Here is a 121,896-nt window from a genome sequence, read left to right on the forward strand (position 1 = left end):
AAAATGCTGATTACCTACTAATTGTACGCATCTGATGAATGTAAAACTAATATACACATGGATTCTGTATTTTACTGATTTATTGGCGACACTGCTGTCATAGTTGAGGAAGATAAAACTAGGGATTAACTTTTTAATACTGAAGTAAAGGTGGGGTGGGGCTTTGATATTTAAATTTTAGCCCCCCTACCAATAACATACTTTAAGTTCATATTTATTACAATATGTGGGATGTGCCAAAATATGGGTAAATACTGAATGTCTTTTTCTCATTGAAATGTGTCAATTTGATTTTATGAATTGTCATCAGCTATATAAATTCAATATGGGTATTAGCTTAATATCTTATCATGAGCCAGGTGGTATTTATTATATAATAATGTTCCTTGTATTACTGAAAGTAGCAAGACAATCAAATATTAATAAAGATAAGAAGAAATCTCTAACTGAATAAACAAAAATGACAGTAAACTCAGCATGAAACAAAACACACATTTGTAGCAGATCCCACTGACTACAAATTCCTAGATGTCCATTCCAGAAGTCCTGATTTGCAGTGTTGTATAATTATGGGTCAGGTTATGAAATTCAATTAAGTGTATAACACACCAGTTTAACTGTTTCAATGTATTTTTTTTAAATTTCCATTAAAAATATCACTTCTCAATTGAAAATATATCATTCCATAATTATCAAGGGTATTCTGGGTAAAATAAATTTATATTTTCAGCCTATTATCAAAATTGTAAGGGATTATAGATCATTTTAGACATACCATGTGTTATATATTTTTTTCCATTTTAAATTTGATGTAATTCTATATTTGGCAGCATACACCTAATATATGTGAAATAGTGTTTTAGGGTAAGAAAAGCTGAAAGTATGGTTTTGTATGATTATGCCCCTTCAAGGCAATGTATGTGTGGATTAAGGGAAAACATAGTGGAAATACTTATTGTTTTAGTACTTGTATGTTTTGCTCCTTCCTTTAAATTTGTATCTTTTTATTAAATGATAAGAATTCAACAAACAGATAAAAGTTTAAAATATTAAGTTTATAATTAAATCATTCCAATGAATAAAAATTAATTGGTTGTTTATCTACCTAATTAAAATGGTGGTAATTTATCAGAAAATTTCGTGGTGGATGATGAACAGAAGCTGGTTGTAAAAATTACTTGTTACCAATGATCCAGCTGTGGTGTTAAAATAATCCTTTTTGATATTAATATAAAATCAGTGCTGTCACAGCTGGGTTAAGACAATGAATATAAATTATCTTGGATTTAATTAACAAGGCTACCCAGCTCAAATACGTCAATTGACTTCTGTGCTGCTGCTAATAGCTCTAGCAAATTGTTTTTATACACTTTATGTAATACTTTATTGTCTTGAGTTATCTAAATTGTATAATAGATAATTAATAGACCTTTATCAAAATGTTTGATCTCTTATATTTGTTGTGCTCCAATGGAAGTTCTAACACTATTACTAAATTAGTGATTTTGACATGTGCAGTGAAGATCTTCAAGTACTCCTGTATATGTATATTCAGTTCAATTCTATATTACCTTAAACTTAAATACTGTTTATCGGTATAAACAGTACACATTACTGCTTACTCAAATGAAAATAAAGTGCAAAGTTAACTCTTTGAGCCCATTTAAACAATGTGTGAACAAGGACAAAACTGAAGAACTAAAATAAATGGGGACTAGCTTGTACAGGCAAATTTTAACATTAAAAAGCTTGGTCACACATTAGATCACGTAATGCAAATAGTTTGGACACCTGACGATATCTAATATTCCCATAGAATCCTTATGTATTTCAAAACCAATGAATGAACTGTTGAAAATTTGTTCAGGATATTTCAGTACTAGAAACATAGCACTAAGTAAAAAAGGAACACAGTTATTTAAAAATAAGTGCATTTTGTACAACCACAAATATTCTGGTTGCACATTGGTATAGCGCTGTTATTGTTTTTGTGAACACTTTGTTTGAGTATTATTTCCTTTGTCTTTATAAATTTTATAACAATGTTACAAACCACAAAAGGAAGGTTGGTATCAGCTTTGGGGTTACGCCTCAACTGTTTGAAATTAGTGGCCAAAAAGGGACCTAAAACAAGCAATCCATAGAATTCAATATAAATCCAGTAAAACCTTAAGATATCTATATGTATTGTCCCACACTATTCTATACCTGAATGGTTTAGGGGATTAAATATTTGAACTTTTCAGAAATTAGAGGTCAAAAATAGGAGGGGCAGAAACATGCATTTTTTTCATGTCCAGACAATAGTTTGGCTTTTATTATCTATTTTTTGTCCATATTTCAAAAGTATATTTCATTTGGATAGTTTCCTGTGTTTTTTAATCAGATTTTTGGTACCTTCTATGTTTTTTAGTTATAAGGGGTCAAAAGGCCACACTTTAAAAAATCAACTTATTTATTTTAGGTCCTATTTTTAAAATTTGTTCTATAGCATTCTTTAATAAATTTCATGTCTGCTTTTTCAATGAGATTTCAGATATCTTTCATGGTTTTGGAGTAATGGAGTGTCAATCACAGCCACACCCCAAAAATTGCTTTTATTTTTGCAACATTTTCCTTTTTTTCATTTGATTACCTATGAAAATTCATGACAGTGTGTTTGAAACTTCAATTAGTCAATTGCCATTATTGAATATTGACATGTGATTGTTAAATTTCATTGGTCAGTTTATTTGGTGCTAATTAAGGGCAGGACTTACTGAAAGTGGGTCCTCTTAAAACTCCTTGTCATCAGGTTTGCAGTATATCGTGACCGATAATCAATAGTTTAAATTTGTGTTCAAAATTCTTGAGTATTTTATAGTTTAGCATGGCTTCTCCAGCAAAAAAAACATAGGAGTGGATTGTTGAATTCTTACAGTAAATTTGTATTCACTAGTGCTGCAAACCGTAGAATATGCGTGTCCGAGTTCTTTCAAAGAGTGTTGCTGATTTCATGAACTTGTATTCAAAGAAGAGCAACACCTCACCAGAACTCCTGATGGCAGCAGTTTTGCCCACTTGTATGGGACCAAATGGATCATTAAGAATGAAGCCTTATGGAGAGTATATCCTTCCTGGAAATTTATACATGACAGGTAAGTATTTGCTTATAACTTGAAGTTTGAAGTTTATGTGATTCAGACGGACTGGCAGTTAAACATTTTAACTTGTTTTTCTCATTTTCCGAAAAAGTAAACTTTAAATGCAAAGTTTACAAGAATTACTGCATGATTGAAGGTAAAGAGAAGAAAGCAAATAAAAAATTCTCCCAAAAGAACATCAGAATTTTAATTTGTTTGCATGTATAAATGCTCTTTACAGCCAAATATAATTTGCAATAGGTTTCTCAGGCCATACCGAAGTTAAATTAGTGTTTTTCAGTTTCAGTTGAAAATACTAAGGCGGCAGACAAATTAAAACAAAATTAGATTAATGTAATGTATGAGGCAATTTTTTTCAAGTTTCAAGAAAATGAGAAAGTAAAGGCCTTGGCTATGTTGTCTATCAGCTGTCTAGGGATTTCATAGTATTATATAAGTAAATCTGAATGTATATTGTGAAGAATGATATTGAGTATTCATTGGAATGCTCTTTTACATCCAATTGTGACATTATATATCCCTTAATAAATATTTTAATAAAAGCATTCAAACAAAAGTGTTGCTTCTCAAATGGCTACATTTCTAAACAGTTCTTACTTTTTTATTATAACATTACTTTTTATGTTAAAGATAAATCCTGATGACCTTCTGATTTTAAATAAATTGTTTCCTGATTTCCCAATTCTTTGGACAATAAACTGGACTATTTGTACATGAATATGAAATAATTGAGTTATTTTGGTGACATGAAGGAAAAAAATCCAAAGACAACATCTACAATAAACCTTTTGGCAGGCGTAAATTTTTTTGGTTTGTCAAGTTTTTCAAGTATTTGTAAATTGAAAGAGCAATTAAACCTTAATTGAAACCTTGACATAGAGTAAAGACATCTCATTGACCTCCAGCAAACTGCTATTTTCTACGTCATCAAATAAAAATTTGACTTTTTCAAATATAAACGGGTACCACCCATAAAATTCACTGTTCCAAGTTTTGTAACAAGTTTCGATTTATTTCACATTTCCAAAATTAAAGTTTAAACATTTAAATATTCATTATACTGAAGGTAAAGAGATAATTATTTTTAACTATATTTTTATATAAAAAAAATATTTGTGGTCAATATTCCATGAATAATGTAAAGTTTTGTATTGATAGTGCTCCAAAAATTTTATTTGTGAATTTTCACAGATTTGTTCTCCATTATAGTTAATTTATATTTCCAACTTAGTTTGGTCTGTAGGGATAACAGCTTATTTTTTATTTAAAATTTTGATATTTCTGACGATATAATAAATATATATGAAGATATGGGATCTTTTTGTCTGCAACTACAAAACATTCGAAATGAAAAATGATAAGTTCCTGCTTTGTGTTATAGCTGACACTGGCCCAGTGTAAAATATTGTAACCCATTTTCTTATACCTTTTTTAGAAATTTATAGGGATAAACTCTTTTGAAAAGGAGTAGTAAAACACTATGAATTTTGTCTGGACACCTTTTGGCTCTGAATGTTTTTATTACCTAAATTCATTATATCAACATTATTTCCAGTATAGGTATATTCTGCTTCATTATACAGTTCTGCATACTATGTTCAACAAGAACTGTACATAAGAACAGTAAATGAACTCTTAGCCTCCAAAAATAATATTCTAAGATTACGGTTAACTACAGCAATCACTGAATGGCTATTTATTAAGTTCTTGCCTTTTAATTGATAATATATTAAGAAATATCATCACATTTAAAATGTTAATAAAGGCATTATTACTGTTTACTATGAACATACTACTGTTGATATGTTCTTGAAAGTAAAAGAGAATAATTTTTTTTATTTTGGCATATCTTCTGAAAAAGGCTGATCCACGAGCATGTAAATTAGTTCTTTGGAAATATATGTACTCTTGTTTCAAAATGACCACCCTGATCTCATACAACTTGAAAGCACTTGTCCAAAGTGCAACATTCAATTAGATAAAAATCTATGTTCATTAAAAAAATGTCATTCTTCAGCAATATCTTCATGTACATGTAGTTTGCCTCTTTTCATTCAATATATGTGAATGGAGACCTGGTTTTATTTTGCATGTTTTTGGTCACATTATCTGAACAGATATTTTAAGAACTTTGATAATTCATAATAATTTGGTGAGATATGTTGAAAATCTAATAGCAGAAGATATTTTTATGAAAAAAAATATTACAGTACTGGATTAAATATTGTTGCCAGTATTGTGCATATTCTTAAAAGTTAATTTGATATACAGGTGTTGCTGAGCCAGGTAGTGGTAAAACCAAAGCGTGGGAACTGGGTAGTGATGTTCCATCGGAGAAGAAACATATCAGTAGCAGACTGCAGTAAGGTAGCTCTTCTGAAGACACAAAAAGAAAACAATGGAAGAGGGCTGATTGGTGCTGATGAATTGTACCAGTTTAGGTTACAGACTACCAATTCAACCAATGAGCATTTGGAACGTACGCAAAAATAGTCCTACGCAGAAATTACCCGTTCCTCAAAGTGCTGTGAAAAAAGTTCTCATCTCATTTAAAAAATTTAAACAGTTTCTGAAAGGAAAAACATTTCTGTACATTTTATAGGTGCATTTTGCTTCTTGTGATGTGAAGCCTAATCTCCATAATGATTTCTAAATATACCCCTATCTTGTGAAAACACTGGGATTTCCCATGCTATTTATAGACACTTCACTTGACCAGTACTGCACTGCTAGTCTGCTAACCCCACATGCCATTCTGAGGATTGTGAGCTGACATATGTAGAATCATGCTGATATATAGTCCTCTGCAGGTTAAAGTTAAGGTAAAGTCCAGAGAAGGCATTGAATATTGTGAAATTAGCATAGAAGCCTATGGGAAGTGGAATTTGTGGTTTCTAGCCTTTATGATGGGAATGCTGAAAATGAGTGCATCAGGTACTTCAGGTATGGTCAACTTTTGTTAACTTTTAATAAATTGCAGCAATAATATCCAAACACTTATAAATAAACTCAGGTCTTACCATAATTTCTTTGATCTTACCATAATGACTGAACATTTTGTATAGGCATTTAAACTATTCAAGACATTGAAATATCAAATTATTTTAGTTCTTATTTTATGCAGATACCTGTGCACAAGAAACTTGATGGTGGTAATGGACATTTTTAGGTGATAAAAAAACATGGGACTGGAATTTTGATATCAATATATCTGTAACGGGATATTGCTTTTACTTTAAAACTCACTTGAAATGGTTGATAAATCACATGCCCATGTGGGATCTTTCGAATTTGCTCAGCCCCGTGCAGGTCCGGGTGTTAAAAGAATAGGCCTGTAGCAGTGCTAAGCTTGTCGTAAAAGGCGACTAAATAGTGCTCAGAAACCTAGCCGGGGGCTAGGCGCTCTGCCCACAGAGCAACTGGAATGTGTGCCCCAGGTGATGGAATGGGGTATCCCTGGCGTGTTACATCCTGGGTTTGTCAGGCAATAATACAGAAAACCTGACCACAAAGCATAGTGGTGCACCGTGTTGGGAAAGATGTCACGTTCCTCGCACGTTAAAGAACCCTGCTGTGGTATTCGATAGGAGTAGGAACCTTTGCGCTCCGCCACAAGAGGCTAAATTGCCCGACCTTACCGATCTGTCCCTTTTTCTAGTGCCAATCACAATTTTGACCCTATTATCCTTATTTCCCATCCTTTTTTTTCATTTTATCATCATTTCATGTTCATTTTATCATCATCCATTTCATGTTCATCGTCTGAATAAAGCTGAAATATTGCTACTCGGACGTTAAACCCCAACAATCGATCAATCAATCAATCAATCAATCAATCGAATCTGTTCAAAATTATGATTTTTCAACTTTATCGCTACAATTCCACAATGTAAGAAAAAAAAATTTCGGATATTTTATCAAATGGTCATTAAGTAAATTGGAATGTAAAGTGATTTGTTATAATTTGCTCGAATTCTTTCTGATCATTTTTTAGTAATGAAAAACATAAAAACTATGTTTTATTGTTTTACAAAAAAAAATGGCTGGTTGTTTTACCATAACAATAAACGCAAAATTGGCAATATATTTCTTTTTTCTTTAAAAAAAAAAAGGTGAAAGGCAACTCCTCCTAACACTCAGGGTGGGAGAGGGCACAATGTTGTCTATGCCAGCAAAGCTGATATTGAAATTAAGAGATCTGGACTTTGTATTGGAGACTTCACTCAACCAGACCATATGATTGAAGTTGTGGATGAGATGAAGGCGATGGTCTGTTCGACCGTTTCTTGATATGGATGCAACCAGGGATCATCTATACCAGAAGGTGAGGATGGCCCTTAAATGCCCCATTACTTTTTCTTTGACATATTAAATTGTTGCCCATGGTTTCAAGATATCCTGTGTTGAAATATCTTTTGTTAGTGGAGTAGGTTACACAAGTTATTACGCCTAATTAAGTTCCTTTAGTATCCAATATAAAAGATTTATTATATTAAGCCATCAAATGGTGGTTGTTTATTTATATGTATACATAAATTTTACAACTGATATTTGCAGTAAACAATCTTGATGCCTTTTGTAAATCCTTAAAGCAATAGTTTTTTCCTCACACATTTAATATGCATTTACGGAGGATTTTGTATTCATCTCACTCAGACCATTATTTCTTCTAAATGGTAGCCTTGAAAAGTTCATATTGAATTATATGGATAAAGAATAGATTGACTGGAAAATGTTTTAAAAGTACTCAAGTTTTCATGGTTCACAGGCATATTTTTTTTTAATTCAAGGAATTTTATCAGTTGTAAAATTTATGTTTCCATGATATTAATTATGCCTCTTACCATTTAGGTTGGGAAAAATTTTTTCCCCGCACACTCGTTAAATCTAGGCGTACTTTGGTACTCATGATAATATCGTGGTTATTCACTCTATCATTTACTCTATTATTCTATTGGTATTTAAATTTATGAATCTTGGTCTGTAATGTAAACATACCAATAACTGAATTGTCAGAATATTGTTGCAAAAATAAGAGCAGGTTAAATGAATTTAGGGTAATATGTTTATAGATTGTAATGGTTATTTCAAAAGCAATTACTAAGTATGTATAACAAAGTTTGGAGGCGTATATAAGAATCACTCTGTCTGTCTGCTTGTCCGACTGTTTTTACATTCTCTTAATGCAATTCCTCCTAATAAAACTGCGCAAGCGATTTCGATAAACTTTATTGGAAGGTTGGGCATCATATGTTGAAGTACATAAAGGAATATAGTTACTATTTGAGACTCCAACAAAACTAAAACCTTGAAGCTAACTTCTCCTTGAATGTACAAGGGATTTTAATGAAATATAATAGAAGGTTGGGCATGATATATAGATGTGCGTCAAGGAATGTAGCAAATGTAGGATGAAATAAAATTTTTGAAGATAAATTTAACTTCATTTGAAGCATGGATGGGGTATTGTCTTTGTGAGCTTGCCTCTGCTTTTAGCAAGACTTGCAGGTCCTAGTTACAACAAATACAGTGTATAGCCCTTTGTGTGTTGAACCATTTAATATTTCCTAATCTGTTAACCAGTCCTTAAAAAATGTTCTTTGATATACGCAAAACAATAAATAGGTCTTTAATTTCTAAATTATTATTTTATTTATTTTTACAGCAAAATAACAAAGGCAGACAAAGAATTTGAAAAGAACTACCTGCTGAAGTCACTGACTCCAGTCTTCCGGGAGATATTTAAAGCCCATGCAGAAACTGTTGTGCAGTACAGGTTTTCTGCAAAGGCTCAAGAATATGTTAATTCTGTTGAAGATCGAGTTAAATTTGGTATAGTGGAGACAAATTCTGCCATGATGTTTGATGAATCAAGAAGATGAAAATGTCTATTTAGAGCCCATCAAAAGCCATGTTGGCTCCGAATACATAAACCATCTTGAGAGGTTGAGTTAAGCCATTCATCTGTTCCAAAGTGTTTTGGAACAGATGCTAGGTCACAATCAAACATGATCAAATGCATGACAAGAGACAAGGTCTGAAAAGAGCTACAATAACATGAAAACATGTACAATTTCCATACTATAAAGAATAAGTAGTATGTGAAAATTCAAGGCCCCAGATGGAATGTAAACTTTGTTTAGCAGGGCATAAACATTTTGAAAGGGGAAGATCTTTTATATTCTTAGAGGGGAGGGGGCTGCATGGATGTTTTTTTTTTCAGGTCAGAGAATTTATTTCCAGCTTGATGCAATTTAGATTATTTATTTTCACTATAACCTTGGCTATAAACGGTTTAAATAAAGTACATGTATATTTCAAATTTAGAAAAACAATCTTCAATTTATACTTTTCACCACTTCCAGTTAAGATATTTTGGGGTAAAATGGCAGGTTATTCAATGTAGAGTATTGGAGAAATTCATGAGAGAAATTGTTGATTGATTTAAAGTAGAAAATAGATTTCTAAAGCTAATTGATACATTTATTTCAAGCAACTATCAAAGTCAGAGTTCGGGATCTATTTTTTATGGTATGATAAGGCCAGATTTTTTATTTCCTGTATGATAAGAATCGGGATGTATGCTTTCAAATCATTAATTAAAAAACATAGCCACTGTTACTATATTGGAAACATATTGATGAATTGACATAGTTTGCCTTATATCTCCAAAACCATTCTAGATATGAAAAAATAATTAGATGTTATTTTCCTTATTGGCTAGAAGATAATTAATACAGGCTCCTGGTGAAATTTGTAGGTGTTTAAGGAGAAGGATATTTTTATGGATATGTTCAAAAATTTATGCAAATATGTAGTAAAATTTAAGTACTAAGCCTTTTTTCAAATAATTCACATGTGAAATTACTAAATTTTATCAATCTTCATATAGTTATACTAATGGTATTACAAAGCTTTCATTGTTATAAAGATTTCTAAGATGTCTGTATTTTCAACAGGACATGTATCCATGTATCCTGAAGCAGCTTAAATTTATTCAGTATGAACATGACAATGAGCCACTTCAGGAAATAAAAGATAAAGACTTTAAGCTGAAAGTGGCAAGGAAAGTTTTAGAGGAACCTGGGAGTTTGTTTCCCATAGCCCAGTTGAATAGCAGGTATGGGAAGGATTACATAAGCTCCTCAATTGTTAATTCAGCACTTGAAGAAATGGAATCTAAGGGTCCGGGCATAATTAAAAAGGTCAAAGTCAACAAGACCAAACCAGTGGGAGTTTTTTATAAGAAGATTCCAGAATGGACAAGGACAGAAAGTTTACGCTTTTATGGAGTTCTTGAAACTTTTTATGCTCAACAGTTCTTCCTGCCACTTTCAAGGTCTTTGAAAGTAGACATTAAATTAGTAAGTGAACACCATCGAAGTGCAGAGATAAATGAAAAAAGGAAACAAAATCTTGAAACAAATAGTCCTAGACAGCAGAACAATCAATCATCATAGGCTAATTATCTATATTCTTATGTTAACTACAAGATGTCCTGGAATTTTTTGTGCATTAAGTATTTTATTGACTCGCTAGTTGTATATTATTGAGTCCTTCCAACTACAAGTCAAGAAGAGGTTACTTTAAACTGAGAAATATTTGCTAAGTTTTATTAACAAAAATAGCAGCAAACTTTAGTGGCCATAATGAGAAATTAAAATCTTACCAGAGTTGCAATTAATTTGCTTTAGATTCTGGTCTGATGAATGCCAATAGAGAATATGAAGTCAGAGGGACAATAGTCAAGGTCACATAGTTATGAAATAGGTGATAAGAATGTAAAACGGTTACTCTAGATTAGAATACATTAACTTAAGAGAATCAGCATTTCACATCAATTTTCACTGCAAAAAGCTGATTTGCTAATCCAGTTGGCATTACTGAATATGTCCCTGTATTTTATAATTCACATAAGGGGAAGCAGGTCTAGCACTAGACTTATATAACTCTATCCAACTGAACATAAACTAAGGGCAGTACAAACATTTTATTCTGGTTTCAAAATTTTACTTGGATGTTTACCCTTTGTATCACAGAGAAAAAAGTGCATGCAAACATTTCAGCCATGTATCTCTCCTGTTTTGAACTGAATGGTGTACAAAATTTTGTCAGTCATGTTACTTGTCTAATCACCTTCATCTAGAATACAATGTTGTTGGAATAATAGAAAAGTTAAGGTCCCTTTTGGTGCATCAGATTTATGTATGAAAATTGTTGCAATACATGTTTGGCAAAATATGATTGATTGATTGTTGGGGTTTAACGTCCGAGCAGCAATATTTCAGCTATATTCAGATGATGAAAATGAAATGGATGATAAAATGAACATGAAATAATGACGAAATAAAAAAGGGACGGGACACAAGGGCACGCCAGGGGTACCCCATTCCACCACCTGGGGCACACATCCCAGTTGCTCTGTGGGCAGAGCGCCTAGCCCCGGCTAGATTTCTGAGCACTATTTAGTCGCCTTTTACGACAAGCTTAGCGCTGCTGCAGGCCTATTCTTTTGACACCCGGACCTGCAAGGGACTGTTTGGCAAAATAAATTGACCCATATATGCTGGTGCATGTATTTTGAAAATTTTAAATGACAATAGTGTAAGTAATTTTTTATGATGAAATCATTGATTTGAAAATTGCCTCAGAATTATTGTGGAAACAAAAACTTTGTTTAAAAAAATGCATACAATTTCATGATTGTGGAATTAGTACAATTTTGTTTTATAACAATGCCCTGCCATTGGCATAATTACTCTATATTGTTCATAGTGAATCGCTGGATATTGGTAGTACATTTGAAGGCATTGTGAGTTTTTAACTATATTGTTTGTGTTGTATGTGATATTTTTATGAACTGTAATTCTCAGTTTGTGAATTGAATGGAGTCAAAGGGTTGCGTGAGTTTGTTATGAAATAATGAATTTGAAACGAGAAAAATGAAAACATGAAACATTATTTTATTTTGTTTTAACTTTATACAAACAATATGAATAGTCATTTTTATATATACGGAATGCAAGCCATTTTAGTAAAGTTTTCAAAGGGAAGTAACCCACAACACCCTACAATCTGGTTGGGGTCTCATTGGGGAAAGGGAAAACAGTAAATATTTTTCTTGGAAACTTAAACTATTTTCACTTCAGTAAGTACTTAGTGGTTCAAATTAAGTTGTGAGGAAGTATCCAAGTACTTATGGTTTTAGCGGCTCTAATAAATTGAATATTTAAATTTAAAGTCTACTGCTGTACATTGCTCCAAATTGACAGTAGAACGAAGTCGGAAACATGAAACATACTATTGCTTACCATTTTGTTGGACTGGTCCTGCAGAGCGATAAGAAATATTATTATTTCTTTTACTAAACAATAAAAATGGTTGACAAGGGCACTATCACTGATAGAGGGTTTAGCTGATTTTTAACTTCATTTATCAAATATAATTATTATTTGGATTAATAGTACTTTCACAGTAATACAATATTATTTTTTTGTTTCCAAGCTTTAACTTCTTAAAGTTGCATATAACACTAACAGATGAGCAGTAAAATATTTGCAGGTAGTTACAAGGTACAATTTTTGCTTGTGTGTTGAACATGCAGCCAATACTTTGTTTGGTATAACATTTATTTGGACAATCAATATATAATGCTGTAAAGGGTTTGGTTAATTATGAGGTTAAGAGTTTGGGTTATTATCAGGTAGAGGGTTTGAGTTTTTTTTGTAATGTATCGGGATTGGGTTATTATAAGTTAAAGGGTTTGGGTTATTATAGGGTAAAGAGTTTGGTTTATTATAAGGTAAAGGGCTAGGGTTATTATAAGGTAAAGGGTTTGGGTTATAATAAGGTTGATTGATTGATTGATTGATTGATTGATTGTTGTGGTTTAACGCTCGAGCAGCAATATTTCAGCTATATTCAGGCGATGAACATGAAGTGGATGATAAAATGAACATGAAATGATGATGAAATGAAAAATGGGATGGGACACAAGGATAATGGGGTCGACAAATTTTGATTGCCACTGGAAATCGGGAGGGGTAGGTAGGGTCGGGCAATTTAGCCTCCTGTGGCGGAGCCCCATGGTTCCTACTTCGGGAGAATACCACAGTAGGGTTCTTTAATGTGCGAATGTTCTCCTGTAACAAGAAAAATGTGTTCCCAAATGATCCGTATACATCAAATATGGACATTTTTCATATGAATATTACTTCCTTTTCATATTCAGAGCTATTAGAAGGTATCAAATAAGTCAAAAGTACTCAATTTTTTAAAAATTGAATATATTTTACCCCAATTTTATGAAATTTTAATGTTTTCCTATTCACAGACAAGTCAAAATGCTTTCGCAATGTACCATGTATAATATAATGGACACTTTTCATATCAACAATGCAATATTTTCTTTTTAAGGTAAATAAGATGGTATTGTATTAGCTAAAATAGCTAAATTATTTTAAAAAGAGTAATTTTTACCAATACTTCATGAAATTATGGTATTTTTGTTCTCCTGGGACAAGGAAAATGTGTCCACAATGGTCCATATACACCAAATATGGACATTTTTGCTATGAAAATTACTTTCTTTTCATATTCAGAGCAGTTAGATGGTATTGCATCGGTCAAAAACACTCGATTATCTAAAACTTGAATATATCTTACCCTAATTTTATGAAATGTTCACATTTTCGTATTCTAAGACCAGTCAAAATGTTTTCACAATGTATCATGTATAATAAAAATGGACACTTTTCATATCAACAATGCAACATTGTTTTTTAGACAAATAAGATGGTATCACATTAGCTAAAATAGTTAAATTATTTTAAAAAAGAGTACTATTTACCGATACTTTATGAAATTTTGGTATTTTTGTACTCCTGGAACAAGGAAAATGTGTTCCCAATGATCTGTATACAATAAATATGGACAACTGTAACATAAAAATAACTTTCTTTTCATATTCAGAGCAATTAGATGGTATCACATCAGTCAAAGAGTAATCAAGGGAACCAAGGTTATAACGGTAATTAAAAGAAAGTAATCCAGGGAACAAAACACTCCATTATCTAAAAATTGAGTATATCTTACCCTAATTTTATGAAATTTCAATATTTTCATACTCAGACTAATGAACATGTTTTGGCAGTGTACCATGTATAATAAAATGGACACTTTTCATATCAACAATGCAATATTTTCTTTTTTTAGACAAATAGGTTGGTATTGTATTAGCTAAAATAACTAAATTATTTTAAAGAGTAATTTTTACCAATACTTCATAAAATTTTGGTACTTTTGTTCTCCTGGAACAAGGAAAATGTGTTCCTAATGATCCATATACATCAAATATGGACATTTTTCACATGAAAATTACTTTTGTTTGATGTTCAGAGCAATTAAATGGTATTGCAGAAGTCAAAAGTACTCATTTTCTAAAAATTGAGTATATTTTACCCCAATTTTATGAAATTTCAATATTTTCATACTCAGACTAATGAAAATGTTTTAGCAATGTACCATGTATAATAAAATGGACACTTTTCATATCAACAATACAACATTTTCTTTTTTTTTCACATAAAAATTACTTTCTTTTCATATTCAGAGCAATTAGATGGTATCGCATCAAAAACACTCTATTATCTAAAAATTGAGTATATCTTACCCTAATTTTATGAAATTTCAATATGTTCATACTCAGACTAATGAAAATGTTTTGGCAATGTACCATGTATAATAAAATGGACACTTTTCATATCAACAATGCAACATTTTCTTTTTTAGACAAATAAGATGGTATCTCATTAGCTAAATAGCTAAATTATTTAAAAATAAGAGTAATTTTGTCCAATACTTTATAAAATTTTGGTATTTTTGTTCTCCTGGAACAAGTAAAATGTTTGATCCATATACACCAAATATGGACATTTTTCATATGAAAAGTACAGTCTTTTCATATTCAGAGCAATTAGATGGTATCGCAAAAGTCAAAATTACTCTATTTTCTAAAGATTTAGTATATTTTACCCAATTGTATGAGAATTTAATATTTTTTTTATTCCAAGACCTGTCAAAATGTTTTGGCAATGTACCATGTATAATAAAAATGGACACTTTTCATCTCAACAATGCAATATTTTCTTTTTTAGATGAATGAAATGGTATTGCATTAATAAAATAGCACTTTTAACAAATACTTCATGAAATTTTGGTATTTTTGTACTCATGGAACAAGGAAGATGTGTTCCCAATGATCCATATACCACAACTATGGACATTTCTTACACATAAGAATAGTTCTATTTATTTTATGTTCAAAGCAACATAAGTGTATGGTAAAAACACTTATCAACTAAATTTTTTTTAATAATTTTTCGTCAATTTAAAAAAAACTTTCAACATTTTCATACTTCCAGACCAATGACAATGTTTTCCCAATGTACGATGTATAACGAAAATTAACGTGATTTCATTTCAAAATATTTACACACATTTAGAAATTTTGTATATGGAATGTGTTTATTGAAGCATAATACACAATAATTGAAAATTACATATAAGATGTTAGCAATCAACAAAATACGACGAACACGTAAACTGTATGTCATGAATTACTATTAGTTTTATTTTGCAAGTTAAATTTCGAAATAAACCAATTACTGAGAAGAATACTTCCAGTGGACACGATCATTTGTTTATCGTGCTTCGTACAACGTGTTTCGTGTGGCTTTCGTGTATCGTGTGCTTCGTGTGCGTGTTTCGTGGGATCGTGTTTCGTGGGATAATGTTTCGTGTGCTTCGTGTGCGTGGGATAGGGAATGTTACACTTTTTAGGGGGTGTATTATAAGGTAAGGGTTAGGGTTATTATAAGGTAAAGGGTTAGGGTTATTATAAGGTAAACAGTTACGGTTATTATGAGGGAAAGGGTTAAAGTTATTATGAGGTAAAGGGTTAAAATTATTATAAAGTAAAGGGTCAGGGTTATTATAATGTAGAGGGTTTGGGTTATTATAAGGTAAAGGGTTAGAGTAATTAAAAGGTAAAGGGTTAGGGCTATTATAAGGTAAAGGGTAAGGTTATTATAAGGTAGAGCGTTAGGGTTATTATAAGGTAAAGGGTTAGGATTATTATAAGGTAAAGGGTTAGGGTTATTATAAGGTAGAGGATAAGAGTTATTATATGGTAACGGGATAGGATTATTATAAGGTAGAGGTAAGATCCAGGACTAATGTGATGCACAAAAATAGCTTTTTTTGCTTATAAAAAGTAAACCATTTAAAAACATAAGTTTTAGAATGCAATATTTTGACAAATACTAGAATAAGTTGGAAATGGAATTTTTGGCATTTAGCTATAACAATAGAAATACTTTTTAGGATAATAGGTTCTCACACAACACATTTTAGAATTAAGCTTTAATTATAAGTTGCGATATGGTTGCATCACAAATAATTAGCTCTTTGGTCCTTAAATAAACAAGTATGGTCATAGGACATTAAAGAATAAAAGGGTTTATTTTCATATATATACACTTATGATAAGCTTTAACATCTTCAGATAATTAAGATAAAGGTGTTGAATTAAGGTAACAAGAATGTGGAAAATGTTAGATTGACCAATGGTCAAAAAGGGGCGTTAGCCAAATTAATTAATAAACAAATGTGATTGGTCAAATTGCAGCTCTGGAGGTTGCACGTGATTGTCCGAAACGCAATGTTTCTAGACTCAGGACTAATTTGTTATAGAGATTTTGCGCAATAGCTCGCAATGTTTCTACGCTCAGGACTAATCTGCCATTTTAAACTCAGTGCTCATCTGACGCCAAGTTAAGAATTTACTAATAGGGCCCTATTTTCATGCTTTCTTACATGAAGGATAAGCCTTTTTGACCCAGTGGGGTACAAATATAGGCTTACACTGAAAAAGAATCTGAGAATATTCTTTGGCGACAAATTGATTCGGTAATGGGAGGTATAAAGGGGGTGCACGTTGGACACTTCCAGCCCATGGACTACTACACATTACTCCAGTAATTTATGTACATGTATTTTGATATTGCTACTGGAGACTGTTGTATAAAACTTGGGGAGTATTTAAACATGTATATTTTTTTCTGATTTGTGACGAACGTAGCAAGCCAAATTTTTATTAAAGGTTTTGCAGAGGTCAGAATATTTATTTTCAATTTACTAGCCAAGATCAGAATATTTATTTTCAATTCACTAGCTAAGGTCAGAATATTTATTTTCTAGCAATTTGCAAAGTCAGTCTATTTATTTCTGGTATGATGAGGCCAGATTATTATTTATTTCCAAAATAATCAGATTATTCATTTTCAAAATCTGCCAGGCCCCTAAATCTGAATCTATGTCAACTCATACCTTCGGCAACTCGTACCCAACAAACTCGTACCTTTCTATATATTTATAACAAAATAGATAATGCGTGTAAAATATACATTTTAGGAAATAAAATATACATTTTGGGAAATAAAATAAACATTTTGAGAATTAATACATAGTCTATATTTTTATAATATATATGGCACGTGTTTGTGTGCAAAAATTAGACGCACATTTTGAGAATTAAGATATACATTTTGATTGGGATAAAAATAAAATTTTGAAAAAGAAATAAGACGTTTGTTTGATTGATAGTAAATTAATTAATACGGTGATCATTAAAAAATAAAGGGCCATTCTAATTAATTTATTTTGAAAAAGAAATAAGACGTTTGATTGATAGTAAAATAATTAATACGGTGATCATTAAAAATTAAAGGGCCATTCTAATTAATTTATTTGGAAAATGAAAATAAAAATTATAGGTAATTAATGATTAGCAGGACAATTAAGTTTATATTATGCTACATCAAAGCTTAATGAGTAATATTTGTATAAGCAAATTAGTTTTTACGATGGTTAAATAGCAATAATTGTAAAAACAATAAGTATGGTTTCGGATGCCGGTTTGATACTTCAAAGATGTATGAGAAATGCTTGTACTAACAATCTGTTGGCTTCAAAGGAAATGCAAGATTTGTATTTTGTAAAAACCAAGCTAAAAATGATGATATAAAAGACATATCCATGGAAGTTCGCATAATATTTCGATTGCCACCATGGTGCGACCAAGGTGTGTAGATTGTAAGAAGACAGTAACATTACGCCAAGATGCTCTACAGTGTGATACCTGCAATGACTGGCAGCACAGATTATGTAATACTGGTAAATTTATTTTTGTTCTTTGTTGTTGTTTTTTTTTTTGTTATTATTTTTTCACAAATAAATAAAATTATGCTCTTATAACAAGATTATAATTATATTTTAAAAGTGTTCAACGAATTTATGTATTGTGAAAATTTCCTTATATAAATATAAGAATGTAATACAATTTAATGATTACTGTCCCTGTATACCGTAGATGTTTTGCAAATGTTTTCATTGTCCGTAGAATGCGGAAGGGTGTATATTGGGCCCACGTTTACTTCAATTTTACTACACGCGCATTTTAATCTTATTACACAGGGGTGTTTAATAAACTCGCTGGCACGTGTGTTGGTGTAATTGAATAAGCGTGACAACAATCATGAAGTTAATTAAATTTAGATTCGCGTATTTTTTCATCATTCAGAATTTTTATTTAACATGAATAATTGCATTTATTTATTATAATTTTAGATAGACACAGACTTCATTCCTGCCAGGTTTCTGCAAGACGTCGGAAGATAGACTACATTCCTGTAAGTAATTTAAGCATATATACTAATGAATTTCAGGTCTTACACTTACACTTCAAATTCTGATGTGATCAATAGTGATGAGGTATTAATTTACCAAAATGGCCGTCTACACAACTAAAATATACTAGTATACGATTAACATTATAATAAATACTATGTACAGAGTAAATGTAAATGAGACAATATTCAGAGTAAATGTAAATGAGACAATATACATAATAATTAAGCAATAGCATATCATAGCATGAAGCAATACTCATTATTTCTATATTGTTCTTATCATTTCTTATTATATTTCAGGTATTACAGGCTTTGACAGAACTTCTTGCTCAGCCAGCAGTATGTGGTTTCGTTGCTGACTTTGAGTCTGGTTTATGGCAAGCACTTCGTGTGGTGTTTCCAGGCAAGACCATCAACGGCTGTCTTTTCCATTTTACACAGGCTGTGTTTCGACATGTGCAGGAACTTGGACTTCAGGTAAATAACTTAAAATTCATACTTTCATAAAAAGGATAACATAAAACATCGACAATGTACGACGCAATCAACAACATTTGAATTTTGTACAACACTGCGTGGACATTTGTATGTTGCACACAAATCCGAAAACATGACTAAGAGCACGAAACCCAAAGTTCCAAACCAGTAATGCCAAATGAATGATATAAACATCAGAGCTTTGCATGCATGATTAAATTTTGACGATCTGTTGTGTTTGTACATGTTAACTAAATATTCTTTTTCTTTTTCAGCCAGCTTATCGCCAACAAGATAGTATCTTCAAATACATCAGGAAGTTGATGGCCTTACCATTTCTGCCAGCAGAATATATTGCACCCGCCTTCAACAAACTGAAAGACATGGAGACGGAACCAGTGACAGCTTTAGTAGAATACATCAACAACACATGGATACGTAGTACCGTTTGTCCGATTGAGACATGGACCGTCTATATGCATCCAACGAGAACGAACAACGACGTGGAAGGGTGGCATCGACGTATCAACAAGAGATCCAACGACGAGACAAAACCGTTCTACCTCCTGGTTCCCAAGTTGTATGAAGAGGCCGCTCTATTACCAACCCAGATGAAGATGGTGACAGAAGCCAAGCTGACGAGACAACAGAGAGCATCAACCAAGCTGTTACAACGGACGTTTTTCGAACTGTGGGACCAGTACAGCTCCAGTGATCTTACTGCTAGCCAGTTACTTCGCAGTTGTGGCTTACTGAATGGGCCTGCAGCAGTTTAGACTGACAAATGTGAACCATTAAATTGTATTAATTTTATAATGTATGTGACTCTTGAAAATGAAAATAACAACACATCAATCTTTTTTAAATAGTAAATTATCCTTCAGATTAACGAACACGAAGGTAAATACAAATTTATATAGAAAGGTACGAGTTGGCAAAGGTACGCGTTTGTTCGGTACGAGTTGACCTGTACCCCTAAATCTAATGGTCGTCCCTAATGATGTTGACGCTAAAAAGATCGTTATTCAGGAATGAAGCCGAGCATCGATGAAACGCTCGTTGTTGGCCCCTTTTTGGTCCCCAATTTTAAACCAGTTGGGACCATTACCCCCAAAATCAATCCCAGTCCGACTATTGACAACACGGATGACAACAACGATGACGACAACAGCACAATACCAATACACGATCCCAATTTTTTTGCAGTCGTATAAAAATGCAAAACGCACAGTCAAATGAATGTTTAGGCCTTAAAATTTGTTTTAATTCGGTTACAGTTGCATCAATTTTCAGTTTTATAGATCCGCCAACAACAAACTTGGGTAAAGGGGCCAAAGCCAAGGTGATCCAGGGATTTCTAAACTGATTTGAACTCTTATCAAAGTGGCATTTTAACATTTAGAAGTCATAAACAATTGGGATAGAAATAATTTTTGGTGAGTTTCAGTAAAACAACTTACTATGTATTTACAGTAATGATGTTAGTCCTTTGTTTTCATTTGGTCTATTTTGTAATATTTTTTGTATCTAAAAATTTTTGTTTATCTGTTGGGTTTGAAGTGAAAGTAGCACTTAATAAAATTTATTTTATTTTATAAAGAAACAAGATTTTGTTTATAGCACCGAGTCAAATTTCCGTGAAGACACATGTAATTTCTAGACCATGGCCAAATGACAGTCTTAATAGTTACAATAGGGAAATTACATACCAATTCCTAATTGTACCACAAATAATCTTATATTACCTTTTCTACCTGTAATTTCAAATCTGAGACAATCTGGAAGAAACAAAACTGTCCATCATTAACGTGTCTTTCCAATTGTCCCACATGAGGAATTGGTATGTATAGAAATTAATTAACCTTGTTTAATATCAAAATTGTGCATGGTGTTCACAGAAATTTAATGATTTTATCTAAAATCCTAGAATCAGGAACATGTATAACTATAAATACTACAAGTAAGCTCACAAAGAGAAAATGCCCACATCATATTGAGTTAAATGATAAAATGTAAGTTGTACATTCCTTCAGGTTTGTGTACATATGTTACCCAATCTTCCTACAAAATTTCATCAAATCTCATGTGCACTTTTACATTTAAACCCCTTTAAGTTAGATTATCTCCCTTAAGGGTCTTCTGACAATAATTACCTTCTACTACCTTCTGTTATGAACATCTACAAACGTCCACCCATTCTACAAAATGTCATCAAAATCTCTAGAGTAGTTAAGAAGGAGTTGTGCTTACAATGTTATAATCTGCAAAATCCTTGAGTTAGATAATCTCTATCCTCTCATAACACATAGAATTATGATGTCCAACCTTCCTGTAATATTTCATCAAAATCCTTTGACAGTTTAGGAGGAGTTGTGTGTACAAGAAATGTTGATTCTTATTTACCCCCAAATATTTGCAGGAGGTTTATAATTACAAGGAACAATGTCAAAGTCAATTGGGACATACCGGTAAATTATATTCACTTTTATATTATTCCCTCCACAATCTGGAAGATATCATCTTGTTTTGGGTCACTCGTTATACTCCTTTTGGCATTTTCATTCCATTTTTCTGGAATTGTAATCCCCAATTCAGATTGCACAAATGCTTTTATGTTATTAACCTTCTGGGCTCCCCCCCAGGTACTCAGATAAGGTTGTAGGCGTGTCTGGCGGGCTCCCCCAGACACTAAGATATAGGTTGTAGGAGTGCCTGCCGGGCTCCCCCCAGGTACTAAGATTAGACAAAATTTATACAGTATCTGCTGGGCTCCCCCCCCCCAGATACAATGTACTTTTGTTTTCTTTCATTTTTGAGTTCACATGTATTTTCATTTTTTAACATCTTTCATGTATCTGCTGGGCTCCCCCTGATACTAATTTCTTAAATAAGTTTGTTTTCTACGAGTAGCCCCCAGATTGTCAAATTATGTTTTATGTTTTTTTTATTATTGAATATTGTGTTTATGTAAATATTTTGTACTGATGTGTTACTTAGTTTAAATGTAGTTATTTTAATAGTTTATTAACTTCATGTGTCTGCATTTACCAAGATGCTATAGGTTTTGACTATATACACTCACCAACTTGTAAGATATGAAAGAACATTAAGTCATGATGTATGTATACATGTATTTGCTACATGTAGTTTTTTTTAAATCCCATGAAATCTACACAGAGATGTTGTTGCACACAAGCTAAAATGATGGAAAAGATATGACAGAAGTTTGATATGTGTTGAACTTGCATAAATGTGCACCTTGGGAAGCGTTCCTCTGCTAAGTATGTTTGATTTCTCAGTATGATAAAATGCATACAGATGTACAGAATAACTGAATGCATTTTCATGGTTAAGAGTGCATTTGGGAAGGTGTGTATCATGTTCTTGAGAGTACATGTATATATAAATTATCTATTTGTCTGTCTAGGTATCTAATAAGTTCATGGATTCAATAGCTATAGAAGAAATTTGATATTTGACCACATTCATCATGTTCAAACTCATCATAATCCAAAGTCATAGCTGTATTAAGCTTGAAGGTTGTTTTCATACTGAGCTGTTCAGGTTTTGACCTCTGCACTTGTATCAAACTGCACACATTAAAGAACTTTATGTGAAGGTGCATAATAAAAACTACCATAATGTGATTTTATCATTGCTTTAGTCATAGATAGATCATTTATACTAGCTGACTGATTCACAAGGAGAAAAACATAAATGTTTTTTAAACTTGTTTGTACATCAACATCTATTCAGACATGAAACCTACCTGTAACATTGAATTAGGCTTATTGTTAGGTATGGTAAAATTAACCTTAAGGTTACATAACTTGTAATAATTAAAGCTCAAATTCTGGAATATTTAACAGTACAGTACTAAATTAGAAATTTTTGAAACATTTAATTAGAAATATTTAACACTTTTAAGTCTCAAATGACAAAATGGGAATATTGCAAGCATTTAACATCCTGATTTTTAAAAGTTACAAAATGAAGTAAATAAATGTTACATGTAAGTAATATTTTTCACAGTACAACTTAACATCATAATCTAGTTACATCTACAGCAATCATAATTTAGTTACATGTACAGCAATCATAATTTAGTAACATCTACAGCAATCATAATTTAGTTACATGTACATTTATTGTTACATCACAGATGGCTTTTTAATGTCTACATAAGTAATTCATCAAAATTGTTTTCCAAATGATACATCAAAAGGATCATCTTGTAATGCACTCAGAAAATCTCTGAAAAAAAAATAACATTAATGACATACAAATGTCATTCATGGTTACAATTAATTAATTACATATAATTCACAATCTGAAAATAGGCTAAAACTCAGTTTTTCCTAATTAAAGTAACTGTTCTGAAATATATATAATAAAAAATTCAACAAATAATGGATTGCACACTGATGTTAGAGTGGCATAAACAAATTTATACTTCCTACTTTGTGAGTGCTTGCAAGTTGCAAAGTACTTCTGTTCTCTCATTAGGTACTCCTCTTACACCATGCATTGAATGACTTTCAGAGATATCTACAAATTCCTATTGTGCTCCTACTATGTTATATTTTGATCCAAATCAATTTGGAGGTCAAAAAGGGCTTGACATCAAATGGGAATCAAGTGGGTGTCAATTAAGTGAGCACTGCTCGCAATTGTTCAATTCATAAAGCACTGTTTACTTCTTTTAAGATTAGGTGGCAAAATTTATCTTTTCTATTTTACATGTTCAACATATTTTGCCTGTAAGGCCTGTGTCTTTGGGACAGTCTACATTTTTTTGCCTGTAAGGCTGATGTCATTGGAACTGATTGTATTATCTAAAATTTTTTTTCTGTTTGGCTGGTGTCCTCAGGACAGAATAGTTATTATAGAAAGTTATAGCACCTGCTTTGAGAGTGGTCATTGGTCCTATTATCTAATATAATATATGCTTCCTTTGTCTTCAGAGAAATGTTAATATCATTTTGAGACTTGATGATTCCTGTTATTGTCAAGTTACATTAACAATATAGGTAGCAGTGATTCATGGAATGTTAATTATGTAAAATATATTCTGTAATTTCATTCTTGGTCTTTCTCTCACCTAAACGTCACAACAAGACTATCGGTCCGCCAATCACAAAATTTAAAATTTATGTTAAAATAGAAACAAGAGGGTCCCAGGAGCCTGATTTGCTAACCTGTTTAAATTTTTGCCTTTCAAAGGCGAAAACTCTAACAAAAAGTTGCCTGACAATTTTGACTCCATAAAAACTTTGGTAGGACTTATGAGGATCATTTCATCAATCAAAAGTTTCATTCTATCTATTATAGTTTTCAAGATATTGACTAAAAACTGCAAAAAACGTATTTTCTTGCCTTTCAAGGGCAATAACTCTTATATGGAGTCGTCTGACAACTTTGATCCCTGGAGACTTTGGTAGGACTTATCATGAGGATCATTTCATCAATCAAAAGTTTCATTCTATCTATCATAGTTTTCAAGATATTGACTGAAAATTGCAAAAAAACGTAATGTTTTGCCTTTCAAGGGCAATAACTCTTATATGGAGTCATCTGACAACTTTAATCCCTCAAAAACTTTTGTAGGTCTTATAATAAGGATATTTCAGCAATTGAAAGATATTGGCCAAACCTTATGGTTTTGGAGATACATGCAAAAAACTACTGTACTACCTCTATTTTCTATTTTTAGTAAAGGCGGCCATGTTTTTTAACCAGTCAAAAATCCAACAGTCATTTTGTTAAGAATACCTTACAATTTTCATTGAATGCCATAGGGTTATTTCTGAGGAGAAGATTTTTTAAAGTAATAACATCAAAAACAGCAAAATATGTCCAAAAAGGGCAATAACTCCAGCAAGGGCCAACAGATTATCACCAAAATTTGACCACAGATAGATCTCATCATGCTGGATACTTTTACCCAGTCAGAATTTGGCTAAATCTAACAGTTTTTGAGATATATGCAAAAGTCTGTTTTATTTTTAGTAACGGCGGCCATGTTTTTTAATCGATCAAAAATCCAAATGGTCATTTTGTTAAATATACCCTAAAAAATAAAAATACCAAGTTTCATTAAATTCTGTGCAGTAGTTTTTGAGAAGAAGATTTTTTAAAGCAATAACATCAAAAACAGCAAAAAACGACCAAAAAGGGCAACAACTCCAACATGGGTCCACAGATTTTCACCAAAATTTGACCACAGATACATCTCATCATGCTGAATACTTTTACCCAGTCAGAATTTGGCTAAACCTAACAGATCTGGAGATATATGCAAAAGTCTGCTGTCTGACCCCTATGTTCTATTTTTTAGTAACGGCGGCGATGTTTTTTAACCGATCAAAAATCCAAACGGTAATTTTTTGCAGGATACTCTAAGGAACAGTCATTATAAGTTTCATGCAAATCTATTCATTAGTTTCAGAGGAGAAAATGTTTGAAGAAATTGTTAACGACGACGACAGACGTGAAGTAATGGCATAGGTAGCATGGCCTACAGCCAGGTGAGATAAAAAGTTATGGTTAAATCTATATGAATAAGATAACCAATTGGTTGTCATGAAAAAACAAAATACAATCATTTGTGCCAAGAATGTATAAAGACTAAAGTTGTCGGGGAAAATTCCTCACACCCCCTGTTAAATCTAGGTGTTCTTTGCACTCATGATCATATTTTGGTTATTCACTCTATCCAATTATCCTACTATTATTGAGACACTAAAACTTACCCTAATTGTTCTTGCTTCCTTCTAGGATCCTGAGAAGGCACAATATCAGGTACAGTTTTCTGGTATTGATGGTAACTCTCTGTAAATAAGAAAACAAACACCCCTTAAAAAGTGATTCACTTAAAGCAGATTTCATTAAAACAACTTCTTGTTAATCAAGGACTTTATTTTTTACTTTATATTTTGAAAGTTGACATTTTAAAATGATTTTTGTTGTGATTGTCTCTGCAACTACTCATAACAGTGCCTTGAAATTGTAAAACATTTTTCCATTGAACCATCGCTCACAGATTGTCTATAAACCAAGCAGCCATAACACCTAAACAAAACAAAACAAATGGGAGAAAAATTACCCACAACTTTCTAAACTTTTCAGACACATAGATTTGATGATACAAATTTCAAAATATACATGTTAAATCAATCTTCCATGTTTTCGTTTCTGTTCCACCAATTTCACTAAAAAGCATTTGCTTCTGCTTATCATAGGATTGAACCAAATATTTTACATGTATGTCTAAAAGGCTTTAAAATTAGGGTTATCCCAAAGTCGTATACGTGCATTGTAGGCTTTTGTAGCTAAACAACTGCTGAATCCAGTCAAAGCACATAAATTTGCCTTTTTGCTGTGTAATTACCATCAGTATTAATTAAATGACCATATAATCAGGGAAGAGCATCATCTCCTCGATGGCTAAATCAAAGAATTAGCAAGTTCCATTCTAATAAACAGCATTGGTGTGAAATATTCCAAATGAACATAAACTGAAGACTTATGGTGAATAAAATCTTATCAACTAACACAAGAACTAATATGTTACACATTTTTCAACTGGTGTTGTTAAGAGCTAGTGTCTTATCTATTTATAATAAGGTAACTAAGTGCAAAGAAGACTACTATTATAATTTTAAAAAATAATCCATAATTACAATATTTTATAAATTAAATCAGATTATAAATATTGATTGACTGAAATATTACTTGTACTTTAAGTATGGCATAATAGGGTCGCTTATGATATTGACCTGCAGGGAACCAGTGATATTACTTTTCTCCTAAGGTCACGTGAGAAATTAATACCCATGGGATGGTTGATAAATGAAAAGAAAGACGCGAAATTACTCTTGCATGCTGGTTTTGATAAACTAAGTATTTAATGGTTATTTTAACCCTTTCCATTGACTATGGTCTGTGCCTAGAAATTTGATTGCGGATGCTTGTGAGTGCTACTGTAAAATATGATATCATTTAAAGAGGCAAGATTTCGCGTGATACCTAGGTCAATTTCAGCCAATGCTGTGGCTTCATTGACAAAAAAAAAACAAAACCAAAAACAAAAAAAACAAGCATTCTGACAGTATTGCTGTTGCAATACAGTGTCCCCTTTCGGCTTTTGAACTCATTGCCTTTATGAGATTTTTTTATATATGTGAACTAACAATGGATGGTGTTATTTTTTAACAATCAAGAGAAAATAACTCTTGAACAGCAAAAGCAAATTCCATCAAAATCAAACCTGAGCTTCATTTTACAGTAGATAATAACATTTTTGCATTACAGAAAGCTGCATAAAGACATTCTCTTTCTATCACCTGGAAAATTGAAAAAAAAAACTTTGTTATTATGAGTTTAAGGGCAAATAACTCTAGAATGAGAGCAGCAATTTGCATCAAAATGATGAAACATAAAATTTTATGTAATTTTCTATGTCAAAGGGCCATAAGTTCCATATAAACCATTTTGCCGCAATAATATTTAAATTTAATTTGTTACTTGTCATGATAAGACTAGCTAACAAATATGAAATCAATTGGATAAGGCATTACAAAGAAAAGTCTGGAAAACATAAAATTTCATGAAATTTTCTATGTCCAAGGGCAATAACTTCCGTAAAAATCATTCAACTGTAAGGTCGTTCAAACTTAACTTGTAACTTGTTATGATAAGACTATTTCCCAAATATGAAATCAATTGGATGAAGCATTACAAAATAAAGTCCAGAAAACATAAAATTTCATGAAGTTTTCTATGTCCAAGGGCCATAACATCTGTAAAAATCGTTCAACCGTAACACCATTCGAACTTAACTTGCAACTTGTCATGATAAGACTATAGACCAAATATGAAATCTATTGGATGAGGCATTACAAAAAAAAGTCCGGAAAACCAAGTGTGACTGGCGGACGGACTGCAAACCTAAGTCCCCTTCAGCATTTGCCGAAAGGGGACAAAAAAAAATTGACATCTAATGGGACATTAAATGCTACCCCACCACACTGTGAGACAATGAACTATGCACATAAAATTTTATGATTGCTTGATAGAGTAAGTGAGTATTGTTCAATTAGGCCACCCCACTATAAAACATGCACCAACAATATAAGCAGGACACATTATTAGAAAGAAACAATTTACCAAAGTTCCATAAAAATTGTTGGCAGATTTTTTTAATTATAGTGACATGTGAATAACAGATGGACTGACGGACACAAAAGTGCATAATTTATCATAATATGCCCAGGAAGAGTGGCATTAAAAAATTTAAAATCATGAAAATAAGTCAAACTAGAGAAACAGTCAGCAATGCTCACTAAATCTATACCCCCAAAAAAGACCATATATAGAGAAATTTTAAATGTAGGCTTAGGTACAGAACCGAAAAAAAAGGGGGGGGACTAAAAGAATGATATTCTGATATTTTTACCCTAGTTGAGTCATTGTCTCTGACATGTTATCAAAATCCATTTTTGATATATTTAAAAGTGCTATGTATAAGTAATCTTTGAAGAGTTTAAGGTTGAGTGGCTTCATGGTTTTTGCTAATAACAGAAATTTTAAATTAATTAAATAATACCTTATATAAAGCTGTCATCTGTATATAGAAATATCTGAAAAGCTGATTTCATCACTGTATCACCAAACATCTAATCATTCTTTCCAATGTGAGCTGAGAAATTTGTTACAGAAGATTTCTCAATAGCGCACATGGTAAAAATTCTATGTTGCTTGGAAAACAGGAAGTAGATGACCTAGAAAGCTGGAAAAGGGAGACAGGGTACACTTTATTAGGCTTAAGTCATATACTAAAAATCTAATCATTCCTTCTTATGGGTGCTGAGAAATCTGCAACCGAAAATTTACAAATACTGCACATGTTAAAGTTCTAACATGTTACGAAAACAAGAAATAGAGACCTAGAAAGCTGGAAAGGGGAGACATGGTATAAGTCATCATGCTTAAGTCATATACCAATCAAAGTGCTGTTAGCACTGGAGGTTTTTGATTCTAGTGAAAATTGTAGCATGAACAAACTTTCAAAGATTACATGGTGTAAAAATAAAACTGTAATCATACATTCGTGTTTCCCATATCATTTAGAACTAATAAGTAAAAAGTACAAACTTAATGTCAATCTTTACTTCTGACTTCTGATGTACAAACTGTAATCAATAGTTAAACAGTATCCAACTCCACACACACACACACGTTAACAAATTTTGTTCTATTTAACCTTTTTGTCAAGGAAGTCTATTTATAGACAGAACTTGACTTAGAGATCGTCGGCAACCAAATTACATAACCAAGGGAGACATTTCAACATATAACTACCAAAATAACACTCCGCGGGTTATTCTCCTTGCAAAGTTTGCATTAAGATATCGCTCTGCCGCCGATCATACTCCACGTCAAATATGTGATGTTTACTTTACGTACGCCATGGGCGTGTAACGATATTTAGGCTATTTAATATGAGTAGAACTGCAATGATTATATGATATTAACTATTTAAATTCACACCCAGAAAGCTGGACTATTTTGTCAAATTGACCCAAACATTCGCAGGGAGGAAAGCTCAATCGAGATTTGCCAATTTATTTCTCTCGATCTGACCTTTTTAATGAAGATGTTGAGAGCTTCTAATGACGAATTTTTGGAGCTACAATGTAACCTTCTTGTGCAGTATGTATAGATTACAGTGGTGGATCCTGGGGTGGGTGCATGGGGTTGACACCCTTCCTTTTTGATAAGGAAGGCTATTTATAGCCTGAACTTGACTTAGAGATCATCGGCAAGTGGGATTCAACCGGAAGTGGGATATTGCTACATGTAACGATTAAATATTCCGCGGTCTGTTCTCTTTACCCTCCCCCTTTTCCAACTTGCAAATTTATGTTAGTATATCGCACCGCTGATCAATATGTGATGCTTTATTTTTCGTAAGAGATGGAAGTATTATGACATCAGAGCTTTTGTAATTTTAAACTATTTGAATTTTTTTGTCTTAGCGAGCAGGACTATTTTTTTTCTAATTGACCTGTCACAGGTCAAACACGGTACCTCCAATAACCGAAAACAATATGGCGTCGGAAGGACAAGTGACTAATTTCAAAATACTGACGCCATATTGATTATTACAGACTATCGTGAGGTATCTAGAAAGTGTTGGAATACTAATTAAAAAAACTTATTTGCAAGTGTGTTTAAATAACACAGTGAGCAATTATACCACCCAAAAACGTGTTTCATTGAGGTTTTCGGATTTTTAATCTGGTTTTCGGTTAACACCGAGGTTTTTGGTTATTTGAGTAACCCGGTCAAACATTCACAAGAAGTCGGAAGTTTTTACAATCTGATTAAAATCAGCTGTTAGGATACGCTACATTGCATTACCCTCCAAAAGCAATGTAGCATATCCTAACTGCTGATTTTAATCAGATTGAAGTTTTCAATGATGGAATTTTGGACCTGCAATGTACATTCTTTGAGTTGTTAGTATACTGTTAATGTCTACCATTACAAGATGGGCCCTGTAGGTTTGAAAGTGTTAATTTTTTGTCAATCTTACCAAGGAGTTAAGTATAGACTACTATCATGACTGAGAATGTCGGGAGATTCTAAGAACGGATTTTCGCTATTAGTGAGGTATGGTCTGAAATGTGTAACCCATACCCGTACGAACTTTTCCCCGTACCCAAATAATGATTTGCTAAAATATTCATTCTTACAGTATGTTAAGAACTGAAAATCGCATGATATGTGGAAAAGTCTGTTTCAATTCATTTCTAATCAAGAAAATGAGGTATATTTTTTTAATATATCTTGTTTGATCGGTTTTCTGATGTCAAAAGGTCTAAAATGTGTAACCGGAAGTTACCGTATGAAAGACAGATTTGATATGGTATTAAAAAGAAGTGATTGAGTTTCAATTCCGTAGGGTACCAAGCGTCAATCCCCGTACCAGCAAAGAATGGATACGATCTTATCCAGACTGAAAAAAAACGTCTGATAAACAGAGTCTGATACGATTTTAATTTATCGTCAATGAAAATTTTGATAATATCATTATGTTCTAAAGTCAAAAATTGTTAAAATTGTACAGATAACAAAAAATACTGGACTTTGATTTTTGGGTACGAGAACTCCTGGTTACACATTTTAGACCTCTTGAAAAGTGAAAATAGAATACAATCAATTTTAAATATAATTAAATTTAGCCTAACCATCATATCATTTGGTCAATATGTGCCAACTTTCAGCTGGAAATATCATGTAATAATGAAGAAATTGACAAAATAATCTTTGGGTACGGTAAAAGTTGGTACGGGGACGGGTTACACATTTTAGACCATACCTATTTGTGATGTACAAAAAAACGTAAGTATAGTTTTAATGTTTATGCTTACAGTGAGGGTGCTGGAGGAGGGGGGGGGGAGTTGGCGTCCCTCCTTTTTATGGAAAAATTATAATTTTCATGTGTAAAACTGACAAAAATGGCAAATAATGTCCTGAGGAACCTAAGCTGCCACCCCTCATTTTCAAAGTGTGTGGATCCGACTGTGCCAGACGACAGGAGACCACAATTAATTTTCAAGTGCATTTCAATATACACATTTGAGCAGATTAAAAAAATTCCACCCATGCAAACTGAATAAAACTTCTCTGGCCTAAACATATGTACAATCAGGATTTTATATATAAATTGTAGAAAATTTTACCATCATTTTCTGAAATTAATACATATAACCCAGAGATGGGGTAAACATGACAAATGAACTGAGTTAAAAGTCCTAAATTTTAACCTTCTTCCACTGAACAAAATCACAACTTTTAGTTAGAATTGATTAGTGAAAAACAATCCCGTGTAATTTTAACCTATTTTCTACCAATTACAGGCAAAACATCAGCAAATTAGTTTCCAGTAAAAATATGAAAAAATGTGGAAGGTACCTACTACCAAAGTTGAAACTATATTGGTATACAACGAAAACCAAGGAGAACTAATTGTGTTCTTGTACCTATTAGATCAGTAATGTGCTCACTTTGCATAAAAACTGCACTCATGTCAAGATGAACCTTTTTTGACTTCAACTACAAAGTTTCATCATGATTAGTTGAAAAATATATAAGTTATAGCAAATTTAATATCAGTGGTACATTGCATGACTTGCATGTCCAATGGTCAAAGGAAATAAGGCTCTTCTAAAATGTCCATTTTTTTTTTAAATGCAATATTTTTGTGATTTTTTACATTGGTTGCATCATATCATGTGAATTTGATGCAATGAAGTTCAGTTTACTCAAGTTTCAGCTGCTTTAAGGCCAAAAATTGGGTTTTTATACATGCGGCCATGGTCAGTGCACTTTTAGACCATGTATAGGGGTACACATATGAAAACTCATTTTATGATGCTGACAATGACTTAAATTGATCAACTTCAAACATAAAGTGGTCTACACATATCAAATGTACATTGAAAACAATAAGAAATGGTTTCAAAGCTAAAACTGTCACTCCATGTCAATTTAAACCAGACCTGTACAGAGTTGTTCACGTGCGATTGTGTAAGGTTCTAAGCTTATCGGGTACATAAGCAGACAGTCAGCTGTATTTTTCCTGTTTTTCTACAAAAAATTTCTTTTTTAAACCTTACAGTGTATGCAGTACTCTAAAATTAGGAGTTTTTGAGACATCACAAGGTATATACATGTATTGACTTACACTAGATGCATGGATATCCAAGGAATGAATATATGAAGTTTTTTTTTTTACATTATTTATATTATTTACTAGCAAATACAAAAGATTCAGACCAATAAAACGTATATCTGTGATTTTATAGATCCTAAGACAAGGCTGTGAAAACCCCTAATTTTGCCATATTTCATCGACTGGGTTCATAAAAATTACACTAAATTGTCAGATTTCTGCCTAAACCTTGTTCATAAAGTATTTTTTTTTGTTGATTTGATTTTCCTAGTGTATAGTTAGAGGAGAAAAACTCAAAGCTGTACAATATTTCCCACATTGGTCTATATTTCATACCTAGCACCCTAGCAGAAGTGCAATTTCAATGGAAAATCCCACAGAAACTATATTTTTTATTTAAATCTCAGAAAATAGAGAATAAAGGGCAAAAATCTTCATATTTCATGTAGATTTACTGAATTCTTGAAAATAAACATCAAATTACCCCCAGCAAACACTAGCAAATAAAATTTCTGATACCCAGACAACCCCCTTATTATGCACGAGACCACAATTAATTTTCAAATGCATTTCAATATACACATTTGAGCAGATTAAAAAAATTCCACCCGTGCAAACTGAATAAAACTTCTCTGGCCTAAAGATATGTACAAGCACGGTTTTATATATAAACTGTAGAAAATTTTACTATCATTTTCCGAAATTAATACATATAACCCAGAGACATGACAAATGAACTGAGTTAAAAGTCCTAAATTTTAACCTTCTTCTACTGAACCAAATCACAACTTTTAGTCAGAATTCCCATGTAATTTTAACCTATTTTCTACCAATTAGAGGCAAAACTTCAGCAAATAAGTTTCCAGTAAAAATATGAAAAAATGTGGAAGGTACCTACTACCAAAGTTGGAACTATATTCGTAAACAACGAAAATCAATGAGAATTAATTGTGTTCTCGTACCTGATCCTGAAGGTTTGAAAGTGTTCTATGTATAGTGTTTGTAAATTTTTCAAGTATTTTTGTGAACAATTCTGATAAAAAATATTTTTACATATGCTAAGAGTTTTCAAGTTGTTCTATATTTTATACAGATTGTACTATTCAATACATGTAAATCCTATATATATCATGTGTGTTTGATTTGATCCCAGGAATTTAAAATGCAAGCAATATGTACATGTACATGTAGCAAACAATATGAAGTATTTAAACTATAAATAAACATTCCGATCATGGAATTGTTAAATTAATATGATTTTAAAGCAGAAACATAAACAATGTCTGTTTCAGAGGTAAGAATGAAAGGCAATATAATTAAAGTGGGAGCAATTAAAATCTAAACTGAATTAGATTGGGATGAAATATGGCCATGTGGCATATTTATCACATTCAGTAGTTGATCTATCAAAAAGAGGGATATTTAGTAAAAATTAGGTATATATATGTAGCCAAACAAACTTTTAGAGCATAAAGAGTCCCCACTTATGACATTTCTGTTGAAAATGTTCCTAAATATGTTAAAAATGATTTGATTACATTTTGATTGTATTAGAAATAGCCCCATTCTCAAATTTTCAATCATTATCAATGTGGCTGACCTGTGATTTAAACACCCTATATCACACCCTTAGGCCAAGACCTATATCACACCCCTAGACCTATATGGCATACTGTATATCACACCCTTAGACCTACATGTATATCACTATATCACACCCTTAGACCTACATGTATATCACTATATCACACTGCTGCACAACATTGCAGCCTTAGTAATACATAATGATATGCACATCATATACTGCATATCACACCCCTAGACCTATATGGCATACTATATATCACACCCTTAGACCTACTGGGTATATGGCATACCATATATCACACTCCTAGACCTATATTGCATACCCTATATCACATCTCTAGACATACATTGCATACCCTATATCACACCCCTAGACCTATATTTCATACTTTATATCACACGCTACACAGAACACACTTGAAGTATAATTAAAATATATGTTTTAATGTATATGACATGCCAAAATCTGTATCTGATGCGGTATCAATCCTTGACCTATATCACCCCGCGACCAATAGCCCTAAGTGGGTTGACATAGGAGTCTTGTGTTGATACCGCATGTGATACAGATTTTGCCATGTAATATTCAGTATGGAATGTACATGTGTATTATATCTAAATACATGTAAGTCATAATTGATTATTAATATGGTTCTCTTTTAGTTCATTGTCAAGATATACATTTAGAATGCAGATAATAAAAGTTAGATACAGGATTTTCATGACAGATGAAAGACACAGTCAGTTAGGTTAGAAATTCTATGTCCATGAAAGTGGTTTGAAAATATGATGGATATCAAGGCACCCAAAAGTAGACCTTGCCTAAGAGCTGATTTTCAGGGACATTCATACATGTACAATGTATTAGGTAAGAGAAGGTATACATAAGTTTGTTCATATACTTCCGATGTACACAATGATTTAAAATTTTCAGAACTGGTGATAGGTCTACTGTAAACATTGCTAGTGTAGAACAGTTGTATATGTCTTAGCAAAATTTGTAGTTACATTTGTATGTCTGTAAACAGGAAATTTATACTGAAAACTACAAAAAAATATGTGCATGCACTCTAACTATGGTTACTGACATATGCATGACAGTATTAATTAAAGATTTCATACATCAAATTATGATATTTGTAATATAATAATAAATGTATCAAATCTGTTATATACTTTACAGTGTGACATTAATTGCTCATAAATAAATCAACATTCAGGGATGGATCCATATATTTTTAAATGGGGGGTCCAGACATCATTATAAATCATCAGGTAACTAGAAACCATACATGGGAGAAGCCCTAAAGTAATATCATTAGTTAACTTTCAAGTTTCTGTATTTAAAAGTTTTGTCTAGTACATGAAATGACTTTAATTTATTGTTTTAAACTCACCACTTCAAACCACTTTAATGATCTTCCTGGTTATGAGGGGATGTTGTTTTAACAATGACCATCTGTCAGACAGGTGAAAAGTAACCTATTCTACTCTTACTTATGTTACCTGAACAGTTATTGAAACAACAATATTCTCATGAAGTACACTGTACTAAAGTTTGTAATGTTTTATTGAAGATAAATTTGAATTATTTTAGAGAAAGAAGTGTTTATCTTTTCTTAATTAAGACAGCTGATACAGATATTTTAAAAATAACATTTCAGAACACTAAAATACATGTAGTATGTTTTAGAAAGTAGATGGTTTAGTTAAATCTTTTTAGTGACCATCTGTTGCCTAAAAAAAAAAGATTAAAATTTTCTTCATAGTTCCATTTTATGTACAATTAACCTGTATTAATGGTAAGACAAAAAAATTGTCAGCATGGAGAGCAGTAACTGACCATCACCTTCAACACATTAAGAACGCAGGCAATCATTCCTGACTTAGCATAACACTGTGTCATTCTGTTTTACATTTCAAGAAAGATATAAATTTGATGATCACAATATGACAAATGTTCACTTTTACTTTTATCCAAATAATATTTTTTAAAAAATGTAAAAATAAACAACTGTCGATAGCAGAAATTAGATTTATAATGTAACTCTTTAGTGACAGTGACTTTAACTGTGTTCCCTGATTTGAACAGGAAGAAGACAATGGATTAACCTTTTATAACAAGTTAACATTGTTACCTAGTCTAGTTATTGTATAAATATCAATTATTGTGCTTTTCAAAAAGGACACTGTTCTCACAGTCATGCTATTCATTGCGATTTTAGTTTATTGACTATCATTCTACATTTATAAAGGTTACAGACCACCAATTCAACCAATGAGCATTTGGAACGTACGCAAAAATAGTCCTACGCAGAAATTACCCCTGTTCCTCATAGTGCTGTGAAAAAAGTTCTCATCTTATTTAAAAAATTTAAACAGTTTCTGAAAGGAAAAACATTTCTGTACATTTTATAGGTGCATTTTGCTTCTTGTGATGTGAAGCCTAATCTCCATAATGATTTTTAAATATACCCCTATCTTGTGAAAACACTGGGATTTCCCATGCTATTTATAGACCCTTCACTTCCGGTGACCAGTACTGCACTGCAAGTCTGCTAACCCCACATGCCATTCTGAGGATTGTGAGCTGACATATGTAGAATCATGCTGATATGTAGTCCTCTGCAGGTTAAAGTTAAGGTAAAGTCCAGAGAAGCCATTGAATATTGTAAAATTAGCATAGAAGCCTATGGGAAGTGGAATTAGTGGTTTTTAGCCTTAAAGTATACCCATGTTTAATGATCATTTCATTACCCTTAAGTTATAATTCTATAAATCAGCATATTCTTACCTCCAAATATACTACTAACATGACTGGTGCTGTTCACCCATTCATCAGAGCTTTCTTCCAGTATTTTTGATATGTTCTGTAGTTTTGTGTCAATGTTACTGCTGGAGTTTTTCCTGTACCGAGCCTTAGGAGATTCTGGTGCTGAAACATTTATCTTTGACTCCTTTGTTCTCTTCATCAATTCATCTATACTTATCTAAAAATTACATCATCATTAGATATCAAATGACAAAGAAGATAGGATGAAAATATATTGTTTGTAGTAATCTTAAAAAATATATGAATACATGATTCATAAAAGACATATTCCATGAAAGACTAGATCAATTCAACCAGCAGATCTAGCAGTGTTAATTGCCTTGGTGGTCTTGTGGCAGCATGCTTGCCTTGGAGGTCTTGCGGCAGCATGCTTGCCTGGGAGGTCTTGTGGCAGCATGCTTGCCTTGGAGGTCTTGTGGCAGCACGCTTGCCTTGGATGTCTTGCGGCAGCATGCTTGCCTGGGAGGTCTTGTGGCAGCATGCTTGCCTGGGAGGTCTTTTGGAAGCATGCTTGCGTCAGAGGTCTTGTGGCGGCATGCTTGCCTCTATTATGAAGGTTATCAGTTTGATCTCAGACTGAGTCACAATAAAGACTTCAAAATTGGTATTCACAGCTCCTCTGAAAAGAACTCTACATATAGGAGATAGGGTGAGGTCTGGTTGGCTTGACTTGATGTGCTTGAGTACGGCGACATGCCTATCTGGGGGCTATTGCTTCCTTGAGCTAGCACAATGAAAATCTGGCTTAGTGTGTTGGACTAGAACAAAGCAGGGTCTGTTCGATTTGATCAAACATTCATGTCCTAAAATGATGAAATATTTATTTAAAAAAAAAGCTGTAATCAATCAATCTGGTAGTGTTTATATCAAGCCTATTTCAAAGAAAATGTTTCAAAGAATTACATTAAAAAAATCATAAATTACCAAACAAGCGTTTGACATTTTAGACAGTAGACTAAAATGAAAATGTTGATATTGAATGCTATTGCCATTAGCAAAATGTATAACTGAAAAGTAATTAATATTTAGGTATAATCATTCAGTAAAACTAATGGAGCAGTACATTAAGAACATGAGTTTTAACTCATGTGTACCAACTGAACAGCCTTTTGATATATTTAACTTGTTTTAAAAGTTTTTGTCTATGAATAATGAACAAGAAGTACCCTCTGAAGATGTTAACTTTAAAGACATGTGACCATGGAAAATTACCACCACCTGCTTAAAAATAATAAATTCAAAATATTTGTTTTTGGAATGAGTATAAAAGAGCTGTGTTTCACATCACTACATGAAGCTTTTTTTTTTTTAAAATGTTCAGTTTCCTTTGATGTAAAGTTTGGCTTGTTATAATGGTATGTGATATTGATTATGTTGTTTATTTCTGCGGTTTCATCATTATTTGTTGCCTTCTATTTTCATTATTTTCGTAGATAGTGTTGAACCATGAAATTAAAGTCCCAAGAAAACAATAATTTTTGAGGATGAATAATCACTCAGATTAATTTCTGTCTCAGTCAAGTGACATGGGGAAGAAGCCATATCAAGCGGTCAACATCCATGTTTAGCTAAACAGAATATCAATTGTTTTCAAGCCCCATATAGCCTTGAAGCTACCTAAGTTAAGTAATGTCAGTGTTTAGATTAAATCATAAGAATGACTTCTGTATTATCAGCTTTTCTGGTCTTTCCACTGACAGATGTATCATATATATTTCATTTGAATGTATGAAGGCACCAATGCCTTTTCAATGCAAGTGTGTTTTAACAGGTGTCCACAAAAACACTTTAAAAATACTTTCAAATTTTTAAATGCTTGCAAAATTGTTGATTAAAATCTTTAGCAAAAATAGATTTGTTTCAGTGTAAATTTACTGGAAATGTATAGGAAATCGATAATTTTCAAAGATTTTATTGTTCCATGAACTATGAATTCCAGTATTGAATGAAATGTCTTCTTTCCTATAACCACAAAATAAACAAAACCACTTTACCAATTTGAGTATAACCAACAATATAAGAAATAAGTCATACCTCCTTTTGTACTTTTGAGCGAGAATTCATCAAATGATCGAAGTTTGTACTTTTCATGTACTCTACTGCAGCTTTTACTGTCACCATGCAATAGCTTAAAATATACACATTAATTAAAGATATCAACCTTATTCAAAACTTATATTATTGGGTATACATTACAATGTTTTCTGTTACATGTATCTAAATACTGTAGAAAAGAATGAAACTGCAATTTGACCTCCTATATAAAAACTGTAAATTCAGAAATTATTGTAATGACTGCATCATTTTAAAAAAATGCAACAGACTCAAAATAACATTACTTCAAACCTGCACTAATGAATTCTTAACAGAACTAAAATTGAATTTTCCTCAAATGTTCAAAAGCTTTCATCTGAAATCACATTTTCCTCTATAATTAAATAAAAACATAATAATATCTGATTTTAGAGTAACCGATACACAATAAGTTGGTTACTTGCATGGACTTTTTATCAGGTTTGTTTAACTAAGTTTTTGGGTATTTCCTGTGTTAAACAATGTGTATATAATGGACACTAATAGATGGAGTATATGTAAAACCATGTTATAGAATATTATCCTACACCATATCTTATACATCTTACAGAGCTGCTGCTTACCCTTTTGTGGCAAGGTACCTTGCCGTACAATTTCAAAAAGATCCATTCAGTTATAGTCAAGTAGTTCAGACATAGTGAAAAGCCTTGTTTTTGGCCCCTTTTATACTCCAAATTCCTAAATGGTTCTGGTCTCACTAACCACTTCCAATGTTTATATTATTTTACATGTTGAAAGTAATTTTCAAAGTTTCACTGAATTTAGTGGACATAATGAAACCTAAAAGTTGCATACCATTGAAAGCTTTGAAATTAAGGCTTTCAAAATCATTGTACTAATATTACGATGATAGTAGGTTTACACAAAATTTACTTGAATAAAAGAACAGCGTTCCAATATCCCCTGCATAAAAAAAAAAGTGCTGAAAACTTTAAATTCACTGAAATTTTCTAAGTCCAAGGGCATAACTCACATAAAAATCATTCAACTGTAACCAAAGTCGATCTTAATCTGTAACTCTTCATAATAAGGCTACCTACCAAATACAAACTTATTTGGTAAGAGCATTACAAAATAAAAAGAGCTGAAATTGTAGATGGACAGATGGACAGACACATCGTGGGGGACAATAAATAATACTAAATTCACATTTTTTGCTTACTGACAGAATCGAGGCAAATTACTTACACATCTAAACAATATTTATACACTTATTTGTTAATCACAAATACAATTTTATAAAAAAAAAATTGACTACTTATACACATATTATGACATTACAATGCATATATTTAGGTTCAGTGTGTTTTTAGGTACCATAGTGGCGTGGCCAATTGATCAAGAAGTGGTAAGTGAGACCTCAAGTCACAATATCTTGATCAATCCCTGCCTTTCTTTTGAAGGATGGCACCTTGTGGTACAAGCTCTAAGAGAAACAGTCACTTGCAGAATTTTTATTGGAAACAATCAAATAAAGTATCATATTAAATGTACTGAGAGCATAAAATAAGAAATCATCCATTTGTTTTTCATTGAACTTAAAGAAAAGAAAATAGATTCAATTTAAATTAAATTAACGCTCCTAGCATGCGTTTAAACGCACGATAGACGAACACTCATATCGTGCGTTTAAATGCAAAATAGACAAACACTGAAAAATAATAATATTAACAAATATTGAAGAATGAGAAAAAAAGAAAAGAAAATACATAAATTGATAATAGCAAAAAATATAAAAATAAACGAACGCTTCTATCGTGCGTTTAAATGAACGCTTGTATCATGCATTTAAAAAACGCAAAACGATGTGTAAATGCACGATAAATGATGCACAAAATGAGAAAGGTGAACGTTTCAAGGAGTGTACCATTATACAATTCCAAATTTTTTTGCAGTCTTATAAACATCATGTGACATCATCACTGTATTTATCTTTTTGTGCCTTACTCATAGGAAGTTGTAACAAAATATTCAGTTATCAATATATGCTGAAGAAAACATTACCAAATGTGGGTTTACTGGTAGTATAGTTGATTATTATAAGTGGGTTTGATTCAGTAGATTCATTTATGGGTGTTGTGACTGGTCCAGTAGATTTACCGAAGTATATACCTAATATTAATGGATGCAGTACACTAGACTTACCTTAAATCATTCCTATCATTGATGGATGTCCGGTAGATTGGCCTTAGAATATTCCTAATATTAAATGTTGTGGTCCTGTATATTTACCTTCAATTATTCCTATCATTAGTGGATATGGTCCAGTAAATTTTCTAAGAATATACCTATCATTTATGGATGTAGTACAGGAAATTTACATTAAATTATCCTTATCATTAATGGATATGGTCCATCATGTTTACCTTAAATTATCCCTATCATTTGTAGTTGTGGTCCAATGGTAGTATTCCATATAAAACATATTACTTGCCAAATCCATACACTTTGCCTGAGCAATCACAGACACCTAAAAACAAATATTCAACCATAATAATTGCAGAATGTGGGTTAACAGATAGAGATTGTTAAAATCACAAACAAATGTTATATGGGATGCAACTTAATAAGATAGGTCACATCCTCCTCTTACTACCCAGATGTCCCTCTTCATAATAAAAAAGTGCTCAGATGAAATTTTGATTCAGTGTTACCCAAGCCATAATATGCAATAACAATTGTTAATGACTTCTATTTGCCTTCAAGCACCATATATACTCGGTGTACTAAAATAAATCTTAGTCAATTCAAAGTCTGTGGTGTCAAGCACTAAGCACTCTTCCCATGCCATACCATTTTTTTATCCTATCTAGAACAATGAGTATGGTTTTCATTATTAATACTAATTTTTCTGTTTATTATTTGTTGTCCATGTTCTCTGTGTTCTGTCTGAATTGATAAATGATGCATTAATTACTATTACTTTCTGTTTAAACACTAACTACTTTGTATTATTAATACGTACAAGTAAGGGAATGAGATCATCTGAAGTTATCACAGGTAAATCTAAAAAAGAGAAGAATTAAGACATGAATAGAAATGTATCACTTGATATAATATGAGTTTCGTTGTGTTACAATTCATAGCATAAAAATATGTGTTGTGGACGGCAGTGTCATACCATTCAATGAATAAAAATCCAGTATTTTACAAACCATTAAATCTCGGTTTAAGAACAGATTAATTTTACCCTAGAGTAAATCATTCTGATATTATCTAAATGCATGCGACGTGTTTAAAGCATATCAAAAGTTAACAGATTTTTTCACTGAGTGAAAGTAAGTAAAAGTTCCCGCTTACCACATTTTAAACACTTACTCTTAATTATCTCCATTTACAAGTACCTAGCATTCATGTACTATTTACATATAATGTCTTAACTTCCTATTATGTTTAACAAAAAGCCATTGAATTGTTTGGGAGAAAACAATGTGCTTACAAGATACATGGACAGACAGATATTTTATTACCTTATTTTTAGTGGAGTCTGAGTTGCTCATTTGCTTTTGTATGTATGATTTTAGTTACTTTATGTTCTTTGTTGTGTGTTGTCTGTTTTCCATGTATGGTCTTTGTCCCTGGATTACATTCTTTTGATTACTGCTATAACCTTGGTTCCCTTGATTACTCTTAAAACTGCTTGTGTGATAAAACTAGAGTCTTTAAAGAGCATGAACCGCTCACCATGCTTGATAAGCTACATTTTATTTTTTGTAAAAGCAACCATATTTTATCGAGTCTATGGATAAAAGTCTGTCCAGTATTTTCTGAAAAGAATGTTAACTGTAATAAAATCAACTAGAGGCTCTAAAGAACATGAAATGCTCACCTCGCTTCATAAGCTACATTTAATCCTTCGTAAAAACAACTATATTTTTCAGACAATGGATAAAAATTTTGTCCAGTAGTTTCTGATAAGATTGTTTAATGTAACATTATCAAGTAGAGGCTCTAAAGAGTCTCAATCGCTCACCTGGCTTAATTAGTCACATTCTATTTTTTGCAAAAGCAGCCATGGTTCTTTTTGGATAAAAATTATAAAAAAAGAAAAAAAACAATCACACCATCCTTCATTGAATTCTATTCCGTAGTTTCACAGGAGAAGATTTCCTAAAGTAATATTATCAACAAAAAAAAAGAAAAGAAAAAAAACTTCAACAAAAGGCTTTTTCTTCTAACATGGGTAAATGATTTCAAAAAAATTTGACCACTACTAGATACTTTATCCCAAGTCAGGATTTAGTTGCTCCTTAGTTTTGGAGATATACATGTATATGGAAAAAACTGCTGTCTGACCCAACATGAGTCATAAGATTTTCATGTAAATTTTGCTTCAAACAGATCTCTTTCATTCTGAACATTTTTACCCCCATGTGAGAATTTGGCTAAACCTAAGTTTTTGAGATTTATTCCAAATACTACTGTCTGACCTGTCACTCTGACGCTTATGTTCTATTTTAAGTAACCACAGCCATGTTTTTTGATAGACCAAAAATCAAAGCATAAACTTTTTGCAGGATACCCAAAGGAAGAATCACAACAACTTTCATTGAATTCTGTCCAGCAGTTTCAGAGGAGAAGATGTTTGAAGAAAATGTAAACAACTATGAAGATGAGGATGATTAGACACCAAGTGATGGCAATAGCTCACATGGCCAATGGCCAAGTGAGCATATAAAAAGGATTCAAAATGTTTTGGGTGTGATCCTTTTGGCTAAAAAACTATACAAGACATTTGAAAAATGGCTGAAAAATGCATGCAGGTATTAGATGAGGAATTTAATAAAAAAAAATATTTTTGAAATCAGATCAAAAATAAAAAAGTCATTTGTTTTTAGGTGTGGACAATTTCCCCTTTCTTATAATTGCAAAAAACAGTAAGAGATATCTGAAAAGGTAGTGAAAAAAGTAGGCCAGAATTTTCATTAAGAATAAAATTAAAACAAAAGGCTCTCAAGAACCTTAATTGCTCACTTGGTTTAAGAGCTTTTAAAAATTGTATACATGCAAAAACTAAAAATGGGCAAATTTGCACAGATACTTGTCATGATACTGAATATTTACAGCCATAACATAGCCGTATTCATAGTGGGATGTATCCAGCTTATTCTTATCAGAATTCTTACATTTTAATGTGAGCTATAACATAATGAAATATATAATTATTCATGTCTGCTCTTAGGAGATATTTGTGTGTCATTTACAGAGATATCTCCCTAAATTTTGAATACTACGTACAGTACATTCTATATAATTTTCATCTACCAAGAACAAGGGTTATATGTAAAACCACATATTACTTTCTGTTTACTAAAACATTTTAAACAAAATATTAAAAATAAAAATCTGTAGGCTTTCCAGCCATGAATTACATTTAGCATGATTCTTATCTGAAGTGCTACTTAAAGAATAATCAAGGGAACCAAGGTTATAGCAGAAATCAAAAGAAAGCAATTCAGGGACAAAGACCAAACATTTAAAACAGACATGCACAACAAAGAACATAAAGTAACTAAAATAATACATACAAAGTAACAAAAGCAAATAAGCAACTTGGACTCCACTAAAAACTGGGAGCACGAAACCAGGTGCACCGGTAGGGTAAGTGTCCCCTGTTTTTCTAGAAACACCAGTGGATTTGCTCATAAAAAGTCAAGTTCAGGGTAGACGAAAAGAAGAAAGGAAAACTATGACATGATGAACAAATCAGTTTTCATTGTGCAGATGGATACATCATAATGATCTATAAGTTTATGATGGCGACCATAAAGCTTCTGTAATGATGACTTCAATCTTGTAGCAAAATAGCCCTGTTCCAGAAGCCTAACTGTAAGAAGTCTAGCGTGATACAAAAAGTCTGTGTTGTTATGGCAAGTTCTGGCATACCGTATGAGTTGTCATATATTAACACTCTAAGGGATGTTGCCACAGATGAAAGGAAAGTTGACAATATTGAATGAGAAGTCATCACGTTTTTTGTAGAATTTGGTCAATAGTTTTCCTTTACCATCGATCTCTAAGTGTAGGTCAAGATATGAGGCTGACTTCACAGCGTCTGTCTTTATCTCAAGTTCTTTGGGGTAGATATGATGTATCAAGCCCCCGAAACTAGGATTGTTTAACGATAGTATGTCATCTATATAGTGGAAACTGAGATTAAAGGATGTTCTTTCTTTCTGATAAGATCAGCTTTAAAGTCAGCATCGTAAGAGTGTATGAGTAGGTCTGCAAGTAAAGGAGCACAATTTGTTCCCATTGGAATGCTGACCATTGGTTGAAAAACATGTTGTCGATTAAAAATTCCAGCATTTTGAAAACATCTTCTTGTGTATATTTGGAAGATGACTTGGAATTATTTTTTACAAAGTATGAGGAATCTCTACCAAGGACTATATAATCATATCTAGATGTACCATCTTTTGTGGAGAAACAATGATGTAAAATGTTTTTCAATCAGGATTTTAACTGAGTATGAGGAATAGAAGTATACAGTGTTGAAAAATCATAGATTTTAATGCTATTATATTCCAATAATAATCTGAATTGAGAGTCTCCAAAAGATCTTTCGAATTTTTCAGGATCCACATTGAATTAATACCATTATGGGTGTAACGAGTGTTGTGGTAAGACTGGAGACCCTCTTTGACAGCTTTGAGTATAGAAGTTAAAAGTTTTGAAAGAGGTTCGGAGGTACATTTTGCAGATCCAGCTATGCAACATTGTTTGTATGGATTCTTGTGGAGTTTAGGAATCCAGTACATAGACGGTAAATCACAATCATCATCTTTGATAGATAGACCAAAACAGGATAGCACAGACTTGTGGTTATCCACTATCTCTTCTTTTGAGAGTGTAGTGGCAGTATAAGTCTTATCACTGCTATTATTTTCTATGTCTACCTCTGATAATAAACACTGGATGTAATACGTTTTGCAGACAAAAACAATGTAGTTTTGGGCTTTGTCTGCTGGAACGACAACATGTCTGTCATGTATAATAGACAATTTTTAGCTACATTGGCGTCTTTGAAAACTGATGTAGCATTGGCACTCATTGACCTACTTAAAACTTTCATTTGTTTCAAAACTAATGACCTAACAGCCATTATCTACTCTGACAGAGAATCAATGTCTTCTTGTTCTCGTTTCTCCATTTCCTTGCTAAATCCTCCACTGCATACATAAGAACTTTAAAGTTATAATTCCAATATATGGAGCAAGGTTCACTGTACTTGGGACCCTTGGAAAGGATATTATGCAGAGATTCATTTTCAATGATGGTTAAATCTCCCGTAACGATGTGTCCGGAAGGGCCATATTTGAATGGAGAGTTTTTGCAAGAACAGTCAGGTGGTTTAGCCTTGAAGTCCTTGATCTTGAAGTTCTGCAAAATTTTGGATGCAATGGTTGGAGTATAGGAATATGAAATAATCGGTATTGATTTGTCCTTGAAATATTGGGGAATTTTGATGGTTACGTTTCTGTGATGGAGGATGTTAGCCAAATTAATTGCATCTACATCTTTGTTGACAAATGGTAGTGGAAGAAATGATCTTTTTTCTTCATCTTGACATTTTACACAAACTGGTTTAAGGAGTCTGTAGACACCAATATTCAAAATAATGGCAACAGGTCTGTATAGAGATGAGGTAGGTTCAGAAACAGGTGTGACAAAATTTGTTTTGTAAAGGAAGTGTAGCAGAGTGAGCGGTATAGAATAGAGTTTTGTTCGAATGTGATGAAGTCCAAGAGGTTTTTGTATAAAAGGAAGAAGACCATCTATGGAGACATCATGTATCTTAGGTGACATATAGTGGCGATGGCCATGACTCCTTTCTCGTGTTGGATTTTTGTCAAATAAATTCATCACATTTATGCTATTGTTATATCGGCTTGAAAGTTTTCCTATACTTTTGATGTTGTCATTGCATCTGTAAGGCATTGCAGTACCTAGTCTGCATATCCAGTGTTCTTCTCTTTCCCTCATTAGTTTTTACTTAGAACAGGACTGTTCGTTGGAAGATAAATTTTTTCATGGAGAGGATTGAATGATCTTGTTGATTAAAATGTTGTTAAACTGTCGGGAATTTGGTGGTCTTAATTCCCGAATGACGACTGCATATTCATTTGTTTAATCATCCTTGTGTTTCATCGACATATACTAGACTGCATAAGCTGCATTCTTATCTATATATTAAGTTTGTTGATTTGCAAATTAAGTCATTGTGACTTCTTGTCTGAAAGGTTTTGTTTGTAAGGGCACTAGTGAAGAAAGAGTCGTTTATTAGAATGTTGCATGCTTTAAAATTTTTTATATCACATTTGAATATAGTACAATGTGGTTCATCATCTTTGTAGTCAAATATATCATTTTTCCACCAGCAGCTGTATCGAACCAGGGCTGTAAAAGAGTAATCAAGGGAACCAAGGTTCTAGCATAAATCAAAAGAAAGCATTCCAGGTACAAAGACCAATGAGCAACACAGACTCCACTAAAAACTGGTAGCATGGACCAGGTGCACTGATAGGGTAATTGTCCTCTGCTTTTCTAGAAACACCCACCAAGTTGTAATTGAAATAAGACTTTTTTAAAGATAACATGAACAGACAAACATGATGAAACAGAAGGGCAAATTTGTTTCTGTAGGGTATGTTAGACTTAAAAACTGTGAGCAAGCTCATAAAGAGAACATCCCCTGCTTCAACTGGACAAGAAAAACACTTGTTGGATTATCTCCTTTAGGCATCATCCAACAGTAATTGTGTTCTTTCATTATATATACCCAACCTTCCTATAAAATTGTATCAAATCCCTTGACCGATATAGAAGGAGTTGCGCTTACCAAGTAAAACCCTAAATTTGGATTATCCTTTGGAGACCTTCGACAGAAATTATGTTCAATCATGCACATCTATATATGATACACAAACTTCCTATAAAATTTTGATTATCTCCCCCCTTGGAGTCCTCCGTAGGTATTTATATTACTTTATGTGCATCTTCATATGATACTCAACTTCCTATACAATTTCATCAAAATCCCTTTAGCAGTTAAGGGAGAGTTATAAGAAATATTGACTGATGGACAGATGGACAGACAGACAGACTGGGTGATTCCTATATACAAATATGGGATCTTTTGATCTTCAAGATATAATAAACTCTCAAGTCGAGATCAAAAGAAATAAACAATGCACAATGTCATGGCATTTTTGGAAGCATTATTAACTTAATGAATGCTTATAAATCAAAAACCTTAAGATATCTTAAATCTAAATGAAAAATGCATTTAGGATTTTCATAAGGAATCCAATAAAAAATAATTCAAAATTGGACCAAAAATAAAAAGGTTTTTCTGGGATGGTCCAATTTAGTACCCCTTTAATTCCAAAACTTTGAAGAAAGGTATACCCTGTGAAAAACTTTCAAAACAGAATCATAAAAATTTATAAAAATTGGATCAATAATAAACTAGTCCATACAATTCTAATGATAGCACCTATTTTCCCACTTAAAGCCCTTTACTTTTAAAAGGGGTGGGGCAAAAACCTTAAAAAAACTGCCATACTCCTAGGAACGATGTTTTAAAATCTAAAATGAAGTCTGATTTCCTCAAGTTATCGTAAATAAACAAAAGTAAACGGATGCTTCACTGAAGACTGTGACAGGGAGAGACCATCATAGGACGAAAAATTTTTTAATGGTCGTATAAAAACTTAAAATTAGAAATTTATTAAAATCAAAAGGGAGCTCACATAAATAAATAGTAACTTATCCAAGATTCATGAAAACAGGTGGCAGTATTTTTGAGTTCTGGTGCAAACAGTCAATGATGGACAGATGGACACTGATATACCATAATATATCCTGTACAAACAATTCAGCATATAAAAAGTTGATTTTTTTTTACATGGTCCAATTTTGTTCCGCTCTAACTACAACACAGTTAAAGATATAAAGTCTATCCTGTAAATAAACTTTTGAAACAAAATTTCAAAAGGAACATATTGACACCTGATTCATCAAAATCCAATTAACATTAAACTTTAATTATCCTTTTTTTTTGGCTTTTATATTGTGGGAATTTCCCATTACCAGTGAAATGGATAATGATAACTATCTTAATGCAAGATGTATACTTTTGATATAAACAGGTCTTACTATGTTTCGAATTTGGAAATGTCAAAGACTGATCCTTTCAGACAGGGTGTAAATATTCATATTTTTGAATCTGAAAGTATCAAACCTGTACAATGTATGAAACAGTTCACTGAACTTAGAAAGAAACAAAGTGCAGTTAGTTCATCAGCTCTTTTTACAGACTGTAAAGGAGCACCATTGAGTAGAAACAAGTTTATTGACTTTTTAAACATGCATTATCTTCATTAGGTATAGATGATTCCAAATACAGTGGTCATTTCTTTCATATAGGGGCAGCTACTACTGCAGCAGCTGCAGGAATCGAAGATCATTTGATTCAAACTTTAGGTCGATGGTCATCAAACTGTTATACTAGGTACATTAGGACTTCAGTAGATACAATTAAACATGCACAAAATCAAGTGAATATTTCAATCCGATGTTTATTGTTGACTATAGTGTGTTACAGTACCTACATTTAAAAGTACAATTTATTAACAGTGGAGCAATCTTCTTGGGGGCACTGTTTCACTCCATTTGGTGTTTTCAACTCCATTTTTCTGGAATTATAATCCCCAATTCAGATTGCACAAATGCTTTTATGTTATTAACCTGCTGGGCTCCCCCCAGGTTATCTTTTACTTCCTTAAAGTTTTTTAAATGGTTAGAAATCAGTTGTGGCATCTGCCGGGCTCCCCCAGATATCTAGTCCACAGCGTCCAAACATCAGTAGGTGTGCCTGCTGGGCTCCCCCCAGGTACTAAGATAAGGTTGTTGATTGTCTGCCAAGCTCCCCCCAGACACTAAGATTTAGGATGTAGGCACGCCTGCTGGGCTCCCCCAGGTACTAAAATTTGACAAAATTTATACAGTATCTGCTGGGCTCCCCCAGATACAATGTAATTTTTTCTTTCATTTTTGAGTTCAAAATTTGTTTCATTTTCATTTTTTACATCTTTCATGTAGCTGCTGGGCTCCCCCCAGATACTAATTTCTACAATAAGTTTGTTTTTTATGAGTAGCCCCCAGATTGCCATATTATGTTTTATGTTTTTTATTATTGAATATTGTGTTTATGTAAATATTTTGTACTGATGTTTTACTTAGTTTAAATGGAGTTGTTTTAATAGATTTATTAATGTCATGTGTGTGCATTTACTAAGATGCTATAGGTTTTGACTACATACACTCACCAACTTGTTGACTTGTAAGATATGAATGTACATTAAAACAAGATGTATGTATACATGTATTTACTACATGTAGTTTTTTTCAATTCCATGAAACCTACACAGAGGTGTTGTTGCACACGAGCTAAAATGATGGAAAAGATATGACAGAAGTTTGATATGTGTTGAACTTGCATAAATGTGCACCTCAGGAAGTGTTCCTCTGCTAAGTATGTTTGATTTCTCAGTATGATAAAATGCATACAGATGTACAGAATAACTGAATGCATTTTCATGGTTAAGAGTGCATTTGGGAAGGTGTGTATCATGTTATTGGGAGTATATAAAACTTTAATTATCAATTCTAATGAAAACACCTATTACCCCTTTTAGCTCTATATTTTTAAAGGGGGTGGGGCAGAAACCTAAAAAAAGCCACAGAGCTCTGCCAAAGGAAACAAATCATGGAACAAATTACAAATACCTTTCAGTCCTGGAGGTTGGTTGTCAGTTATAAACTTCTGTATAGCATCTGTTATATGGTCCTGAAACAGTAGAATTCCTCAACAACCAGATCTAATACAGGCTTAATCAACTTCGAGTCTAAGCTATAAAATCCCAAGCATTATTTTGAGGTAGAACCTATTCATTTTGAAAAAAAGCTTAATTGTATGTATAAAGCAACAAGTGTACTTGAAAATTCTGTGTAACATATAAATTTTCATAATGTCTAACCAATCGAAACAAATCATTCAGAGTACCGTCTTCATACAATGACATAACAAGTGATAAGTTATTGATTGATCATTAGGTTTGTTAACTGAACATTCATCGATCAAACTCTAGTAACTAGATGCTCAAGAGAGCCTGAATCGCTCACCTGTTTAACCATTTGCATATTTGAAAAACTTGAAGAATGAGACAGGCTAAGTTAAAATTAACTGAATTGTCAAATGCAGGAAATGCTTTTACAACCTGAACCAGAATTTTTTTCACAGATTAAAAATCCCAATGATCACTTTGTGTGGGATGCCATAAGGAACAATTATACCAACTTTCATTGAATTCCGTACAATGGTTTTTGAGAAGAAGATTTTCAAATTTGTACATGTGAAAAATGCCAAAAAAGTTGTTTCAGGGTCCATAATGCCTATATCAGTTGAAAAATTGTTTTGAAAAATTTTGGCATAGGTCTGGCTCTTGATGCTGAACAATATTACCTACTATCAAAATTTTGCTAAAGGCAACAGTTTTTGAGTTATTTGCAAAAAAAATGCCTACAGACCCCTATGTTCTATTTTAAGTAATTGCAGCCATGTTTTTTCATGGATCATAAATCACAACGGTAATTTTGTGCACAATACTCAAAGGAAAAATCATTTGAAATTTACATCCCAACGATATAGAAGTTTCTGAGGAGAAGATTTTCAAAAATTTGTTTATGACAATACATGTAACAGACACCAAGTGATGGCATCAACTAACTAAGTCTTTGGCCAGCTGAGCTAAAGAGTGATCAATTTTTTTATAGATAAGTGATTGGTTACTATATTTTATTGTTGTTTATTAGTCAGGAATAGTTCAAAATGTTTTAAAAATATACTTCATGTTCGTTTTAATGCAATTTAATCAACAAAATTTATTTACTTATTTTTTACAAAGTAATCAGTAATTGGCAAGATTTCAAAAAGAAATTTCTAATCAAAAGTGTTCAATTAACAGATCTAATCAAATGACTACCATTTAATTTGCGACCAATTAGTGATTAATGATCTGTTTGATCCACTATTATGTCAGGAATGAGTTTTGTACTATGTAATCTATTGGCATTGTTAACATTTCCAAATGGCTCATACACTTTCACACTCTGGCTACTGTAATGATACTGAAATAAGTGATCTCAGTGATGCAGCATGATATGACTGCAGAGGTCGAACCCGAACAGTATGTAAATATAGTAACAACAGTCAAGCTTGATACAGTTCTGTGTTAGTCAATGATTAAATGTTGGATAAAGAATAGGTTTCTGAAACTGAATGAAGTTGGTAAAAGAACTTGAAAATTTGAGATAGGACATAAATTTACCTATTATGATCACACACAATATTCCCATTTCAGTAGAGATTCAGACACAGTTCTATTAGGTGGGAAAAGAATGTGCACATGCAATTTCACATAATTTGATGTCGGCACACAATCAAACAATTGCTGAAAAATTTCATGGAAAAAGCAAGTGCCCATCCAATTTCCACCTTAAAATGACAGCCCACAGTTCTTGAAAAATTGTCTATTCGAGCTTCTATTGAAATGATATACTTTATATATTGAAATGATCACATACCACTGTTATTCTAAGACAATCCAACTTTTCATGTGGTGTTTTAAGTCCTCCTAAATTGGCCATTTCAACAACCTAAAGAAAAAGTACACACATTATTTTCAGAATGAGCAATTGTCTACTAGCTATTCACTAAAACATCAAAGGATGGAGAGAGAATTAGGTTTGACATTTTCGACAACATAGATAAGAAGTTGAAGAAACTGCACATAAAAGTCACTGCAGAGCTATAGTCCAAGAAGTGGACAAGATAATTCCAGTGGCACTCCAAGTTGCTTGACTTTTACAATTTGCAGCTGTTTACATTTCTCAAACAGCATCATGTCTTCAGCAACGAATTTCTTATGAAGAACTTTAAATATGGTATGTGGTACATAAATAAACTTACAAATCTAAAAGGTTATATTTTGAAATGGTGTTCAGAGATGTTAATTGCTCAACTTACACAAAAAAAGAAGAGCAATGCATATGCAAAAGGTAATGCAAATTATTTTTGTAGGCATTCAGTTTATAAATTCTGTTATAATACATATGTTTTCCATTAAATATAAGATGTCACGGAAACATCATTATATTTATATTTGGGTCATAAAAAATAATAAAAAAAACAAAATTATTCCAACAAAATCAATTCACCTAGCCATTAAGTATTATCTTGAGTTCTTGTGAATATCATTATCAGGTACCAGATTACTAAATTTCATATATATTGTCACGTGAACAAGCATTCTGAGAGTATTGCATGGTAATACAAAGTCTCCTATCGGAAGACATTTTTGTTGAAGAGAACAGAATGCAAACTTCGTTAACAAAAAATTGCAGAAAAATTCAAGTCTGCATTAATTTTCTAAGTCCAAGGGCCAGACCTCAACCAAAAACCAATGGATCGGAACAATATTCGAACTTGATCTGTAACTTCCCATGGTTACGCAATGTAAAAAAATCAAATAAATATCTTCAAGCATAATGTTTTTTTGGACAAAGGTTGAACCACATCTTTATTTTTTTTTTTTATTTATAAAGCATGATCAGAAGATTTGATGAAACAACTGAAAACTGAAAAGAAAAAAAACTTCCTTATTTTGTCAAACCCTCCCTGGTAAATGTCTTTGCAGCTGGAAATGAGTACTGTGTAACTAACTGTAATTATTTCGAACAGTTTTCATTTTATAACATATGTTTCAATATGAAAAATTGCGAAATTTAAATAGCAACCAAAACCAGAATTGTCCTATTTTCCTGACTTTTGACCTTGTTTTATAAGCCATTTTTGTCAATGAAGCCATGACAGTGGCTGAAATTGACCTAGGCATTACATGATATCTTGCTTCTTTGTTAAGCAGATATCATATTTAACAGTAGCATTCACAAGCATCTGTAATCAAGTTCCTAGGCACAGACCATAGTCAATGGAAAGAAGTGGAATGTGAAAAAGAAACGATTAAAAATAAACATAAAATTCATAATTTATAAAACATGCAAGAGAAATTTGGCATCTTTCATTTCATTTAGAAGTCTATTTAATATATCATGATTCGATAATAAGTTCGCACTATTTGATGACATATTTGATCACATGATGACAGTCGCCAGCCAACCCATGTGTATTAATTTTTCATGCCACATTAGGAGAAAAGTTGCTGAAGCTGAAAGGGGCACCATATGAGAAAAAGATAATTTTACGAATTTTAAATGGTGGTTAATTTCACAAAAGCATCCCATAATGCAGACATCATTCTTTCTTCATAGATCCTGAGTTGCAAAAAAGTTTAGATTATCTTAAATTTTTCTGCATCTATGGCCTTCATTAATTAATACCTTTGTGTCACCCTTCACCATAAGAGCATGTCAATTTTGATATATTCTTGGTTTTGCCTGATTATTTCAAGATGTAGATGGTAAACAGCCTTAGGCCACAGTTTTTTAATTTGTTGGTTTACAGATTTTTGACTTGATGAAATTGGGTCAGTCGGTCGGAAAAAAAAATTGGAACAAGAAACATTTATCTACTATTTATATTTTAAATAAAAGCATTTTTTTATTTTCAAAGATTCCATTATCTACTGCATGAACATACACATCATTCATAAACACCAATTCTCATTCCAATTTTTTCAGTGTCCAATAAATTCAATGTGCAATACACAATGTTAATTTCCTCTTAATTTTTTGTATTTATAGCTTTCCTTACAGCATGCTTTAGTCAGGTTAAATTAAACTAGAGGCTCAAGAGAGCCTGAATTGCTCACCTGGTTAACCATTTGCTTATTCCAAAAACTTGAGGAATGAGGCAGGCCCAGTTAAAATTAACTGAATTGTCAAATGTAGTAAATGCTTTTAATGGCATTTTTATGACCTGGACCAGAATTTTGCTAAAGGAAATGATTGTAAGTGGTATAAGAGAAGATTTTCAAAGGTGTACATACTTGGTTAAAAAAATTCAGAGGCTAAAACTCCTACTTCGGTAGACCAATTCTTTTGAGCATTTCAGCACAAGTCCATTATGTTAAATACATGTACTATAATTACCCAGGTAGAATTTTGTTGAAGATAACAGTTCGTCAGTTAATTGCGAAAAAATTGCCTTGTAATGCCCTTGTTGTATTTTTAATAACAAAGACTATGTTTTTTCATGGATAAAAAATTCTTAGTCATTTTGTGTGAGATATCCTAAGGAACAAATATGCAAACTTTCATGAATTCTGTGCAATGGATTTTGAGAAGACTTTCAAAGTGGCACAGGGAAAAAATGCCAAAAAAAAAAAAAACTATTTCAGGGGCGGTAACTCCTACATCAGTTGACGAATTGTTTTGAAAGTTAGGGCATAAGTCCGTCTCATGATGCTGAACAATATTACCCTTCGCCAGAAATTTGCTAAAGGCAACTGTTTTTGAGTTATTTGCAAAAAAAACTGCCATCTGACCCATATGTTCTGTTTTTAGTAATGGCGGCCATGTTTTTTCATGGATCAAAAATCCCAACGGCCATTTTGCGTGGGATACCCTAAAGACATATATGCCGACTTTAAATGAATTCTGTGCTATGGATTTTGAGAAGATATTCAAAGTTGCACATGCGAAATATGCAAAAAAAAAACTGTTTCAGGGGCCACAACTCCCACATCAGTTGAATAATCGTTTTGAAAATTTCTGCATAGGTCTGTCTCATGATGCTGAACAATATAACCCTGCCAGAAATTTCCTAGTGGCAACGATTTTTGAGTTATTCGCAAAAAACTGCCATCTGACCCCTATGTTTTATTTTTAGTAACAGTGGCCATGTTTTTTTATGGATAAAAAATCCCATAAGTCATTTTGTGCAGAACACCAAGGGAACAATCCTGCCAAGTTTAAAACCTGTCAGACTAGTAGTTTCAGAGGAGAAGATTTTTGAAAATTTGTCCACGACCACAACCACAACAGACGATGGAGGACCGACAACAGACGCCAAGTGATGGCAGAAGCTCACTTGGCCAAAGGTGGTAAAAATTAAAGAGGAAATTCAAGTTTAAATTAATTATTGAGCATTATTTTGGTGTAAACAAGTTGTGTTACAGAAAGGCTTTGTGACAAGTCAATATAAAAAAAACCAACAAAGTACAGGAAAAATTCAGGGCCAGATAATTTAGTATGCAGATGGATTTCATAAAAAAATGAAAAAAACCCAACTTCTTATACATTTGTGTTTTATTTTCATATAACAATTACTCTGAGAGACTGCATTATATTTTTAAGATTTTAAAAGAATTAAATTGACTAATGGTTTTTAAATATAAAAAATACATTAAAAACTAGTAATTTGTCATAATATGAAGACAATCAAACTTGTCTTTTCTTTCACTATGATTTCCCTTTAAAATTATCCTGTGATTTAAAATTGGTTTATAAAATTTCAATATTTATCAGATTAAGGAGGGTGGAGTGGTCTTCAGAAAAAAAAGAAGACAACAAATTTAGAATTAATTGAGTAATTGTAACAATTTTACACTTGCCAATTTTATTTTGTAGTACGGGTGGCAGTAGAAATATTATTGGAAAACTGAAATTCCAATTTTACTTTTTTTCTCCATTCTGGAAAAATTGGGTTGGCGGGTTTGTAAACCAACAAATTAAAAAGCTGTGGCCTTGTATAATATTAAAGAAGCAAAGGTTCTTATGCAGGAACTTAACATTATTTCTGTGAAATTTTAATGCAAATAGTGGAAATATGATACAGCATAAATGAATATAACAGGTTTTGTATATAATACACCATTTAAATAAATGTCTACTTCTATAAACAAGAGGCTCCCAGGATCCCTATGTTTTATTTTTGGTAACAGCAGCCAAGTTTTTCTACGGATCATAACTCCCCACACCAGTTCTATGCAGGATATCCCAAGAAACATTCATAGTAAGTTATTCCAATTGGTCAAGTTGTGTCAGAGGAGAAGATTTAGGAAAGAAAAAAACTTTCAAAATAGCAAAAAATGTATAAAAAGGGCAATAACTCCAACATGGCTTAACAGATTAAAACAAAAATTGAACAACTGATAGAACTCATCATGCTGAAAACTTTTATCCAGTCCAAATTTGGCTTAACCTAAATGGTTTTGGAGATATATGCGAAAAACTACTGTCTGACCCCTATCTTTGGTAACCACGCACCCCCTTCTTGGCAAGTTAGATCGGCGAAAAAAGTTAGTTTCCATGTAAAACATGCACTGGGAAGTGAGGAAAAATCACCAGCAGAAGACCACATTGAGATGAAAGGATTCCGGTAAATTCCCCGAAATGTGTATCTTTTCATCATTAATCTTTCAAATAAAAGTATTTTCTATGTTTCTCTGACATCTGGAAACAGTTCATTAAGCGGATTAAAGAATTAGTAATAATTGTTTCACCTTTTAAATTGATCTTTTGTTATTTGATAATTAAATGACAATGGGCCTGAGGACAGGTTGGCACTCCCGGTATTGTGTATTTAACACTCTTCTGGAGCAAAGAAAAAGTTGAAAAAAAAGTGTGTGGTATACATGGAAGATTGGGGTAAAAAATGTTAATACCCACAACAGGAGATAGCCTGACAGGCCATATAGCCTTATTTCTGATGAAAACGACTAAGTCTAACTATCACCAACTACCGCAATATTTCATGAAAATCAAAATCTTTTGACCCTGCACACCTTCATCATGACTCTTTGTCACAGGGCATGAAAAAATAAACAAAGGTCTAAGTGAACAGGAAATATTTGATGATTTTTTAAAAATTAAATAAAACCAAATGGCATACCTATAGGAAGAATGTTTTAAAATTTCAAGCCACTGTGATGTGTAGTTGCTAGGAAAGTGTTTCGGAAACACAGATAAGGGTAAAACTTTTTACCCCCTCTCTTTTGAAACAGGGGTTTAAAAATTACTTTCCTATTCTAATACATATCTGTATTATACAATCCATTTTTTATAATTTGAAATGTGAACAGAGCAAACTATGAAAACATTCATTCACTCAGTACTTCAGTACTTTGCTATACATCTGGTGGCAGTTTAGTCATGTTTCAAAATAAAATAATCCAAATTTATACAGTTACTGGCTTATACACGATGTTATAGCATGAGAAAAAGGTTTTTCCATCCTAAATATTTGTGTGAAGTACTATATTAAGATAAAACAAGAGGTTCCCAGGAGCCCAAATCGCTCACCTTGTAATTTTTCATCATTCAAGGGCATTACTCTTACAAGAAGTCATCTGACAACTTTTATCCCTGGACACTTTTTTTTAGACCTTACAATAAGGATCATTTCAGCAATTGATAGAATTTGGCTAAACCTAAAGGTTTTGGAGATAAAATATGCAAAAAACTACTTAATGACCCCTATGTTTTATTTTTAGTAAAAGCAGCCATGTTTTTTGACGGATCAATAATCCTCACTTCAGTTCTATGCAGGATACCCCAAGGTACATTCATACCAAGTTTAACTTCAATTGGTCAAGTAGTATCAGAGGAGAAGATTTTTGAAAGAAATAAAATTAACAAGCATTCTGACAGAGTAATCAAGGGAACCAAGGTTATAGCGGCAATCAAAAGAATGTATTCCAGGGACAAAGACCAGACACGGAAAACAGACACACACAACAAAGAACACAAAGTAACTAAAACCATACATACAAAGTAACAAAAGTAAATGAGCAACCTGGACTCCACTAAAAACTAGGAGCATGGACCAGGTGCACCGGCAGGGCAAGCGTTCTCTACTTTTCTAGAAACACCTGCCGAGTTGCTCACAAAAAATCCAGTCCGGGGTAGACAAATGAGGAAAGGAAAACTATGACCCGTTAAAATCAGTTTTCATTGTGCTGATGGATACACCATAACGATCCACAAGTTCATGATGATGACCATAAAACCTCTGTAGTGATGACTTCAATCTTATAGCAACATAACCCTGTCCCAGAAGCCTATTTGTTAAGAGTTCTAGCGTGATACAAAAAGTCTGCGTAGTTTCGGCAAGCTCTGATGCAATACAGTGTCCCCTTTCGGCCTTTGAACTCATTGCCTTCATGACATTTTTTTTATATATGTGAACTAACAATGGATAGTTTTATTTTTTAACAATCCACAGAAAATAACTCTTGAACAGCAAAAGCAAATTCCATCAAAATCAAACCTGAGCTTCATTTTACAATAAATAATAACATTTTTTGCATTACAGAAAGCGGCATAAAGACATTCTCTTTCTATCACCTGGAAAGTTGAAAAAACTTCGTTATTATGAATTAAAGGGCAAATAACTCTAGAATGAGAGCAGCAATTTGCATCAAAATGATGAAACATAAAATTTCATGTAATTTTCTATGTCAAAGGGCCATACATTCCATATAAACCATTTTGCTGCAATAATATTTAAATTTAATTTGTAACTTGTCATGATAAGACTATATACCAAATATGAAATCAATTGGATGAGGCGGTACAAAAAAAGTCCAGGAAACATAAAATTTCATGAAATTTTCTATGTCCAAGGGCCATAACTTCGGTAAAAATCATTCATGATAAGACTATATCCCAAATATGAAATCAATTGGATGAAGCATTACAAAAGAAAGTCCGAAAAACATAAAATTTCATGAAATTTTCTATGTCCAAGGGACACAACTTCTGTAAAAATCATTCAACCTTAACATCATTCGAACTTAACTTATAACTTGTCATGATAAGACTATATACAAAATATGAAATCAATTGGATGAGGCATTACAAAAAAAAAGTCCAGAAAACATAAAATTTCATGAAATTTTCTATGTGCAAGGGCCATAACTTCTGTAAAAATTGTTCAACCGTAACGTCATTCTATCATAACTTGTAATTGTCATGATAAGACTATATACCAAATATGAAATCAATTGGATGAGGCATTACAAAAAAAGTCCGGAAAACCAAGTGTGACTGACGGACTGACAGACTGACTGACAGACTGATAGACAGATAGAGTGCAAACCTAAGTCCCCTTTGGCATTTGCCGAAAGGGGACAAAAATGATAAAAGACGTTGAAAACGGTCATAACTTCAACATGACTTAACAAATTAGAATGAAAATTTGACTACAGATAGATCTCATCATTCTGAACACTATGATCCCTATGTCAGAATTTAGCTAAACCCAATGGTTTTGGAGATATATGTGAAAAACTGTTGTCTGACCCCTAGGTTCTATTTTTAGTAACAGGGGCCATGTTTTTCCACAGATAAAAAATCCCCAAGTCAGTTCTATGCAAGAAAACCCCAAGGAACATTCATACCAAGTTTGGTTTCAATTGGTCAAGTAGTGTCAGAGGAGAAGATTTTTGAAAGAAACAACATTAAAAATGTTTAAAATGGCAAAAATTGTTGAGAAAGGGCAGTAACTCCAACATGGCTTAACAGATTAAAACCAAAATTTGACCAATTATAGGTCTCATCATACTAAATACTTTAACCATGTCAAAATTTAGCTAAACCTAAAGTTTTAGGAGATATATGTGAAAAACTACTGTCTGACCCCTATGTTCTATTTTTAGTAACAGCGGCCATGTTTTTCGACGAATCATAAATCCCCACATCAGTTCTATGCAAGATCGGCCAGTAATGAGATGTTGTTTTTACTTACATGATGTAACTAAAACTGTGAAAAATTGGCCGATGTACTGTTTTGGGGATGGCTGGCCTATTGAAGACAAAACACACAAAGTTTAAGGTATATAAGGTATATAAAACAGCCAGTTTGGAGAAGTTTCACTGTATCAATACTTTTTACCTACCGCTCTAGGAAGTGGACAAGAGAATTCTGGTGGCACTCCAAGTTGTTCAACTTTTACATCTTGCAGACTTTTACATTTCTCAAATAGCATCATATCTTCAGCAGCAAATTTCTTATGAAGAACTTTAAATATGGTCTGGTGTACATTTCCCATAACATAACTGATGAAAAAAAATATATTATATATTAATTGTACAATGGTACACAAACCCTAGATGTCATGTTGACATGGCATTAAAACCTAAAAGATGATAAGAAGACACAGAATCGTACTGTCAGAAAATATTTCAAGTCAAATTTGTCTAATGAAATCCACCCAAAATAAAATGCTTTTTTGAAAAAGTCATCAAACACAATTTTAGGTTTAAAATATAAGTAATGCGGTGTACTAATTTTTGCTATTTCAGCGGTGAACATAAAAGTGCAAAAAATAGTACTCACGAAATTGATTTTTAATACTGTCAGGCTTATCATATTTTCAATCCGCAAAAATTGATACCCAAAAATATGTTCACTAAACAGAATCCACGAAAATTAGCAACCGTGAAAATTAATGTTTACAGTAACTGATACTTGTTTATCAATAATGTATATACCTTATAATTAAGGTGTCATAGAAAAGATTAAAAGAAAACCAAACCTGCTATTTCCATTTTTCCTACTTTTTATAACATGTAAAAAGAAGAATATATTTAAACTAGAGGCTCCCAGAAGCCTGAATTCTCACCCAGTTAAAGTTTGTCTTTCAAGAGCAATAAATTTAACAAGTTGTCCAACAATTTTGACTCAACAAGACTTTAGTAGGACTATTTTAAGGATCATTTCAGCGATTGAAGGTTTCTTTCTATCTATTATAGTTTTCAAGATATTGGCTGAAAACTACAAAAAGGCATTTTTCATCTTTCAAGGGTAATAACTCTTTGATCCCTGAAGACTTTTGAAGGCCTCATAATAAAGGTCATATCAGCAATTGAAATAATTATGCTAAACCTAATAGTTTTGGAGATATATGCAAAAAATTACTGCCAGACCCCTATGTTCTATTTTTAGTAACAGCAATCACCTTTTTCAACGGATCAAACATCCCCACTTCAGTTCTTTGTAGGATACCCCATGGAACATTCATACCAAGTTTGGTTCCAATTGGTCAAGTGGTATCAGAGGAGAAGATTTTTGACAGAAATAACATTCAAAATAAAAAAAAATGGTTGAAAAGGGCAACCTCCAACATGGCTTAACAGATTAAAACGAAAATTTGACCACAGATAGATCACTTTTTCCCCCATGTCAGAATTTAACTAAACCTAAAGGTTTTGGAGATACATGGGAAAAACTACTGTATGACCCCTATGTTCTATTGTTAGTAATGGCTGCCATGATTTTTATTTCAAAAGTATGAACCAGATATGTTGGTGCTATTTGAGTATCAAATGTTGAACTGAGAAGAGTAGAGGAAATTTTTCTCTCTCCTTATCTAAGTTAATGATGAAAAAGATCCAAAGAAATAAGCCATGGTTTTGGTCAAAAACTACCCAAGAAAAAAACTTTATGGTCTTTCATATTTTTTCCATGTATCATGAATAATTCTCCAGCATGTCCCATTAAATCAGTTTCTGATAATATCATGTAATAAAACCTAGCTTTTAACCTAATACACACAGCCAGACTTTGACCAGCTTTTTTCGATTGGTGTAAAATAAAACTAATTGTACACAGCATTTCTGGTATATTGTCAAAAGAATCATTTAATCAATAGAGAGTATCTTACTCTTAGTTATCTACCCTGATTTCATATTAAGAATAAATCCCTCATAGACACTTTTTTGACTCTTCAAGAGCAATAACTCCCAACATCGATCACCAGATCTTAATGAAAATTTCAGTAAAGGACCTTCTAATCATGCAGATCAATTTTACCCTGTAAAATTTGGCTAAACCCATTGGTTTTCAAGTTCTGTCCACAAATCCTCAATTTTTTTATAATGGTGGCCATGTTTTTCCACAGATCAATATCTCGTGGCAAACAGTATCAAGGAATTCTAAAGTAAAACAGTGTTAAATATCTATTTTGTAGTCTACTAGATACTTTGAAAGTATGAACTCCATACACCATATACAATTATACATTGTATTGAGCAGATTTATGCTATATCCACTGGAAGGCTACACCAAAACAAGAGGCTCCCAAGAGCCTGAATCACACACCTTTCCAGGGTAATAAATTTAACATGATGCTGTCCAACAATTATGACTCAAGAAGACTTTGGTAGGAATCGCCATAATGATCATTTCAGAAATTGAAAACTTCTTCCTATCTATCATAGTTTTCATGATATTGGCTAATAAACAGCTGCGCTTTAAGCACATGATATGCCTGTTGCCCTTTCAACTTGTCCTTATGTTTTAATGAATTTATATGATCAACTAGAAATACTGTGAATAACCTCCCCCAAAACAAAAGTAAATAAAAAATGCACAAAAAATTAGACACTATCAAGGCTACCACAATTTTAACTAAGTTTGTTGTCTTGATTTTTCACCAATACATTTCTATCTTGTTTAAAACACACTTTTCTGACAATGTAACCAAATACCTTTTAGACTTATTAGTCGACCATCATAACAAATGGTCTTTTTTAAATGATTTTTTAACCAATAAAATTTCTTTGGCCGTTTCCAGCCTTTTTTAAAGACTAAAACTTCATGAAGAAATGTGAAACTTTACATTTATACAAATCGGAAGGGAGCTTACTTCAATAGATATGAATAATTCACCAAAGTTTCATAAAAGTTAGTGAAAGTGTTTTTGAGTAACTGTGTAAAAACTTGAAAATCTCCTTTTTTTGAAGTATAAAAATTCATAACATGGAAACGAAAAATCTTAAATTTATAAAAATTGAAAAGGGAACTTATGTCAATAGATATGAACAATTCACCAAAGTTTCATAAAAGTTAGTGAAAGTGTTTTTGAGTAACTGTGTAAAAACTTGAAAATCTCCTTTTTTTGAAGTATAAAAATTCATAACATGGAAACGAAAAATCTTAAATTTATAAAAATTGAAAAGGGAACTTATGTCAATAGATATGAACAATTCACCAAAGTTTCATGAAAGTTGGTGAAATGTTTTTGAGTTATTGTCCGAAAACTTGAAAATCCCCTGTCTTTTAAAGGAAAAAAATTCATAACATGGAAACGAAAAATCTGAAATTTATAAAAATTGAAAAGGGAACTTATGTCAATAGATATGAACAATTCACCAAAGTTTCATTAAAGTTGGTGAAAGTGTTATTGTCAGAGGTGTGGACAATGGACGGATGGACAACGGTATACCATAATATGTCCCGTCTTATCATGCTAAACACTTTAACCCAAGCAGAATTCAGCTAAACCTAATGGTTTTGAAGATATGCAAAAAACTACTGTCTGACTACTAACAGTAACAGTGGCCATGTTTTTTCAACATATCAAATATTCCCACATGCAGGATACCCCTAGGAATAATCAAATCAAGTTTGGTTTCAATTGGTCAAGTAGTGTCAGAGGAAAAAACTGTGAATATTCAATTCTTGTTTATCCAAAATGGAAAACTCATTCAAATTCTAGCCAGCCCTGAATACAATTTTTCAATACATTTACTATATGACTACATAGATTTTTGCTAAAATAAGCCAGCCCTGCCAAAACAAAGCCAGTCTCGGGCTGGCGGGCAGGCTACTATTTCTAACTCTGTGATAAACTGATCAATTTGGATCAGACAGGCTTTATTAGTGGGAGATATATTAGACATAACATTTGATTGATATATGATATATAAGAATATACAAAAAATAAAAATATTCCTGTCTTATTGCTATTGATAGACTTTGAGAAGGTATTTGATTCAATATCTTGGGACTTTCTCATGAGTGTTTTGCATTTTTTTCCATTTTTGAGATTCTATTATTAGTTGGGTTAAGATTTTTTTCTAATAACGAAACTTCTTTAACATTTGCTGTGGTTGTAGAAAAGGAGATCCACTATCCCCTTATCTTATTATTTATGTGCAGAAATTTTAGCTATTAAGATATGAGGAAATAGTAGGATTCAAGGTATAGAAGTAACACAAGTACAGCATTAGTTATCACAATTTGCTGATGACACTTCCCTTATTTTAGACAGAAGAAAAGATTCTCTTAGTGAAGCTTTGGGAGAAGTGGATTAGTATGCTAAACTATCTGGTCTAAAAATTAATTTTTATAAAACACAAGTGGTATGTATTGGGAGAAAGAAGTATAGTAAAGAAATATTATGTCACAACAGAAATTTGTCATTAATTTTGATGTTTTGAATCAAATATTAGCCATAAACTATGAAGATAGACTACTTTAAATAAAAACCATGCCACAACTTGGTCCAAAAGAAACTTGACAGTTATAGGGAAAATATCTGTAGTCAAACCACTGATCAGGGTTTGACAATAACTTTTCTAGCTAGGTAGGCCAAATGACTACTAATTAAAATTTCTAGGTAGTCTTCTCACAAATTAAGTAAGCACGGGACTACTGAACTACTGTTAATGTGAACCCTGCTTATGATTCCAGTTCTGAACTGCTGTGGAAGTATTTTAATTCGTGGATATCAATTTTTGTGGATAAGGGAGAAAATGCAAGTTCATAGATTCTTGAATTCATGGCTTTGAAGTTTTTTTAGTATACACATCAACGGAAATCTCCATATCATTGGGAACCAAATTTCGTGTTTTGGCCTACCCACGAAAACCACGAAAATTGTTACCCAACGAACAATAGTACTTTCACAGTATATGTTTTTGAGATTGTCTAATCCTACATTAGATGTGGTTAGGAAAATAAATAAGGTACTTTTTTGTTTTATATGGAATTCTCCAGTACATAGAATTAAGAAGGGAGTTTTATACATGGATTATATGCATGGTGGCTTAAAGATGATAGATGTCAGTCCTCTTATTACTGCACTTAAATGCACATGGATAAGAAAGTATTCAATTTAGAATGTAAATGGTTAAATATTCAGTATACCAAGTTAGATAAGGAAAGGTTATAATTTAGGAAATATCTATATTACAAAAATGTTATCAAGTATTAGAAATTAATTTTGGTATGATGTATTTAGTGCTTGGCAATTATATTTAGAAAGAGAGGACAATACAGATTAGAATTATTTATTATCTATATAGATGGATAAGAATATTCTTGTTGAAAATAAACCTATATTTTAAAGAGAATGGTTTACAAAAGGAATTATTTTTGTTAATGATAAGTGAATGAGGATGAAAGTTTTCTCTCCACTTAAGAACTACATAATAGATTTAATATTTCCCTAAATATTATGAAGTATAACAGTGTTATATCAGCACTATCTAGATTGGCAAGATCATATTCATCTTGGGAAAGTAAACTTCAATGCCCCTTTGTTCCATCATTTATACAAACTATCATAAAAAGGACAAAGGGTGTAGGAGATATTTATCATGTATTCATACAAAATATTATTCCAAATGGACAGAAAAGACGGAGACCTGTTGGAATTTAGTGATTATGAATGTAGAGAGATTTTTAAACTTCCATTTTTAGTTATGAAAAATACAAAATTACAATGGTTACAGTTTAAATTTGACTATAGAATTATAGCAACTAATAAATTTTTATGCAAGATTAAAATTCTAGACCAGCTTGTACATTTGGCGGTGATGACACAGAGACAATAGAACATTTATATTGGAATTGTGAAGTTGTACAGTTTTATTGAAGGTATTGTATACTAGTTTTTATCAAATGGTATAAGCCTATTGTTTAATAAGAAGATTTTCCTTTTTGATGATGTAAAAAAGATTTATAAGGGAGAAGCCACAAACTTAATTTTTCTAAGCCTGAAACAGTATATTTATAATATGAGATGTGTTAAAAAAGTACTTAGTATCTGTACTTTGAAAAAAGGACTGAAAGATTTATATCGTCTAGAAAAATATGCCAATGTGTACATAATACTGTGGATTATGTTAGATATTAATTCTAAGTTCTGAGCAACATTTAGTAGCTTTCAATGAAAACTAGAAATAGTGTGAGCAGTTCACTCAGGGAATTCCCCCTCCTCCTTCAAATGGACTTAAATGTAAAACACATGTGGGATTATCTCCCTTTGAAGTAATCCAAAGTAATTATATTCCTTCAATACCCAACCTTCCTTTAAAATTTCTTCAAAAACTTGAGTGGTTTAGGAGTAGTTTTGCTTACAAGGCTTTACCATGAAAAAACCCTTAATTTTGATTATCTCTCCTAGGAGTCCTCTGACAGTAATCATATTGCTTCATGCACATCAACATATAATACCACACCTTCCTAAAAAATTACATTAAAATCCCTTGAGCCATTTAGGAGTAGTTAGAGACGTGGTCAGGGATTTAAAAGAGCTTTAGTTTCCGAGTGTAATGGGCCTACAGCTATAACATATGTCAATTGAAAGATGTGGTAAATCAATATAGTTTTTAAATATAGTACTTATCAAAATGAAAAACGGTGAAGTTTACTGTTATAATGATGAACAAAAATCAATCTACCCCAATACACTTTGATAAATTACTTTGGTAATTTAAGTGAATTCATGGATTTGAGGTATTGGGATACAGGTAAAATGTAAAGACAAAATGTATAGAACTCCAAAAATGTAGAATAGAACTTTTTTTCTGACAAAAGCTGACTATTTTATCACTAAACAAAAAAGCTCCCCCTCCCAAAAAAAAAAAAAAAAAAACAACCCAAAAATGATTACATTTCAGTGCATTTTCAATATTTAAAACATTATAAGAAATCATAGAATATTACAATGTATATCTAAATTTTCTGTACAACAAACAAAATGAACACAACATTTTCTGTTCAATCTGCAACAAGTCCTCTGCAAAATGAGGATGAAAGTGCAATTTTCACAACTAAATTAAAACTATTACAGGTAATTGTATGAAAATTGTAATGTGCAGAAGAATTTGGCTAGTTTCCGGACTATCATCACAACAAAAAAGCAAGTATATTATCAAAAGTAACTCTTTTTTCACAGGATCAATATTTTAAAGAGCTTCTTATTACAGATAGCTGATTTTTTTAAAAGAAATATCATTAAAAATAGAAAAAAAAACCTCAAAAGGGCAATAACTCCAACATGGCTTTACAGATTAAAATGAAAATTTTACCACAAGCAGATCTCATCACGCTGAACACTTACCCATGTCAGCATTGTTTAAACAGTTTTCGAGATATATGCGAAAAACTTCTGTCTGATCCCTATGTTCTATTTTTAGTAACGGTTTTTGAGTTATTTGCAAAAAACTGCCTGCAGACCCCTATATTCTATTTTTAGTAATGGCGGCCAAGTTATTTCACGGATCAAAAAAAAAAAAAAATCAAAACTATCATTTTGTGTAGAACACCCTCAGGAACAATCATGCCAAGTTTACAACCTGTCGGTCTAGTAGTTTCAGAGGAGGTTTTTGAAAATTTGTCCATGACGACAGTGGACACCAAGTGATGGCATAAGCTCACCTGGCTTTTGGCCAGGTGAGCTAAAAAGAGGTTCCCAGGAGCCTGAATCGCTCACCTTGTTGAATTTTGCCTTTCAAAGGGAATCAATTAAACAATAATTTGTCCAACAATTTTGACTACAGAAATCTTTGGTAGGACTATTACAAGATCTTTTCTACAATTGAAAGTTTCTTTTAATCTATCATAGTTTTCAAGATATTGACTGAAAACTATTTAAAAAAAAAAAGGTATTTTTCCCCTTTCAAGGGCAATAACTCTTACATGTTGTCTGAAGACTTTTGTAGTCCTAATAATATGGATCATTTCAGCTATTGAAAGAATTTGGATAAACCTAACGGTTTTGGAGATATATGTGAAGAACTACTGTCTGACCCCTATGTTCTATTTTTAGTAATGGCTGCCATGTTTTTCGACGAATCACTTCTATGCAGTTTACCCCAAAAAACATTCATACCAAGTTTGGTTCTAATTGGTCAAGTAGTGTCAGAGGAGAAGATTTTTGAAAATAATAACATTAAGAATACCAAAAATCGTTGAAAAAGGGCAATAACTCCAACGGCTTAATGGATTAATACAAAAATTTAACCAGAGATAGATCTCATCATGCTGAACACTTTTACTCCGTTAGAATTCAGCTAAACCTATTAGTTTAGGAGATATATGTGAAAAACTACTGTCTGACCCCTATGTTCTATTTTTAGTAATGGCAGCCATGTTTTTGATGAATCAAAAATCCTCACATCAGTTCTATGCAGGATACCCCAAGGAACATTCATACCAAGTTTGGTTCTAATTAGTCAAGTAGTTTCAGAGTAGAAGAGTTTTGTATAATTGTTAAGGATGACGACGATGGATGCCAAGTGATGGCAATAGCTCACATGGCCTTTGGCCAGGTGAGCTACAAAGTGTGGAAAACTGTAAATTCACTGAAATTTTTTAAGTCCAAGGGCCATAATTTCCATAAAAATCAATCAACCTTAGCCAGCACTCTACAGTATTGTAGAACTGCCTAATTTTGGTCTTGTAATCTGATGCTTTGTAACATTTATCACTTTAAAAAAATGTCAAGCATCTGTAAATCTATATATTTAGAAATATCTCTAGCCAAGGCCTTCAGGATGCAGTAAAAATTTTCTGGAAAAAAATACCTACAGCATATAGGGTTACCATAGAAACCATGCAAAAATATGCGAAAATTTGCAAAAAAAGTTCATAAAATCAGGTTTAAAAATATCAAATTTCCCACAAAATATCTGCAATTTTTATTTCATCCCCTGAAACTGTTCAAACTTTTTCCTTTGAAAACCCCTTCCTCATATGGGCATCGCCAGTTAAATTTTGAGCTATTTCACTTTGTAATCCACTTATTAAATTTAGCATGGTGAAAAATTGACTTACTTTCACTTTCACAATGAAGTCAAATTGTCATTGAAAAAAAGCCCCTTTAACATTGAAAATATATAAAACATTGCAAAATACTTTTAAAAGTCCCCTTTTTTTTCAGAAAATGTTTTATCAACAATAGATTCTTCATTTTTAATCACTATAGCAACCACCGGTTTCCATTTATGTCATTTTTCATCCCTAGCCAAAAGTGGGAAACTAAACTAAACTGTGGAGTGCTGGCTTAACCAAACTTCTCATAGTGAGACTACATACAAAAGATAACATCAATTGGTAAAAGCATTACAAAAAAAGCGCGGAAAATGTAAATTCACTGAAATTTTCTAAGTTCAAGGGCCATAACTTCTGTATAAATCATTCAACTGTAACCAAAAACCAACTTAACCTGTAACTCTTCAAAATAAGGCCACATACCAAAAACAAAATTATTTGGTAAAAGCATTACAAAAAAAAAAATCCAGAAAACTAAATTCACTGAAATTTTCTAAATCCAAGGGCCATAACTTCTGTAACAATCATTCAACCATAACCAAAGCCAAACTTAATCTGTAACTTTTCATAATAAGGCCCCATACCAAAAACAAACTTATTTGGTAAAAGCATAACAAAAAAAAACGCAGATGGACGCCCGGCATTTCCACGTCCCCTCAGGATGCCTTGCAGGGGACAAAAATAGAAAAGATTTTTGATTGATTGTTGGGGTTAAAGAAATAACATTAAAAATAGCCAAAAACAATGATAAACGGCATTAACTCCAACATGGCTTATTGGATTAAAATGAAAATTTGACCACAGATAGATCTCATCATGCAGAACATTTTTACCCATATCAGAACTTGGCTAAACCTTTATATGCGAAAAACTACTGTCTGACCCCTATGTTCTATTTTTAGTAATGGCAGCCATGTTTTTCAATGGATCAAAAATCCCCACACCAGTTCTATGCAGGACACCCAAAGGAACATTTATGCCAAGTTTGGTTTCAATTGGTCTAGTAGTGTCAGAGGAGAAGACTTTTTTAATGTCGATGATGATGAACATCAAGTGAGGGCAATGTCTCACATGGCCTTCAGTCAGGTGAGCTTAAAGGTAATTTCATTGCCCTTCAAAAAGAGGTAATTGGCACATGCCTATTGAAAACTGACCCAATAATTTCTTAGATCAGGTCAGTTGGCCAATCCAAACATTATTAGCAAGGAATAAAACCAAGGAATTTCATACTGATCACCAATAAACAAAATTATAATCCCTTCAAGAAAACATTGAACCTGGAAATTATTAAAGATACCTTTCCATACATGAACTTAATTCATCTCTTACAGGAATCTCTTGCAACAATTTCTGCTTACTGCATTCTAAACACCTCTGAAAAGCAAATCAACAAATGTTCTTCTTAACATACTTGTCATCAAATACAAGAAAAGACAAGATTGCTATGTATATCCACATGTCCCCCACATGTAATAATGAAGTGCAAAAGTTCAATAACTCCTGTCATATTTGTCAAAACAAAATGGTGGTTTGATAAGATCAACTAAATATTATGCTAACAATCGAACAAAATTGAACAAAATTTGTCCAGCATCTTCAGGAGAGTTGTGTCCACAAAATCTTCCTATTGTATAAAATAAGGTTTTTTGGGGCAAAAACTTTGTTCATCATAAATGTGTATTTACCTGTCTGAAAACACTTGACATTGCCCCTAAGGAACCCTGTACAACTGCTAATTTTGACTTATCTCCCCTTATATGATCTCCAAAGAAAGAGGTAAATTTTACTTTAGGTGGAAATTTTGTAAACTAAGGTACGAGGACACAATTAATTTCGTAGTGCATTTCAACAGACCCATCTTGACATATAAAAAAAATTCCACCGCTTCAAATTCGTTCAAACTTCACCAATATGGAAATATGTATAATAGCAGATTTCTATAAGAGTGCCAGAAAAATTCACCATCATTTTTTATTTTTAGATACTTTGCTTCGGAGACCCCGTAGACATGAAAAGTGACCACTGCCAAATGTCCTAAATTTTGGCCTTCTTTCATAGGACCAAATCACAACTTCCACATAAAATTACAGAATGAAAAAAAATCCCTTGTAAATTTGATCCTTGCCCTACATTTCTGCAGTTAATACTAAGCAATAAAGTTTATGACAGCAAAGAAAAAAAATCAGGAAGAAACACACAAAAAAAAAGGAACTATATTCGTATACAACGAAAAGTCAAGGGGAATTAATTGTGATCACGTACCTTAAAAAAATTTCCTCAGATGGGGAGGAGGCTCGGTCAGACAAATCATTAGATTTATCACAACCAAAGTTTTTCCCCACTTAGTTTATAGTTTATCTGTACTTACCAGTCTGAAAAACATTTGCACCAGAATTTAAAGCACATCATTGAGGAGGAGGACTGAGGAAGAAGAATACAAGGCATTAAAATAAGCACATACCTATTTTTACTTCCAATGTTTTCTCTGTACTATATGCAAACCTTTCAAGTAGTGTGAGGTAAAAGTTGTTCCTGCAGGCCAATGAGCAGCTTTCACAACTTCAGAAGCAGACAGTCCATTAGACACAGAAATAGAGGTAGATAATTTATGAGTATCATGTTGTTGAGCTAACTGCAAAGTCTCTGAATTTGCATGTTGATAAGCAAACTTTGCTGTATCAACTATCCAAGAGCAATGGAATGTTTATTATCTTTGCAATAGGGTCTGTAAGTCTCTTTCTAGTTTCATTTTCCTAACCAGAATTTTTATGTAGAACGTATTGAAATCCGAAGATTGGTCTGCATTTTATTGTTTACTTCCGGGATCTTGAAACACTGTATTACAATGCGAAATCTTCTATTTTACTCTTTTCTTCAGACCTTTGTCATGTGGAAATAGATATTTGTCATTTTTATTGGTATATTTACACAAAAATATGTTTTGCTTTTTTATACTGAACCCAATGCTCTGAAAATGACAAATCTCTGTATTTGAATGGTAGATTAGGACCCATTCTCATGAAACCATAGAGTCGCATGACGAGACTTACATATCCTATGTTTTTCTTATAAGCCAGAAATAATCTATCCAACTTTCTGATACATTTTGTTCTGTCAGTGTACATTAATAAAGATCTGCATGGACAAAGTAACAAATCTGTCTGATCTGTAGCAAAATTATTAAACTTGGGGAAAAAACTGACTCCCATGGCTTGTTAATACGGTAGTTTGCACTGTAGCAAGAAATTGCATACTGGGAAGTAAATGAATTCCATATTGCTCAAGTTTGAAATGTTAAGAATTAATTTGTAGCTATGAATTTCAATAACTCTTGAAGCTGAAGGTACAGCCAGTAGAAAAACAGACTTCATAGTAAAGAATTTTAACTCTGCTTCTTGCAGTGGCTCAAAAGGTGGTTTAGTTAATACTAACAACACTAAAAGCAGATCCCAATTAGGAGCCAATTGTTTCACTGGCAGATTCAAATTATACAGCCCCTTTATAAGATTACTAAAATTCTTACATACTAAAATTTTGTATTTAGAGCTATGCATTAAAGATATAGCAGATCTATAGCCAGCTAAAGTTTGAGCTTGCAATTCTTGACTGAATGCAAATATATCAGAAACTCTACTGTTTCAGACACAGTTGATGTACTGGGATCAGTATTCCTTTCTTCACACTAGCTGTTAAAGCATCTGAGCCTTGCATTATACACATTTTGTATAGATTGCAGTCTTGCACTGGAGATACTTGATGCGATTTTTGAATCAATGAAAAGCCAGTTCATTGTTAGAGCATCCATTGCTACTGCAGTTGTTTCTCAGGTAAAGGAGACCAGAACACTGGCAATTTCCTGTTCTTTATAGTTGCAAACAAATTGATCACAGGTGTCCCCAGTTGATGAAAAAGTATGTAGACAACTGTAATGTCCAAAATAAATTTGGTCATTTCTATTACAGGCATCTTCTCCCCTCTCAAAAGAGCATCTGCTAGGACATTTCGCTTGCCTGGAATGTGAACTGCCTGCACATTTACTTAGTGAACAATGCATCAATTCAATATCTCCCATGTCAGGAAACACAGAGTTGGGGAATATGTCCCACCTTGCTTGTTTAGATAACTCACAACTGTAGCATTATCTGTTCTGAGCAGCACATGACTGTTGTGTACTATCCTGACAAAGGCAATAACTGCAGCCATAACTTATCTAAAAAGTTTTGGTGCTGACTGAAAACCGAAAGGAAGAGCATATTAATTAAAGTTGTACCTACCTACAGTTTTACCACTGAAACACTATAGTTTACTTTTTTTGCACTTTTGTTGCATAGATTCTTCCACAAGAAAGAATCTTTTCCTCCTCCTGATTTCCCAGATATGGGCAAAAACTGGAAGTAGACACCCCTCTACGATGATCATAAGAGTCATTTTTAACTACTCAAGTCTTGTTTAGTATTCTTAATAGGCGTATCTGATTTTCTCTTCTTTGTGTTAGATTCTTATCTATTTTTCTGACTGAAGTAGGAAGACCTGTAGGTGTTTTGAATAGAGAAGACTTAACTGTTAACTAGCATCTCGATTATTTTTTGCTGAAGTATGTAGAACATCAAAATATTTGCCACCAAAAAACTGTGGACCATTTTTAGCAAATTTTGTAATTTAGACCAAGTTGCTTTGCTAATAAAAAACACATTCTTCAAGAAAACCTTACGCTTGCCTAAAACAGAATTGACAATAATGCGTGATGTCAAGTCTGCCATAGATTTAAAACAGCCAACCAAAGCATAGCAAGCCTCACCTTAATCAGCATTAGAATCATACAAACCTATACAACAAGCGTCTAATAAGAAACAAAAATGCCTGTGAACAATGCCCTAGCTGACATATCTATCCTGCTAAGCTCATTGTTTATTTCTTTATGGAAAGGAGGTAGAGATAATGGATACTTTTAACTATTACAAAAATTCCTCTTTTTGCTTCAATTCACCGACGACAAACCTTCCTCTATATTGTCAGAAATCAGAAATGGAGTCTTGATTGGAAACCATAAAGGCTTCATCATTACACAAACCAACAGATCTGTTCTTAATCTTGACAGAGACTGCCTCTCTTTCAACAGTTTGGAATACATCAATTGTAGCACCCTCCTGAGGCAATTTAATAGAACATCTATCTCAAAGTCGAGATGATACATATGCTGTACCAGGCTTCTCAACCTCTCCAGCTAAAGCAGTACAATCAACAATCAATTTATCAGACACTTTAGTCAAAAAGCAATTCCACTGTACAGGATCAGAAGAACCAGAAGCACCTTCACCTACTACAGAAAAGTCATGCTCATTTATAAACAGACTCTCCTGATTGCTGTTAACAACAGATGAAACAGATGCTACAATGCTAATATTGTCCTCTTGATCCTGTGACCTAAAAGATATCTGTTTACCTAAAGGTAAAAACTTACTAAAATTGAGGCCTAGATGATGTTTCCCTGTTGTGAACCAGCAGCATTGAAGTATCAAACCCACGTGTTTGGCATGTCTGTAGCTGCAACAGCAGCAGCATTATTTTAAACCTGAGGCATTAACAGTTTCAGCTGAATCTGCACCCGATTAGCTATGAACCAATTCAAATCAACAGTATGTAACTGCCTTACCTGCATAGATGAATGTTATTCCCCAGCACAAAGATCATCTAGAGGTGTCACTAGATCATTGCCGTTGCATTCAACGACTTCACGTTTTATGAGCTGTCTCCTTCACAGAAAGCTTAACAGCCTTTTGTCTAACTTTATCTAGCATATGATCGAGGATCACACTTTTTTTCATCCTTCTCATTTTTGCACACACCAGAATGAAACAACTCATTACAAACCTAAAGTCTATAACATTCATCATGAGAATCAATCACATTTATCCTGTTTCCACACTTTTCACAAGACTTAAATTTATTAATTTAAACTTTAAAGCAAAAAGATGACTATAACAAGGTCAGAAAAATATCTCAAGTAGACATTTTCCAGACTAAAAGTAAAAGTGCTCTATTTCTTTGGAGATCATATAAGGGGGAGATAAGTCAAAAGTAGCAATTGTACAGGTTTCTTAGGGGTAATGGGCAAATGTTTTCAGACAGGTAAGTACAGATTTTGAAATAAACTAGTCAGTACCATAACTCCTGTAAAATTTGTCAAAAACAAATGGCAATGAGAAATGATCCTCTACATATTACATCCAACAACCGAAGAAAAGGTACAGGGGACTTAAGCTATGAATATGACCCAAAAATATCAACTTTGTAGAAATAACATAAAAATTGTTCATAACATAGTAAAATATACAAATATAAGGTAAAATAATATTTTGTGGCATTAGTTCATTGCAATTTTACTTTGTTTAGCAAAAACTGCTGATAACTGTAAATTCTGTTTTTCTTATATATTAACATTTAAAAAAGTATGTCCACACCCATGATATCACTTTATATTTTCAAACATATTATAAACAATGCAATAATGAATGTATTCACTCAATATGAAGTTGTTTCTTGGGAGTGGACACCATTTCCTTGCCAAACATATGACCAGAAAGTGACCAAAACTACAAAATTTGACAGAATCTCTGAATTGGTAAACTTCAAACATTCTTTCTGTCTTTTCAATGCAAGAATTATCACAAGTCTTTATGTTTTCTCATTTGTGATGATTAATTTTCAGTTGAATTTTAAACCATTAAGATCCTTTGTCACTCCTTCTCCTTAGAAAAAATATCAATCCTTTGTCGCCCCTTCTCCTTTGAACAAAATCAAAAAGTTGGATTCACAAGATTAGGAACAGACAAGGAACATGACCATGTCCCTCTCTTGTGCTGTGGCGAGAGACAAAAAAAGGATAAGAAACAATTCATGGAGGGATAGATTTGTATTCATTTTAACATGGGTACAGAATTTTTACTTAATTAACACCGAGCAACAGTGAGAATATAAATGCTAAACCCATGTTAAAATGAGTACAAATCTACCCATGGAAGGAATTATTTCCTTTTTAATAATACAAATACGGTAATTTTTGTGAAAAAAAATTCCCTAGGCATAGCCAAAATAACAGCTGTTCCATTTAACCTCCCCTGTATAGAAGTTGAATTAAATTTGTATATTTATGTCATTGTATGTGTTAAATGTGTATATTTATATAATTGATTTTAATCAGATAACCTCAGCCGTTAAATCATCACGTAAACATTTTTTAATTGAGTGTTTTGTCTCGAAGCAACAGCAAAAGATAAGAGACAGTGCCCATGTGCTAAAGGTGGGGTTGTATCAACATATACTGTTTGACGATATGAAGACGTCATATCAGAAAGTGCTCTAACTTCCTTTCTGACAGTATTGCTGATGCAATACAGTGTCCCCTTTCGGCCTTTGAACTCATTGCCTTCATGAGATTTTTTTATACATGTGAACTAACGATGTTATTTTTTAACAATCAAGAGAAAATAACTCTTGAATAGCAAAAGCAAATTCCATCAAAATCAAAGCTGAGCTTCATTTTACAGTAGATAATAACATTTTCGCATTACAGAAAACTGCATAAAGACATTCTCTTTCTATCACCTGGAAAGTTGAAAAAAAACTTCGTTATTATGAATTAAAGGGCAAATAACTCTAGAATGACAGCAGAAATTTGCATTAAAATGATGAAACATAAAATTTTATGTAATTTTCTATGTCAAAGGGCCATAAGTTCCATATAAACCATTTTGCCACAATAATATTTAAATTTAATTTGTAACTTGTCATGATAAGACTAGCTAACAAATATGAAATCAATTTGATGAGACATTACAAAGAAAAGTCTGGAAAACAAAATTTTATGAAATTTTCTATGTCCAAGGGACACAACTTCTGTAAAAATCATTCAACCGTAACATCATTCGAACTTAACTTGTAACTTGTCATGATAAGACTATATACAAAATATGAAATCAATTCGATGAGGCATTACAAAAAAAGTTTGGAAAACCAAGTGTGACTGATGGACTGACGGACTGACAGACTGACAGACGGATGGAGTGCATTTGCTGAAAGGGGACAAAAAATCTCCATGCTTATACACTTATACATGACTAATACAATGTGTAATTAAATCACTCTTACAAGTATTGACAAAGACAATAATTTAAATGTACCTCAACTGATGGAGTATTTTGAACATACTTTTTATCATTTTAGGAACTTCAGATATAGATTCAAGATTTTATTTATTTAAATCAGGGGCCACATACAAAATGAACACAAGGTGATTGTATAAAGTGTAGCTCAACAAATGAGAACAAATGATAAGATTACAAATATAAAATATTAATCAAATGATGAACCCTGTGTGTACTGAATTCTTGATATGTCAGGATTTATTTTTATTATGTTTCAATCCTCAAGAAGTTATGAAAATAAATATTTGTCATTATAAAACCATAATCATGATAATATTTACCTCAATAGCAGTTGTTGATATAGATTTTAGCTTCTCCAAAGCATCATCTAAATAATCTTGTAAAACCATATAGTTGGTGTTGAACTGTCTTAAGTTTTCATTTAACTGCTGTATAACCTGCAAATCATGTATTTCTTGTTCATTCAAATAAGTATCATATTAGCAATAGAAACACTTTTCAGCAAAGTAGCATCTTATAAGTGAATTCTATACTATAGAAAAAGGAACAGATATGGTGAAATACAACAAATGCACCATCGTATAATCTTTATGAAAATAGTAAATACAAAGGTCACCAAAGGTCTTGAATAAGTAAAAACACACGTTCAAGTAAGCTCTAAAATTAAAAGGCCACGGCAACAAAGGTTATAAAATCCACAGTATCAGAACAATTAAACACCTTCAAAATAAACTATAACATCAAACACACAGACATATCAATGACTGACTAACACTATTGACATTAGGGCAGACACATATCAATGACTGACTAACACTATTGACATTAGGGCAGAGACATATCAATGACTGACTAACACTATTGACATTGGGGCAGAGACATATCAAAGACTGACTAACACTATTGACATTGGGGCAGAGACATATCAAAGACTGACTAACACTATTGACATTAGGGCAGAGACATATCAATGACTGACTAACACTATTGACATTGGGGCAGAGACATATCAAAGACTGACTAACACTATTGACATTGGGGCAGAGACATATCAAAGACTGACTAACACTATTGACATTAGGGCAGACATATCAATGACTGACTAACACTATTGACATTGGGGCAGAGACATATCAAAGACTGACTAACACTATTGACATTAGGGCAGAGACATATCAATGACTAACACTATTGACATTAGAGTAGAGACATATCGAAGACTGACTAACACTATTGACATTGGGGCAGAGACATATCAAAGACTGACTAACACTACTGACATTAGAGCAGAGACATATCAATGACTGACTAACACTGTTGACATTAGGGTGAAATAAGAACACAGAGACATATTAATGACTGACTAACACTATTGACATTAGGGCAGAGAAATATCAATGACTGACTAACACTACTGACATTAGGGAGAAATCATTCATTTCTAACCAATTTCACGCTGCAATTAAGTGCAACAGACAACTTGAAAATAGTGGGCAATATCTGAAAACTGACAAAATTAAGTTTAAGGCAACATAAAATCATCATGAAACATTATATATGTAAATAACTACAGTCTGATCCCTATGTTCTATTTTTAGTAATGCCAGTCATGTTTTTTGACAGATCAAAACTCCTCAAAGAAGTTCTATGCAGGATACCCTAAGGAAAAATCAAATCATATTTGGTTCCAATTGGTCAAGTAAGTGTCAGAGGAGAAGAGTTTCAAAAAATTTTTGACGAAGACAACAGACAATGATGTCAACAAAAACGATGATGGATGCCAAGTAATGGCAAAAGCTCATATGGCCTTCAGCTAATAAGATGTGATTTGAATGGCTTTTATCACTTTGTTATGAATTGCTGCTGGGCTACTGACATTTTCATCTTGGTGGGGTTGTTGTCTCTTTCAGACTTTGGCATACATGTATACACCAAACCTATTTTCATTATATCGATGAGCTGTAGCACATGCCTTAAGCCTCAGTTGTTATAGCTCCTAAAATCTATCAATCTTTTCAAGTATACAGTATATGGGTATACATTTTTGTACAATCAAATATAATGTGAATAGGTATGGTAAATGTCATAGAGACAACAATCCCATTGGAATGAAAATGTCAGCCCAAATATCACCCACTGGTTTCAGTAAATGACAAGGAAACGCTCACACACTAGGGCAGGCAGCAGCTAGTCCCAAAACAGCATAATACACAAGTACAGCTTTTCTGTACTCAAGTAACATAACAATAAACAAAAGGTGAAAATGAAACAAGACATATAGAGGCCAGAAATTCCTGCCTCGAGACAGGTACAAAAAATGAGGCAGGGTTAAATTACTTTGGTGTGATCACAACCCTCCCCTTTAAAATCTCACCAGTGGAAAAAATATTACACAATTAAACATACTTTTAAAAAAATCAGTCCAAAAAAGTCTTAGTTCCTTGTTACAACAGAAATAAAGAAACTGAATATAAATTACACAAATGAACACACTATGGACTACTAGCAGTTAACTGACATGTCAGCTCCAGACCTGTTTAAACCTTAAACCTACAAAAAGTAATTTAAGTCATGTCCCCATCATATGTAAAATCAATCCCAATTCCTTCCATGCAGATTTAACAATGTATATCATATAATAAGGACACAACCCAAATATACGGATGAATGCAAAATAATATGATGAACACTGATATGAAAACAGCGTCAGCTGTCATTTCCTTTTGAATTAAGTAGGTTCTTTCTTCCATCATAAGTGATTCTCAAAAAGGTTTCATGGAAAATAGACTCTTTGAAGAGAATACTAGATTACTTTATGACCTGATGCATTATATAGAACAAAATGATGAGGAGGGTCTATTGTTACTTATTGATTTTGAGAAGGCTTTTGATACAGTTGAGTGGGATTTCATGAAAAAAAAAACACATCAAAATTTTAGTTTTGTTGGATATCTTTGCAACTGGTTTGCTATCTTATATAAAGGGGCAAAAAGTTGTGTAATAAATAATGGACACATATCAATTTTTTTTTTTACATTATAAAGAGGTTGTTGTCGAGGTGATGCTCTCTCTCCTTATTTGTTTATAATTGGAGTTGAACTGTTAGCTATAAAGTATAAATCAACATCTAGTGTAAAAGGAATACATCTTGCTGACAGTAAACCCAAAGTAAGCTAATATGCAGATGATACATTTTTATTACTAGATGGAAGCGATTCATCTCTAAGAGATTCACTCATATGTTTTAATGATTTTTATTTGATATCTGGGCTAAGATTGAACACCTTGCAAAATGTACCAAAAAACCTTTCAAAACTTTTATATTCACAGCTGTCAAAGAGGGTCTGCAGTCATACCACAATACTTGTTACTCCCATAGTGGTATTAATTCAATGTGGATCCTGAAAAATTCGAAAGATCTTTTGGAGTCAATCAGTTCAAGACTATTATCAGAATATAATAGCATTAAAACCTATGATTTTTCATTACTGTATACTTCTATTCCCCATGTTAAAAAACATTATAAATCGTTGTTTTTCCAAAAAAAATGGAATACCTAGATACAAATATATAGTTCTTGGTAGAGATTCCTCATACTCTGTAAGAAATTATTCCAAATCATCTTCCAAATACACAGAAGATGTTTACAAAATGCTGGAAATTTAAAGAATATCGTTTACTTGGATCCTTTAATCTCAGTTTCCGCTATATATAGATGACGTATTATCTTTAAACAATCCTAATTTCGGGGATTTGATACATCGTATCTACCCCAAAAACTCAAGATAAAGGATACTACAGACACAGAAATCGATGGTAAAGGAAAACTATTGACCAAACTTTATGACAAACGTGAAGAGTGATGACTTTTCATTCAGAATTGTCAACTTTCCTTTCATCTGTGGCAACATCTCTTCAGCACCTGCATATGGAGTGTTCATATCACAACTTGTAAGTAATGCCAGAGCTTGCCAAACCTACACAGACTTTTTGTATTGTGCTAGAACTCTAACAAATAAGCTTCTGGAACAGGATTATGTTGCTACAAGATTGAAGTCATCACTACAGAAGTTTTATGGTCGTCATCATGAACTCATGGATCATTATGGTGTATCCATCTGCACCATGAAAACTGATTTATTCAACGTGTCATAGTTTTTCTTTAGTTTCCTTTCCTCTGTCGACTACCCTGGACTTGACTTTTTATGTTCTTTGTTATGTATGTCTGTTTTCCATGTCTGGTCTTTGTCACTGGATTACATTCTCTTTTATTATCACAATAACCTTGGTTCCATTGATTATTCTTAAAACGAAAAAGCTATTGGTAGGTAGTAAAAAGTTTTCAAATTTGATCTTCAGCATTTGTGAACAAACTTCCTGCATTACAAGGCCAAAGTTTGAGTAGTATCATGGACAACATCTTGTTGGTTGTAGAAAACCATTTATAGCTGCTGAATCTTCTGAAAAGGTGAGATTGATTGATTGATTGTTCAGGTTTAACGCCTGAGCAGCAATATTTCAGCTATATTCAGGCAGGCTTTGCAAAAGTAAAGAAGACAATCTGGAGAAATATTCAACAATAGAGAAAAGGCTTACTTTCTTCGTAATAATCTGTATAAAGGCCCAGAATGGGTTAAAAGACAAGACAATGTAGTTGTACTCATTAGATATGGAAGTTCATATGTTCGTGTACATCAAAGTAGATGTAAACAAAAGAACCAATGCTCAAAACTATTAAGGTTCTAAGTCCTTGAATTGCTGTATAATTAAGAATGGTAATTTGTACAGCAAGTCAGCCCAACAAAATAGACAGAAAAATCTTGAGAAGTTCAATATTATGAAGACATTGATGATGAATAATCTGCTGCAGACAGAAATGATATTGAAACTGACACATAAAATGAAAACATGGATGAAAGCTCTCAAAGAGAGTCCAGTGATGAGAATGTAGACAGTTCTGGCACTCATGATGATAGTCTAGATATTAGAAATGAAGACGAAAACCAGGAAGCTGAAGATGACATGCCCAGTACTAGTGGCTAAAATACTTTTAATGCTAAACCGCATCTTTCCACTCTATCACCCAATGTCTTAAAAAAAGACCAGACTATTCAGTTCAGAATTCCAGGTGTTAACAATGATAGAGAGGCCACAATACTAAACAGAGCAGGAAAAGTATCAACCAATTGAAGGAATTGGTATAATATTGAGTATAGTGAGCCAGAAACAGTCAGAGTAAATCAGGTGTCTCTTGATCTAAGTACTGTAGAGAACTTGAAACCTTTGAATGCAACTCCTGATTATGATGGAGAAGAGAATATTCTTGTAAGTGATATTGACTTCGGTAATGCTAAACAAGCAGAATTGCAAAATTTGAAGAGACAATATTTTTTAAAGAATGTAATGATATTTGTCAGCAATGTATTTCAACCCAACAGGTTCCTGCTTTTGAAAGAAATTGAAAGGTAAGTGCAACAGGAGGCATTTTTAGTTGCAAAAGGATTTGAAGAGGATTGCTTAGATGAAATAAAAAAAAAAACTCTCTGACATGTGATAAACAATCATTAAGACTTATTTTGTCTGTAATTTCCATTAAGAAATGGAAAATAAACTCTGTAAATAATAAAACTGCCTTCTTGCAAACAGAACAAATGCAAAAAGAGGTGTACCTAAGAAAGCCAAAAGAAGACAATGCATCAATCAGAATTTGATGCATCCTTAAAGTGATACCAGAAATTTAAAAACACTCTTTTGGCTTGTGGAGGAACAATATCAAAAGTTGTTCCTGCTGTATTTTATTGGCTCAATTTTAAAGGGTTGTCAGGAATACTATCTGTTCATGTTAATGATTTCTTATGGGCTGGTTCAGTCATTTGAGCAAGATGTTTTCCATGTTGGTAAAGAAGATTGCAAAACTTCAAGTACTTAAGGTTGAATTTATCACAGAATGGTGTCAAAATGACTATGCCAACAGTATGAAAACTGTACCAGTTCCTCAAAAGAGAAATAAATCCGCAATGTTGACATCTGCTGAACAAACTATTTAGAGATAAAAAATTGGGCAACTATTGTGACTTGCTAAACAAACCAGACCTTATATTGCCTTTGATGTTGCATCAATTTCAGCAACAGTTACAAAAAAACATGGTTGAAGATTTGAGAAAAGTAAACAAACTGGTACGAAAGGTTCAGAATGATGAAGTTAAGCTTACTTTTCAAGATCTTGGAAATAATGCAGAGATGCTGCTCTTTGGTGATGCCTCATTTGGTAATCAAACAGAAGGAGGAAGCCAAGGTGGCTTTGTAATCTTTATAAAAGGAGCAAATGAAAAAGTAAATCCAGTAATGTGGCAATCCAAGATAATCAGGAGAGTTGTGAGGAGTACCATGGCAAGTGAGGCTTAAGCTACTGCAGATGGTGTGGATTGTGTTATTTCATTAGCAAGTTAGAAGGAATTAGCATTCCTATCAAATGTTACATAGTTAACAAAGACCTCCATCAGGCAATTTTCTCAGACAAGCAAGTCACTGAAAGAACATTAAGACTAGAAATTAGTGCTTTAAAGTAGTCAATTCAGAATGGAGAAATTAAAAGCATTAAGTGGGTAGATGGTACATGTAGTTTCAGTTGGCAAATGTGCTTACAAAACATGGAGCTTCAGGACAGGACCTTTTAAAATGTTTCAAAACTGGACTAATTCAGTGAAAATTTCTTAGAAGAATTAATATTGACTGTAGACTTATATGACAACAGATACAGAGTTATGATGATACAAGTTTCATAGTCATAGTGATAGACACTTGTTAAATACTGCATTATGATACTGACAATCATTAATTAGTCATAGTAATTTGATAAAAGCCATAGCCACACTTAAAGCTTAAACTTCTATAACATTTTAATTCTTTTATATGCCAGTGATAACGACACTCTTCAAACAATCACCTCACAAAGAGAAAGGGTTACATTGTTAACTTTTGTTTTATTGTTTGCTTATGCTTGAATTGTCACTTAAAGGGTTTAGTTTAGTGTTGTACTTGGGTTGTGAGTGGGCCCATTACAATTTAGTTAACACACTGGAACTTTTGTTCTAGGTGAGCTAAAAAAAGTAGGACAACATTTGTCAAATGTTTTGATAATAGGGGTACACATCTTCAATATCAATATAAACATTGTGAATAAATACATCCGTTTTGATTTAAATATTTTTTGAGTTACAGACTTCAAAGAGAACGGACAGCTTGCTAAAAGGTTTTGATGGTATTAAGAAAAAAAAATTGAAACAAGAAATGAAATAATGAGTAACACAATATAAAGATTGGTACTATGATTTGTCCAAAAAATTAATAAAGTGGAACATGTATAGATAAAAGAATATAGCCAAATACACAACAATACTTACATGATGTTATACAGTAAGCCCATATGTACAATTTAACAAAACAAATGAACCTTTTTTGGCTGATATAAAGCCAACTCTCTTGATCTGTCAGTAAATATACTTACCATTCTAAAATCTTTAAATGAATGCAAAAATTCTTTACATCTGAAATAAATTTGAATATCATAACTTACTTAAGGTTAAGATTCAGTAAGGTGTCTGTCCAAAGAATTTGTTAAAACTTTGTTTGTAGTAAGAACATGCAATTTGACATTCAGCCTTTGTTACCAGGGTTTAATCAGAGAAATAAAAAAATATATAAAAATCACTAGAAATCAAGTAATAATATAACACATACCATGATGTTATTCTACAGAACCCAAAATCTGGTCCATTGAATTTCTTGAAAATTCAAAATTACATTTCTTAGTATATATGACACATTTTTAGATTACCAGATTAATTTATTCACTTTAGTCAAAGAAACAAGATGTTTGTTTGTTTTGTTTGTTTGTTGGGGTTTAACGTCTGAGCAGCAAAATTTCAGCTCTATTCAGACGATGAACATGAAATTGATGATAAAATGAACATGAAATGAAAAAGGGATGGGACACAAGGACAATGGGGTCGACAAATTTTGATTGCCACTGGAAATAGGGAGAGGTGGGTAGGGTCGGGCAATTTAGCCTCCTGTGGCGGAGCCCTATGGTTCCTACTCCGGGAGATTACCACAGTAGGGTTCTTTAACATGCAAGGAAAGTGGCATCTTTCCCAACACGGTGCACCACTATGGTTTGTGGTCATGTTTTCCGAATTATAGCCTGACAACCCCAGCATGTAACACGCCAGAGGGGTACCCCATTCCACCACCTGGGGCACACACCCACAGTTGCTCTGTGGGCAGAGCGCCCTAGCCCCTGGCTAGGGTTCTGAGCACTATTTAGTCGCCTTTTACGACAAGCTTAGCGCTGCTGCAGGCCTATTCTTTTAACACCCGCACCTGCACGGGGCCAAAGAAACAAGAAGAATTTGTTTTGAAAAATATAGAAACCGTGATATCACCATATTTTATTGGCAACATTACACGTCACTTTGCTTGGCTCTGAATTTGGATTTCAACATTAAATGTTTCTTCCCAGTTGAAACAAGAGGTGATTAGTATGAATTCAGGCATCATACATGTCTAAGCATATTCAAGTACATAACGTGTATTGGCTATTGCTAGAAAGAATAAAGAGCTTTGCTGATCCTAGCATGATACCACCACAGCTTGTTGAGCTCTGTTTACTCGTGCCACAATACTAATTTTTGACACACTTAAGCATAAGGACTTACTTATGGATACAACAACTGGTTCAGACACGAAAAAGCAAAACATTTGAAATTCCATAAAAAATTATCATTTTTGGACCAAATATAAAGAAAGTCAATATGGCCCCATTGACCACTAATAAATAAAAACCTGTACAAGAGATCAGAAATGTCATTGAAAATGCTGGCAAAGCATTTTGTAAAGAATTCAATTAAAAAAAAAAATCAAAATCGGACTAAAAATAAAAACGTTGATTTTTTTGGGGGGTGTGGCCAAATTTTGTACCCCTTTGACTCCAAAATGGTTAAAGATAAACAAAAAATTAAGAAGAACAGAATATCAAGAGGAACAGATTGACATTTGAAAAATAAAAATGGTATCAACAAAAACTTTGTCCTATCAATTAACACCCATTTTCCTTCCTTTAGTCCCTTATTTCCTAAAGGAGTGGGGCAAAAACCTCTGAAAATTGATAAACTTGGTCCATATAATTTTGTTATTACAAATATACGTGATTATTTGAGGAACATGCTCAGTTAATTACAAGTTACAATCAGTGGACTATATGAAGTTGTTCAATATCTTTAAGAAACTAATGGGATTGAAACTTATTCTAAGATTACTCTACAAATAGCAGATGCCATAATTGTCTACACTTTCACTGGGATAAAGTGGATGAATGTAATAGCCATAATAGTTATGCAAAGATGGAGGATGGAAATTCGGATAAGAAAATTTTTCTTTAATAAAGTTGCATATTCAAATTATTCAATAAAATAAATATTACAAATAATTAGTCGTTCATCAATGCTTGATATTTGAACAGGGAGCATATAGGTAAAATGCAAGATTAATGAGAAATTACAAGGTAAAAATATAAGCGGGATGACTTTCATGTTTTGTGTCTTTTCCTAAGGATGACCATAACATGCGGCAAGAGATGATCATAACATTAGAAACAAAAATATTTCCTGATGAGAGTTATTACTTTACCATACTGATTAACACTGAATTGTGAAAGATTCCACTGAATTATGTTAAAATTGATATACTTAATCAATTCATTCCAATGGCTTCTACTACATGTACAAGCGGTGTTTTGCACAAAATACTGAAAAATTAGAAGCCCCTGCATCATTTGTTAGTAGTGATTTTTTTTTAGTAAAACAAATGCATCTGTAAGACACTAATGATGCCCCACTCACTAAATTTGCCAAATAAGAGCATGTTTATTTTTGTATGAAGACATGGTTTGCAGATTCAGAAATCATTCCAAGACTTGTGATACTCATGGTCCAAAGTCCAACTTTCACCCAGTTCCTCAAAATTTCATGAAAATCAAGATCCTATTATCTTGCATACCATCATTATGTGTACAAGAGAAGATAGGCGTGCAAGCCATATAGCCCTATTTCTGAGTAAAATGACCAAGTGTAATTATCACCAATTTCCATAATATTTCACAAAAATCAAAATCCTTTAGCTCTGCACACCATCATGTGTATAATTATCCTGTAAAATATGTTAGATGTAGTTCAAAAACTGTATGAGGAGACAGCCATACAAGCCATGATCATGTGTAATCCGGACGGACGGACAGATGGACAGACAGGGGTACATTAATATGCCCATATAAAAATTCTGCATGTTGAATTAATGGATTAAGTGATCCATCATTGAAGACTTTCTTGATGTTTCCCTGAACAAAAATCCTAAACGTAACAGCCTAACAGCAAAGTACCACTGTGTTAAGAAATGCCAAAATATAATGATAACATACATGTATGGCTGTCGCGTGGGTTAGGCAATATTGTTGGCTTGCATACAGCAGGGACTGTATGTGAGGCATACATTTTCTTATTTCATAATATACTTTTATGTGAGATCTGAACTGTTATGAGTATGATCATATATGAGAAATGAGAAACAGCTATGATAAGAAATTGATACAAGAGGTAAACATTTGTTCATATCAAATGATATTAAGTCAGTACAGTTTTTGGTGATTCAACAGATTCATGTGGTAAGTTTATTTATTACAAATCTATTTTTTCAAGCTAGTGTAGTTGTATGTAATAGTGTCAGAATGCATGTTACAAAGTATACTAAAAATTTGAAATTGCTGACTATCTACCAACTTTTTCTGACTGACATTATGTATTGCAAAACTGTCATTTACTTTGATGGCATCCTATATTCAGTCAAGAAAAAAAATAAGTGTTAAAGGTTACATTGCTGACCCAGTAATTTTTTGCCTACCCTAGCGCATTCATTATGGACTTTTTGATAAAATGCTGCTTAACTATCATTTCTTAGTTGAGCACTAATAAAGTAAAAAAAAAGCCCTCCCTTAAGTGTCAATATAAAATAATTTTAAAAATAAAATGATTTTACAAACCTACCTTATTTTTTTTCATCCTATGAAACCTTAAACAGACGTTAATTTTATTTTTAATTTTATTTTTTACCTTAAAACAGAATAATACCTACATTCATTGATCGAAAAAGGGGCAGTTAAGGCTTCCTTGAATCGTGATTTTACACTAATCATACATTTTACCAATATGCTTCCTGCTTCAAATATCAAGCATTAATGAATGAATGATTATTTATCATATTTGTTTTGTTGAATAACTTGAATAGACAACTTTATCAAAGAAAAATATTCTTACCCGAATTTCCATCCTCAATGTTGGGATGACTGTTATGACCATTACAATCATCCACTTTACCCCAGTGACTTTGCTACTTAAAGTTTCAAACATATACAAAATATATAGCCATAATGCATGGCTAACACAACCTTATAAAAAAAACGGGTGATGTATTTGTCCAGGGCACATGACATCCACCCTCTTAATAATGATGTAATATCAGAAACCCCTTTTGTGACATAAGTTCAATTTAAACTAGAAATACTGTGCACAAACTCACAAAGAAAATTCATTTTATATTACTTCATGCACATCTACATACAATACCCAACTTTCGTATAAAATTTTATCAAAATCTCTTTAACGGTTTAGGCGGAGTTCCGCTAACAAGGTTTTAAAAAGTAAAATCCTTTATTTGTATTATCTCCTTTTGGAGTTATTTTATAGTTTTGATATTCCTTCATGCAAATCTAAATATAATACCAATTCTTCCATTAAAATTTCATTAAAATCCCTCCAGTGGTTTAGATAAAGTTGTGCTTACAAGAAATGTGGACAGACAGACAAGCAGTGCTGGGTTTCAAACAAAAGGCTCCCAGGAGCCTGAATTGCTCACCTGGTTAAAGTTTGCCTTTCAAAGGCAATAAAGTTAGCAAGAAGTTGTCCAAAAGTAATCAAGGGAACTAAGGTTCTAGCATTGATTAAAGAGAAATCAAGGGAACCAAGGTTATAGCAGTAATCAAAAGAATGTAATCCAGGGACAAAGAACATAAAGTAACTAAAATCATACATACAAAATAACAAAAACAAATGAGCAACTTGGACTCCACTAAAAACTGGGAGCATGTACCAGGTACACCTGTAAGGTAAGTGTCCTTTGCTTATCTAGAAACACCAGCCAAGTTGCTCATAACAAGTCAAGTCCGGGGTAGACAAAAGAGAAAATGAAAACTATGACACATTGAACAAATCAGTTTTCATTGCATCAATGAATATACCATAACGATCACAATTTTGACTCAAGAAGACTTTGGTAGGACTTATCATAAGGATCATTTCAGAAATGGAAAAGTTTCTTTCTATCTATCATAGTTTTCAAGATAGTGCTGAAAACTGTTAAAAAAATCATCATTTTCCCCTGTCAAAGGCAATAACTCTTTCAAAGAGTCGTCTGACAACTTTTATCCACAAAGACTTTTGTAATCCTAATAAAAAGAATCATTTCAGCCATTGAAAGTGTTTTTGCTTACACCTTACGGTTTTTGAGATATACATGTATGGGAAAAACTAAAGTCTGACCCCACATCTGTTCTTTGCAGGATATCTCAAAGTTTGGTTCAAATTGGTCACTTAGTGTCAGAGGAGAAAATTTTTGAAAGAAATAGCAAAAAAATAACAAAAAAAAACAAAAAGGGCAATAACTCAAACATGGATCACTAAAATGAAAATTTGACCACATATAGATCTTATCATGCTGAACACCTTTATCTGAATTCGACTTAAATGAAAGGTTTAGGAGATATATGCAAAAAATGACTGTCCGACCCCTATGTCCTATTTTTAGTAACAGCAGCCAGGTTTTTCAATGGATCAAAAATCCCCACAACAGTTCAATGGAGGATACCCCAACAAACATTCATTCCAATTGGTCAAGCAGTGTCAGAGGAGAAGAGTTTTAAAAAAACTGTTAATGACGAAGACAGACACCAAAGTGATGGCAATAGCTCACATGGCCTTCTGTCAGGTGAGCTAAAAAGACGTTTTTGCTGAACTGATAATGCTCCATGTTCAGTGGCATTTCATTAAATGTACAATACTGTCAGCAGAAAGCAGAACATAGGGTAGTCTCCTGCCTATTTTTAAAATTAACTGTAGCTGCTGCCCCGCTGCAGCAAGTGTATTTTGTCAATTATTGTAACTTCCGGTAAAACGTAAACAAAACGTTGTACATGTGAGAGAGACATGGAGTCTTATAAATGGCTCATTGAGGTAAATAATCTTTATTTCATACATTTTATATTCATATAAATTCATGTTTCATATATAACTTTCATAAATTTTGTCTTGATCGAATTGTAAACAACTGTTCCTTCTGTCTTTTTCAGTTAAGTACTTCTCCGACATGGCATTTTAACTCAGGAAATAAACTATTGGAACATTAATTCGTATTTATAACTTCCAATGCCCATTAAATTAACAAAAAACAAAAACAAAAACAAAAACAAAGCAAAAGGAAAATGGAGGAGATAACAAGGGGTAATTACAGGTTTTTATCAAAGTTTGACTCAGAGATTGGATTGGAAAGGGGTCTATTTTTGAATGCTTAGTCTTGCTTATTTTGTTTTCCAAACGGATGTGCAGATGAGAAAAAGTAGTATTGGACAGACAGTAATTATAAATTCTAACCAGTACTTGGATGATGTGCAAGAATATCTGTTACATTAATTATTCAGACTGATGAGTATTAGAGACTTCAAAATCTTGAAATGCTTGACGAAAAGATGAATAAAATAAACTATATACACAAAAGAATTAATTTAGAAGCAAACCCAGTGCCAATTTCAAGGATTATTTTGGTGTTCTGCTGTACATTTAGGCATTACTTCAAGGTTTGAAGATATGTGGAAAGAAGGTATCACATTTCAAGTGGAGTGTCCTAGGTGCATACCAGTTGATTTGAGAAGTATGTTATATCCAAATGTATGATATGGTCCAAGCTACAGCAAAAAATGTCAGTGCAAAAATGTATGAAGACCCATGGAATCAATAACTGAAGGACTGTGGCCAAATATAAAACCACATGGCCATTAAATATAAAGATTTACATACAGAAACTAAGAATATAAAAGCTTAATTGTAACAATGTTTACAAGTTATCAGCAAAGTGTACCCTTTCCTTATTCATGTCCAGGTCATTGCTCACTAAGAGATCAGTCAAGATTTTTCATTTTATAACCCCATTAATTCAAAGTGAAATACCAGTCTGATCATTCATAAACTGCAACTATATAAGTACCCTTACTCAACATTTTACAATAATTTTCTGCATAACATTATAAATTGCTCCAAACAAAATATTTCTACAACCAAACTATAACTTAAAAGTTTGGTTCCAATTGGTCATGTAGTGTCAGAGGAGAAGATTTTTGAAAGAAATAACATAAAAAATAGCAAAAAAAAAACGTTGAAACAGATTTTTTAAAGAAATAATATTAAAAATTGCAAAAAAACGTTGAAACAAGGCAATAACTCCAACATGGCTTAATAGATTGAAATGGAACTTTGACAGCAGATAGATCTCATCATGCTGAACATTTATATCCCTTGTCAGAATTTGGCTAAACCTAACCATTTTGGATATATATGCGAAAAACTACTGTCTGACCCCAATGTTCTATTTATAGAAACGGTGCCATGTTTTTCGATGGATCAAAAATCCTCATACCAGTTCTATGCAGGATACCCCAAGGAACATTCATACCAAGTTTGGTTCCAATTGGACAAGTAGTTTAAGAGGAGAAGAGGTTTTGAAAAATTGTTAACAATGACGGACGCCAAGTGATGGCAATAGCTCACATGGCCTTCGGCCTAGTGAGCTAAAAAACAAAATAGCATCTTTCATTGCATTCTGTAGAGTAGTTTCTGAGGAGAAGATTTTTGCAGGTAATAACATCAAAAACAGCAAAAAAACGTCCAAAAAGGGCAATAACTCCAACATTGTCAATTTGACCACTAAGAGATCTCATCATGCTGAATACTTTTACCCTATGTCAGAATTTGGATAAACCTAATGATTATGGAGATACATGCGAGAATGTGCTGTCTGACCCCCTATATTCTATTTTTTAGTTAAGGCAACCATATTTTTTAACCAATCAAAAATCCAAATCGTCATTTTGTGCAGGATACTCTACAGAATAGTCATATTTAGTCCATTTAATAATTTCAGAGGAGAAGATGTTTGAAGAAATTGTTTACGATGCGGCGACAACGGACGCAAAGTAATGGCAATAGTTCACATGACCTATGGCCAGGTGAGCTAAAAACTGTGTGTTGGATTATCCATTGTACATGTATGTTGGAGTTATTGCAACTAATCATGTTGATTTTAAAAGTTCATGTTGAACTGCATAAATGTCATGATCCATCAATTGGTTAAATCATAGCTTCAGTCAAAGGGCTAAATGATTCTTTCACCACTGAATGAAGTTATCTTCAAAGATACATGAATAAATATCGAAACAGAGGTTTTCCTTGGAATGTTACTTAGATAGACAGAAGAGAAATTAATGTCAGGAATAGCAGTGCTTTGCCAACAATGATCAATTTCACACCAATTTTCTATAATGATGTTACGTTTGCCCATAGTTACCACTTCATGCTCTTCACTTACTGAACCTTTACCTTAACTGCATAAATGTTCAGCTCCTTCACTTAAATGAAAAAGATTGAAATCATTGTTCACTATTGTTCATTTCATGGTTAAACCTGTTTCATTACTGTAGAAAAGTAGAAAGTATAAATTAAACTGGTGCAATCAAACAAGACCAATATTTACTTACTCTATATATGACACTTTAGGTTGTTTTGCTTCAACAATAGTCTTTGCTTTACTGCTGACTGGCTACAATATTTCACAATAAACAATTAATAGAATCTGTAGACTTATAACCATAATAAAGAACTGCACTTTAAGTGCATGATAGGCCCGTAGCCCTTTTAACTTATCCTTATGCTTTCAATGAATTTATATGATCAACTAGAAATAACAATAACATGGCTTAATGTATTAAAATGAAATATTATCAACAGATAGATCACATCATGCTGAACACTTAAACCCTGTAAGAATTCGGCTAAACCTAACCGTTTTGGAGATATATGTGAAAAACTTCTGTCTCATCCGTATGTTCTATTTTAGTAACGGCAGCCATGTTTTTCAACAGATAAAAAATTCTCACATCAGTTCTATGCAGGATACCCCAAGATACATTCATACCAAGTTTGATTCCAATTAGTCAAGCGTGTCAGAGGAGAAGAGTTTTGAAAGAAATAACATTAAAAATAGCAGAAAGAATGTTGAAAAGGGGCATCACAGATTAAAATGAAAATTTAACCACAGATAGATCTCATCATGCTGAACACTTAAACCCTGTCAATACCAATTGTTCAAGTAATGTCAGAGAAGAAGAGTTTTGAAAAATTGATGATGAGGACGAATGACAATGAAAAATAAATGCCAACTGATGGCAATAGCTCATATGGCCTTTCGACAGGTGAGCTAAAAAGGGCAATAAGTCAAACATAGCTAAACAGATTAAAATGAAAATTTGACGACAGATATATCTCATTGTGCAAACACTTTTATCCACTGCAAGAATTTGCCTAAACCCAATGGTTTAGGAGATAAATGCAAAAAAAATGCTGTCGGACCCCATATTTTTAGTAACGGTGGCCAAGGAACGTTCACACCAAGTTCAGTTGCAATTGGTCAAGTAGTGTCAGAGTAGAAGAGTTTTGAAAAATTGTTACCAATGATGACAGACATACAAACAATGTGTTTTTAATGGTATTAAGAACCTTTTGACAAAGTTCTGTTTTACACTCGCAATAAAGTGATGGCAAAAGCTCACATGGCCTTTGGCTAGGTGAGCTAAAAATGAGTGTCACTCTAAAATTATTCATCCATATTTAAACTGTTGAGTGTATAACCTAGTGATACTTACTATACACTAGAGGAAGCCCGTGAAATCGCGGTCGATTGTGTGGACACAGTACTAATTTGACGGATACAAACAAAATGAGTAATCATTGTAAAGGATCTACCATCATCAACCATACATCAATGGTGTACAGCTTGGTTGAAATTGATTTAGTGGTTTAAGAGGAGTTGACCATTAACCTTTCAGGGGGACTTGGTTTTCTTTTTAACTCAGAATTGCTTTTTTTTTTGCATGCTCAGATATAAAAAAATGTGTACTTTTCTAATGCATGAAAGCGAATATTTTTTTCTTGCTTTATTCTCATAACTTACTTTTTAACCCTTCCTTACCAAATTATCTTTTCTCCAAAGTCTGGATCAAAATATTTTTAACAACCAAAGAAAAAAAACCCCGGAAGTTAAATGGTGCATCCCTTAGCAAAGTTTCACATCCTCATGTCAATGAACTTTTCTGAAAAAATTGGTTTAATCTGGGACTAAGAAGATGTACATAAACAAGAGGCTCCCAGGAGCCTGATTTGCTCACCTTGTTAAAGTTTGTCTTTCAAGGGTGATAAATCTAACAAGGAGATGTCCAACAATTTTGACTCAAGAAGACTTATAGGTAGGACTTATCATAAGGATCATTTCAGAAATTGAAAGTTTCTTTCTATCTATAATAGGTTTCAAGATATTGGCTGAAAACTAAAAAAAAAAAAAAATCATCTTTCAAGGACAATAACTCTTACAAGGAGTCGCCTGACAACTTTGATCCCTGAAGACCTTTGAAGGCATTATAATAAGGATTATTTCAGCAATTGAAAGAGTTTGGCTAAACCTAACAGTTATGGAGATGTATGCGAAAAAAATCTGTCTGACACGTATGGTCTATTTTTAGTAATGGGGACATGTTTTTTGATGGATCAAAAATCCCCACATTAGTTCTATGCCACAAATCACAAGGAACATTCACAACAAGTTTCGTAACAATTGGTCAAGTCACGTCAGAGGAGAAGATTTTTTATAGAAATAACATTAAAAATAGCAAAAATCATTGAAAAAGGGCAATAACTCCAACATGGTTCAACAGATTAAAACCAAAATTTGACCAGAGACAGAGCTCATCATGCTGAACACTTTTACCTGGTCAGAATTTAGCTAAACCTAACGGTTTTGGAGATGTATTAAAAAATCTACTGTCTGACTCCTATGTTCTATATTTAGTAAGGCTGGCCATGTTTTTCAATGAATCAAAAATCCCATCAGATCTATGCAGGATACCCCAAGAAACATTCATACCAAATTTGGTATCAATTGGTCAAGTCATGTCAGAGGAGAAGATTTTTGAAAGAAATAACATTAAAAATAGCAAAAATCATTGAAAAAGGGCAATAACTCCCAACTTGGCTTAGGTCTCACTAACCACTTCCAGGTCAAATTGCCACCACCCTATGTAGTACCAAAAACACACTGAACCTAAACATATGCATTGTAAGTGCATTATTTGTGTGTATTATGATTAAAAAGGTCAAAATAAAGCTGAGAATGTGTACTTTAAAATCATATATGTAACTAACTACAAAAGTGTATGAATATTGTTTACATGTGTAAACAGAACAGGTAAAAATGTGAATTTTCAGTATTATTTAAGTAAATTTTGTGAAAAATTTCTACAATCATCGTACATTAGCATAATGATTTTGGAAGCCTTACTTTCCAAGCTTCGCAACAGTATGCAACTTTAAGATATCATTTGTCCTGGGAATTCACTGTGAGACTTTGAAAAAATCACTTTTTTAACTTTTTTAATGGAAACGTTAGAAGTGGTTAGTGAGACCATAAATTAAATTATGGTATATTTCAGAGAAATGCATAATTTGAGGAAAATTGCCTTTCCTCGTCATTATTTCCATTTTCCCATAAAATCAGTATAGTGATATTGGTAATCTGGCTATATTTTAAGAGGTGCATTGTGCAAGGTATTTAAAAAACAACATAGCAACACGATTTTTATCAGTAACAGTGACTCATAACTTGACGTCTTCCATGAAATACACAACCTCACTGTTTGGGATATTCAAAGTACTCAAATAGTCACACAGCACAGACTTAGAAACACACAGTAATGAAATAGGTATGATATAAATTGTTGAAATCTGTTCTTTTTGATAATGATAAATGATATTTACTATTACAACTTCTTGAATTATCATAGGTATCAATTTGGTGTGACAAGTTAGTTAAAATTGTAATTTTTAGTAATTTAGGGGAAATATCACTGAGGGGCATGATATAAAAATGACCATTTCCTTGTTGTCATATGTCTGATTTTGATAATTTTGGTCTTATTAGACTCACAATACCACAAGCTTTCATCAAATGTAAAAAAAGAAAAACATAAAAACTCATAAAATGTTTTTAAGGTCTCACTAACCACTTCCGGGTCAAATGGCCACCCCCCTATGTAGTACCAAAAACACACTGAACCTAAACATATCATTGTAAGTGCATTATTTGTGTGTATTATGATTAAAAGTAGTCAAAATAAAGCTGAGAATGTGTACTTTAAAATCATATAAGTAATTAACTACAAAAGTGTATGAATATTGTTTACATGTGTGAGTACTTTGCCTCCATGCTGTCAGTTAGCAGAACAGGTAAAAATGTGGATTTTCAGTATTATTTATTCAAGTAAATTTTGTGAAGAATTTCTACAATCATCGTACATTAGCATAATGATTTTGGAAGCCTTACTTTCCAAGCTTCGCAACGGTATGCAACTTTAAGATATCATTTGTCCTGGGAATTCACTGTGAGACTTTGAATATCACTTTTTTAACATGTAAAGTAATGGAAACGTTAGAAGTGGTTAGTGAGACCTTAAAGGATTAAAACCAAAACTTGATCAGAGATAGATCTCATCATGCTGAACACTTTTTACCCTATGTCAGAATTTGGCTAAACCTAACGGATTTGGAGATATAAGTGAAAAACTACTGTCTGACCCCTATGTTCTATTTTTAGTAACAGTGGCCATGTTTTTTCAACGAATAAAAAATCCCCACAACAGTTCTATGCAGGATACCCCAAGGAACATTTATACCAAGTTTGGTTCTAATCAGTCCAGTAGTTTCTGAGGAGAAGAGTTTTGTACAGTTGTTAACGATGACGACGGACGGCCAGGTGAGCTAAAAAGGAAAGGAGTGCAGACGTTGGGTGTAGATTTTTACACATATCAGGGGGGAAGGTTTATTTCAACACTGTTATATAACGGATGGTTGTTAGACATCTAAGAATTTGTGGATGGCCTGAACAACATCACAACAAAGTGTACAACACCATTGAGGATTATATATTAATCAAAGCACTGATAGCACTGGCAGTTTTTGATTCTTGTGAAAATTTTAACATGAACAAAATTTCAAAGATTATATGATGTTAAATAAAATTGTGATCATAAATTGCATTTTAAATACTATTAAGAACTGCCATTTTTTAAATCTATAAACTGAAAGTCAATCTATACTACTGATCCAACTTCACACACATTTACATATTTTGTTCCGTTTCACCTCTTTCCCCAATTTTAAATCTATAAAAAAGTTAATGTGCTTTTACGTTCAAAGGCTATATTAACAAAGTATTTATCCTACATAACAATATACTTAAATAAAACCAATATCAGCTTAAGAAAATAATTTCCTAACACAAGATTTTCAAAAACTAGACACTTTTATCAATTTGAATTTTCCCACCAAATTTACTTGGTTAAAATCAATGCTCTTCACTTCATGTTTATAAATGGTACAATATTAATGATAGGATGGCTAATTTGACTTAAAAATGTGTTACAATGAAAATTTTTAACACATTTTATCCTTCCAGACATATTACTACAAGAAACAAATTATCTAAATGTAATTTTATATTAATTTTGTACATTATTATTACCACCTTAACAATAAAATAAATGTAGAATATGTTCACGTTATTAGTGTCTCCATCGCAATCTTTGAGATAATCTAAATTTAAACATCACATGATGTCATCATCTCAATGATACGTACTATAATCATGTGACCATATTACCTATAATACGCAATTAATATACCTGTAGTAAACTCGCCCCAGTCTAAAACTTTGCGTTGATCTGAAAAGGTGTCTCCTAAAGTTGATCCTTTTTTCAATGACAAAATTTAGTTTACAACTATGGTTAATTTATTTGAATCTGACATGGAATCCGAAACTGCATCTTCGGTATTATCGTCAGCCATTTTGACCAACGAAACAGCTGATAATGTTAGGGCAGTAGATACAAAGGTGTCTAGTGCCTGTACAAAGGGTGTCAAGACTGGTAAGAAGAAGAGGGTGTCCAAGGCTGATTTACAGGCACAATATGATGCCAAATTGGCAGCTATGGAGTCCAATTTTAACACCAAATTTGACAGGTTGGTAGATTTAATATCAAAAGTGTCTGAGAATAAAGGGAATCAGAGTAAGGAGAGTTCTGCTTTGCCTAGGTCTGTTTCTGATACATCGGGTAACGTCCCATCTGGGGAGCGTAGGCCATTGATACCTCTTGAGCCTAATCTGGACGAAGACTTAGGTTCTCCAAAAATTAGTAAAAATACGGACTTTGACGTAAGGCCTGAAGTGTCCATTCATGTTTCCACGGCTGAGAGGAATGATTTTGAGGTGTCTGAGAATGACTCAGTAAGTAATGCTGGAGTTGGTTCAATGGTCAGTCACACGGTGAATATTGATATGAACAAGGGTTCAAGATTTATCAATCATGTAGTCACTAATAATAAGGATTCTCATATGGAGAATCAGGAAAACATACATGTATACAAGGACAAATCTGCAGAGGGGCAGATTAGAAGGTCTGACATGCTATCAAAAGTTTTTGAGGATGAAGTTAAGAAACCAGAAGCTAGCGTTGGCTTAGTTTTAGATCAAACGCATATTTAAACAACTCATGGCGTTCTGCTAATCCAGATAGGTTAAATGCTTTCAAGGAAGACTATAAATCTTGTTTTCCTATACATGATAGTTCTGTGGAATATTTAAATGTTCCTTCGCTAGATGACTTGTTGGAAACTATGTTGTCAAGAACTCATGGGGAAAAGGCTGTTAAGAATTGGGAGAGTCATAGGACTTTGTATTCTCAACCATTGAAACAAATAGAGAAACTTGGCTATCAAGGTCAGGTATCGGCTAGAATGCACATCATTTTTGTTCTATATATACAACAAGCTTTGGCATCTTTGCTAAAAGGCTTGGAAGACAATGAAGTTGGTAAAGACGAGGCATGTCAGACTATTAGAGATATTTTTGCCATGTCAACCAAATCTTTGGATATGGCTGGTCGAAATGGTGCTTTTATGCATATAATTCGCCGCAAAGCAGCTGCTGAAGATTCTGGTTTATCGTCTTTAAAGGACATAAGTGGCAGAACTTGCCTCTCACAGGAGATGGTGTATTTGGTTCTAATTTAGACAGTTTGCTTGAAAAGCGTAAGAATCAGAAGAAGAAAGTTTCTGATTTGTTCCAGAAAAAGGAAAACTGACTTTGAACCAAAAGATTCTTCTGTCAGTTAAGTGGCAAAGGTTGGCAATAATAGTGGTAACAATACTGTTCATGAGAAAGGTATCAACAGTACATGTAGGTTTCAGAAAAGCCAGAATGATTTTAAAGCTGGTAACAATTCTTCAAGTGGAAGAAATGACTTCAAGAAGAATGACAACAAATCAGTTGGCAAAGGCTCATGGGGATCTTTACAGATTCCCAAGAAGCACAGTAGCTGACTCTGAAGTGAGTATAATGATGTGTCCACAATTACCAGTAGGGGGTCACTTGTCAAATTTTCTTCAGAGTTGGGAAAAAATAACAGAGGACAAATGGGTACTGTCAATTTTGAAAGAGGGATACAAATTGGAGTTTCTAGAAAAGCCTTTTTGGACAGGAATCAAACCAACGTATGTTGCCAAAGAAAATTTAGATATTTCCATGGGGGAAATAAATACTTTATTAGAAAAGAATGTAATAGAGGAAGTCAGATTTCCTCAAGCAATAACAGGTTTTTACAGTACCTTAATCCTAATTCCAAAGAAAAAAGTTGAGAATGGTGACAAATTTAAGACCTCTGAACAATCAGTTAAAGAAAATTCATTTCAAAATGGACACAATGCAGAAAGTGATAAATCTAGTACAACCAGCAGATTGGGCAATTTCTCTCGATCTATCAGATGCTTACCTTCATGTACCAATTTTTCAAAAACACAAACAGTACATGAGATTTTGTGTGAACAATCAATGTTATCAGTGGAAAGTAATGTGTTTCGGGGAACCTTTGCTCCCTAAGTGTTTACAGAGTTGGTTACAGTAGTGGCAGCTTATCTCAGAACACAAAATGTGTGTTTGGTAGTGTATCTGGATGATTGGCCGATTGTAAATCAAAACAAGGAGATTTGATTCAAGATCAACAGAAATGCGTGAATCTGATTGTTTCACTAGGAGATTTATTTCTGCTAAACAAGGGTTTAGTGCTTCTGATACTGGAAAGGGTTCAAAAACTGGAGGCATTAATTCAGAATTTGAGTGTTATTCGTCCCAAAGCTACAGATTTTTTTAGAATTCTAGGGATAATGGCATCTTGCACAGATCTTATTCCCAATGCTCGTCTTCACATGAGACCTATTCAACTTCATCTGTTGAGTTTTTGGAAACCCATATCCAACCATGCTTACTGAAAACTATTCAGACAGCCTATTCAGATGAGAGTGTAAAAGTCAATGCACAATCAACTAGGGCAATAGCACTAAGTTGGGCTTTATACAAAGGGGCTTCAATAAAAACAATTATTGAAGCAGCTAATTGGGCATCTGAATCCACGTTTGTTAAATTTTATATAAGAGATTTGGATTCTCATAAATGTCTCATATGTTAAATAAATGATCATTAAAATATTTTTCAGTGTAAGGAGTACTAGTTTTTAACCTGGTGGAGGTGTTTTTAATTGTACAGAATTTTAAAGATAGTGGATGTTTTAGTTTTCTTTGAGAAAGAAATTTATCCAACCTCCTGGAGAATACTGCTTATAAATCAGTAAGTATTCTATATTTATTTTATTGTTAAGGTGGTAAGTATAATGGACAATATTAATATAAAACAGATATTTTGAATCTCAAGAAGAGATTTTATATTAATTTAAATGTATATTATACTTACCACAGAACACCACCACCCCTTCATAAATTTCTTTATTATGAAGACTAGATCTTAATTTTATTTGTATAAATAATAGAATATTATTGAGCTGATAAATTGCAAGAAGCATATTTACTTGTTATAAAAGAGGTATTGAATGATTTGAAAGGAATTACATTTGGACTATATTTTTGTGTAGTGTTCAGAAATAGCAGGGAAGTTCCAGTGATGGTACGGTGACATAAGGTATTTTGATCCTAAAGGATAAAAACCCAAAAAGGGAAGTAACTCTTACAAGAGCACAAATTAAGTGTTGCAAATTCCGACCAATACATAAAACAGGTATTACAAAATTCGACCTCAGATAATGTTACATCTCCCCTCTTTTGAAATGACAAATATTGTCCATTTTCGTTTTAACAATATCATACAAATAAACAAGACAGAAATGTTCTTCATAATTTAAACAGATCAAATCTATACATTCCCAGTATACATTTATAAACATAATCAACATTGCAAGAGTAATCAAGGGAACCAAGGTTATAGCGGTAATTAAAAGAATGTAATCCAGGGACAAAGACCAGAAATGGAAAACAGACATACACAACAAAGAACAAAAAGTAACTAAAATCATACATACAAAGTAACAAAAGCAAATGAGCAACTCGGACTCAAATAAAAACTGGGAGCATGGACCAGGTGCACCGGTAGGGTAAGCATCCTCTGCTTTTCTAGCAACACCAACCAAGTTGCTCATAAAAAGTCAAGACCATGGTAGACAAACGAGGAAAGGAAAACTATGACCCTTTGAATAAATCAGTTTTCATGGTGCAGATGGATACACCATAACAATCTGTAGTGATGACTTCAATCTTTTTGTAGCAACATAATCCTGTTCCAGAAGCCTATTTGTTAGAGTTCTAGCATGATACAAAAAGTCTGTGTAGTTTCGGCAAGCTCTGGCATAACATATGAGATATGAACACTCCATATGCAGGTGCTGAAGAGATGTTGCCACAGATGAAAGGAAAGTTGACAATACTGAATGAGAAGTCATCACTCATCACGTTTGTCATAAAGTTAGGTCAATAGTTTTCCATTACCATTGATTTCTAAGTGTAGGTCAAGATATGAGGCTGACTTCACAGTGTCTGTAGTATCCTTTATCTCAAGTTCTTTGGGGTAGATGCGATGTATCAAATCCCTGAAATTAGGATTGCTTAAAGATAATATGTCATCTATATAGCGGAAACTGAGATTAAAGGATCTAGACAAACGATATTCTTTCTTTTGGATCAGATCAGCTATAAAGTCAAGCCTCATAAGAGTGAAGGGATAGGTCAGTGAAGGAGCACAATTTGTTCATTACATAGAAACAATAACTTTTGGCTTGACGGTATGTCCTCATTCTGTAACATAGGGTGAATCAGTTGCGAACACAATTCAGGTGCCTGGGGAGGCTTAATATCAATGTCAAGAGGTGAATCAACTACTTCATATTTATTCTCATTCACATCAATGATGGGGGTCGGTTCATTGGTGTGAACCAGATGATGACGATTTTGACGGTAAGTACCACCATAGGAAGACTTAACAATGTAGGACCTATCACTGTGTTTGTCTACCAGAACACCAGGCTTCCAGTGCTTTGAACTGGGTTTCTGAATCCTAACTGAAGACCCTGTATGAATGCTCGGTAATTGTTTAGTACCTTGATCATAATTCTTTTCTGAGCGTCCTTCTGACCTTGGATTTCAGATCTGACCTTATCTGTGTCTGGCAGCTCAGACTTCAAGTTATGCTGAGTGACAGGAAGTATTGACTTTAGGTTCCTGCGCATTAATAACTGTGAGGGGGTAAAACCAATAGGCAGAGGGGTAGTGCAGTATTCAAGAAAAGCTAAATACGGATCTTTGTTATCTCCCTTGCATTTAGTAATCATCGCTTCACTGTTTGGACTGTCTTTGCAGCAAGACCATTAGACTGAACATAATGGGGACTTGAAGTAACATGCTAAAATCCCACTGTGTGGCAAACATGGCAAATTTCTGACTTCTATACTGGGTACCATTATCTGTAATTAACTTCTCTGGGATGCCCTGACATGAAAATATACCCTTGATCTTGTTAATTACAGACTGACTAGTGGTACTACTTAGTTTTGTTTTTCCACCTAAAAATACCTATTGTAGTAATTTACACGTACCGCCTAAAAATACCTACTGTAGTAATCTACTACAACAATGTAATTCTCATGATTAAGACTAAATAAATCATTGGCAACTACCTGCCATGTGTGCAAAGGTATTTCATGAGAGTGTAAAGGTTCTTTCTAATTTGAACTTCTATGTTCTGAACATACAATACATTTTGAGACCATATCAACAATGTCATTACTCATTTTGGGCCAAAATAACACATCTTTTGCCCTTTGAACACATTTATCAATACCCATGCGGCCAGTATGTTTTTTTTTCTAACATATCACTTCTCAAACATTTAGGTATAACAATTTTAGTACCTTTGAATATAATACCATTCAAGATAGAGAGCTCATCTCTGTGATTCCAAAATTCTACAATAAGAGGATCACATACACCTCTAGTTTCTGGCCAATCTAATAAAATTAGATTTCAACAATTGACATTGATTGTCACTTTCTGTGGCGACCCGAATATTGCTCAATTTCTTGTCACTCACTGGTAGAATAGACATGACCATATGAACCTGCGCAACCATATGCTCTGATAAGCCACGATAAGTATCATCTAAGAACTTCCTCGAACGTGTCGGCAACGAGAATATTGCAGCCCGGTAAATGTGTGACCAATATAACTGTAGCATCATTCGCTGTAAACATGGTGGGGCATACATCTCCTTCTCTATTTGAGCATAATTGACTTCTGTCAGCTTTAACGACTTAGACGCCTAAGCGACAGGCTCATTATCTTGAAATATTACTGCTCACAGCCCATACTTCAACGCATCAACTTGCAATGTCAGCGGCTTGCTGGGGTCATGGTCAGTATGTCCTTCAGTTTGTCAAATGCTTCCTGTTGGGGTGTGTCCCATGTGACGTCAACATCTTTTGTTCACAGTTTTTATAATGGAGTTGTGACTTCTGCTCGATTGGGCGAAATCTTTGACACGTACGTGACCATACCTAAAATAGTCTGTAACTCAGCCTTACTTTTCAGTGACACGTAATACTTCTCTCAAGTTTCTATCATGTTCAGCGTGTGACAATCTGAATACTACAATGTCATCAACTATGGTGACAACTCCCTCCATGCCTTCTAAGCACTCATCAATCTTGGATTGAAAAAGGTCTTGAGAGCAGTTAAGGCCAAAGGGGAGCCTCAAGAAACGATACTGACTGAACTGTGTGTTGAATGTAGTGAGGTAGGACAAATTTCCGACAAACGAATGGCCTAATATCCGGAGCGTGCATCAAGCTTTGTGAAATAACTGGCGCATGACAACTTCAACAAGATGTCCTCCTGGGTGCGCATTGGAGAATGCGGTAAGACAATTCCATTATTGAAATCCTTTGAGTCTAGGAAAACGTGAAGCCTGGCTTTTCTATTATGACGAGCAAGTGCACCCATGAAGTCGGCTCATTAAATTTAGCCATTACATCGGAGTCCTCCGTTCACTTTAATTCATCCTTAAACTTGTCCAAAAGTGAAACCAGGACGCTTTGGGAGGGCGAACCACTGGAGGGACAGAAGGGTCCACCTATATATACTGGCTTCACCTGGGAGAAGGCTAATACCCTTAAATAGGTCAGGGTTCTCATTTAACACACTTTGATTGGTCATTGGACTCTTTGACATCACAGATCTAGGTTTGGGTGTGCCTGTACTAGCCTTACATGCTGATGTGGTTGTTGTCTCTAACTGACAGGACTTGTGTGAATAAGGTATATGACATATGCCAAGTGATGGCAGTACATTGCCATTGCACGCTGAAAGTGTGCATTCAGGTTTTAACGATGGACCACAATTGTTAAGTTTACAATACATGTGATTAGGCATTACAACTTGTGAACCTGTATCTAATTTAAATTTTACAATTTTGTTATTTAAACCAACACTGAATTCAGAAAAAGCCTGGTCATCATGGAGCTGTGACTGAATGCTGTCAATGTATAAGTCATTTTCGGATTCCCCTTCTATGTGATACAGTACTTTTTCTATTCATTTACAGCCTTTGACCTGCAAACGTTCGCGCAATGGTCCATTTCTCACACTTGTTACACTTCCTTTGGCCGGACACGTGCCTTTCAGTGAATGATCCAAACCACATTTACCGCACGATTTTTCCTTATTAACGGACTGGTTCCTTGTCCGTTGTTTACTGGCAGCATGCGTATAGCTACCATGGCTTCCATGGCTTGTCAGCGAAGCCTTCGATGTGTATGAACGCGTAGAGTTCCTTGGTTTCACAGCATGTACTTCTGCTGTCATTGTCGGCGTGTTATTCATCCTTTTGAGCTGCTTCTGAGAATACTCGTGTGTCTGAGCTATTTGTATGGCTTTTTCGAGTGTCAATGTGTCACCTTCGTTTATGAGTTGTTCCTTGACTATCTGAGAATTTGTACTGAATACGATTCTGTCACGCAACATCTTGTTTGGCTCCTTATAAGCCCAGTCTTTAGCAATGAGCTTTATTCTAGTGACAAACTGATCGACGCTCTCATTACCTTGGTGTTCCTCGTTGAACTAATAACATACAAAGATACAAAGATAACATGACCTTTGATTTTTTTTAAATGAGCTTCTAAACTCTTCTTGTCATCTTATGACAAATCTCTCGTATTGTAAATGTTTCTACCGGTCTCCCCTACCCACAATAGGAGGTAATTTATCTTATTTTTCTCTTCCTTATCATTCAAGGGGCTGGAAAGAATCAGCCTTACGTACTGTTCAAATTTCTTCCACACATCTGCAAGATTTCCTGCATTCCAGTTTACTACTGGGGGCTGAATTGTTTATAGATCCATTTGTGGATGTTTCAGTAACTACCTGAAGCTCACCTTCATCTTTGGCCAGGTGAGCTAAAAAAGGAAAGGAGTGCGGACTTTGGGTGTAGATTTTTACACATATAAGGGGGAAGGTTTATTTCAACACTGTTATATAACGGATGGTTGTTAAACATCTTAGAATCTGTGGATGGCCTGAACAACATCACAACAAAGTGTACGACATTATTGAGGATTATTTATTAAAAACGGAAGTAACTCTTACAAGTGCACAAATTAAGTGTTGCAAATTCCGACCAATACATAAAACAAGTATAACAAAATTTGACCTCAGATAATGTTACAAACACGTTTTACACTTTGCATGCCTGGACAGTTTTGCACCCAAGAAAAATGGTGGATGCCGTTTAATTAAGCAAAATAATGAACTAACAATACTTGTGTAACAAATACAAATACAAAGATTTATTCGTTCAAACATTTACAATAAATGGTTACGACACATTACACAAATCTAAACATACAAAAATTTGGAGCGGAGGTGCCTTAAACTAACACATTATTTAATTAACAAGGCTATACATTTATTTATATATTCAATTATGGCTTTTAGAATAATCAAACAGTTACTGTTTAATATTAAAGATATACTATCTTCTGTTATTGAAAAGAAGCTTTTTGTTATCACTGACAATATTCATGATCCTATTTTATTAAATAATTTCCCTAATTAGAGTAAAAGAAATTCCTCTGAAATTGGGCGGGTTGGATTTATCTCCTTTCTTGTGTAAAGGTGAGATGTAGCTATCGTTCCAAATTTTTGGAAATGTACACATGATCTGGGCAGTACGTTGATTGAGCATGTGCAAAAGCGTATTATAACACATGGACCAATGACAGTCTTCAAATTTGGATATTTTCCCAAAAATTCCCATTTTACATAGAAAAAAAGATTGTTTCAAAGACAAATTTAGGAAGTACACAACACTACATTTATACTTCATATCACAAAATATAATTGACCTTGTATGGTTTCAGAGGAGTTGCAGCTCAAAGAAATCGGTCTCTTCTTTTAGTAGTATAGATATGTAGTTACCTTAAAGACTGTAGGTAGACAAAAATGAAATGTTTCTAAGAAAATGCTTTTTATTAAGAAAATGATCAAGGACTGAAATAACTAACATGAGATGACATAATCTTACCTTGTCAATGAAGTCTAATGGTTTGTCTATTATAAGAATTTTAAATGGCTTGTAGTCCTGTATAATAGATAAAATAAAAATACATGCAAGTATGTGAAAATCTAGTATAACTCACATTTAAGATACCATAGGTCATACCTATTACCTATAAAACTTCCAAGGACAAGCCCAAATCTGCACTTTCTGGATAAGCTATACACATTTCTACAAGCCCAAAACAATGAAAACTGTGCATAGTTTCTAGCATCAATTTGTTTTTGACTATTATAAACCAGTCTTCAAGCAAGCTGCAAAAGGCATAGACTGTGTTTTTGTGTTCTTCATGTTCTAAGTTGAATAATTCTAGTAATCAAATTTTATCTAGAGGTACAGCTCGCACCTGTCTCTAAAACTTGATTTAAGTTGACCTTGTTGCTAATTTTATATATTACAGACAATATTTAATTTATCAATGCAACTATCTCACACCAACAAAATGGACAGATTCCACAGGTATAGTTTTTTGTTTGCATATATTGAACAGTGTGATGTTACAGTAATATAGAATTTTACAGTCCATAAACCATGACTGTAGGAGTATATGAATAAAACAGATCAGAATTGCTTATGCGTACCAAATATGATTGACCTAGCACAAGTGGATCACATCAAACTGACCAAATCAGAAAACTTAACATGTAAATCTTAATGTGGAGTCCACATTGTGGAAGCTGGAAAAGTAATACCTTTGTCTTGCCTTTCAGGACATTCATCACAGGCAACCAAAAAAACATCTGGAACAATGTAAAACTAAAGTGAGCCTCCTTTTATAAAGTAAAAAATTCCCCAGTTTTTATAACAGAACAATAGATAGAAGGGAAGTGGTGTATCATCATACGTAAGTGAACAGATGGGTAAAAAAAATCCTAAAAAGATAGCAATACCTTACCTGACTATATCCTTGTTCTTCATTTATAATTCTTATATGATGTTTCCCTTCAAAACCTAAAAATGCAAAATTATTTAAACGTGGTGGCTTTGATAAGCTGTTTAAAGATATCCCCATAAACAGGAAGATGAGTTACATACAGACTTTATTGTCTACTACATTGTACTACCAAATAAAAGTTCTAATATGACGTGCTTCAAAAGTGTTTAGACCACAGCTGTGGTAAAACAGTGATAAATGTATGACCCTCATAGACATACATGTATAACAGTCATATTTCCTACGTCATAGATAATTTTTACCTAATTCTACTGACAACACTGCAGAACTCTGGCCTAGCTACAACGGGTGTCTTTCCATGCAACAAATAGGCTGCATATTTTTCATCAACAGGAAGAAACAAGGCCTATTAGAATCTAATATAATTCAAGGAGACTGTCTAACCATGGGCTGGCCATTTCTGTCTGTGTCATTATCATACCTGGCACTATCACTTGGGATAAAATAAAGCAACATTAACAGCTAGTCTATAGTAAAACAATAATAAACAATGGAGTCCCCCAGAATTATTTCTCATTATAAGTAATTTCTGTATACACGGCAGATATGCTTTTAATAGTGTTAAGTAAGAATCTTTTGACAAAATTTTCTTGTACACTCACAATCTTATATAAAAATACTTAACCTCAACATGTAAGGCCCTATCAGCATCAAAATGCTTTAAAAACAAGAGGCTCTAATTCACTCACCCGGCTTCATTAGCCACATTCTAACTTTTGTAAAAGTGGTCATGTTTTTTCTTGGATAAAAATTTCTAACACTCAAACCTAAGGAACAATCATATTAACATTCATTGAATTCTGTCCTGTAGTTTTTACTGAGAAATGTTAATAAAGTAAATTTAAAGTAATAACATTAAAAATAGCAAAAAAAGAACTTGTAAAAAGGCAGTAACTCCAACATCGCAAAACAAATTTGCACCAAAATTTAATCAATTAAAGTTTCCATCAAGCCGAACACTTAAACCGCCATGTCAGAATATGGCTAAACCTAATGATTTTGGAGACATATGCAACTAGAGGCTCTAGAGAGCCTAGTTGCTCACCTGGTTTGATAAGCAGCATTCAATTTCTTGTAAAAGCTGCCATGATTTCTCATGGATAAAAAATTCCCAACAGCCATTTTGTGCAGGATACCCTAAAGAACAATCATACCAATTTTCATCGAATTCTGAGAAGAAGACAAAACATTAAAAATAGCAACAAAAAAACAAGAGCAATAATTCCAACATGGGTCAACAGATTTTTGCCACCAAAATTTGACATCAGATAGATCTCATCATGCTGAACACTTTAAATCCAATGTCAGTTATTTTGCTGAACCTAATGGTTTTGGAGATATATGCAAAAAAACTGCTGTCTGATAACTATGATAAAAAAAATAAATAAATAAAAAAAACAATTATCATTTTGTGCAGGAAACCCTTAGAAACATTCATACCAACCTCTCATTACATAAAGTACAGTAGTTTCTGAGGAGAAGATTTTTGAAGGTAATAACAAAAACTTCCAAAAAGGACAATAACTCCAACATAGATCAACCGATTTTTGCAAAAATTTGACCAGATAGATCCCTTCATGTTGAAAACTTTTACCCTGTCACAAATTGTTTAAACCTTAGAGTTTTTGAGACATATGCAAAAAAAAAATGCTGTCTGGTCCCTATGTCTTACATTACTTTAGTAGTAGCGGCCATTTTTTTTACTGATCAAAAATCCAAATGAAGATTTCGTGTAGGATATCTTAAGATCAATCATGCTACGTTTCATCCAAATCTATTGAGCAGTTTCAGAGGAGAAGTTGTTTGAAAAATTGTTAACAACAATGAGGTTGATGGATGCCAAGTGATGGTAATAGCTCACAAATGCTGTCTGACCCCTATGTTCTATTTTAAACAACAATGGCTGTGGTTTTTTTTTTTTTTTTGACAGATAAAAAAATCCCTACAACAGTTCAGAATATCCTAAGAAACATTCATACCAAGTTTAATTCTAATTGGTCCAGTATTGTCCAAGGAGAATGTTGAAAAATTGTTAACGACAAATGAAAACAACATCCGACCTCAAGTAATGGCAATGGCTCACATGGTCTAAAAGGTTGATCAGACAGAAATGGCCGGGTTGTGATTGGGACAATTGTTACATAAATATTTAACATAAAAAGTCAGTTAAACATGTACAAATTCATATGGCTCCTAGACTGATATGTGGCAAGAATAGCTGAAAGGCCAAAAGAGAACAATATTAAAACATGTGTAAATTATATACCTTCTCCTGTTACGAATTCTTTCCTTTTTTCATCTAAATGTACTGATTTCTTGTTACTAGACATCAGAAAATATTCTCTAAAATTCAAATTATAACACAATTATTTTTTAAATGGCAATGTTGTTTTATTTTGTCAAGTGCAGCTCAATATGAACACCAAAGGCCTTGCTTTGGGAGGGGGAATTCGCAGATAGTACTAAAAGTTTTATGAGATACAAATATACCAATCATATGTATATATTGCAAATTTTGATATACTGTACACATGTTACAAGGAGTAACCTTTCATCAGCAGCATTAGAATCAAATACATTGTAGGAAAATCTAAATCCAAACAAAATATTGTATACATGAAGTTCTTCAAAGCAAAACTATCAAAATAGGTAACCAAATCAAATACAGAGAGGTTCTACCATGTGCAAAACAACGAATGGCGCCTCAATGTTTTAGGTACATGCATTTTGAAATTTGTAATACTGCAAATTTTTATAAATATGATAAACTAGAGGCTCTAGAGAGCCAGAAATAGCTCACCAGCTGGTCAAAAATACTCTTGCTGGACACTTAACCTTACTGTACTATTGTCACAAGAATTTTTTAAACAATAGAGGTCTCACTAACCACTTCTGGGTCAAATGGCCATCCCCTGTGTAGTACCAAAAACACACTGAACCTAGACATATGCATTGTAAGTGCATTATTTGTGTGTATTATGATTAAAAGTAGTCAAAATAAAGCTGAGAATGTGTACTTTAAAATCATACATGTAATTAACTACAAAAGTGTATGAATATTGTTTACATGTGTGAGTAATATGCCTCCATGCTGTCATTTAGCAGAACAGGTATAAATGTGGATTTTCAGTATTATTTATTCAAGTAAATTTTGTGAAGAATTTCTACTATTATCGTACATTAGCATAATGATTTTGGAAGCCTTATTTTCCAAGCTTCACAATGGTATGCAGCTTTAAGATGTCATTTGTCCTGGGAATTCACAGTGAGACTTTGAAAATTACTTTTTTTAACATGTAAAGTAATGGAAACGTTAGAAGTGGTTAGTGAGACCAGAGAGCTTCTTACTCTGAGTTATCTACCCTGAGTTCATTTTATAAAATAAATCTCTCATAGTCATTTTTTGACTCTTCAAGGGCAACAACTCTAAGATCTTTATGAAAATTTCAGAATAGGTCCTTCTCACCATGCTGATCAATTTTACCCTGTGAAAATTTGACTAAACCTATTGGTTTTCGAGTTCTTTCCACAAATCCTAAAATTTTTAGTAATGGCGACCATGCTTTTCAACCGATCAAAAATCTCCATATCAATTATATGCAGGATACCTCAAGGAAACTTTCATACCAAGTTTGGTTCTAATTGGTCAAGTAGTGTCAAAAGAGAAGATTTTTCAAAGAAATAACATTAAAAATAGCAAAAAAAAAAAACCAAAAAGGGCAATAACTCCAGCAGGCCTTAACAAATGAAAATGAAAATTTGACCACAGATAGAACTCATCATGCTAAACAATTTACCTGATGTCAGAATTTGGCTAAACCTAACGCTTTTGGAGATATATGTGAAAACTACTGTCTGATCCCTATGTTCTATTTTTAGTAATGACAGCCATGTTTTTTGATGGATCAAAAATCCCCACATCAATTCTATGCAGGATACCCCAAGAAACATTCATATCAAGTTTGGTTCCAATTCTTCAAATAGTGTCAGAGGAGAAGAGTTTTGAAAAATTGACGAGGATAATGGATGACAAAAAGGCGGACACCAAGTAATGGCAATAGCTCACATGGCTTTCAGTCAGGTGAGCTAAAAAGTAAATCGACGATGACAGATTATGGACACATAGTGATGGCAATAGCTCTTATGGTCTTTTCTGCCAGGTGAGCTTATAGCCTTATAATTTGGAGTTAAGACACGACCGACTACTCGGTAGGTGAATACCCTATGGATATTTTGGTCCACTAGCAGTGGCATCGACTCGGTGGTTATTGAATGCAAAAGTACCCATCATGCATATATTGCAAATTTCAATATACTGTACACTTGTTTCATGGAGTAACCTCTAATCAGCAGCATTAGAATCAAATGTTATAGAACAATATTTTTTTCAAATTTGAGCAGTGCATATGTTTTGAAGAATAACCCAGTAAACTGTCTCAAATACAAAATGGGTGTACCTATTCACCTTACATGTACATGTGTATTTCAATTATGAAAATCAATGCAAGAGAGTACTGTATACTTAAATATGCATGGTCTGTATCTCATTTATGATTCTTCTGATTCTAAACTAAAGGAATAAAGCAAGAGTGGCCATGTGAGCCTTACATTCTTAATTGCGACTTGTAGCTTAAAACATGCTAAGAATTCTTGAAAGTTTGACTTCAACTGAATGCAGCATTTTTTTGGTTTTTTTTACAGTTTCTTTTAAAATGTATGCTTCTCACTCACTGGTAATATGCAATACAAAATGTACCTACCCTTGGAAAAATGGGGATGGCATCAGGATATGAGTGGCTGAAAAAGATTTCTTATTTTAAAAAATGCTACGTCAATGCATAGTAGGAACACTTACATGTAACTACAAGGTGTTCGGTAAATATATATGAAGTAAACAGTAACACAATTAATTAGTATCACCACATTTTTTATGTTATTTTCACCCTCATGAGATGGTCAAGCGATACCCATAATTCGTATATTCCCAGAAAAATATCAATTCCTCGTGGAAGTTGGTAATATTTTACACATAACCTATTACATAAACAAATGCACATCAAAGATTCTGGACACAACTGTCCATCTATTTCAAGGAGATAATGTGTGCCTTCCATATGTTAGAAAAGCTATGCTCTGATAAGGATAATAAGATCAAAGCTATATTTTTCGTAAGGCCAGTTAGGTTCTTGAACAGTCAGCGGAAGAGAACAGTAGTAATGATTCATCACCATAGTACTAAAATCTTCAGAAAGAGCTTAAAATCATCATTATGCTCACCAACAAATCCAGAAGAGAACTGTAATTCTGAAAGTGAGGATGACTGTGGGACACAAACAACATATCCATGGTCTTGAACCTCTCGATACAAATTTTTATGTGTAGTCTGTAAAAACACAACAATAACATAAATTAGTATAAACATATGTATGTATTTTAAATAGAAATTCTGTGAGTAAGTTCACAAGTAAAATACCATGTTGAATGTACATGTAATTGTAGAACAACCCAAGTTTGATTATATCCCTTTGCAGTCCTACTACACAATACACTACAGTAATCATATTTTCCCTCAACATATGATGCTTAACAATTTCTGATAAATTTTCTCAAAGTAACTTCATCTTTTATCCAAAATTGGATGATTGGATTGAATATACGTCTTGTAAATATTTCATGGTTTGGCTATGTATTTGTGACATAATATGTAATGTTACTGATACTTGAAAAATCAGAATCTTATCTTATAAAGGTCAGTGCTTCTATTGATGCCATAGCAATCCTAAGTTTGACAAAAACAGATATTTCAGTGGAAAAAATAAATAGAATTAAAATGAAATGAAGTGGTAAAATAGAATGCATAAATTTATTCTTGAGAATAGAGATGATGGAGTTTTAAATTAAGAAATAATACATTGGGAGTATGGTGTTGTACTCATGAAGACATGCTGTGACATGGGCTAGGCCATTATTTGATTATTTCATTCCTGGCATAAACCAGGTATAAAATACAAATATAAATGCTAATCTGTGTGTGTGAACGCATGTACATTATATGAATAATTCCTATCATAATATAACAAATACATTATTTCTGCATCAAAATTGCCTAGGGTAGACATACATGTATAAGGTAATATATCTTCTGACATTTATTGAACGGCAAATTATAATTTTCTTATTTACCAGTGTGATGTTTCTAGTTCCTGAAATGAAGTCATGGAGCTGCTTGGTCCCATCATATAATAGACATTTCACATGTTCCATTATGATGTCCTCAAATTATAGGATTTTGAGTAAATTTAACTTATGATATGTCCTACCTAACTCTTCTTTTGAGTCATAATTGTCTAACAACTCCTGAGTTATTGCCCATGAAAGGCAAAAATTTAACAAGGTGAGTGATTCACGCTACTGGAAGACTCTTCTTTTTTTTTTTTACCCATAGTGCACTGAATGCTTAATTTTTATTTTATAATTTTTGGATTTCTCTACCATTTAGCTCCTTTTGTGAGCATAATGAATTACTTTTTGAAATGATGTCTGTGTTCCTACATGTTATGATGTATTCACAATAATTATCGATTTATTGAGGGTTTGAACTTGTGTTTTTTTTAGTGATTCAGGTTTCACCTGTCTGGTATTACACGTGTACATGTAATTCATTTTGATTAAAAGTCATTCATGGCAGTCCCAAGATACATTTATATGTATGTTATCAGATATTATAAATTATGTGAAAAACATCAATTTGTGTTAATGTTGCCTTTTGCACAGTGGCTGTTTATACATGTATGTGATGTGATTAGAATCTTGTAATGGGGAAGCACTTCTGCATACATGTAAATGTATTTATTTTGCACCCTGTTCTAAAGAACTTCGACTATGACCCATAGACATTACTATCACTGCAATGTAAATCATAAATACATGTCAATAATATTTTTGGTGACACAGTTTTTGTATGTCACCATGATTTGTCTATTTGGTTTTTGGAATCAGATCATCTGGTGGGAGCGCTTTTAACTGCCCCTTAATTGCTTTCAAGAATATCAGCGGTTGATGCTGGCTTCTAGTCTGCAGTCTTGGTACACAGTAATCCTAGTTCCTCTCTGGATTTGTAGTCTCTTGTGATGAAGCTTTCCCATCTCCTTACAATGGCCTCGAGTTTACATGTATTTCTTTTTGGGTGTATAGATCCCAAATGATTGAGCAAAAATATGAAAATGTTGTAAATTCCATCTCAGAAACCCTAGCATGGAGCTTGCTTTGCTATATACATTGTTGATGCTCTTGTCATTTTAGATCCTCCTGTATTTGGAGTCCCAAGCATATGGGTTCAAGAACACTTGTTCTAAAACAGATTGTGCATGCACTATAATAGATTTAAGTTTGTTTTTGTGTTTGACTCCTCCAAACCTATTTAAAGTTCCAGTTTTTTTTTTCAAATTCCCAAAAAATAAATGAGAAAACTTTTATTTACATTCAAATTCATTTCTAATATTTGCAAATGTATACATTGAACCCAAGTTTCCTTCTTGCCATTTATGTCAGTTGCAAGCGAGTTAGTATTCACAAATGTGAACTTCTAGTTTTACAGTTCAGGAAGTATTTTGGGGCCTAAGTATATGGAACATGTAATAGCATGCTGTACAGTTTTCCTGAATTTCCAAAATCATCTTTACTTTAAAGGATTAGTATTTCCTATTAAAAACAAAACTTTTGGGAAAAATACTGCATTGTTAAAATTACAGGAAATATGAAGACTGTAGGAGAGGTAACTCATTTTGTTTACACATTGATAATTTAAAAATTTGTTAACACAAATTTAAGACCTGTTAAAATGACAGTTTTGTCAAATTTTAATTGTGGAGTAGAATTTAATCTTTAGAAAATGATTGGATGTTCATAAAATAGTGGTAGATCCAATCGGGATTCATTTTCTAATTGTCAAACCCTGATCAGCTGATTGCTCCTCGGAGATTATTTACCTGTCATAAAACGTACCCTTACCTGTTTAGACAGCAATTAACACCTTTTTCAGATAAATAACTCTATTAATTAAAGAAATTAGATTGAAACATGAATTAGGGGTTTGATTTCGGAGTTTTTCGGTGGTTTGTGTCAAATTTGACCTGAAAATCGTGCAAGATAAACAACAAAAATGGCGGCGAAATTTCATGGTTTTGAGAGGGCTAAAATTCTAACAGGGGCACATTTTTGAAGACCGAAAAGGGCATTTGGCGTGTTGGAAAAGGGACATGTTCTGAAAACAGGGCATGGCGTCTGGAAGAAAGGGCATGGCGCCACATCATGCTACTTTGCTTTATATTTAACTCTAGTAAACTAACATATTAATGGTTGTTCATTTGTAGATGAGTTTGACAATATCTCTGTAACGAATCAGTGTTTCCTTCACGACTCCATATGTGAGGCAAAAACTGGTATACCAGTATTGTGCACAATGCTGGTATAAAAAATTGTTCCAGTATTGTGATTTTTTTTCAAAATTTTGTACAATACTGGTATACCAGTAATGTAATTAATATTGTAATTAAGATATTGGTATTGTAATTTTATAATGAAAATATGATATCGCATAGGTTTTATAGTGTATTGGATTGGATTGGTTTCAAGCCATCATTTGTTGAAAAGCAAAAGAGATGAAGAACAGCAATAAAAGCACTCTCCTTTTGCTTTTAGGGATTTTGTGTCATCAATTTATATGATAGTTGCAATATCCCGTCTTTACATCAATCCTGTGTAGAAATTGGTGATGACAAAACAGAACTTGAGTTTTTTTTCTTAAAAATCACAATACTGCATTACTGGGACAATACTGGTACAAATTTTTATACTAGCATTGTGCACAGTACTGGTATACCAGTATTGCGATCGCCAAGTATATGAGATCCTTTATCTTTAATGAAAAGTTACAGTGGTCTACTTTTCTCTTGCTCGCCTTAGGCTTAGTACAACATGATCATTGTAATTTGTATATGTCATGTGTACATATAATATTTATCTTTGCATAAATATAAAATTAGAAATGCCAATACCTGGAGTGAGTCAAAGAAGGGGTTAATGTCTAATTCATCTAAATCAGACATGATTTTCATCAATCATCCTTTCTGACAACTGTAATTCGATGTAATATAGATCTGAAACTACGAGATCCGTGATCATAAGACCAGACGCAACGCACGAGGATATTTTTGTCGATCAACGGTGACCACTGATCGCCCTTAAATAGTGCCAGATGATTGCGTACTAATTTACACATATTGGAGGTTATTTATATCTACTTTCACTTTACAAAAACGTGGGATTGTTGCATAGAAAATAAAATGAGTTTTTTTTGTCGAAAGTTATCACAGTTATCACTAAATAATTACACACACGCACGCATATATTACAATATTTTACTGCTGAATAAATGTAAAATATTGGATAGAAACCCCGATTCATAGATATAATTATTATGTGAATCCTTATATAGTGAGAAACTTCGTTTAATTCTTAAGAACTTTTCAGTAAACAGCTTATAAAGGGCAGTATTTATTCTATCTGTAGGAACATATACATATAGAATAGACATATAGATATAATATTGGGTTACCAATGGTCCTCCATAGGAACAAACATACCGGTATAACATTGGGTTACCCTTGGCCATATATAGGAACATACATAGATATAACATTTGGTTACCCATGGTCCCATATATGAACTAACTTATAGATATAACATCGCAATTTCATTGGTCCCCAATAGAACATACATATAGATATAACGCTGGGTTACCCATGGTCCCCTGTAGGAACATACCTTTAGATTTAGCATTTGGTTACCCATGGTCCTCTGTAGGAAGATACATATAGATTTAACATTGGGTTACCCATGGTCCCCTGTATAAACATACGTATAGATATAATCCTGGGTTACCCATGGTCCTCTATAGGAACATATATATAAGATGTAACATTGGGTTACCCATGGTCCTCTATAGGAACATACATATAGATATAACACTGGGTTACCCATGGTCCCCTACAGGAACATACATATAGATATAACATAGGGTTATTCAGGATTCCCAATTTGAACTTTTTGGAAGTTTTCGGACAATGCGAAGCATATTCCAGTGTCTATGTTTCAGACATCTTGACTTGAAAGACCGGGGAAGAACTAAATGATCAGGTATTGCTTTTTTGATAACCAGAATGAAATAATGTGCTCCATTTTGATTGATAATTTTTTTTTCTAACTCGCTGTTTATTTACTCTTATTGAAGCTATGCTATGCATGCACTATAATTTTAAAATGATAGAGTAAACTCCTATCACAATTACCAAAATTTATTTCAGATGTATATACGTGTATTATTCCTGATACATTTAATTATTGAGAAGAAGGTATTGGATTCATGTTAATGATATGCAAAGAAGTCATGAGAATATACTCTGTGTAAACGGAAAGTTATTCTAATCAAGATCCTTAAATAAAAACACATTCTTACGTCTTTACAAGTCATGTTGTCTAGACAGGGTTTGATTGTTATTGGCTGTATTAGTCTGAATAACAATTTTTTTTTGGAGGAATGGGTTTGTCTTGTAGCGTATGGGGTCCAAATTTGGTTTTTATATTTTGTGTGTTTCTGTCATATTTCTATAATTCGTTATCCATTGTTTTAATCTTATCCAGATAATTAATACCTATGCCTTTTTATTGACAAGAAGATGTGACTAAGTTAAGCAAGTAGGTTTTTAACATGCTTATTTACTTACATGAATGATGGAGATGTACCCCGACCCTTGATTTTAGTGTACTCTAAAAATATGACAGTGTCTCCAGCCTAAAATTTTGAAACTTTACACAGTAAATCCGGCGTATAGGTTAAATTTAGGATTTTTGCGCTCTAAAAACGAGCTGCATACAAAAGGAGGAGGGGTTAGGTAGTACAATACAGTTAAGTCATTTCTGAAAATTTGGTCACATTTTGTTGAAATAAAGCTGTTTTGAGGCAGTCCGCACAGAAATTTCTAGTGTTTTGTCATAAAAAAGTGCGTATTTTTGAAATCCTTGATGTGTGGAGGTTCAAGTCATTTATAAGTAATTTAGTGATTATTCTTATAAAATCCAGTAGCCATGGTAACATACTGAAAAAATATTACTGAGTTTTAGTTACAAATCAGGTGTACCTTTCCAAAACTAACAGCCAATTACTATTGTTTTATAAAATATCAGTCACTTAGACACTACCACAGGATGAAATCATGCATGGAGTAGGTGGAAAAAAGGTAAAAATTATAAGACCCTTTTCGATTCATTCTCTCACAATTTTAGTCCCAAACGTTTGTGCGAAATAAGGTATTTTGAAAATCAGCCATCTGATGCTGAGGGCGGAACCTAATACGGCAGAGGACTGAAACGTTCCGGATACCATTCTTTCTTTAAATTACATCTGTTAACCATAACATATATTACATCTGTCTATGTATAAATGCTTAACTACATTAAACAATATATCCACCAAAATTTCAACTTTTAATTTTAAGTTTTACAAAATTCGACCGGGGTAATTTGGTGTGCGAAACAGTGCGCCTTAATGTAACTGTATAGTGCACCCTATGATATGATATGATATGATTTGATATGATATGATTTATTTCGACTAAATATCAACATATTACATGTGTTACACAATTTACAACATACATATACACAATATAAAATACAAATATATATTGTCTATAAAATTTTAAAAGTATAAAAGAATTGAACTGTCAAAAATATAGAAC

At 33.0% G+C, this 121,896-nt stretch overlaps 2 protein-coding genes across 3 annotated transcripts; one reads left to right on the plus strand and one right to left on the minus strand.

Annotated features, from left to right (window-relative positions):
• The first annotated feature begins 17,518 nt into the window (after positions 1–17,518).
• On the plus strand, positions 17,519–20,338 carry LOC148606857 (uncharacterized). Its single transcript, XM_088545576.1, has 3 exons — positions 17,519–18,377; positions 19,193–19,369; positions 19,645–20,338. The coding sequence occupies exons 1-3, from the start codon at positions 18,324–18,326 to the stop codon at positions 20,143–20,145; spliced, it is 732 nt and encodes a 243-aa protein (XP_088401702.1). The 5' UTR covers positions 17,519–18,323; the 3' UTR covers positions 20,146–20,338.
• A 2,673-nt stretch (positions 20,339–23,011) lies between these two features.
• LOC148606858 (ankyrin repeat domain-containing protein 27-like) lies at positions 23,012–119,314 on the minus strand. 2 transcript variants are annotated; one of them, XM_088545575.1, is made up of 19 exons: positions 119,155–119,314; positions 115,376–115,481; positions 114,859–114,895; positions 112,365–112,441; positions 110,039–110,094; positions 109,111–109,167; positions 94,574–94,635; positions 86,171–86,210; positions 78,984–79,100; positions 71,796–71,872; positions 61,551–61,710; positions 53,275–53,346; positions 51,418–51,478; positions 42,590–42,630; positions 41,991–42,094; positions 39,565–39,658; positions 37,492–37,687; positions 26,122–26,200; positions 23,012–23,623 (listed from the first exon to the last, which is right to left on the minus strand). In XM_088545575.1, the coding sequence occupies exons 1-19, from the start codon at positions 119,212–119,214 to the stop codon at positions 23,563–23,565; spliced, it is 1,557 nt and encodes a 518-aa protein (XP_088401701.1). In that variant the 5' UTR covers positions 119,215–119,314; the 3' UTR covers positions 23,012–23,562. The 2 variants fall into 2 exon arrangements, 1 of the variants encoding a protein (XP_088401701.1); XR_015915251.1 differs by lacking the exon at positions 23,012–23,623 and adding an exon at positions 28,977–29,159.
• Positions 119,315–121,896: the final 2,582 nt, after the last annotated feature.

This window comes from Perna viridis, chromosome 9 (assembly GCF_037379345.1).
Source record: "Perna viridis isolate PV_CMFRI_1.1 ecotype Kerala chromosome 9, ASM3737934v1, whole genome shotgun sequence".
NCBI lineage: Eukaryota > Metazoa > Mollusca > Bivalvia > Mytilida > Mytilidae > Perna > Perna viridis.

What these genes read in the sequence shown, in the direction of transcription:
- LOC148606857 (XM_088545576.1), top strand. Translation starts at nt 18,324, where the DNA reads ATGCTCTACAGTGTGATACCTGCAATGACTGGCAGCACAGATTATGTA. An exon ending in GCACAGATTATGTAATACTG is followed by an intron (nt 18,378 to 19,192) that starts GTAAATTTATTT and finishes ATTATATTTCAG; the next exon opens with GTATTACAGGCTTTGACAGA. An exon ending in TGCAGGAACTTGGACTTCAG is followed by an intron (nt 19,370 to 19,644) that starts GTAAATAACTTA and finishes TTTCTTTTTCAG; the next exon opens with CCAGCTTATCGCCAACAAGA.
- LOC148606858 (XM_088545575.1), bottom strand. Translation starts at nt 119,214, where the DNA reads ATGAAAATCATGTCTGATTTAGATGAATTAGACATTAACCCCTTCTTT. An exon ending in AGAATTCGTAACAGGAGAAG is followed by an intron (nt 110,095 to 112,364) that starts GTATATAATTTA and finishes TTGCATTTTTAG; the next exon opens with GTTTTGAAGGGAAACATCAT. An exon ending in ATTGTCTTAGAATAACAGTG is followed by an intron (nt 51,479 to 53,274) that starts GTATGTGATCAT and finishes CTACTGTTTCAG; the next exon opens with GACCATATAACAGATGCTAT.